The following is a 141,779-nucleotide window of genomic DNA, read 5'->3' as shown; positions in this document are numbered from 1 at the left end:
GAGCTGTGAGTCCAGCAGACGTGAGCTTTGCCCTCAAAGAGAAAGAACCAGCTGATATCTGATGCCAGGAATGCGATGGATGAGGTTAATGGTTTGTATCTGAAAAAACGAGCTGTGGCTAGGGAAGAGAAATATGCAGAAACCTAGTGATAAATGTATTCGTTTCCTGGGGCTGATGTAACAAATTACCACAAACTGGATGGCTTAAAACAACATATTCTCCCACAGTCCTGGAGGCTAGAAATCTGAAATTAAGATGTCAGCAGGGCCATGTTCTCTTTGAAGGCTCTAGGAAAAAGTTCTTTCTTGCCTCCTCCTGGCTTCTGGTTAGTGCCAGCAGTCCTTGGCGTTCCTTGGCTTGGGCTGCATCGCTGGTGTCTCCACCTTCGTCATCACATGGGTGCCCCCCGGATGAGTCTGTTTTCTGAATCTCTTCTCTCCTTATCAGGACACCATTGTATGGCATTTAGGGCCTACCCTTCTCCCATGTGGTCTCATTTTAACTGAACTCATTCCATCTCTAACAACCCTTTTTCCAAATAAGCTCACAATCTAAGGTTCCAGGTAGGACATGAATTTGGTGGTGGGGAAAGGGGTAGTAGCTATTCGACTCAGTACAACAAGGACATGAGACCCAGGTAGAGGAGGAAGACCGAGAAAGCTAAGCAGAGAAAACAAAAGAGAGAGAGAGGAGATAAATGCAGAGAATGAGACAGAGGCAGGAGGACACGGAACTAGAGAGACAAAGAGACACAGAGATGAAACAGAAAAGAGAAAGAAAGAGAAATAGAAAGCTGCTAGTGAGGGGCACCTGGCTGGCTCAGCTGGTGGAGCATGTGACTCTTGATCTCAAGATTGGGAGTCCGAGTCCCATGTTGGGTGTAGAGATTACTTAAAAATAAAAGCCTTAAGGAAAACAAAAGAAAGGTGCTAGTGAGGGAAACAAACATACACATGCACATCCCTGCACACCGAGTGTGAGAGGCAGAGAGAATCATTTCTGGTGTTTAAAGAATTGCCCCCAAATATGCATCTTCTCTCTGCTAGATGCCCAGGGGGCAGCCCTAAAACTGTTAATGGGGCCTTAATGGGGTTTCCAGTTTTAAAGTTGAGAACCTGGATATTGGTCAAAAAAAGATTTTTTCCAAAGGCCAATTTCGGGGCATCAGAGCAATCTCCTATCCATTCACCTTCTATCGAGAGGAAACTGGACCACCCAGGAGATGTGATATTCTCCCCCCAACCCCCGGAAGGAGCATATGTTCCTGATCTCTGGCAAGCTACTAGGTGTCCCTCTGTACTCATTATTCATCCAACCAGATGTTAATTCCATATCCTGATCTTTTCCAGCTTCCTGGAGTTTTCCAAAGATCTCCAAAGAGAGACTAGTCACTTTAGCATCAGCAAATACAGGCACCAGTTCAGAGGAATCATAAATTAACAGCAGGAAGGAGGTGTCAGGGCTAGCAGGAGAACACCAGGGTGTGTCTGTGTGTGTGAGTGTGTATGTGTGTGTGCATGGAGAAGTAGGTGGAGACAGAGGAAGCCCATCAACAGAGACCCAGCCATTTCCAAGCTACAGAGCTTTAGAACCTGTTTGTCATTCGAACAGTCTCTCATAATGGAAGGTCATATACAACAGACAGACTTCGTGAACTAAGGTCTCCCTTTGCTCTTATGTTCTTTTAGCAAGGTAAAAATTGAGTTTGGCTTTTGGGGGTAACAGTCCCTATTCGCTATCCCCGTCATAGAGGCCCCTCACTTAAAAAGAGAAAGCCATAAGCTTGCAGGTCTCCCCAGGGAAGTTTTCTACACCAGCCTGACTTGAAGAGTAGTGTGACTGGGGAGATGTCGGTCAAGGGCAGAAAAGCAGGCACAAGCCAACACTGTCATTCTTGGCCACTGAGCCATCTTTTTGGAGTAGCAAAGAGAAAAAGCCATTTCCTTGTATTTCTGCATATTTGAAACTTCTGGGCTTCTGGATTCCCCATCAACTTCCTTCTCATAGCAGCAAAGATAGTGAGGTACACATGCCCATCTACAGGAAAAAATATCGAAAAGGCAATCAGTTCCTAGACATTTATCTCATATGGCCACACAATGGCTTATAGGCTTCGTTGTCATAATGGCTGCTCTTCATTCATTCATTCTCTTATTTACTCATTCAATATTTTTCTTCACCTCCTTTATATCAATCTATGTTAAGCACTGGAGGTACCAACATGAACAAACCCAGTCCCTAATTTTAATTCAGGGTTAGACCACACCAAGAAAAAGGAACTCTAGAAGCTGAGATCCCAGGGTCATGAACTACAGCGATGAATTCTTCTACCTGAGGGTAGGCCCTTCTCATCTCCTCTGTGGGACGGGGGAAGCTCTGAGTGAAATCACAAAGAAGTGTTTGGGACCTTTTCCAACACTGGGTCCCTTTTCTGCCAAATGTCTAGCACCCCCCTGGTGTCACTTAATTCATTCTTACGAGCTATGTCACTCCAACTAGTTGATGAGACGAAAACCTCATGGTCAAGCAGCTAAGAGAAGTCTAGAAAAGACTGGTTACCTGAAAATTTGGAAAGTAGTTGGTTATTCCTGGTACGCTGTCACAAAATATAATAACTGCCCCAGGGCTCCAGGCTGAAAGAGAAAGACCCAATAGCCCAAGAAGAGGAGACAATGAAATAAGCAGACATGGCTGCTAGCATCTCTAAGTAGTTTGTACAGACTCTATGTACCTATAGTTTGTCTGCTAAAATAACACTCGGCCTAAGAAATACCTCTGTAGATTTTGACTTCCAGTGTATTTTTGTGTATTTTTGTGTTTCATGTGCACAGGTTCTCTTCAGTATCTCATCAGCAATGTTCTCATATGAAAACAATAGAGACAAACTCTGTGGGCTGGTCATTTGTATGTTGCCTCTCATATACATTTCCTGCCTTTTTCTTGCTCTGTTCTGTTTTGCAGGGAATGACAAGGGTCCCTTGCAGCTGGCCTCTGGGTAATTTCTGTCAATGGGACACTGGTGGCAGCCTGGCAGTAGGGAAGAGGGGAGAAGCAGTATTTTTCCTTTCTTGCTTTGCCTAAGGCGCCGAACAGGCCATGCATGATTCAAGCTCACTCAGGTCAGCCTCAGCCTGTGGGATCTGAAAACTAACTTCCTCCCACTTTGACTCCAGTTCTACGGGTAGCTGCGATGTCCTGCCATGGCTAGTCTTTGAGTTGCCTCACCATTCCTTGTTTGGCTTTGCAGCTTTTCCATCACATTGTATGAAATTCCTGATATTAAATTCCCCCAATTGAGGGACGCCTGGGTGGCTCAGGGGTTAAGCACCTGCCTTCAGCTCTGGGCATGGTCCTGGGGTCCCGGGATGGAGTCCCATATTGGGCTCCCTGAATGGAGCCTGCTTCTCCCTCTGCCTGTGTCTCGACCTCTCTCTCTCTCCCTCTCTTTCTCTCTCTCGGATAAATAAATAAAATCTTTAAAAATAAATAAATAAATATATCCCCCAATTGAAAGGCCCAAGGTGGTTTCTTTTCTCCTATTTGAAATGTGATACATTCTGATTGGTCTAAGGAGAAAAGTAATTTATCGGCAGTATGTTGGGTCATTTGCAGAGCTGCCAGCAATGAGACAGGCTAAGCAACAAGATCCACAGCCAAAGACACTCCACAGAAACCACTGTGAAGAGTCCTCAACAGCCACTGGTGAACACCAGAACTAAGGGCCACTCTCCCAGCACCACTCGCGCAGGCCACTGGGCCCTAACTCCTGCTGCCCATGGAAGCTAGCTCCCAAATAAAGTCTAGGTGGTTTTATCTGACTGAATGAGCCCTTGTCATTTATCTCACTCTAGCCACAGAAGATTGGAAATTAAGTAACTGACCTTTGTAGCAGAGACAAGATCTGCTTTTCGGTAAAACTTGTAGGGTCAAAAAGTCTTCCAAATAAGAAAGAGGATTCCATGTGGAACAGCCAAAAAAATAATAATAAATATTTATCATTGGCAAAAGATCAGGATTTGGGGGTTGAGTTGTCATCCTAAGTTCAGCATGGGAAAAAAGAGAGTCTCTCGAGGGTGGTTGGGTTGATGGTGGTAGGAAGACTGGAACCCGTGTGGGTGGCTTTGGACTATGGACATAATCATGGAACCTTCCTAGTAGCCTTCAAGTTAATATTGGGCAATCAGCATTTATGTCACATGAAACAGCACAGCTTCCTACCCAGGAATGAGTATGTATTCAGCTGGAAGCACTCTTCAGACTTGGGTCCTAATCAGAGACTAATCCCTAATTTTGAAACTAATCTTTACCCTGATTCTCAAGCCTGCATCTTTTTCTTATTCCTGAAAACTAAGTGCCCACTCTGTATCTCTGTCCCAGCCCCTGGGCTCTGGTACTAGTCCTTCCTCCTGGTCCCATGCTGGACAGAGGCATTAACTAGCCCCTTCACCCAGTCCCCGCGAGGTTGACATCTTGCCTTGACCCCTCAGTTTTTGTGAAGGGGTCTTCTCTGTCTTCTGCCACGCTCTGTCAGCCTACAATCACCCTTGTCCAAACATTGCCGGCCTGGAATCCTTCCCGTTGCCTGCTTTTCAAAGGCCACTCAACGTGGCATAACAAGGGTGCATTCCAGAGGCAGCCAGATCTGGGTTTGAATCCCACCTCTAACACTTACTACCTGTACGAGCTTGGGGGGCTTCTATACTTCCACACTTATAAAAGAAGTGTTCTTGTGTGGCTCTCAAACCTTAGTAGGCAAGTACAGAAGTATCTACCGTCCTGGTATGTCTGTTAAAAGAACAGATTTCCGATTGTCACCCGTTAGAGACTCCATTCATTACATCTGGGGTGATTCTGGTGCAGGTGGCCCACAGACCACACTTGGGGAAACACTAACCCACCAGGTTTCCAGGTCCTGTCCATTCTCAAAATGGTTCTGCTGCTCATTCAGTCAACACTTCTCAGGTTCCAGGTAGGCTTGGGATTTGAGAGAAGATTATAACCACGTCCCCTCACGATCTAGCTGCAGATGTATACCTTCAACTACACCCTCCCCAGACCTACTATATTAGAATCACAGAGTAGGAGTTACCCTAACACATGCAACACCCCAAAGTTCCTCATGGGTCTCATATACAAACTTCTGGTTAAAAAGCTCCGTATCCCTGCTTCTATACCACACACAACTCCAGCTCCCTTCCCACCACAAGTCCCTACCTCCCTGCCCCAGTCCCACCCATGCTCTTATCTTCCCTGCAGCCTTCCTTGAGAATGGGGCACCTGCTCCTACTGATAAATGCTGCTTCCAGCTCCCCGTCAAAGAAGCCAGCTCTTCATTTTCTAATATTTCATCCATGTTCATTTGGCAGAAAAGTAGATTTCATTATGATCATTACCTATGTGAACAAGCAGCCAAGATTCAATAGCTGTTGGTCAATAGCTGCTTTCCTAACTAATAGCCCTTGATGGCCATCCTGAGGGATGCGTGGCTTTTTTATCCACCTCGCCCCCTTGGCTGGCACTCATGTGCACAAAAACGTGAATTGGGAGCCCACCCATTTCAGGACTTCCATTCTCCCAAGGGAAGCACAGAGCATCTGTAGCCAGGATGGGGAAATAAAAGACTAGCTTGATCCTCACCATTTGTGCACACTTCATCTCCTCCATGGAGCCTTTCTTGGTTCCAGTGCTCTATGCTGCTTTCCTTTCTCTGACTTCAGACCATGTCCCAGTACACAGCTTGGCACTGGACTCTGTCCTACTTTGCAATGCCCTCCATCTGTTTTGCTTGCATGCTTTTTGCTTGCCCACAAAGTTGCACCTCTCTGAGAGCAGGATCCAGGTTTGAGACATCCTCTGGTGAACCTCAGAGGCAGGAAGAGGAACAAATCAAGGATCAGCTCAAGGACTTCACACTGGAGTGAGATGGCGGCTGAGGACATTAACTACGGAGGTGTCTTCCCTTTGGGGTCAATTTGAGATGCAACGTTAAAGGCTGCCTTGACCCAAGATGTAATTCAGGTCATAGTCACTGGAGGGAGATCCACTAGAGATGTCGCCAGATGGACCTTAAGCAGTGGGCCAGGGGGTGACATGCCAGTCCTGCACATGTAGGGAGAGGTTAGGGCCGAGGTCCCAAGGCACCAGAATGAGCCTCTAGTTGAGTAACCAGCTCTAGAGACGCTAGGTCTCTGGGCAAGAAAAACATCGAAATCACAAAATGGGGTCACTGAGCCTGAGGAGAAAGACCTTCCTCAGAAAAGCCTAGCAGGTCCTCTGTCCTAGGACTCCACCACCTTAGGGGACTTCTCCAGGCTTGAGAGTTGACTCCCTTTCTCTCCTGACCTGAGTTCTGTGGCTGGTTCTTCTCTTTGCAGCTGGTCCCACCTATCTGCCTAACGTTGTGCATTAGTTCTTGATTCATGAAGTTTGCTTCATCCAAGACTCCAACTTTGTTCCCCTTTGACTCAAGTCTGCGGTGGCAGAGGCCATGGAAGTGAGGTCCTGCCGGGCACTTTTTAACCCCACAGTATTTGGAGTCGTGCTAAGTATGTACTTGATGTCTGTCTGTTCCCACACATCAAATAAGCTCAACTCACCAAAGTAAGTGCATATCGACAGGATGTTAAAAACTCCCTGCTGGCGATGGCGGGCCAGCTTCCCAGTTATCTCAACTTCCCAGTTATCTTCTCTGTCACTCCCCATTTCCCCCTTCAGATCAAGGAGACCTGGGTTCAAGTCTGCCATTTACTAGCCTGGAACTTTAGGTAAGTTATCTAACGTCTCCAAAAGATGGAGATAATAAATCCCGTGGGTAAGAGGCTTCTGCCCCCAGTCCCTGGGTGCCAACTGGCCAGCTTGCTACCAACGTGCCTCACACATCAAAGAGTAGGATCTGAGAATCGGTGCTCATTGAATACTTACTGACTTGACCATCTGCCTCATGATTAAGGATCTCAAACTGTAGGCGAGGACTCACGCATTGCAAGTGGGAGGACAACCAGCATAGTATTTCTGGGCAATGGGGATGTCATGGTTCGGTATTGGTGGCGATAGCAACCACATCTGATAGAATGTGGACGGCAGAACAATTTGCAAGGCTAGGCACAGACTCTCTTAAAAGATGAATCACCATATAAATATGTAATGTCACAGCAGCATTAAGGCATGAGTCATGCTCCACTGATGGATGAAAGGATGGTGGAGGGGGCACCAAGGGGGCAGAATGATGAAGGAGCAAGGATCTTTCCGCTCAGGCTACTGCCCCCGCACTCTCTTTCAAGGTTTTAGTACATTTTAAACTACTTTACTGTTAACTTATACAAACAAATAGCAGGTGCCTGGTGGAAGAAGAAAATAATGATTCAAGTGTAAGACTCATTTTCCTATTGATTTCCTTTCTCTTTACTTCCTTTTGACCTCAGTGGAAAAGGCACAAGTCTCACTATTCAAAGAGACCATAACTCAGTCCTCACTCACAGACTTTAAGAAAGTGCTTAATATTTTTCTTCTTATGTCCCAGGGAACTACATTTCAGGTGTTTAATCATCTTTACAGCCCCTAGATATTTGGGATTTATGGGAAGCATTTAAACTCAGTAGAAAAAAATGAAAACAGTGTGTCCTAAATTCAGGGTAAATTTCAACTCTTGTTATGGGTGTTAATTTATGATTTGACAATGATTTCAAGGCTTTCTCTCATATCCTCTGAGGCTTGTATTTTCTTATTATTCAACCAGGTTTTATTCTCAGTGTCAAATGAATCACACATTCAATCACACAAAGCATAATGTCCCTTGCCCCATACACATAACCAGAGTCTTAGTCTATGGAGTTATGAACCCCCTGGGAAGAAGACCGAAGTAGTCCTTGTGGTATCTCATTCCCCCTGGTGATGAAAATGCCTAATCCTTCAAAAGACTGTTTCTTTTTTTTTATTACTGAGATATAATTGATATACAATATTATATTAGTTTCAGGTATACAGCATAGTGATTTGACATTTGTATACACGGAGAAATAGTCACCACAATAAGTCTAGTTACCACCTGTCACCTTTACAAAGTTAATACAATGCTATAGACCGTATTCCCCATACTTTAGATTACATTCCCGTGACTTATTTACTTTATAACTTGAGTTTTATACTTCTTAATCCTCTTCCCCACCCCAACTGGCAACCACCAGCCTATTCTCTGTATCTGTGAGTCTGGGTTTTATTTCATTTTATTTTTTTGTTATGCTTTATTCCACATGTAAGTGAAATCATGTGGTATTTGTGTCTCTCTCTGTCTTACTTATTTTATTTACCATAATACACTCAAGATCCGCCCGTGTTGTCACAAATGACAAGATTTCATTCCTTTTTATGGCAGAGTAATATTCCACTGTATACATACACCACATCTTCTCTATCCACGCGTCTACCGATGGACACTTAGATTGCTTCCCTATCTTTGCTATTGTAAATAATGCTGCAATTAACATAGGGGTGCATATGTCTTTTTGAATTCGTGTTTTCGTTTTCTTCAGATAGATACTCAGCAGTGGAATCGCTGGATCATATGGTAGCTCTATTTTTAATTTTTGGAGGAAACTCTACTGTTGTCTATAGTTGCTGAGCCAATTTACATTCCCACCACAATGTATCGGGGTTCTCTTTTCTCCACCTTCTCACCAACACTTGCTGTTTCTTGTCTTTTTGATACTAGCCACTCTGACAGGTGCAAAGTGATACCTCACTGTGGTTTTTATTTTTATTTCCCTGATGATTAGTGATGTTGAACATTTGTATGTATTAGTTTGTTGGCCACTGGTATGTCTTCTCTGGAAAAATGTCTAGTCAGAATTTAATTTAATTCTTTGTCTTTTTGTTATTGAGTTTTATGAATTCTTTATATATTTTGGATATGAATCTTTCATTGGATAGATGGTTTGCAAATATCTTCTCCCATTCAGTAGTTTGTCTTTGTATTTTGTTGACAGTTTTTCTTTCACTAAGCAAAAACATTTTAGTTTGATTCAATCCCAATTGTTTATTTGTGCTTTTGTCTTTCTTGTCTGGGGAGACAATTCCAGAAAACTGTTGCTAATGCTGATGTCCAAGAGTTTCTTGCCTATGTTTTCTTCTGGGAATTTTATGGTTTCCAGTCTTACATTCAAGTCTAATCCATTTTGAGCTGATTTTTGTATACGGTAAGATATGTGCCAGACCCTCTGATGGGCTTTTCTTCAACATTACTTTATTTTACTGGTAAACAACTTGTGAAAATATTATCTTACTTTTACAAAAAATAAACCGAAACTTAAAAGAGATTAAGAGAATTAACTCATGCTACTTAGCTAGCAACTTGCAGAGCTGGGATTCAAAAGCAGGTCTATATTTTCTCCTAAATTCAAGAGTCCCCAGCACTTTTCCACTGATAAGCTTTCAGCTTCTGGAAGCCATTTGTATTGATGCTCACAGTCCTCCCTGAGCAGGAGTGTATGGTGGTGGGCACGCTGCAATTTTCTCCACCTTCACTGCCTCTCCTGGCCCTGACATCACTCACTACTTACCATCCCAATGAGAAAGATAAAAGTTGAGCTGCCACACTGCTTATTGCCTCAGGCTCATTGTCGAACAGACCTACTGGCACACCACCTCCTTACCATCTTGGAAAAAAGCCCTCCCCACTCAGAGACTCAGAGGCTCTCAGGAGTTTTGCCTTGTTCTTGACTCTGCAGAGCCACTCCTCAGAGGTGAGGTTGTAAAAGAGAAGGCTCCAGATTGGGGTTCCAGTGAAACTTGCCGCTGGACTACTGTTCCAGTTTAACTAATCTGGAAATTGAAGCCAATTCTTCTCTATCCTCCTACCGGACTAGGAAAGGCCCCTGCAGAGGCCTGGGAGAACAGAGTCTTCTTAGCTTGTAATAGTTCTGCTTCCTATGATGAGCATGATCCATGCAGGTGCAAGGAAACTATAAGTTCAAAGGCTAAGCTGCTATTGAAACACTTGAGTGCTTGAGAAGCAGGAAGAAGGATAAATCATGTTTTAACAAACGAACATTAGCCAAACAGCCTCATATAAGCCCAGAAAGTTCCAATGAAGCCAAATGACACCCTTCCCAGTGGTCATTCATCATTCAGAGACTGTCGTTGGTGGCTCAGTCTGATCCCATCCTGATCATCATCCACCTGACCAATGGTTTCAAGGACTGCTCCTGGAAGAGCTGCCAGTAGTCACTCACAGCAGTGCCAGGAAGATAGCTCTTTTCTTTCTTCCTCTGTCACTTAGCTTCTCCAGGAAGAAAGGCTTAATGCAGGAACTTCTGAGACCCATGGGTCTCATGACTCCCAAGGTAGCTGGGTGTAAGATCCTACCTGCCTCAGGTGCAGTCAAATCTCTGTCCCGCTGTAACCAAACAGAGGGGCAGGTGCCAGTCTGAAGAGTGAAAAGTTGAAGCATAAAGTGGTTACAAACTACTAAAGAAAAGACAAGCACGCTGTAGTAGGTTTAATTGTGTCTCCCTGCCCCTCCACCCCAGAAAAAAAAAAAGAAATATTCACATTCGACCCCCCTGTGAATGTGACCTTCCTGCTTTAATTTCAGGCTTCCCACCTCCAGAACTATGAGAGAATAAATTTCTGTTGTTTTAAGCCATGCAGTAGTTCTGTGCTACGGCAGCCCTGGGAAACTCATGCACACACCGTGGCGTCGGGGGGACCACAAGATGATATGGAAAAGCAAATCACAGAAGACGAAATGCAAATACAATAAAAACATAACCAGTGTTCAAACCTCAATGGTCACAAAAGAAATATGACTCAAGGGGGCCTGGGTGGCTCAGTCTGTTAAGCTTCTGTCTTCAGCTCAGGTCATGATCTCGGGGTCCTGGGATCAAGCCCCACGTCGGGCTCCCTGCTCAGCAAGGAGCCCACTTCTTCTTCTCCCTCTGTCCGCCCCTCTGCCTACTTGTGCTCTCTCTTGGTCTCTCTGTATCAAATAAATTAATAAACTCTTTTTTAAAAAATGTGACTTCAAATGATGGTATGCCTTCTTTACTTTTCAGATGATTAAGAAGAGTAACAATGCCTGGTGTTGGCAAGAGCGTGGGAAATGCACATCCACATGCTGCTACTGGGAATGAGTGGGAACAAATTTCCCAGAGACAAATACAGTCATGCCCACCAGAAGCTGGAGCGATCATCATATTCAAGGAAGTAATTAGGGAAGTGTGCGAAGATCTATGCATAAGACTATTTTCATTAAAGCACTGTTTATAAGAGCAAAGGAAAGAATTCTGAGTTCAAACAACAGGAATTATCTAATAACTTGTTATGCTCACACAAGAAAATTACTGGGAAGCCATTAAAAATGATGATGATATATATATATATATATATATATATATATATATATATATATATATAAATTTTTTTTTTAACTAGTCATCTTTTATTGGGTGTTAGTTCTCAATTAGGTGATGAAAGGATTCAGGGGTGCCAGGCAAAGGTGATCAGGATTACAGAGTGCATCCTCCACAGTGGTAGGTGTGTGGCTGCACATGTGTGAGTTTGGTGTATGAAAAGCCATAGTTGAGAGGCACATAAGCCAGCACCATAGAAACCCCAGGAATGATCCATCTCTTCACACTGACATACAGGTTGAAATACCCAAAAAAAAAAAAAAAAAAGGAAATACCCAGTAGCAAGTAACCTCTTTGAAATGCTCCAACAGTGCCCTGAGGGGCGGAATTCCACATCGGCATCCAGCTTGGCAGCTCCCTTGTGTTGTCATCCTGAGTTTCATCTTCACTGGCATGCTTGATGCCATCTCGGAGACCTGGCTGTCTGCTGTCAATGTCGATCCTTATTTATGGACAAGGAGAGACATTCATAAACATTGCCAAGTGAGAAAAGCACAAAATAGTCTAATATAATTGTGTGTATGTTTGTGTGTTGGAAGAGAGAAAGACAAAGAGTCAGAGAGACCAAGGGTGTATCGTTTGTTAACTGTCTGCAGACCTTATAAATCATTTGGCTTTTGAATTTTCTAAGTTTTCTAAAAGGAAAATATTTTTCTTAATTCTAAAAATTAGCTAACCTACAGTGGAGTCAACCTACGGAGCCATGTTAGTTTCCAGGGTACCATATGATGATCCAACAGTTTCACACGTTACTCAGTGCTCATCACCACAAGTGCACGCCTGACCCCCATCACCTGTTTTCTCCAGCCCCCAGTCACCTCCCCTCTGATCACCATCCATTTATTCTCCATAGTGAAGAGTCTGTTTTGGGATTTGTCTCTTTTTTCCCGCTTTGTTCATTTCTTTGGTTTCTTAAATTCCACATAGGAGTGAAATCATATGGCATTTGTCTTTCTCTGGCTTTTATCGTTTAGCATTGAAAATAAACACTTTTTAAAAAATAAATGCATGCCTCAAAGGAATGAAACGGATTTGAGCGCCACTTCCCCATATTCCTGGAGGAGGGCTCTGGGGCGCTTTTCCTACACTCCTTGGCTCAGCGCAGGGCCTGGAGCATCCAGAGCAGGCCCTGGTACAGATTGAGCCAAGTACACAATATATTCACCTGCGTGCTTCGTGACTTGGCCATGAGGCCTTGAACACACCCTCCCAGACCTCCTTCTTTAGCCTCCCAATCAATTGGTTCTTCCTTTGGCCCCCATTTTGGGGGTTTCCCGGTTCTCTTTACTGCTTCACCCTAAGTTCGAACCGGGTCTAGCAAAAGAATCAGCGCTTTCATGTGCTTTCATGTTGCAGCCCTGCCACCTGTAGAAGGGGCCCCTTTCTCACCACAGTGCAAGCCCCACGAAGGCAGGGCATCTGCCCACTGCGCCTCTGGAGCCCAGTGCTGTGCCTGAGCCACTTGTGCTATTGACTTGAATAACACCATTTCCAGAAATGAAAGGGACTTGGCAAACCAATGACAAACCAACTCTCTCATTTCATAGATAAGCAAACGAAAGGCCCAGAAAACTGACTCATCACCAGTGGCAAAATCAAGCAAGAAGCTAGACCTCCTGACTCCTAGACAATGCTCTTCCTACTACATTACACCAATGGGCCACAGGATACCTCCCCCCCACCCCACCACCACTACCGTAGTGTCGGAGGAAACTGAGAACTTCCCTTAGAATCTTCAGGAAGCCCAGTGCCTTCACTGGACTCCTCCCACTTTCTCCTTCCCACACATCTATTCTTCAGGCCCTTTCAACAGGAGCAAGCTTCCTTACCCAGTGCCTTTCCATGAGCCCTGGCTCTGCCTTTGCCTGTCCTCCCCCCTCCCCACATACCTTTATCTGGTCCCTCTTCAATGTCTTTATGCCTTCTGGCCTCATTTTTTGGCACCTCTCCACCTTCCAAACCCATGTTCATGCCTAACTACCTCCCCCTGGATCTGGTGAGCACCCAACTTTCCCTGCAGGGCACAGCTCCCACTGTCCCAGCTTCAGTCCAAATGCAAGTGCTCCTGACCCTCTTCCCAAAGTGCCACCATCGTCCACCTGCACAGAATCCCTCTCCCCCTGCCCTGCCCTCAGGCAGCAAGGCGGTCCGCAGCCAGCCCAGCCTCCCACCCCCAAATGCAGGCCCTGCTGCATCTCCTCTTTCATCTGCTGAGATGTGAGAACTTCATCTCCCAGAAAGCTCACCAGGACTCTTCAAGGACAAGACCTCTGTTACCACTTACAATGGTTCAGTTTCAACCCGCCTCCCCACCCCCTCCCCGTGTCACCTCAGGAGACAAACGTGGTCAGGACGAAACTCAAGAGTAGGACCAAAGGCAGAGGATACAAAGATGAATGAGGATGGTGGCTTCCCCTTGAGCTCCACAGAAGCCAAGCTTCTCAGAGACGTCTTGAGGTGCTGACGGGAGGCCAGCGGCCAGGCTGAGAGGCCCCTCCCTGCTTCACCCAGAGCAGCTCTACACTCAAGTTTTTTAAATAGATTTGCAATACCTTCAGATTACATTTAGCAAAGGGCCCCACTATTGTTAAAATCGGGGCTTAAAAAATACACCAATCTGGGGTTGCTAAAGGAAGAACGGAGGTCAGGCTAAGGCACAGGTTCAGTTTTCATGACTGGAATGTAGAGTGATTCTTTCATTCAACAGATGCTGAGCCCCTGCAATGCCCAGATGATGAGCCCAGGTCATAGCAGAGGTGGGAGTACCTGACATTCTAGTTAGGACTGCTTCTGAGGATTGGGAGCCTGTCCTGGCCTGTGTTCCCGTTATCGAACAAGCCACCCCAAAGGCAGGACTGAAGACAATAATGATCCCTTATTTAGCTCATAAATATGCAGCTTGGACAGGGTTTGGTGGAGACAGTTCATCTTGACTGTGTGCAAAGGATCATTCAAAGGCTCGCTCCATGTGCCTGGTAGTGGATGCCAGCTGTTGGTGGGCCCCAGCTGGAACTGTCAGCTGGAACATCTAAACGTGGCCATCCACATGCCTGCCTGCTTCCTTGCAGTAGGGTGGCTGGATTTCAAGAGGGAGCAACCCAAGAGACACAAAGGGAAAGTTTCCAGTTCCTGAACACCTGGGCCCAGGAGCTGGCACGTTGTCACTTCCCTTATAATCTATCGGTGAAGGAGTCCCAGAGCCTTAGAGTCAAAGAGAGAGGGCACAGACCCCACCTCTTGATGGGGGAAGGGTCAAAGACCTCTACAGTCATGTTTTCAAGTGGCTACAGGCTACAAGTTGAGAAGAAATGACTCCAGCTATGGAGCGGAAGAGTAGTAAGGGTTGTAAACCCAGCTTAACCACTACCCTGCCCTCCAGAAAACATAATGGTAGAAAATATGGGCTGTAGGGATGCCTGGGTGGCTCAGTGGTTGGGTGGCTGCCTTCGGCTCAGGTTGTGATCCCAGGATCTGGGATCGAGTCCCACATCAGTCTTCCTGTAGGGAGCCTGCTTCTCCCTCTGCCTATGTCTCTGCTCCTTTCTCTCTCTGTGTGTCTCTCATGAATAAATAAATAAATAAATCTTTTAAAAAAATGTGGACTGTGGAACCATTTATGTTGGACATTTGTACTGTCCCCCGGGGCAACGTGCAATATGCTTCCGCCCTCTGACTATGGCAGCTCTTCATAGTTTGAATATGGTACCTTACCTGGTGCCCAGTTCCAAGCATTGCCTAGGCCCCAGACTAAGGATTTGCATTTGCATTTTTCTCACGTATTCCTTCACTGATTTGATCCCCAGGCCCTTTTACCAAGCTGAGCAGCATCCCTAGGAAATGTGCACACTTGTCAATGTTCCTTGGAGAAAAAAAATCTACCCCTCTCTCAGTGCTCAGATCACTGATGAGCACCATGCACCCCCCAGGCATCATCGCCTCTCCATTGGACACCGTCCTGGTGTCTCCAGCAGTTTCGGGTTCTGCGAACACATTCGGAGTTGGCGGGAGCCTGAAGCCTTCCCTCCTGTGATGCTCTTCAACCCTGGCTCCTCAATCATAGCAGTGCAATTCCGCCACTGTTAGGAGGACAGCCTGTGTGGAAGCAGCAGACAGGGCTGCAGAGTGAGACTCCACACAGTGCCCTCTCTCAAGGGCCCCTCAGCCAAAGGTCCCTGTTGCCAGAGGGATCACAGGGAACGCAGGCAGGGAGGGAGCTACGGCCAGCGTGGTGATCTTCCCTGAGTCCTACACACACAACAGGATCATGAAATCCTCTCAACGGAGGCCAATATCCGATTTCGCTTCTCCATGCAGACCAGCTCCCAAGGAAGAGCGGGCCCATCCAAGAACGCGGTTGGCTCCTAAACTGACAGGTGGTGGCACAGGGCTAGGTTTATTTGGAAGTACCTAATTAAGCTCCAGAGTAAACTAGTCATCAAGGTGTTTAATTGGCAGTATGTGACCATTAGGAGCTAATTAAGTCGTTGCCTCATACTCTGATTAATGTTTGTCATTCGACCACTGCGTGGCTGGTGCAAGTTTAAAGAAAACAGAAGGTCCAGCTGGACAGTCCCTAGACCGTGGTCCTAACTGGTCCCAGCACCGAGGCAGGGCCAGCAGATGGAGCCATGTGTGGGACCCTGCAGCTCATTCTACGGCCCAGGCCCCGGGAGGTCCTTGAAATCCGTTGAATAAGAGGTTATTGAGCCAGGCAGGCGGAGGGTAGTGCAGAGACTGGCCAAGCCAAGGTTCAAATCCTACCTCTGCCTCTGACTACCTCTTGCACCACCTGGCTTTTCCCAATTGTGATTTCTCTTCTCTGTGGAATGAAGACCGGTAACACCTACCTCACACAGCTGTTGCTTTAAAATAAAAATCAAGTACCTTCAATCTCATGTTCAAAGTGGTCCAGTGACTTCCCATCTCAGAGTGAAAAGCTAAAGCGCTCACAGTGACATGAAACAGTTTTCATAATTTAGCTCCTTCCCCTGTTCCCTTCCCTCCTTATCACTCTACCCTCTTCTCCTACTACTTTCTCCTCCCCGTCCTGGCTCTGGCCACACTGCTCTTTCTGTTGTTCCTCGGACACACCAAGCACTCTTCCACCACAGGGCCTTTGCACTTGCTGTTGTCGCTGCCTATAATATCTTTTTTCCCAAATGTCCACATGGTTCACACCCTCTGTCTTTGTTCAAGTGACCTTTCCAAAGAGATCTCCTCTGACCTCCCTATTTAAGATTTCTATGCTCTTTCCACCTAAAATAAAATGCTGGAGAATACTGTCCCCCATTCCTGTTTTATTTTTCCCACTTAATCCCACCTATCATGCAATATATTGCAGTATGTTGTGCTTACTTATTGTTTTGGAACGTCTACCCCACTCTAATACAAAACATAAACCCCATGATAGCAGAAAAAAAAAGTTTCATCTGTGTAGCTCCACCTGCATTCCCATGCCCAGAACAGTGCCCAGCCAGTGGTAGGCACTTGATAAAAATGTGTTGAATGAATGATTGAATGAATGAATGAATGAGCATTAAGTAAGATTAAAGCTTGCGGGGCGCCTGGGTGGCTCCGTGGTTGAGCGTCTGCCTTCAGCTCAGGTCATGATCCCAGAGTCCTGGGATCAAGTCCAACATTGGGCTCCCCATGGGGAGCCTGCTTCTCCCTCTGCCTATGTCTCTGCCTCTCTGTGTGTCGCTCATGAATAAATAAAATCTTAAAAAAAAAAAGATTAAAGCATGCAAAGTGCCTTTAACACTCATTTCCTTCTCTGGGCTCTGTAGTAAGAACTGGTCTCTCTGCCCTTAAGGACCTTGTAGCCTCCAGGGAACAGCTCATCACACACACCTGCTGTACAAATCATCCTCTCCTGGGTGCCCCAACAGGGGAGCTGAAGAAGGACAGACAAGAACCCCCTTGTGGCAAGACTGTTATTGCCATCAGCCACCTGCAGGGCTGGGTGACAAGCTCCCTGGAGATTGAGCCAAGAATGGCACACACTGCCCACCTGTAAGAAGCTCATAGTCCAGGGCTCAGCGAATTCCCTATAAAGGACCAGATGGGCAATATTTTGAGTTCTCCAGGTCATCCAATCTCTGCCCTTAACTACTCAGCTTTGCCACTGTGCCTGAAGGGAGCCATAGAGAATGTACCAAGGAATGGCTACGACTGTATTCCAATAAAACTTTATTTATGGACGCTAGCACTTAAATATCCTAACATGTCCATGGGTCACAAAATATTTTTTTGTGCGTCACAAAATATTGTTCTTTTTTTTTTTTTTTCCGACCATTTAAAAATGTGGAAACTATTCTCAACTCACAGGCCATACAAAAACAGTGCATGGGCCAGATCTGGACAATCCAGTTTGCCAATCTCTGGTCTAGACAGGAAAAAAAGGAAAGAAAACCCTGTTGTGCTAACTAAGGCTTAAAATCCATTCCATAGACTCCATCTCACAGATGTTCATGAGCGGTGGGAGTAACTAGACTGGAGCTGTCAGGGAAGGCGATGGGAAGAAGTGGGACTTAATGCCGCCGAGCAGCACTGAGATGGGGTGACAGGCGGCTGTGAACTAAGGGAAGGAAGGGAACTTTCCCTGGCATGAGCAGTAACGGTAGTAAGAGTAGTAATACTAATGACAGTAATGGCATTTTACTGATCTAAAGGATGGAGCAAGCCCAGCTCCTAGCATTAACTTAACGTTCAGAGCAACCCTACTAGGGACTAAATTTACCCCCCTTTTCAAATGGGGAAACCGAGACTCAGGGGGCTAATAATTTGCTCAAACATGTACAGTCAGGAGCAGAGTCAGAATGTCAGCGGGCGTAGGCCTCCGAAGCCCACCCTCCCTCCTCCTGGATTCCAGACTTTGATCCAGATTCCCTCCCATTTCCTATGATCAGATGCAGCTCCGTCCCTGGTGTGCCTGCATTCATGTAAATAACCATTTCCTAAATACACTCAATGAAAAATCAATTACATAGCAAAGTGGCTGAGGTTTGGATAAACAACCTAATTGTTCCCTCTGGGGCTGCTGGCTGAGCAATCCCCGCAGAGAGAGGAAAGAGAGTTAACGTTTATTAAGAGCTCCACCTCAGCCACAGAAATGCATTCCCTTCTTCCTTGACAGGAATGGGGCCCAGCCTCTGCGGCCGAGCCTCCCCCCACCCCCCCACTCCCTGCCCTGCAGCAGCATCTCAGGGACATGAACTCATCGTGGGGCTACATGACAACCCCGTGCTCCAAGTAGACCTCCAACTAAGGCAAACTCAAGAACTTGCCCCCCAGGGGTGCCTGCCAGGCACCCTTCTCAAAGTTGAACACCTAGCTGCCTTCCTCTGGTTGACTAGAGAATATCCCTCCAGGAAGGCCACCCTGTTTATACCTCCAAATTGCCCCGTAGTTTTGTGCTCTTATACTTAAAATTTAGGGGTAATGTCCAGATAATCATCTTAGCTTCTGTCCTAAAGTTTCCCAGTTGATTCTAATCTGCAGCCAGGGTTGAAAGCCTGGTTTCTTATACCACTCACCGTGGGGGCTACATGACAACCCGTGCTCCAAGTCCAAGTCCAATTAGACTTTTCTTCTTTTGGGTCAGCATCCTAGCTAACCCCTAGTCAATATACAAACATACCAAGAAGGCATGTTCCATCGAACCTGATCAGTCATTAATACTGGGAATTTGTTTTCAGAAACTTTCAACAAGACAGGTCACTCAACTTGAGCAACTGGCTAGAGAAGATGGAGAATCTGGGTTTAGGGCCTGGTAGGGGAGAATTGAAAATGGAAAAGTGGCCTTTGGCAAGGGATAGCCTGAAAGGAAGGTGAGGTGTTCAGAACTACTGAACTTGCATGGGCTTTCCTTTTATTTCTTTTTTTTTTTCTTTTTTCCCCCTTCCCTCCCCAAACCCCACCACCAGTTCGCTTTTATCATCAGTCATTGTTGTGAGCCAGGCATGGTGGGTGGTTGGCGATGCTTGACGAAATAAGATACAGTTCTTAACCTGAGACTCAAAAATAATTACAACAGCCTACAATAAATGCTGCAGAAACAAAAGAGCACATACATCAGTCCTGGAGTAAAGCGATCCAAGGTCTGGCCATCTGACTATGGAAGTCTTGAGATAACTGGAGGAGCCCTGAACACGGGGTCGAGAGACAAAAGTTCTAATCTTGGTTCTGCTGTATGGGTATTTGCTGTATGGCCTTGCACTTGCTGGGGGGCCTTGGTTTACTCATTGATGGATTAGTTCATTCATTCATTCAACTTTGTGCCAGTGTGGTGCTAACTGGTGTGGGGATGAATGCTGTGACGACATAATGGACACTATTTCTGCTCTCATAGGTTTTGTAGTCTACTAGGGGAAACAGACATGAAAGAAATAATTTCACAGATAATTTCCCCATAAAACAGTGAAGCTGGTCTAGACCAGAGGCTTTCCACCCTGGCTGCAGATTAGAATCAACTGGGAAACTTTAGGACAGAAGCTAAGATGATTATCTGGTCATTACCCCCAAAGATTACATTCAAACTGGGAGGGCTCTGCCATAGATATTTTTTCAATATTTTATCTATCTATTTTAGAGAGCGTGTGAGTGAGAGAGAGAGCATGAGTAGAGGGAGCAGCAGAGGAAGAGAGAGAAGTAGACTCCTCGCCAAGCAGGGAACCTGATGCAGGGCTCGATTCCGGTATCCCAGGATCATGACTGAACTGAAAGCAGATGCTTAACCGACTGAGCCACCCAGGCTCAGCCACCCTGACATAGATATTTTTTATAAGTTTCCGCAAGAGAGTCTAAAGTGAGACCAGGGTTGAGAACCACCAAGCTAGACCGTATCTAAAACTTGTTTTTGCTCTGACAGTCTGTCAGTCTTTTGCATTCTATGGATAATCCATGACTTATATGTGTAATTCTGTATATACGTAGGTGTGAGGAAGAGAGACAAAGGTACGCAGAGAGAGAGAGAGAGACATAGCAAACAACCAAGACCATGTAGTACGTGGGTAAGTCAAAGCACCGGAGACCAGCGGGAAAATAACACCCATCAATACTTCCCAAACTTGGCCTGAGGAATGTTCAATTGGATATGTGTGCAGAGACTATTTGTCTACCTGATATTCTTTCTTTTTATAAAACTCTGATTTAATTAGGGCAGCCATGTGACCAGCTCTAAATTTGTATTTGTGGACCTCTGTGGCAGCTACATGCGACCAATGAGATGTCGCTCAGAGTCAGGGGATGGAACTTCCAGGAAATCTCCATAAGTGGGGGGAGATGCTCACCAAGGGGGCTTATCTGTGATGCCCTTCGCCTCTTCCTCCAACCTCTGGACTGAAACAAAGGTGCGACGGCCACACATTATTGGTCACCTGGATCCATGTAGAGACTTTGAGGACAGAAATAATGAGCTAAGGATAGTAGAGCAGAGAAATAAAAGAAGCCTGGATTCCAGATGATATCACAAGGTCACAGTCCCTTGGACTGCCTACTTTTGGGTTTCGTTTACTTAAAATAGAAACCTTACTCTGGTTAAGTGACCCATCTGAGATTATTTGACTCTGATACGGGCATTCGATGAGGGGAAGAAAGAGAGCTCCTTTAAATAAGTTTGGGAAGTACTGCACACCACAGTACAGTTCCCCACCTTGCCTGTCGAGACTCCCATTGCACGTTTGCCCATATTAAATTGCATGTTTGTGTCAAAGAAGCCCGCTCACTTGATTTAACCTGACATTTCAAAACCTGGCTCTCCCCAAACTCCCTTCCCACAGCATATACACACTCAAGCACAACATATAAAGCATTTCTTCATATTTCATAAAACTAATCCTTTTCAGTGCATTATTTGAGAATCTCTAACATAAACGCATCAATATTTACCTGTTGAAATTCCAGAATACTTAACACCTGAACATCGATACAAAACAACAATCAGATGTTTCATATCAGATGCCACAGAGCAACCCATGTATATATGGTTGTGTGTGTGTGTGTGTGTGTGTGTATATATATATATATATATGTATATATATATATATATAGTTTTTTCTACTTAGCTGCATATTGGAGAGACAGTCACAAGTGCCCTGCTCATAAATACCTCCAAGAACCCAAATCCAAAATGGCCCCAGTGAGTTTTCTCCCTCCAGCTGTCAATTGCTCCCAGCTTGTCTTCTGCTCTCAGCTCCTTGGTGTGTGCTGACCTGTGTTTTCTCATTCTGGTGTACCTGGAAGCCTTCTAGGAATGCAAAAAAAAATTAAGGCTGCCCAGGAACTAGCTTGCAAAATGAAGCTCTGTTCACAAAACCATTTCTTTGGCAGACCTCAGACAGTACAAGTCACCCGGCCATTAGCTTCTTCATGGTAACTGTCTGCAGACATACACACACCACCTGACCTATTCAGTCTTGGCATTTGATTTGGCCATTTCAGGAGTTCCAACGAGGTCACCTGTATCTTTCCCACTTAAACTCCTGTAACAGATAACAAGTCCTTTCATTTCATAAGAAGCTTAAGCTGAAGAAAATCCTGTGAAAAGGAACACTTAACAAATTCACTAAAAGTATGCATTCCTGATACTCTTTCCTAAGAACTGATTTTGCCAGAGTGGTGGTCCTCCACCCTTTTACTTTTAACCTGTTTGTGTCTTTATACATAAAGTGAATTTTTGTATATGACATAGCTGGCTCTTGCGTTTTTTTTTTTTTTTCTGTATCCACCCTGACATTCTCTGTATTTCAATTTCCATATGTGGACCATTTATGTTTAAAGTGATTGTCTGGATTAATATATATCTCTTTTTCAACTGTTTGCCCAATAGTTGCACGTGTTCTTTGTTTCTTGTTTTGCCTTCTCTTCTCTTTCTGCCATTTCTCTTTTTTATTTTCTTCTATTTTTAAAAGATTTATGTATTTCTTTTAGATGGGGAGGGGTAGAGAGAGAAAGAGAGGATGTCAAGCACTGAGCACATAGCCCACCCAGGGCTCAACCTCATGACCCTGGGATCATGACCTGAGGCAAAACCAAGAGTCCGATGCTTAACCAACTGAGCCATCCTGGTGCCCCTCTGTCATTTCAGTTTTTTTTTTTTAATATTTTATTTATTTATTCATGAGAGACACAGACAGAGGGAGAGAGAGAGAGAGGCAGAGTCACAGGCAGAGGGAGAAGCAGACTCCATGCAGGGAGCCTGATGTGGGACTCGATCCGGGGACTCCAGGATCACACCCTGAATGGAAGGCAGGCACTAAACCGCTGAGCCACCCAGGGATCCCCCATTTCAGTTTTAACCAAGTATTTTCTAGGATTCTGTTTTCTCTCCTCCTTTAGCATGTCAGTTGTATTTCCTTTCAAAAAATGTTTTTAGCAGTTGCTCTAGAGTTTGCAAAATACATTTATAACTCACATAAGTCTACTTTCAAGTATCACTATGTCACTTCACAGGTAGTGTGAGTTTCTACTAACAGACTATTCCCCACTCCTCCTCTGCCTCTTACAACATTGCTGTCGCTCATTTCATTTAGTCATATACTATAATCACCCCAGGCACTGTCACTAGCATGACTCTGAACACCTATCTGTTGGATCAATTGAGAATAAGAAAAATAAAAGATTTTATTTTACCTTCACTTATTCCTTCTCTGATGCTCTTTCTTTCTTGTTAGAGATCCAGTTTCTGACTTATCGTTTTCCTTCTCTCTGAGAATATCTTTTAACATGTCTCTCAGAGCAAGTCACTGGTGATGAATTCCCTCAGCTTTTATCTAAGAATGCCTTCATTTCTCCTTCACTTGTGAAGGATAATTTCACTGGATGTAGAATTCTAGGTTGGTGGAGTTCTCTTCTTTCGGCACTTTAATTATTTCACTGTTCTTTTCTTGCTTGTATGGTTTTTGACACTTCCACTTTAATACTTATCTTTGTTCTTCTATACAAAAGGTATTTCCACCCTTCTGGCATCTTTTTTTTTTTTACTTTTTAAAAAGATTTTATTCATTCATGAGAGACACACACACACACAGAGAGAGAGAGAGAGAGAGAGAGAGAGAGAGAGAGGCAGAGACACAGGCAGAGGGAGAAGCAGGCTCCATGCAGGGAGCCCGACGTGGGACTTGATCCCAGGTCTCCGGGATCACTCCCTGGGTTGAAGGCAGCACTAAACCACTGAGCCACCTGAGCTGCCCTTCTGGTATCTTTCAATACTTTCTCTTTATGTCTGATTTTCTGCAGATGGAATATAATACATACAGGTATACATTTTTTTAATATTTATCCTACTTATTATGAGCTTCCTGGATCTGTGGTTTGGCACCTGTCATTAATTTTGGAAAATTCCTGGCCATTATTACTTCAAATATTTCTTCTCCTCCTTTCTCTCTTTCATCTCCTGGCATTCAATTGTGCATATTCCACTGGATCAGTGTTTCCCAAATATGTTCTCTAGGCCAAGAGCATCAACATCACTTGGAAAGTTGTTAGAAATGCAATAATCAAGCCCCACCCCCAACCCTCCAGCCCAAATCCACTTACTCAGAAACTCTAGGGATGGGGGCCAAGAATGTATGTTTAATCAAGGCCTCTGGAGGGGAGGGTTCTTTTTCATACTGAAGTTCGAGAACCACTACAACAAAGCAGGAAAATGAGCGTTAGGATATCCAAAAGGGGGTGATACAGAGAAAAGGAAGTATAACAGCTGGAAACATTTAGTGTGCCTTAGAATTGTGCCCTTAATATGCAGCTTTACCTGTCAGTGACAGTCTTACTGAAGTATTTCACGGCTTAAATGAGGCCTAAAGGAAAACATGGTACTAACTACAAATGACCTGCCAGCCACTTTGCCCCTTTAACTTTGTTCTCAGCCAAATGTGGCTCCCAAATCAGGCTGCATATCCCCCTGAGAGCTCAGTTAAAATAGACTCTAGACTGGCAGAACCAGAATCTCCAAGGTTTGAAGCTTATAAGACTCTACTTTTAACATGAGTCCCTGAGTATTCTGACTCCGCTAGTCCATGACGTGGTAATAGGGGACCACTGCTAGAGCCCTCTAACTGGATCTGTTGGCTGCTCTTCATGAAAGCCCAGTAAAGCCCCCTCCTCAAACCAATCCTGATATATCATAGCCATATTTAAATAGCCTCTGTTTCACCCCTCTCCCTTCCTGTACCCCCTTTCTTCAGGTTGACCTGGACTCTTTCACATCCTCAGAGATGGGCTTCTTAGCCAAGAGCTGAGTGCTGGGCTTCATGTGACCCCTTCCCCTTACTCGTCTTTGATACCATCAGGTACAAGGCATAGTGTTCCCAGTATCATGGGCTAAATGTCCTCATTGACCCCATTCCCACCAGGATGTAGCCCTTTCTCAGGATGTGGTTCCTTCCACACACCCCCACCCCAGCCTCACTGAGGTCAGCCCGTGGAAACGTGGCCCCACTCATAAGTTCTAACTAGTTATGCTAGTACTCCAAGTCCCATAAAACCTGATCTTGCCTTAGACCCCAGTCAACAGCTAGGGGCTCTGCTTTTCCTAGCTCTGTATTCTAAGGCTATATTTTCTGGTACCATGCCTCAGCCCACAAGCTGGTACCTTGTTCCTTCAAGAGACTGTGTGTGAGGGCTGTCCTTCTGCCTGTTTACAAAGTGTTCCAAACGTTAGCCATTCCAGATTCCTGAGACCCTTCCATCTTTTGGCAGCCTGCCATTTTCCTGGTACCAGTGGGCTCTGGAATTGTTCCGGGGACCCCTTGGGCATGAGTTGGGCTTGCTTGTCCAGACAGCTCCATGTCAGCATGAGAGGAGGAACTACACCCCATGGAACCTGGCCTGTCCCTCTTGATGGACTCCTTCTGAATCCCAAGACTCCAATCCTTCCTTTCTGTCAAGGCTGAGGGTGAGGCGAGTGAGGCACCTAAGAAGTACTAGCTCCCAGGGTCAAGCAAGCACACGACCAGCAACTGAGAGCAACTTAAATTGTATGCTCTGGAGTCCTTACCTCACCCTGGTTGGTCCCGCCCTGCTTCCTTGCCAGGTCTCAAGGCAATACTGAAGGTGGGACACTATCAATCCCAAGGCCTCCCTAAAGTCATTCAGCCAATATTTATTATATACCCTCAGGTTATGAGCACAAAGAAGGCAGAGTCCCTGCCCATAAGGAACTCAGCATAAAAGGGAGAGAAAACACGGCAACTAGAAATAATAACACAAGGCTGGCTAGCACCAGTGCTAAACAGAGGTATCTGCGGAAGAGCAGAGGGGATGGGATTAATTACAACCAGAGACAAAAGAGAAGGCTTCGAGAAGGCAGCAGTTTTCCTTAGGCCCTGGAAAATATGCACACTACGTCTAGGGAGAGAAGGTGGGTAGGTAACAGCAGGCAGGAACAGCACGAAGCAAGGTGTAGCGTGTTCTCCAACTAGCAGGTGGTTGGCATCATTAGAAGGTTAGAGACTTGGAAAGAACAATGGGATTTGAGGTCTGAAGGAAAGAGGACCAGATGGTAGGGAGCCTTGAATAGCCTGCTAAGGAGTGCTGGCTTCCATCTCGGTGGGGGGAAACCCTGGAAGGTTTTTGAGGGAGGGGAGAAAGTAATTAGAATCAGCATTACAAAGCGAGAATCAGGGGTCGTCTGGGGGTAGTGAACAGGATCAGCAATAGGAGCAGCAGTCAGGAAACTGTTAAGGGCAGCCGCCAAGCTGTGTCTAATTTTCTTAGTCAAGTGCATCAAACTCCAGGGGCTGTTATCTGGGGGCTGGAAAAGTGGGCAGCACCGGGGAGCCAGACTCAACCGACACCCACCCATCCCCAAGCATCAGCCAAGGCACAGACCTCTGCAGAAAGGGAACCTAGAGCCACTAATCTGAATATTTTGTGGGACAGCAGCATCCAGAGCTTCCTCTGGGACGTGGCTCATCAGATGGGCGAACAGGCTTTCTGGCCTGCTCCCTGGGGTGCGCTCAAGCTGCGGCTGTTTTAACAAGCCTCTGTGGGGAAGAAAATCTCCCCTCTCTGGAGCCCAGGAAGCAAAGCACCTATCTCATCTGGTTTGGGGGGTTTGGGATTAAATGGCCCCATCAATCAGAACCCCTGAAGAAGAACACCCAGGTAACCTCCACGCTCCCTTCCTGCCCCATCAGTCTGTGGTTTGAGGATCCCATGACCGTCAGAAGCCAACTCTGGAGACTGGTTCTTGCGGGATTCCTTGCTGAAACAACTCCTGTGTGTCTCTAATAAATGTACTCCAATCGGTGGTCCACTTCTCTCACAACACACCAAGAACTCCCCAGCCCGGCCACTGTCTTCTGTTGCCTGGACCACTGCTAGAATTTTCTGCCTTCCCAGCTTTGGTTTTGCGTCCACTTTTCATTCCACGTTCCACAAGGAAGCCAGAGGAGGACTTCTAATGCACATCAATCTGCTCAAGGCCTGTCCCTGCTTACAATCCTTCCTGTTGCATCAATGATGCTTTGAAAGGGCTCTGTGGGCCTTTCATGCCGCTGCCCTGTGACCTCTCCAGCCTCAGCTCTCGCCAGCCCTCCCTCAAACCCTGAGCTTGGCAATTCCTGTCCCCAGACACCTCAACTGTCACCCACCTCTGAGCCTCTGCTTGGATGGCTTTTGTTGCTTCAGGCAGTGCCAGCCAATAGAAAAATGGCAGAAGAATACAAGCCACTTGTGCCATCTTAAGTTTTCTAGCAGCCACATTGGAAAAAAGTGGAAAGAAATGGGTGATCTTATCATTAACAATGTATTTTATTTAAATTAGTCTATCCAAAATGTTATCACTTCAACATGTAATTAAAGAATAAAATAGTGGGGCCCCCTGGTGGCTCAGTGGTTGAGCGTCTGCCTTCAGCTAGGGTCAGGATCCTGGGGTCCTGGGATCGAGTTCCGTGTCAAGCTCCCTGAAGGAAGCCTGCTTCTTCCTCTGCCTATGTCTCTGCCTCTCTCTCTGTGTCTCTCATGAATAAATAAAATCTTTTTTAAAAAAACAAGGCCCCAACGACAGATGGGGCACTGCCTCTCGTGACGGGGTACTCCTCCTTGGTGCTCCCAGCCCCCGTCGTAACTCTCACACTCAGTTGCTAAAGCCTGTGTTCCAATCTGAATCCAAGACTGTAGGCTTCATGTGGGCAAGGACCATGTTTGTCTTGTTTGCCCTTCACCTCCAACACTTAGCCCAGCAGCAACCACGTGCCATATGTACCAAATCAGTGTCTGTTGAAGGAAGAAGCATAATCTCATGTGTCCCCACCCATCCCTGGGAGACACTGAGATGCTTTCCACATTCCCTTAAAGATTCCCTTTTGCCTCACCCTCTCTTTCTCCACCATCCACATGTACACACATGTGCACACATACTCACCACACACTCACACACCTTCATGCTTAAAAATACTCTTGTCCTCAAACACATATATACTCACACCCTCACACACATGCAGTCATGTCATACACTTGAACTCTCTCACACAACCTCACACCCACAACTAAAACATGCTCATGCCTACATGCACCATGCGTCCACACTCACGTACACCTGCACACACTCATACACTCACATACATACACACTCACACGTACTTGCTTTCACACACATTGCAGACATTGATGGGAGGCCCAGAAGGGTCTTTTATTTACATGAGGTCACATAACACAACTGGGGAACGCCTGGAACTGTATCTTTAGGTGACTGATCTCATCAGGCTACCATGCTGCCTTTCTCCGGGCAAGCAGGCACACACAGGGGACAAGTGCGTCCGGGCACTTTAATAATGATTCCTGTTTGCTGCCTGCTAGTAACTGATGCCAGAACCGACAATTAATTAAGTACATTCCTAGGCTCTTATGCTATTAGGACAAGTCTCCCTGGCTGCCTCAGGGAGAATCACTGCTGATTCCCAGGGCAGGCAGCACTTTGCTGGCACAGCAGTGGGCAGCTGGGGAATTAGCTTGCACTTGCTAGGACCCAGCACCATTATCATCCCAGAAGAGCAAAGAGCTGAATATTTCCATGAAAAAAAAAATCCCCCCCCCCCAGTCTCCTAAAAAGGAAGCAAGAGTTGTAGCCCAAGTAAGGGAAGCTACAGCTACCGTCCTAAAGCAGTGGTCTTAGAACTGGAGCATGAAGCTGTACTGACAGACCCAAGCGAATCAAAAACATCTCTTCGCTTTCCACCAGCCTCTGCAATGTGTGTGACTGTAGTGACTGTAGGTGTGTATGGAAGTGAGTACATGAGTGTGCAAGTGAGCATGAGTGTGTGTGAATGCCAGTGTATGTTCCAACATGTGAGATTTTGTGAGTGTATGTAAGTGTGAGGAGGTGTGTGAGGGTGTATGTGTAGTACGTGAGTTTCTGAGTGTATATGTGTGCATGAGTGCAAGAGTGAGTGTGAAGGTGTATGAGAATGGGAGTACATTTTGAGTGTGAGTGTGTGTGTGTGTGTGTGTGTGTGTGTGTGTGTGTGTGGTGTATAGATGGTGGACAAAAACATTCCATACAACAGGACTTTCTGCGGGGGTTGCAGGTGTGGTTAATTTTCTCAAGTGCAGATTCTCAGATCCCACTCATGCTACTTCCTGGTGTCGTAGGAGTTTCCTTTTCTCGCTTTGCCCCCTTCTTAACTGCCCTTGTCCCATGCTACAAAAGACAGGCGCTTCCCTCCCTCATTCCCAACCTCACCATGGTGTACTCTCCTAGGGTATAGAATCCTTCAGGGCACCAAACAAGAAGGACAATTAAAAATATTATTTGGGGGACACCTGAGTGGCTAAGTCCATTAGGTAACTGCTTTTGGCTCAGGTCATGATCTCAGGGTCTTGGAATCGAGCCCCACTCAGGCTCTCTGCTCAGTGGGGAGCCTGTTTCTCCCTCTCCCTTTGCCCCCTCCCCACTCACACATGCACACACGCTCACTCACTCTCTCTCAAATAAATAAATAAAATCCTTTAAAATTTTTAGAAAATGTTATTTTAGGGTGAGTCTCCCTATTGATGACTTAAGGTACAATTAGTCCACTTTGGGACTTCCATTCCTTCCCTGTTTTACCCCTTTTTTTAGTTAGGGGAAAGCCGCAAGCTTAGTTAACAGGCATCCATAGAAGTGCTCTTTAATATGTTACAGAGTACGGGCAGTGGGCCTGTTCTGGTAAGGATGTCATGTCTGCGTTCCTCAAGTCCTGTCAAAGAATGCATTGCTTTTGACAGGGTCTGGGGAGAAGAAAGAAAAGATAGCACTTTAAGGAATAATAAAGACTAAAAGTGCTCCTTCCACCCCCATGTTAGACATAAGCAACCCCTTTCAGCTATGCTCAATATGCAACCCTATAAGGAACCAAAAAAAAAAAAAAAATCTTTGAACAGTCAAACCAGGGTTGGTTTGCTAATTCTTTTAAACACAACTGAAAACGTTTTCGGAGATTACTAAATTTGACAAGTTGTACCGGATAAAACCCACCGATAAAAATTTTATGTGATTACTTTTGAATGCAATATGCATTATTCAATAGGTAGTTAAAATCTATTTTATCAAATAACGAGATATGTATTCCAATTACAATCAATCCTGTGACTATTTTATCTCATAAAATTTTTAAAATTTTTTTCCTCCTACATCGCCTATTAATCAAAAAGGAAAACTAAATACTAGCTGCTAGACACATTTATTGTCAGCAATATATACCTTTCTCTTTTCATAAACGTGTTGGAGAGCTTATCTCGCTGTTTAATGAAATTAAAGGAGTCAGTTCTGTGTTTTCATACAAGGTTCTTATTTAATTATTCCCAAAGCCAACTCCAAGGTTTAGTAGACATATGCATGCACATTTACTTAAAAATAACATAGCTTTTATCATGTTTTTTGTTTCATAAGTGGCTTACAATTTGGGCTGCACATAACATTGAATTATGGCAAACTAAGTGATGAGAAACATAGATTTATTCTTGCTTTTATAACTCGTCATAAAATTGATTAATTATATCTTTCATGATTTTAATCTTGACTGCTTCTAGTAATCTTTTTTACAAGATTAGAAGTAATCCTTCTTAATGGTGGTTTTCATAATATTCGTCAAAATACACTGTAATGTTGATCTAAATTAAAAATTTAAGTCAGACTTTTTCTTAGAGAAGTTAAGTCTGATTTGCAACTGGTTTGACAAGGAAGACTGGCTTTGCTAAATAGATTATGCACAGGTATTTTCCATAAATTGAATTAGCTAAATCTGAGTTCTGAGATTTGACAAAAAGATACTTAAGCATGTAATAAAATAAAAACACTTCATTTAAAAAAAACCTCATTGGGTAAGTGGATTGAAATTAATACTATTTTAATTTTCCAGCCCTTTCTTCATAACTTGGATTAGACAAGGTGAAAAACATTTAAAAAATGTAATTAATAGTCATTGAATAGGGTGCCTGGATGGCTCAGTGGGTTAACCATCTGCCTTTGACTCAGGTCATGATCCCAGGGCCCTGGAATTGAGTCCTAGATGGTTGGACTCCATACTCAACAGGGAGTCTGCTTCTCCCTCTCCCTCTGCCCCACCTCCCTGCTTATGCTTTTTCTCTCTTTCTTTTTTTTTTTAAGATTTTATTTATTTATTCATGAGACACAGAGAGAGAGAGAGAGAGAGGCAGAGACACAGGTAGAGAGAGAAGCAGGCTCCATTCAGGGAGCCCGATGTGGGACTCGATCCCAGGACTCCAGAATCATGCCCTGGGCCGAAGGCAAGTACTAAACCTCTGAGCCACCCAGCAATCCCCTTTTTCTCTCTTTATCATGCTCTCTCTGTCTCTCAAATAAATAAAATCTTTAAAAAGTAGTCATTGAATACATTTTTTGCAAAAGGCTTTTTGGATACTCCAGAAATTGAGAAAGCAATCTGGGGCACTGAACCCAAAGAGTTCAAATAATCAGTAAAGTTATCACAATAGACATCTTCTATTCCTACCAATTTGTTCAGGTAAGCACTGTTCACATCTATGAAAACGAAACAAATAAGTTTCCAAAAAGAATAGAAGCGATGTTGTGCCCTTCCTTACTCTATAATAGGTGATAGTTTTTATCTAATTGGGAGAATCATATTAATTTCATTAAGAAATGTAGTCCTGATACATTTTTTCTATTTAATTTAGTATTTTGAAATGTTATATTTATGTTATTTTGATTATTTGTACACTTATGATGATCACTCAGTCAAGAAGTAATATTAACATTTGAACCTTGTAGAAATATTTTAAGATTAACATTTCTCATATTACACAACACTGTGTGTGCACCTACATTACTGAATTATATGCTTAGAACTTGTTAAGATGGAAGGACATCTGGCTAACTCATTCAGTAGAGTATGCAACTCTTGATCTCAGGGTGGTGAGTTCAAGCCCTACATTGGGTATGGTGCCAACTGAAAAAAAAAAAAGAAATAGTTAAGATGGTAAATTTTGTTATGTGTGTGTGTTTTTTTTACCATAGTTAAAAATATATTTAATTTTTTTTCTGGGATATAGACATTTAAAGAAGAATTAATACCCATTCTCAAACTGTTCCAAAAAACAGAAATGGAAGGAAAACTTCCAAACTCATTCTACGAAGCCAGCATTACCTTGATTCCAAAACCGGAAAAAGACCCTACTAAAAAAGGAGAATTACAGGCTGATATCCTTGATGGACACTGATGCAAAAATTCTCAATAAAATAATAGTATATTGAATTTAACAGCACATTAAAAGAATCATTCACCATGATCAAGTGAGATTTATTTCTGGGCTGCAGGAGTGGTTCAATATTAACAAACCATTCAGTGTAATACACCACATTAATAAAAGAAAGGATAAGAACCATATGATCCTGTCAATAGATGCAGAAAAGGCTTTTGACAAAATATAGCATCCTTTCTTGATAAAAACCTTCAATTAAGTAGGGACAGATGAAACATACCTCAACATCATAAAAGCCATATGCAAAAGACTCACAGCTAATGTCATCCTCAATGGGGAAAAACTGAGAGCTTTTTCCCTACTCTCAGGAACAAGACAAGGATATCCACTCTCATCATTACTATTTAATATAATACTAGAAGTCTTAGCCTCAGCAATCAGATAACAAAAAGAAATAAAAGGCATCCAAATCAACAAGGAAGAAGTCAAACTTTCACTATTTGCAGACAATATAATACTCCTACATAGAGTAAACCCAAAAGACTCCACCAAAATATTGCTAGAACTAATACATGAATTCAGCAAAGCTGTAGGATATAAAAATCAACATGTAGAAATCTACTGCATTTCTCTACACCAATAATGAAGCAGCTGAATGAGAAAACAAAGAATCAAACTCGTTTATAATTAAACCAAAAATCATAAGATATTTAGGAGTAAACCTAAACAAAGAAGTAAAAGATCTGCACTCTGATAACTATAGAACACCCATGAAAGAAACTGAAGAAGACACAAAGAAATGGAAAAAACATTCGATGCTCATGGATTGCAAGAACAAATATTGTTAAAATGTCTATTCTACCTAAAGCAATCTATACATTTAATGCAATCTCTATCACCACACCACCAGAATTTTTCACAGAGCTAGAACAAACAATCCTAAAATTTGTATGGAGCCACAAAAGACCACAAAAGAGCCACAAAAATAGCAAAGCAATTCTGAAAAAGAAAAACAAACCTGGAGGCATCACGATTCCAGATTTCAAGCTATATTACAAAGCTTTAGTCAACAAGAAAGTATGATCTTGGCACAAAAACAGACACATAGATCAATGGAACAGTATAGAAGACTGAGTAATAGACCCACAACCATATGGTCAACTCATCTTTGACAAAACAGGAAAGAATATCCACTGGGAAAAAGACAGTCTCTTGGACAAATGATGTTGGGAAAACTGGACAGCCACATGCAGAAGAATGAAACTGGACCACTTTCTTACACCATACACAAAATAAACTCAAAATGGATATAAGACCTAAATGTGAGAAAGGAAACCATCAAAATCCTAGAGAACACAGGCAGCAACCTCTTTGACCCTGGCCGTAGCAACTTCTTACTAGACACGTCGCTGGAGGCAAGAGAAACAACAGCAAAAATGAACTACTGGAACTTTATCAAGATAAAAAGTTTCTGCAGAGTAAAGGAAACAATCAACAAAACCGAAAGGCAGCCTATGGAATGGGAGAACATATTTGCAAAGAGCATATGTGATAAAAGGCTAGTATCCAAAATCTACAAAGAAAAAAAAATCTACAAAGAACTTAACAAACTCAACCCCCCCAAAACCAGATAATCCAGTTAAGAAATGGACAGAAGACATGAACAGATACTTTTCCGAAGAAGACATCCAGGTGGCAAACAGACACATGAAAAGATGCTCCACATCACTCATCACCAGGGAAATACAAATCGCAACCATGATGAGGTACCACCTCACGCCTGTCAGAATGGCTAAAATTAACAACCCAGGAAACTGCAGATGTTGGTGAGAATGTGGAGAAAGGGGAGCCCTCCTGAACTGTTGGAGGGAATGCAAACTTGTGTGGCCATTCTGGAGAACAGTTTGGAGGTTCCTCAAAAAGTTAGAGCTACTCTATGATCCAGCAATTGTACTAATAGGTATTTACCCAAAGGATTAAAAATACAGATTTGAAGGGGTACATGCAACCCAATGTTTGTAGCAGCACTATCAACGATAGCCAAACTATGGAGAAGGCCCTAATGTCCATTGACTGACGAATGAGTAAGGAAGACATGGTGTATGTGTGTGTGTGTGTGTGTGTGTGTGTGTAATGGAATATTATTCAGCCATCAAAAGTATGAAATCTTGCCATTTGCAATGACGTACTGGAGAGTATATGATGCTGAGAGAAATAAGTTAGTTGGAGAAAGACAAATACCATATGATTTCACTCATATGTGGAATTTAAGAAAGAAAACAGATTAACATATGGGAAGGAGAAAAAGAAAAAAAAAAAAGGAAAAAGGGGAAACAAGCCATAAGAGACTCTTAACGATAGACAGCAAACTACAGGGTTGATGGAGTGAGGTGGGTGGGGGATGGGCTAGGTGGGGGATGGGTATGAAGTGGGGTACTTATTGTGATGAACACTGGCTGCTGTATGTAAGTGATGAATCGCTAAATTCTACTCCAGAAACCAATAATGCCCTATATGTTAACTAACCAAAATTTAAATTAAAAAAAATCCTTTTAGTATTTACATCACATTACACATATAATATTATTTCATACATAATATTGGGCAACCACCAAGGACTATCAAGCATAAAAACACACCACATTAGAATAAAACTCTGTGAGACATAGAAGGGAAAGATGAGTTTAAGAAAGAGAATGAAATAAAATTTCCTGATGTTAAAGAAACAGTTTGCTCGTGTGCTTTTTAAGTGGATGATGGTGGATATCAAATCACTGTGGTATTTGGATTCCACTGAATACATTTAATAAGGGATAATGGTTTCACTTTAAAGAGTCAGTGTATATAATACCCTGAAATTATATCTTGAAAAGATTTCAGTTTAGGGAGAAAACTGTAGATGTTAACTTAAGGGTGCCGGGGCGGGGGGGTGTGCTACCTAGATTTTAGGATATGGTAGGAGGCATGTGAACACCTCTGCAGGACACTCACTGCTTTTGCGATGGGTGAGGGGGGTCCGGGCCGCAGCAGTCAGCCTGGGGCTGCCTGGGGTTTGTGATCTTCTTCTTCTCCTTCTCCTTCTCCTTCTCCTTCTCCTTCTCCTCCTCCTCCTCCTCCTCCTCCTCCTCCTCCTCCTCCTCCTCCTCCTCCTTCTTCTTCTTCTTCTTCGTATATTTTTTATTGGAGTTTGATTTGCCAACATATAGTATAACACCCAGTGCTCATGACTTGTGATCTTCTTTCCTTGTTCTTCCCAGCTGGCTCCTTGAAGGCATTTCTTTCCCCTGGAGAAAGCTGTGACCCTGTTGGCCAGAGTTGTAAAGGCATGGGACCTTTTTTGGCTCTATCCACTCACTCTGTGTTACAACAGCCTTTCTATTAAACAGGAAACACAGTTGGGCCAGTTTTGTTTTGTTTTAATGCATGGTTTGGATCATTCATGTAGGAAGGAGAGGAGACAGGACCTTTATTTATATACTGAACATCTGCTACGTGCCAGACACTGTGCAGGATGCTAATAGACATAATCTCATTTTTAATGAGAATAATTAAGGTTATCATATATGGTGATGATGATGATGATGATGATGATGACCACAGTCGCAGACACTGAGCTGTAAGCTTTACATTAGTGATGTTAATGAATCTTTACAATAACCCTATAAGGTAAGAATTATGCTCATTCCCATTCTACAGATGAGAATAATGAGACTCAAACACACCTTCCAAAGTTAAAGAGTAAATAAGAAGGTCTGATCATGGGATGCCTGGGTTGAGCGTCTGCCCTTGGCTCAGGTCGTGATTCCGAGGTCCCGGGATCGAGTCCCACATCAGGCTCCCTGCAGGGAGCCTGCTTCTCCCTCTGCCTGTGTCTCTGCCTCTCTCTCTCTCTGTCTCTCTCATAATAAATAAATAAAATATTTTAAAAAAAAGAAGGTCTGATCATGATGCCAAAGTCCACATTTTTTATTTCAAACCACACCCACTTAAAATGAAGCTCTCAGAGTTTAAACAACTGGGCAAGATCGTAATTGGTATGTCCCAGGTCAGTCTCATTCATTCATTCCCTATTTTGTGACAGAAAGGAATGGAGGGACTACCAGCTAAGTACAAATATTCACATTTATCTAGAAGTCTCCAAGCCCATTGTTCGCCTTGCTTCTTCGCCAATTTTATAAAGGGACAGAATTGACTTTATTATAATTATTTTATTATAATTGATTTTTTATTGTTATAATAATTACTATCCCTCCTCAGTTTTTTTTTTTGTTTTGTTTTTTGGTTTTTTTGCAAATGAGAGAACTAAAACACTCAGAATCTTTTCTGACTTGCCCAGTCCCATCAACATTTTCCAAACTCCTGATCCTCTGGAGCACTTCTAACAGCCATGGGCAGGAAGCCAAGGTAGCTGGTGTGACCCCAGGACCCCCCCAGAGCACACAGGGCTCCCACACCGGGGCCAGGGTAGGAAGCCCCTGCCACTCTTTCTTTCATGCTTTTGGATATCACTGAAGGCAGGGGCTCCTGACTGACATATCCCATCAAGTGGGGACCTCTTTGGCCATAGTCTCATTACACTTTTAAGCAGAAAGCCTTTGGGCCGAGGAAAGAGATGCCTGCAGATCTTGAAGAAAGAGAGCTGTGTGGGGCTCCACTCTCACTGCCATTCCCTGAATAAGGGTATGTGTTGCTTCACAGAAGAAAGGTCTTCATTGCACTTAGCAAAAGGGTCTGTTTTTACTAATTATGCCCCAGGCAATGGTGAGGAGGAGGGTGCCTTCATTTGAACCTAGTATAACACTTGTAAAAATCCAAACAGTGATTTGACTTTTAAAGAAGTAGAGATCTGAAGGCGCATATGCTAACACTGAGAAAAAAGGATAGGAGACAGACCAGCTGGAGGTGGGGCCTCCACCCACAGGAGCCCCTCTTCAGTGTCCTGCTGGGACTCCCAGAATTCCCCTGCTCCCCCCCCAAATGGTACATTGCAGCAAGAAATAAATGGTCTCACAGTGGTGGGTTTTGATATTTTTTAAAGGATTAGAGGGAAAGAAATAGCTTTTGTTTTCTTTTTTTCCCAGTTGGCCAAATATGACATCTGACCTACAGGCTCGGAAAACAACTTGACTTGCCATGTGAGCCATTAGACAAGACAACAGCCTGGGGTATTCTCTCATGGAATGGGGGAAGACCAGGCTGTCTTTTCTTCTAAAATTTGTGGCAATCATCAGAAAAGAGCAGCTGTCAAAATTGCCTCCTGCCCCAATGGGGTTGCCAAGCCGCTGCAGTCTTTATTTAATTGCTTTATTAATCTTACAACACAATACCAGTCTCTGTCTCATTGTGCCTCACTAGCTAACAGGGACTGGGTTTTGTAAATATGTTTAATTAAGCTCCAAAAGCCATGAGCCTTCTGTCTTCTTGGTTACACTCTCCCACCAGGGCAGACACCAGCCAGAATTGAAATAAATGAATGGCTGTGCTTCCCTGTCCATCTGCTCCCACTAGGGGGTGATGATGCTAGAGCAGGACTTTCTTAGGGAAGAAATGTCCTCCGTCTCATCAGAGGTTTGCTGCTCCCCATGACTGGAGAGCAGTTATTCTGTGAAGAAACATGAATTAAGAGCTCCAGAGAGAGAAGAAATAAAAAGATACCATTCAAATTCTTATATACAAATTGCTCCTTTTTCCAGCCATCCATCTTGTCTGGAAGGAGACCTAGCTACTACAAAGGAGCAGCCCTTCTCTACAATTCTTTGAACTCCTGGAACTAATGCCCCCACCTTGAAGAGGGAAGAAACTTAAAACCAAGAGAAGGTGGGAATGTCCAGGGATGGGTCTAGGGGAGAAATGCAACCTATATGTTCTACAACATCATTGTAACAGCTGTGTGCACACATGCCTCACCCAATAAGTTCAGTGATAGCAGGCAAAGACTAGTAGCTAGCTCAGTGCAGGGAAAATAGAAGGAATATAAGTTTTAAAAGTGGAAAATAAGGAAGGCAGGCAGGAAGGAGAAAGGGAAGAAGAGAGAAAGTAAAAAAAAAGAAGGGAAGAAGAGAAATAGGGAGGAGAAGGAAGCAGGTGGATAAATGAAGTGATAGGGGGATGGATGGTGGTTGGATAAATGGATGGATGGATGGATGGATGGATGGATGGATGGATAGGTGGATGGATGATGTAATAGGGTTTTGGATGATGGACTCCACTCACTATTACACAGACCCCATGGCTCCAGAAAACCAAGCCATGCTTTTCTTTCTCAGGCTGATCTTTCATTAGAAGAGTCTCTTTCCTGGGAGGGTCCCCAGAGAACATGGGAGAGACAGCTTATGTGAAGTCTACACAGCATAACACCAAAACAATGTCAGCAGGAAGAAAAAACTCCCAGTCTATCCACCAGTTGTTTTGAAGACAAGATGCTAAACAGCTCACTGCTTACGCTATAGAGGTCATCTTTATTTATTCATCTATTTTGTTTTTGTTGAGTTGTGTCCACAGGGCACTAAGCACCCAGAATAAACAAAACTGCAAGATTAAATCTACCATCTGGACATTTCTAAACATCTGGATATTTGGCATCATGTTGACCCCAACTGGTTGTCTTATGACCATGTAGTTATAGCCCAGAGCAGCAGTGGGGCAAAGGAGGAAGCATAAAGAAGGGTATTTAGAGTGATCCTACATTCTAGAATGCCTGTAAACATCCAGATTTCAAACACTCTGACCCATTGTCAGGCTGAATTCCAATTTTTAATTTGAAAAATATGAAAAAAAAGAAAAAAAGAAAAATATGGTCATGCTAGATACAGGGGTAAAGGAGAGGGTACGAGGGTAAAGGGAGAGACAGAGGAAAAAAAGACAGGGAAAGAAAGCGGGGAAGGGAGTTGGTTGGGGACACATCTCTGAATGGTGAGACAGGGGCAGTTAGAGACGGTGCAGGTGCCACATGGCATTTCTGAGAAGCTATTCCTTCCAGAACTACTGCCTGAGACCAACTTGGGCTGTCCTCCTCTCCTCCTCACCCCAAACCCAAGACCCAGATGGAAATAGCCAGACCACCAGCTCCTCTGGCAGTTTATGTTATGTCAGTTTTAGTAACACCTCACTTTTCCAGCAATGTGAACAGGGAAGGAGAGTGAATCTCCCCACTGTACAGAGAAGGGAAGATTCCAGAAGGGGAACAGAAGCGATCCAGGGATGAGCTTAAAGAGAGAAAACTCTAAAGAGGAGCCTCCAGGGCCACCCGGGTGGCTCCATTGGGTTAAGTGGCTGCCTCATGTTCCCTGAGCTGCTTCCTCTCCCTCTGCTCCTGCTCTCTCAACTGCTCACTCATAAATAAAATAAAATAAAATAAAATAAAATAAAATAAAATAAAATAAAATAAAATAAAATAAAATAAAATATAAAATAAAATGAGGAAGCTCCATGCTGCCGGGGACCCTTTCCAGCTGCAAGTTCCTGCTGCCACACATACATCCAAAAAGAAGCAGGACCACGGGGCAGGGGGGAGGCTGCTTGGGAACCAGGAAAAGATTGGCACCACTTCAGACATGACCCCCCAACACACACACGCACACAGCCACGCATACGCACACACATGCCATATGTCTTTAAGATTCATTTTCTTTTAAACCCATAAGGAGAAAACGATCCTCTCTGCAGGCCTCCCCCCCCTTGCCTGCCAGCCTCGCATCCCCTCTCAGCTGTTCCAGGATTGCTGCAGTGTTTTTGTTTTCTGTACTGGGTGATTGATTATGGAAGAGCAAATTAGCTCCCACTGCTTTTAAGATGCATTTTCTTTCTTAAAGAGAAGATGATGTGAGCATTACTCGTCTCTCCCCACTGCCTGTCTTGGCCCTTGGCTGCTGTCACTGCTGCTTTAGAAGGACATCCGCGGAAGGGAGTAGGAGGATGGGCTCCCAGAGCCCACAGCTGCTCACTCTGGTGTGATTCAGTCCAGTACCCACCCTGCCTCCCAGAGTGTCCCATTCCTTTTTTTTAATTTATTTTTTTTATTTTTTATTTTTTTTGAGTGTCCCATTCCTAACCCCAGTGCATCTCTCTGGTTACTCCAGGCTATTTTTACCCATCTCCCTATCAACGCATGTGAGTCCAGCTGCCTGCACAGAGTAGACCCTGTTGGATGGATGAACATATAGATGACGAATGAAGTATGAACACTAAGGTCTCAACTTAATGAAATAAATGTACTCGCTCTCTCTTTCTCTCCCACCCCTCACCTCCCTCCCAACCTCTGGCTATGGGTCTTGCCACTCAATGTGTAGTCCCTAAATCAGAAGTGTTGGCAATCACCTGGAAGTGAGGTTCCCAGGTTCAGGTGAACTCTACCCAGAGTAAACTTTGAGAAGCGTTGCTGTGTGGTCCCAAGCAGAGGCTGGAAGGTAGACAAGATGACTCCTTAAGGCACCTCACTGCTTTGTATGTCCTTCAAATCAAAGAGGTAACGGATTCATATAGTTATGGAAGGCCTAATTCCGGATCATTACAGACCCAGAGTGCTCTAGGACAGGGGAAGTAAGTTTCAACTCTTCCTTCCTTTCTGACTAGCTCTTCCTGCTGTTTTGATCCTTCGGAGGTCCCAGCTGACAGATCCAGAGCACAGCAGGGCTTTGCTCTAACTAATTGCCAACAGTTGGCTGTAGCCACATTCGTTATTCAGAATGGCTCATTAATCTCCCAAGGCCAGTGTAGCCATGGCTGCTGATGGGGCCTCTCCCCTCCCAGCACCCAGGTCCCAGTGGGGCACCCTGGGTCCCTCTGGCAGCACCATAGTAGGAAACAGCGACCTTCTAAGAAGGGTACACCAGGATGTGGAGCCAGGCTGACTTGAAACCTGGTTAAGACCTGTTCCTGGCTGGGGTGGTTATAGGGGGCCTGACCCAATGGTTCCAGTGGGCGCAAGAATGAGTTCTAACAATACCAGGGGGAGGGTTACCTGGGACCTCTTGGATGAGCTGAGCTGCCCTCTCACCACCAGATTAAGGAACCTGCCCCTTTTTCTCCTGGGCATAGGAATGGGCTCTTGGAAAACCTTGCAGCGTGTTTGCAGACACGGATGAGATGCATTCTAGAAAGTTCATGAGGAAGAAGTCCTAAAAAACTTCAGAGCCTCTTGCTAAAGTTTGAGTCAGAGGCTCAAATGTGCATTCATCCTACGGCTTGGAGAATATGATTTAGATGTTTTCCTGCCTTTCTCCTCTAAGTCCTGCTTCAGTGGATTTGTCTTTCCAAGACTATAAATTCTTTTTATTTTATTTTTATTTAAGATGGTATTTATTTATTTATTTATTTGAGAGAGAGAGAGACAGCACAAGTAGGGAGAGCAGCAGAGAGGGAGACGGAGAAGCGGGCTCCCCGCCAGGCAGGGAGCCCAACGTGGGGCTCTGTGACCTGAGCCGAAGACAGACGCTTAACTGATTGAGCCCCCCAGGCGCCCCAAGACTATGAATTCTTAAGGGATAGATTGTGTCTTTCACACCTACCCCCTGGTGCCCGGTACCTGGCCCTGCTAAGCCATCAGCCCCCCATTTAGACCCATGCTTAGATACAGGAGTAAAGGACAGAGTACCAGGGAAGAGGGAGAAAGAGGGGGGTGGGAAGACAGGGAAGGAAGGACAGCGTGTGAGGAACGGAGCTGGTTGGGGACACACCTCTGAGCAGCGAGAACGTGATGCCTGAGACCGTTAATGATGCCTGCGGCCTCCACACAGCACTGGTTGCCCTGGGACTGGTGCCCACAGGTGAGCACCTGCTAGCCGGAGGGCTGAGATGGGGGAGCTTCCACTAACATTTTAATAAGACCTTTTGGCACGGAGCATTTCAACGAATTATAGAGGAAATGCTAATTGTCTAATACAGATGGTGGGCATGTAGGTGTCCATCTCCCTTTTGCCGCTTCTGTTCTTCAAATGAACCAGACCCTCTGGCCTCTGTCATTTCCATCAGTATTGTCAACGCGGATGGGAGCAATTGGGGCTTCAACCCAAGTGAGCTATGCGGTTGTTGAAGCAACACTGCCCTCTGCTGACCACAGGCTCTCATTTCTCTGGGACCCGGATCAGATCCTACACCCCAGCCCTTTGCTTTGTCCCTCTCGGGTCTCCCCTTTGCCTGGGCGCCACCTTGATGCTGGTGGGGCCCAGCCAGACCCAGCAATGGACACCGGGACTGACATCCGGCTGAGCTCAGACAACTAAACAGTGTATTAGGGCAGCCGACGTCTTTAGGTCTTCATTTTTCTCTACCACCATTTACTGAGAATCTGCTTGGGTGACGCACAGCGCCAGGGCTGCATGTGGTGCAGAGCTATACAGCTCCAGGCTGTGGACAAACGACCACTCAGAGCTCTATACTCCTCCTTGGTGAACTAGGGGTCATCAGCTTGGGGTAAAGCAGAGTGTGAGAGTACAATAAACCCAGCACTTTCAGACACACCTGAAAAGAACCTGAAAAGAAGGTACTCACCTTCTTAAAGCAACAGAGAACCCATTTCCAGGTGGTTTGTTGACCTCAGGTAAATACCCTAGGCCTTGACATGTTCGATGCTAACCACTCTGAGGTAGCTGGTGCTTAAATATCTCTACCAATGGAAAGGGGCCAAGCAGAATGGATCATCCCAAAGCACCACCCATGGCCACCTATGGGGGCAAAGTCCCTGTGTATAGGGGACCCTGAGAAAGCATTCAGGAGAGGTTAGAGCAGTGGCTCTCAGACCTGACCTGTGTCAGAACCACCCAGGGAGCTGTTAGAAGCCCAGATTGCTAGCCCTACCCTCCGTCTCTGACTCACTGTGTGTGGTATGGAACCTGAGAATCTGTACTTAGAGCCCCCAAGTAAGCGGACCAGGCCGAGAACTGCTGGACTCGGCCGTGCTATGGTTATAACTCTGAATTTCAGGGGCTTCGCACCACAGAAGTTCATTTCTGGGTCATGCTGAGTATGGAAAAAGGGTTAGTGGGGCTGTGCTCCACACAGTCACTGGAGGGCCCAGGCTAATCAGTGCCCCCCGCCCCCATCTTGTAGCTGCATCTTCTATGACATTTGACCTTCATAGCTGCTGTGACAAGGGAAGAAAAAGTGAAGAATCCTAGTTGAGCTTTTAACTGTCTCAGCCCCAAAGTGGTGACGGAAATCATATCCGTTCACATTTTATTGACCAGAACTCCTCACATGGCCCTGCGCGTGCCTCAGGTAGAAGTCGTCCCCGTCCCTAAGATGACAGGTAAGCTTTATGTTGGTGAACACTTGTGCCAACAGACATCCCACCCGAGCGTCTCCTTTTTCACTCATGAGAACATTCGAAATCACATACAAATGCAGTAGTGGTTACTGGGGACTTATTTTCAACCCTTTACGTGTTTGTCATAGAGTGAGGGTGGTGGTGGGAAGAAACTAGAGAGCGCTCACGCGTGCCTGGAATTGTTCTAAGTGCTTTTGTGCATTAACTCACTTGTCCCTCACAACAACCCTCTATGGTGAGCACCATCAATCCTCCCAGGCTATAAATAAGAAGACTGAGGCAGAGTGTGGTTATGTGGCTTTCCCAGGTCATACAGGGAGTGAGAGACACAGCAGGGACTGCCACCCACCAGTCTGACATGAGAGTCCGCCTTCCTAACGGCTGTTCTCCTCCATCACTGCACGGTTCATTTAATTTTTGAAGAGACAGTTGGAGAGACTATAGTGGAAAGACTTGGTTTTTGGATAAACCTAGATCTAAATATTCTAAATATAAACAGCTCTGCAGAGAGACCATCCCCCCACACAAGTAGCTCTACTGATACACAAAGGAGTTGGCTCAAGCCAGATATGTGAAAATGGGGTCCAGGTCCAACAGAAGGTCTTTAAAGACCCTCCCTGATGCCCCACGGTGGCTAGAAGACCAAGCAGGTTGCATCTGGTCCCCTAATGCAATCTTCCCAGTAGTTGACCACAGACCTGGAGGATGGGACAAGACATTTCTCCACTTTTCTCTTAGGATTGCCTCCCACGTCATACAAGTGCTCTTTAAATGGGACCCAGGAATCTCCTTGCTCTGCCTGCCTCCCCTTGGCCCTGCTCCATGGGAAGAAACACTTCAAGCTGCAGTGTTCCCATCCCACGACCTGGGCATCTCTTCTCCCTATACTCTCGTGGGCGAGGGGCGGCCTCTCACCTGACAATATCATGCAAAAAGGCTTGAAGTCTTAGCATAACTGAGACACAGTCCCAAGGAATAAGGACTACGTCCCTCAGGTTAGAGCACCTACATGAAAAATAAGCTTTTCCACTGCAGAGAGCGAGGCTCGCAAAATGTCCGTGGATTTCACAATAATTAAGACTAATAAGAACTATCTCTTTATTCTATTTTATGAAAGCCACGCACACACACACACACACACACACACTCCACAAGAAACTGGGAAAGGGGGAGCTAGGAAACAATACAGGTGGAAGCAGGAAGAGAATAATCCTACCTGGACACCCTGGATTCCATGAGTTTGGTTTTTAACTGATGGTTGGAATAGGTACGATTTAACTGCAGAAACAGCCTCTGGCTGAGCCCAGAGTGGCCAACAGAGGGCACTGGTCCAGGGCCTTAGAGCCTTTCCAATCCAGAGCTCAGGCTTGGCCCCGCTCACTCGGGGTCACTCCATATTTCTGGGGGGAATGTTAGGTCAGCAAGAGGGATCTGTTTAACCCAAAACACAGGATACTTAACGGTCCTTGTTAGTGCATCAAAGGGAGTCGGTCTTTGGCCTCAAAATGTCAGATTGCTTCCCTGGGGTTTACAACCCTCTCATTTCCTGTTTTTCTGAATAAAAGTTCAAAATCTCTTTGGCAGCGATTTGGAAACACAACAGTGTTCAAGGCAATCTGAAAATGCTGGCTATTTTGTTTAGACAGCTATCAAAGATTTGTGGTCAGTTATTTCCATCCAATCTCTCTCTCTCTCTCTCTCTCTCTCTCTCTCTCTCACACACACACACACACACACACACACTCACACTCATTTACTCAACATTCACATTTTCTGCTGACACTTCAAACCCATGTCTGCAGCCAGGGATCTGACGGAGGGGACGGACGATTGGGAATGAGCTGAGTGCTCATCTAAGTTATTCTGCATTGAAGACCCGTATCGTGAAGGGTCCCTAACCTGTTCAGGGCTGTGCTCAGCATTACCAAGGTAGCTCTCCCAAGTAGTGACTGAAGCCACTCTTTCCGACCCAGGAACCAGGTGGTTAAAGGCGCAGAAATGGATCTTTCCCGTCTTGCAAGAGTACCTGTCAACTGGACCAGCCGTGGGAATTGTGCTTTGGAAAAGAGGCCGCAGCAACTCACTTCTCGGATAATTCTGACATGTAAAGCGTGCTGCGTACACAGCTCCCGGGGGGCACCCCTGGGCTCCGGCTCCAGCCTGGAAGTGCAGAGAACGGGATGGAGGGTTTCACACCGTCAGCAAATCCACATCCTGAGAGGGCAGCGAAGGCCGACTTGGGGTGTTCTGTGTGGCTCTCGTTCCAGCCTGTGGGCAGGGGAGGCAGGCTAACCCCAATGCTCCCTCCCGCCACCCTGCACCCCGCCCAGGTGCACGGGATTCCCACCCCCAGCTCTGGAAGCTGGAAGTCCCGAATCGAGGTGTTGGTAGAGTTGGCTCCTCCTGGAGGCTCTGAGGAAGAATCTCTTCCGTGTTTCTCTCTTAGTTTCTGCTGAGTTGCCAGCAGTCCTTAGGGCCCGTTGGCTTGTAGAAGCACCACCCCAACTTCTCTCTTCGTCTTCACATAGTACACTCCCTGTGTATGAGTCGGTGTCCAAATTTCACATTTTTATAAGGGCACCAGTCATACTGGATTAGAGCCCATCCTAATGACTTCGTCTTCACTAATTACAGCTACAAGGACCCTACTTCCAAATAAGATCACACTCTGAGGCACTTGGGGGTTAGGACTGCAACATAGGAATTTGAGGGTGACACAATTCAACTCGTAACAGGAGGATGTGCACTTCTCCAACCACCAAGTCTTCCGTCAGGCCGATGGGGATGCCAATGCCCCGGGTACAAAGAGAAAAAGAAGTCATTCAGAATTAGATTTTAGACCTAATTTCTTCAGCTTCTTCACTTATCAGCATAGCTTAGAAATCTCACTGGGTAAAAACCCAAATGGCCCTGTCAATCCCACCCCACGCCTAAAGCCTTCTCTGAAGTTGCCCCAAGGATTTCTGCAGATCCTCAGGGCTGTTTCCCATCTGCCCTTGAACGAGTCCAGCCTGCTGGCGGTCACCGTAGTTCTGCCGGGCTGGAGATCTGTTCCAAGCTCTCAGACTGAGTCCCCGACTATTCACGCAACCAAGGCTCCTCCCTGAACCCCATTTCCTGGGGTTCCTGTGCTGGAGCCTCCACATGAACACTCTGCCCAGGGCTCGATTCTTCTGGGACAAGGGCACTTTCTTGCCTTTGTTTCCATCCCCAACACAGGTTTGGAGTCTCACTCAGGTATGTCCCCTGCAGAATCTCACCCCCATGCTATCTTTCAGCCTGCTGTCCTGAATCCTAATTCATATTAATTGAATGAATTAATAAATTACTAGCTGTGATAGCCTAGGCACTTAAAGACAGCATCTACTCTAAGGGCCCCAAATGTAGTGAAATAAATTAACACAGTAATTAAAAATGTTGAATATAATGGAAGAACGAATAAGGTGCTGCCAAATAATGTGGGAAGAGTGAGCTATTTTGGTGTGGAGGATTTCATAGAGGAGGTCAAAGGTGAGCTGCTCTGGAAGCATGCCTGGTAAGCTCCTCAGCAGAAAATGAGAGGACACTCCAGGCAGAGGAGGGAGCCCGTGCAAGCCCATGTGGCACGACAATCTCAGAATGCTGGTTGCTCCTGGACTCCCCACTGGGGTCCTCTGCACACTTGTGATGCCCCCATGACCGCTTGTGGGTACTTTGGGATGCGACAATTTGCTGCCATCCCGCCCATTGCCCATTGCCACCCTCTCCAGATACTGAGCCCTGGGGACCCCCAATCCTTCCTTTCTCAACTGAGTTACGGGTTTTGATTAGACCAACTTCACCTTACAGCGAAATGTCTGAAACAACTGGCCTGGCTCGGTTTCAAAGGCTGATACTCCCAAAGCTTCCCAGGCTGTAAAGGGAATGGCATCAGCCTTTAACGCTGATCTTTTCTTCTGTGCCTGGAATCTACGATGCCCTAGTCCAGAAGAATGAAAGAAAGATCTTGCCCTTCTTTCTCCCGCACCCCATCTTGCAGGCCTGGCCCCCAAACACAACCCTTTTAGTAGGCTCATCCGGGTCCTCTAGAACCCAGGATCAATCATAATTTTCTAGTGACACGGAGTCCACTGGCCTCACCACCACCGCAAGAACAAAGGCCTCCGTCCTCTATGTGATCCTTTGGGGTGGTTGCTTTCTCCAAGGTTCTGGAAAGCCCAGGCTTCCTCCCACCAACTGGGGGGAGGGAGAAACGCTGAAAGTGGAGATAAAAACGGTCCATCACGGGGGGTGGGGGGGGGTCAGTGTCAGTCTGCTCTGGGCCCCTGCTGCGGACTCACCTCCCAGGAAGCGCAGGACCTAGCCTTGGATCTGGAGCGAACTGGTCTGTTCCTGATGCCCCCGCAGAGCCCAGGCCGTGGTTCTCAGCCCGCAGACCTTGCCCTGGAGACGCCGTGCCTGCTTTCCCTCCCTCCACAAGTTTCTGTCAATCCATCTCCCAAGGTCAACTTTGGACCACAGAGCTGAGAACAGTCAAACAAGAGATCTGGTGTCTGCATCAAGCGATTTTTCCTTCCTCAGAAGCAAATCATTTCTGCTAAATTCTACTTATCATCAGTCCTATTATTTACGTGTTCCAGCTCCCCAGCAACAGCAGATGAGAGCATCTAGGTGGCGATGCTGCTGGCAGCGACAGGAGCCTGGACGGGGGCGGGGGCTGGGCAGGGGGGAGAGAAGGGGTTTGCCTGCCCTTGGTAGGTAGGTAACTAGGAGAGGAAGAAAAGGGATTTTCTTGTTGCTGCTTTCCCCAGGGACACGAGTGGGTGGATATGTCCCCGGAATGATGTCTAGCTCCCAGGTCCTAGCATCACCAGTTGTCCAAGAGTTCTGGTTGTCACCCTCCCATTATTAAGGACAGGTTTTGTCTTTCGCTGCATCCCCACCTATGATGAAGGCCATAATTAGTGCATACATTGGACTTCCCTGGGTGCTAGTGTGCTCAGGACCATCTGTCTTCCTGGAAAAGACAGTTACCCCAAGAGGACCTGTCCCCTCTACACTCTTGGCTCTGAAGCTGAGACCTCACTGTATGTGGAAACCCTCTGTCCCAGACACCTGGCTCACAGGGGTACACACACATACACGCACACTTGCCCATCGATGCAGACACTGTCTTTCCCATGGCTCCGTGTGCCACCTCCACGGTGCCCTCTGGAGACGCCTTCCTCTTTTATTGGTCCCTGCGGCATCCCAAACTGAGTCACGCGCCCAAAAGGTCCTCTTCCTGCATGCGTATCATTTTCCAAGCCCTCCACATACTCCGTCCCATTGAATTCTCATGAACCTCTTGTTGGGGAAACAGGCTCCTAAATGTTAAGAATCGTGCCTAGGATCACGTCACTAGTAATCAAGCACCCACAATTCAAATCCCAAGTCTGCTCTCGTGTGTGACTCTTGGCCTCTTCCCTGTAGCTCTCAGAGATGTCTATAATTTACCGAATTTCAGGATCTATCCAAGAGTCACTTCTGAAGGTCAACTATTCGTCCAGGAGACAAATCCTTCAATAGGCAAATCCTCCCAGAATGCCTTCTCTGCGCCAGGCACCACGAGGACAGAGGAGATTGGTAGGTAGTGCCCTTGGTACCACTGGGTCCTTTCCTACATGGAAGAGGGGGAAGGAGGCTCAGTCATCATTCCTGGAATGTTGCCAGAAGGCTGACATCCTGGGGATGCCTGGTCTGAGATGTCCCCCTCCTAAGGGAGACCGAGCCGCAGAGGGACATGATGGGAGGAGAGGGCAGGTGTCACCTCAATGCCTGGCAGTCCCCCCCACCCATAGTAGACACCTGAAAAATACAGGTTAGTTCTCAGAATATTATAGAAAGAGCAGAAATCACCATCCAAAGCAAGATCAGGGGTAAGTTTGAGGCAAAGCGTCTTTTGAGAAACGGCTGGTCAGAGAGTCCTGCCAAGGAAAAGAAAGATCTGTTTTCCACCATCAGCCAGTGGGGTGGACAGAGCCACCAGGTCTGGGCAGGATGCTGTCACTAGAGGGCAGTCGCAGCTTGCTCTTGGCGGTGCAGGAGCCCTGATGGCCTGCTCTCCCGAGGAGAGGCCAAGAGCAATCCTGCTGCATTCTAACTCTGCCCAATGCAGGGGCAGCTCGGGAGGTGGACACGTGACTTTCGAAGGGGAATAAACGCACCCTAACCCTTCATGTTTCATACAATCCTTTCCTTACATGTGGCACTAGGAAGGCCCTCAAGGTTTAGACATAGTCCGGGTTCCTTGGCTAATAAAGATACTGTGGAGGCAGCCCGGGTGGCTCAGCGGTTTAGCGCCGCCTTCAGCCCAGGGCTTGATCCTGGAGACCTGGGATCGAGTCCCACCACGTCGGGCTCCCTGCATGGAGCCTGCTTCTCCCTCTGCCTGTGTCTCTGCCTCTCATTCTCTCTGTGTCTCTCATGAATAAATAAACAAAATCTTAAAAAAAAAAAAAAAAAGATACTGTCGGAACAAACGCTAGATTCCCCAAACCCCAGTTCGAGGCCAGTTCCAAGGCCTTATACTAGAGCAGAATAATATGGACTAAATTCCTTGGTGAAATTCTCACCTCATAATTTTTTTCCTTTGTAGGCCATTTCTTTTGTTATTTGTTCATTCCCTGGAGGCTTAGGAAGAAACAGAAAACGGAAATTAAAATCAAATTGGACCATCAGGTACTCTGTAAGTAGCCTTGATAAAAGTTTGGATGAGACTAGTGATACTCATGACCATCCATGCATTGCACGTGACCCCCCCTCCCACCCCTACTGTCTTTCAAGGTCATATGCTGGTGACCATGGAGAGACGTGATGGATTCCTCCCGCCCTGGAGAGAGAAATACATGCAAACAATGAAGGACACAGAAGAGGAAGGTTCTACAGTCTGTGCCGGGGACCAGAACCAGGCTGTCACATGGAAACTGATGAGATCATCAGCCAAAAATCTGAAGCCCAGGGTGAAAGGCTTTGTCCTGTACCCTACTTATTCCTGGAACATGGCACATACCAAGGCTGGGAATGGGAATGGGATTTGGGAATGGGACTCAAGGCAATGGAGGTGATAGATTCTTTTAGCACAGAGACACATGGCAAACATGTCAGGAGGGGAACAGGTGAAAATCTACTCACCTTGTCACTATCCCACCTGCACCCCCACCCCACTCAGGGTGGAGCTAGATATAGCCGAATGTTTGCCAAACCTTGGCAGGGGCTGAAGAGAAGAATGTAAAGAACTAAGGACAGAGTATATAGGATGAAGGGGTTATGGGAAAGAGGAGAAGGAAGAGAAAGTCTAGGTTGAATGAACTACTGCCTTCCTCCCTAGCCCAACCCTGACACCCAACTCTCTGCACCGTCTAAAGATACTAGAAGCTGCAGCACAAACCAGAATAAATGATTGTTTTCATACATTCTTTTGGGTTCTGCGTGTGTGTAGGGGCAGCCCATGGTAAACCCCTTACTAATGCACTGGACGTCCTCTTCCTTCCGCTAATAATAGTGTCAAAGTCAGACACTCCAGAAAACTCTTCTCGTAGGTTGTACTCTGCTCTTTGATTTTTCAGACCTTTGTGCAACATGCTTTCCGCCAGGTGGTATGATAGTATAGAGGTCACTGAGGCGTCGTGTTCACGCTCGGAGAGCTCATCACCAGCTGGGGGGGACCTTGACCCACGCCAATTTCCACCCATTGGAGCAGGGTGCGTGCTGCCGCAGACGTGAGCTCTGAGGGGACAGACAGGGTCATCCGTCCAGCCTGTGGAGCCAGGGAAGAGTGCTCGGGGGAGGAGGCTTTGTAAAGATCCAGCTCAGACAAAAAGAGGAGCCAGTCTCAGGCTGCAGAAAACAATGTGGACCAAGACTGTCTATTGTGGCGGTGTCTATTCCTGGAAGTGCCAGAAATCTGGTGTCTTATTTTTACAACAAATAAACACTAAAGTAGCAAGTATTACGTTGATTCATGCCTGGGTGCCCGCCTGTCTCTACTCTCCTATAATTTCCATTTCCTCCCTCTCGCCCCCACTTCGAGCCTGCTCCATTCTCTCTTATCCAACTTCAGATTGGAAATGTACTATGAAATAAGTGGTGTTTGTGCTTTGGTGGCTCCTCACCCCCGCCCCATGATCCTGCCTATCCTACTTTCAAGGCCTTGCAAGATTTGTTTCTTTTCCTGCTTCACCAGCTGCCTCCAGGGCTTCTCTCCTTGTTCTCACTGGCCAGTGACAATGCACTTTTCTCCGTCTCTTCAACAGGTGTGGCCCCTTTTCTACCCCAGGGCCTTTCCACTGCCTGTTCTTTTGTTTCTCCAACTTTTCGCGTAGCTAGTTCTTCTTGCTTCTGATGCCAGTTTGAAAGTCACTTTCTCAGGGCTGGGTAAGGTCCCCTAACACATATTTTCACAGTGCCCTAAACTATTCCTAGTATTATCACAACTATAATTATCCATGTTTGTTTAAAATCTGACTTCACTGCTAGAATGCAAGACTCATTCGGGAAGAAACTGTGCTTATCTGATTTATCACTGTATGTTCAGAGCCTAATATATTAGGCTTCTTCAGTATATGAATGAATGGATGGCTGGATGCATGGAGATCATTCTCCCTCCCCTCTTTCACCCTGGCACCCCACGTCTTGTTGTCAAGTGGCTCTCCAAAAAGCTCAATCTGGAGATCTAATTGAACATAAAAGACAATGTAGACCAGTGCTCTTTGAAAGAGGAAGATTGTTATGTTCTCATGAGCACACCTCCCTTGTCTCCTCCTTATCCCAAACCGTAAGAGGACCCCTTAGTTTGTTCATTTGAGGGGAAAGCATGACCCCATGGGAGCAGTGGAGGTGACATACAGTGAGTACTCCCTTTGCCAATGTCACCTGTGGCAGGCTCAGATGCACAGGTCATTTTGGGAGAGAAAAGGATGCTCTGCGAGGGGCCAGGGCCCGCCTTCTCCTCTCCTTTACCCCCTTAGTTCAGACCTGCACCCCCTCAGCTCTGTGACAGCAGAGCCTCCCTGCTGGCTTTCTAGTCTCCAAGTTCTCCCCCACTTCAGGCACCCCACCGTTGGTTTCCCACAAACAGACTTGCTTGAGATGCTGCAATGTCTCTACTGCCTTCACAGCCAAGTCTAAAGCCCTCAGCCAGGCTGCCTGGTCCTAGACCACCCATAAGGCCCAGGCCGGCTTCCACGAAACTTTTCCTGATGCCTCCATCCCAGGCCCTTCCTGCCACGGCCCCACATCTGGTGAGGATGTGAGTTAATAGTACCTGATTTCACTATTGATTCATCTCCACTTGCTTTCTGTGTCTTGCCTCCTCTACTGGGCACATAGTTGATGTTGTATAAATATTTGGTTGAATCGCTGATTGGGGAAATCATAGCAATGAAGCCATTAAAAGAATTGGAACCAGGCAAAATTGCAGGCATGTGTGAGTATGTGCACTCATGTGTATTTGCACAAGTACACACGTGTTCTCAGGCCAAAAGCTCTCCTACAGCTCCCCAGGAAACATTCCCAAATGCTTGCCCAGTTCCCTAGTCACCTGTGCTATTATTCCAGTAATGGGCCCTCTGCCCCTACTCCTGCCTCCTGATGTTCAACGTGTGGCTTGGTCAGTGCCCGTGAGGACATCTGCCTTTGGAACTCAGCATAAAGAGGTAACACTAGCTCATGGAACCCAACATGGAATTTTTTTTCTGTTTCCGCAACTGAGACTTCTTCCCTGACCCTGTGGCTCACCGAGGCTAGCAGTGTGCAGGTGAATGGAAGGGAAAGGGAAGGGGCTGGGGAGCGCTCCAGTGGGCTGGTCCTGACCAGCAGTTCCTCGTCCAACTCAGACCTGTACCAGAGCACATTACAGAGCATGGACTTGGCTGGTTCATGTACCTCGACCGCAGTTCCAGAGGGTAGAGTCTGGGTCTGGTCCTGTGTCCCCGAGACCCACTACACAGTCAGTGTTGATAAATATTTAAGGAATGAGTGCAAGTGGGTGTGTGCTGGAGAAGACCTCAGAGTGGCGGCGTTCAGCTCCCTATGGAGATAAACTTTCTAACACACACTGATGCCCGTGGGCACTATTCTGAGGCTGTGATAAACTCCCCAGTGCCAGTGTTCAAGCAAGAGGAGGACAGCTGTTAGAGATGCTGCACCTAGGGAATCTAAGCAGTGGAAACCCAGGCTAGAATTCAAGGCAGAAAAAGATAAAGAGCCGGGGAAAGCTGTAGACAAAGAGTTTTTGGAACAGCACAGAGGAAGAATGGCCAGAGAGGAAGCTGGGAAATCGTGAACGGCTTTCTGGATGAGATAGTAATTGATGAGGATTTTTTTTTTTTCAAATCTGTAGCATTTCCGTAGGCAGAAAATGAGGAAAGGGCATCCTATACTGGTAGACCAGCACTAGCGAAGGTCAGGAGCTTTGCGGGGGAAGCAGCGTGTTAGAAATCAGGGTCTCCTACAGTGCGCCTGGAGTGTCAGCTCCAATGGAGTCCCAACAGAGGGACCCAGAGGTGAGAGGACAGTTTTGTGCTGGATCCTGGAATGCCTTCAGTGATGGGCTAAGATGTTTAGACTTTATCCTGTAGGTAAAAGTTTTTTTTTTTTTTTTTCAGTTAGCAGCAATATGTTCTCTTGAGATAATTCTAGCAAGAATGAAAGTTGGATTGGAGAGAAAAAAGTAAGGCCACAATTATTGACCGCTTAATATGCTGGCCTTGGTTCTAAGCAACTAGCATTTTGTCTCACTCTACCCTACTTGTGTGTGAAATAAGGTCAGGAATTATCCTATTTCACAGATGGGATGACTGAGGCACGGAGAGGTTAAGTTGCTTGTCCAAGGCCAGACAGCCAGTCATCTAGGCGTCTAACCTAGAAGACTTCTCCAGAGCCACTTTTAGCTATCCCAAGGGACCACCTCACCCAGGGACCAATTAGAGCCTAGCCTACCACAACAGTACCAGAGGAGGAGGGCCTGAATTAAAATTGTAGAGATGAAAATATAAAGGAGGCAGCATTTACTTACTGCCTTTTGTGTAAAAAAGGATGGCAGGAAATATCCATCTACAGCTGTATCTATGTATCTATATCGATCTATTCTTTTCCTTGCGTCCACATGAAATACGGGAGGGTACACCAGAAACTAATAAGGCTGGCAACCTATAGAGGGCAGGGCAGGGAATTGCAGTGGGTGAGACACCTCAATGTATGTCTTCTTTTTTTTTTTCCCAAAGATTTTGTTTATTTATTTATTTGAGAGAGAGAGAGAGAGAGAAAGAGAGAGAGTAATCAGGGGGAGGGGCAGAGGGAAAGGGAGTGAGAAGTAGACTCCGCACTGAGCAAGGAGCCCAACGTGGGACTCAGCGTGGGGCTTGATTCCAGGACCCTGGGATCACGACCTGAGCTGAAGGCAGCCGCTTAACCAACTGAGCCACCCAGGCACCCCTGCTCAATGTATGTCTTTTAATATAGTTCTGATTTCTGACCCACGTGAATGCGCTATTCATTCAAAAAACACAAATGATTAAAAAAAAACTGAAAAGGCACAATTTAAAAGCTAATTCGAAGCAACAACTGAAAGTGAGTAACAGCTGATTGGATTTGGAAGGCAACGAAAGAACCAACACAGCCGAACAAAGTGCCTGGCTCTCCAATTTGAGTGTCTGGGAAAGTGGTAGCTCTGCAGCCTCTCTGGGGAAACGGGGAGAGTGGTTTGAGGGAGGCTATTATATATTCAGGATTATTTGTGGGTGGAAGTGGACTTTTGGAGGTTAAGGTAGGGTCGACAACACTGAGTGGGAGTGGGGGGTGTTGATTTGGGACATTTACGTGATGGTAAATGGTACGTGATGGTAACAGACCCTGTGAGTGGATATTGAGATTAAGAGTAGACAAGGAGAAAGCAAGAGGGCAGAAGACAGAAGTTCAAGGAACCTATGCTGAAGGATTAGTCAAAAGGAGGCTGAGATGGTCAAGGGCAGGATGGAGAGGTGAGTGCCAGGGAACGGAGTCAGGATGGTAGGTTTTGGGATCAGGATGGAGAGGTGAGTGCCAGGGAGCAGAGTCAGGATGGTAGGTTTTGGGATCAGGATGCTATGCTTCTAGAAACAGGGGAGAGGAGATACATCAGAGACATGATGGAACCACCCAGCAGAGGGTCCCCCCTGCTTCTCTTCCCATTCTATAAAAGACGACAACTGGACACACAAGGGTCTTCGTCCCCCACATTTCAACCAATGTAGATATCCTATTGCTCAGAAAGGTGTTTTTAAACAATACACTCCAGCAACGGAGTAGTTAAAAGAGAAACTGAGGCAGGCAGTCCTAGAAAGCTTCTCGGATTTTCTGCTAGCACCCCATTCAGGCCAATGGAAGATTGTAATTTGAGGTTTTATTTTTGCTTTTTATTCTTCCCCCCTCTCCTTCCATTACACACATCAATGCAAACACAATTACACACACCACACACACACACACACACACACACACACACACGGCACGAAAGGGCCCTTTGCAAAAGCATTTTTCTGGATCAGACTTAATGCTGCTCGGAGGGGGGAAGAGCAGAGCAGAGGAAAGGCAGGAGATGCAAGCCACCATAGCTACTTTTCCTCCCCTTTAAGACTGCCTGGTTACGGTCCTGGGAAAGAAAACCCCTGCATTCCTCCCCTTTAATTCGGTTTATTGTTAAAGCACTGGAGCAGCTAATCCTCCCAGACCTGTAGGAGCTGGAGTAGGAGCACCATTCCTTCTGACTCCGGGTAAGATGAGTCTGATTCTTTTCTTGGCTTTGGGAGGTTCCCTTGCTTAGGGGGAGGCAGGTGGCACGTAGAGATGTGTTCGAAGAGCCACTTTTGCAAGCAACTTGGGTATTCTATTCCTTTTAGCCCCATTTCCAGTCTTGCCTGACTCTTGTGGTATCAAGGGTAAGTTGTAGCTGCTTTGGAAAATAAGTCTGAATGGGGGCCCAGGTGGCACCTCCTTGCGGAGCCATCTGCCATCACTTCAGGGTTGGTGTGAGTGGGAACCGTTTGCACTTCTGAGCCGCGCAAGGGGAGCAAAATATCCATGTATGTCCCTCTTGCACCGCCTGCCTGCAGGCTGCATCTGAGGGGCAATTCTCAGGGCCACCCGGGAGGGGCTGCCCATCTGCAGAGGTGGGGACCTCCAGCGGGCTTGCACCCCTGCCTCCTTGCCCATCCTGCATCTCTTAACCTCTCTGACCCCATCGGTCAAGGGCCCATGCCCTTCTGCCTACCTGTCTGGGTTGTTGTGACTGTTAAGAGAGCCAGTGGGCAAAAAGGTAGTTTGTAAACAGCCTGTGGCTCTGCAAACCCCCAGGGAGCGGACCAGCCTCAGTCCCTTCAGGCAGGGTCCAGGGACAGGCTCCAGCTCCACGGCCACCTGGGCTGTGTTAGGATGCAGAACTCAGGGTGTCGGTCACAAGGCGGCTCCCTCACCTTCTCCAGGGGCAGGTCCATCTCCCTTCTGTCTTTAAACTTCCCCAGCTGGGCGGGCAGGTGAGATGTTAACGGAAGGTCTGGATTCTCCACCCCCACCCGCGCTGTGGCCCCTTCTCCCCACGTAACTTTGACGCACAAGCATTAACCCCGAGGCTCCCGGAGGCGGCTGCCAGGGCTGGCCCGGGTCTGGCGGTTGTGCCTGGCTGGCCAGCTGCTGGCTCTGGGACCGGATCAATTAACTGGTCAGGAGGAAAATCTCTGCGAGGGGTCAAAGAGTCAAGCAGGTTCCTGTTGGGGAAGGAGATGATCTTTCCCAGAGCAGAGGCCAGAAGCACCCCGGCCCCTGGCGGTCCTTGTGACCCAGGCTTAACCAGGGCCAAAGATGAGATCCAATAGGCCATAACACAAAGTGCTTAGTAATACCTGATGTGGGAAACACACGTGCCTTTAGCACGAGCCCACCAAGCCGGTGGGGCAAATAGTATTTCTCCCTCCCTATGGACAAGACCACTGAGACTCAAAGAGGCTTGCCTAGGGTTGCAAAGCTGGATATTGGTGGTATCCAGTTAACGACAGCATCATTTGAATCCAGAACTTCTGACATCATCAGTGACCTTTCCGTGATACTGCAGATAGCTATCATGTGTTGGGGGCAGTGGCTGGCAGGCAGGTGTGTGTTAAGAGCACTCTTGAGAATGCACAAAACTTTGGGAAAGAAGTCCGAGTGACAGGAGGTTTGAGCTGGAGCCCGGAGAGGCAGAGGATGGCCTGGCCTCAGAGCCCTTCTCAGAGCCTCAGAGTCAGCTATTCCAGGGGGGGCTTGGTCAGGTGCTGGGGTTGCAGGAACGTGTCCCAAGGATGAGGCGAGGTACGTGAAACCAGGTGATCACTTCCAGGAGAGAGGCAACAGGTTTTGTGGAGGCTCTGATACACTGGGGTTCCCAGTCCAGCTCTGCCATTGACCCTCGGATTTGGGGCATTTTCTGTAACATTTCTACCCAGCAGTACTCAGCTGTGAAATGGGCATCACAACACCTCCTCTAAAGGCAGCAGCGAGGTGCCAGGGAGGGGAGGTGATGCAGATGGAGTGCCCCGGGGGTGTCCGTACTCCTCACGGCCTGGGAGCACTTCCTGGGAGCACTACAGGCAGCGGGCAGCGGCACCTTTGCTCCCTCTCCCGCGCTCCCGAGCTGCCCAGGGCTGCACCGAGCTCCCCGTGGCCGCACCGAGCTGCCCGCGGTCCGACCGAGCTGCCCAGGGCTGCACCGAGCTCCCTGCGGCCCGACCGAGCTGCCCGTGGCTGCACCGAGCTGCCCGCGGCCCGACCGAGCTGTCCCAGCTGTCCGTGGCTGCACCCAGCTGCCCACGGCCCGACTGAGCTGCCCAGGGCTGCACCGAGCTGCCCGCGGCCCAACCGAGCTGCCCGCGGCCCCACCAAGCTGTCCAGGGCTGCACCGAGCTCCCTGCGGCCCGACCGAGCTGCCCGTGGCTGCATCGAGCTGCCCGCGGCCCGACCGAGCTGCCCGGGGCCGCACGGAGCTGCCCGCGGCCCGACTGAGCTGCCCAGGGCTGCACCGAGCTGCCTGCGGCCCGACTGAGCTGCCCGTGGCTGCACCGAGCTGCCCGCGGCCCGACCGAGCTGCCCGTGGCTGCATCGAGCTGCCCGCGGCCCGACCGAGCTGCCCGGGGCCGCACGGAGCTGCCCGCGGCCCGACTGAGCTGCCCAGGGCTGCACCGAGCTGCCCGCGGCCCCACCGAGCTGCCCGTGGCTGCACCGAGCTGCCCGCGGCCCCACCGAGCTGCCCGGGGCTGCACCGAGCTGCCCGCGGCCCGACCGAGCTGCTCGGGGCTGCACTGAGCTGCCCGGGCCGCCGGGTGAATGAGCCGCAACATGAATGAGACGGAGCGGCCGCGCGCGTCGCTACAACCGCAGGCGCGTCCCCGCGGCCACCGCCAGGGAGGGGCCGGGGCTCGGCGGGGCGGGGCGGGGCGGGGCGGGGCGGGGGGGGGGCGGCTCGGAGGGGGGCGCCCAGCACCTGCGCCAAGGCGGCACCTCCTGCGGAGTCCGGCTTAAGGGCGGCGCGTGGCAGAGGCACCGTCACTATTACCCTTGAAAACTCCTTGGAGAGGTGGCCCCGGGGACCAGCGTGACGCCCGAGGAGAGACCCTTGGCTCGCGGTGCTGCCCAGGGCGGCGGCCGAGCTCCCTCTGCTCTTGGTTCAGCACCGGGTGAAGCAGTTGGTTTGCATTTCAGGGCCGGGATGTATGAAACATTAGGTATTTTTAAACACTTTAGAGTCACAGTGAGCTGAGGTGTCCCCGCTGTGAAGCGCACTTGGGAGCAGAGCCGCTGGGGGGACCCCGGGTTGATTGGCGGCTCCTGTCGCGCGCTCACCTCTATCTAGTTAGTGTCTCGTTTCCCCTTCTTTCTCCCCAGCGCCTGGTGTTTATTTAATTCGCGTGCCTGTAACGGGGACCCCCTGCATAGTGTGACAGAGGTTGCAGGGTGATTCTGCGCCCCAGATGCCCCAGGAAGGTGGAGACACAGAGCAGGGATCATTATTCCCATTCAGCAGAGGAGGAAACTGAGGCTCCACGGGGTTAGGAGCACAAGAGGAATCAGTGGCACACCCTTGCCCTCTCCAGGGACTCCTAGGTCTTGGCCCTCCCGCCACCAAATGAAGCCTTGGAGGATGTTTTGTAAGAGGCACACAGTAAATCTTAAGCAACATGTGAGTTCTGACCTGTCCCTGCAGCCGGAGGGATTGGCTTAGACCTAAATGTGTGTTTGAGCCTGAAATAAACTGCAGGAGGCGATTGAAAAACGTCCTTCCTCGGTGATTCTGTGAACCGAAAGTGCCACGCAGCCCTGGCCCTGGAGCCGGGCTGCGTGGGGGAGCCGGGGATGGAGCCCATGTTCCTTGCAGCTTCGTCCACCCAGAAGTCTCCGGGAGGCTTTAAGGTCCAGGGCCTGGGCTTGAGCTGCGGCCCTCGGCCCTCGAATGGGGAATGGATTGTGACAGCTCGCACAGGCCCAGCTGTGTGCCTCTGACACCGCGGCTGGCGAGAGCATGGCTATGACCTGAGGCTGCTGGAAACTTCCTCTGTTGCTCAAGCAAATGCAGAATCACAAAGTTATCAGAGGAGGCCAGTCTCCCTGTTTTCCCAAGTAGGCTCTGGGCAGCCCTGGACACCCTGGGTGCTAGCAGGTGCGACACAAGGAAGGTTTCACCGTCCAGTAAATTGGGGGGGCGGGGATGCCAGGTTAGAGGGCATTAACCAAGCATCTTTAAGAGTCATCAGAGCCTTCAACAAGCTAATGTGGATCATGAATCTCTAATAGGAGCAGCAAATCCACTTTGCACACAGAAAGCCTCCTGGGACTAATATGCTAAAAATCAAACTTCAAGGAACCTTGATCTATTCCAGTCTCCTCTTCTCTCTAAGGACAAAGGTGGAAACCCAGAGAAGTACGGTGTTCTGCCTGGAGCTGCACAGCTCCTCGGTACCAAATCGAAACTGGAACCAGAACTTGAGCCCGCTCTTTCTTTCTTTCTTTCTTTCTTTCTTTCTTTCTTTCTTTCTTTTTCTTTTCTTTTTTTTTTTTTAGCCCTTTCTAATGTCCCTCTCAATCCAAAGGATGACACAAAGTCCAATATGGGTCAGAGTCCAGGAAACTGGGGATCAGGACAAGAAAACATCCGAGCGTTAGTTAGCCTTTAGCCCCTCACCAAGCCATTTATATGTTGCCATGACTCCGTGAGCCCCAGCCCGGAGGCAGAGAGCACATTCTTATGAAAGATGACCCATCCGATAACCTCCCTCCCAGAACCCACCAGCTTTTCTGAGTCATGCTCCCAAGAAATGGAAAACCCTGGAAGCAGACTGCAAAGCAGTCTTAGGGTGGGCTGATTCCACTGAGGTCAATAAGAGAGCCACATGCAGTACCTCAGGAAGGCTCTGAGGTGAGCTTACCATGCCCCAAGTGATGCGCCCTTGCTTGCCCAGAAGCCCCAAGTGGGGGAGCATAGCTAAGGCCCAGTGGCTCTTCCCCTGGGTAGAGTTGAGAGCCATTATCTGTGGGTCCAAGGGTACTGGGATGCTACTCCAAGATTCTCTCCTTCCTTCTATCTCCTCTGGGTTGGTCCTAGCCAATTTAGGAGCCCTGCTTGGGCTGGGGAAACACACAGTGAATTGAATTGAATTGAGTTGAATTGAACCAAATGCCTGGATTAAAACATGGTGTGCCCAAGGCTCTGGGATGGTTTATCAGGAGGGGTGGCTTTTAAGCTGTTAGTCCAAGTGATTCGTTTAATAAGCCCCTCAGAGCAGCTAGGACTCCCCATAGGAAGTTTTTGATAAGGAGGCTTTGTGGAGCAGGGTGGGCAGGAGTGAGGGGCCAGGGAGAGGGTCCAGGGCAGTGTGAGGTCATGAGACGACCGCGCATCTTTGGGACATGGTGATGGCAATGAGGAGGCCCCTGAAGATAAGCCTCGTCGGCCTTAGAGTTCTTCTGGTGCCGGTGCTGTTCCTGTGACCAAATGGAGCTTGGGAAGGAGAGAAGGACAGGGGTCGGTCTTCCATGGAAGAAGCGTGAGAAGGGCACCTGCCTCCCGGGCTCATAGCCCAAGCATCTCTCAGCAGCACCTCATAAATAGCCAGGCTGGATGTCACCACGGATCACACGGCCTGTCCCCAGAAGCACAGAAAGGGTGGTGCTCAGAGGCAGAGTCCACCCCGGGGCTGCATGGCCTGCCCTTTAGGGAGAACTTTGCCCTCTGCGGTGTCCTCCCCAGCTGTGGAACTGTGTCCCGACACAGCAGGAAGACCACCCCGAAAACTCGGACGGAGCCCTGCCCGGGGCGAGGCGCTGCACGAGGCCTAAGGGAGACAAGGAGATGGGCCAGGTTCGGTCCACGTGGAGTTACTTTCTCGGGAAGACGTGACCTCAGACTGTCATAGGTCGTACAGAAGCAAGGAGCTGGCTCATGTGACAGAGTGGCTTTGGGTGGGTGGAGGGACCGATGCCGGATAGTGTCCCACGTGCTGCTGAACAAGAGCCAGACCCAGGCCCTGAGAGGTGATGGTGGCCTTCCGTGGCCACTCTGCCCTGCCCACTGCAGGGCTCTAAACAGAGCCTCGCCGTGACACCCTTAGACAGGAGGCCCCGTGGCCTTCCCTTCCCAGGGCATGGGTCTTCTTGCTGCGGGTCCCTCTCTAGCCAGTAGACAATTGTCCTCCCACCCTATACCGAAGTTAAGTCGGATTCCCTGATGGCCCCAATGCTCTCTCCTGGGCCCTCCTCCCCACTGGATCATTGGACCAGTGTGGACGGGGCTCTTGGCCTATGTGGGCTCGGTACTAGGCACTAGGGATTCCAGCTGAGTAACACAGGGCGCCTGCAGCACCCGCAGTGGGGGGGTGGCCCGGGAGTGGGGGACCCACGCATCCGCAATCAATCTACAACCGACCTCTGAATGGCTTGAGCACGTTCATTTGCCAGCTCCCCTCCTGCAGGCGTGTGGTTTTAGTTGTTTATTTACACACCTACGCTTGGTCTTTCCAACTTGATGGGAAGCACTCTTTTCTTTAAAGATTTTATTTATTTGTTCATGAGAGACACACAGAGAGAGGCAGAGACACAGGCAGAGGGAGAAGCAGGCTCCCTATGAGGAGCCCGATGCGGGACTCGAACCCAGGGCCCCGGGATCATTCCCTGAGCTGAAGGCAGATGCTCAGCTGCTGAGCCACCCCGATGCCCCGATTGGAAGCATTTTTTAAGGGCCTCGTGTCACAGCCACGTCTGCTGTAGCCCTGGGGGGAATGAAGGAGTGTTGTCTCCAACAAGTCAAAGGTGGTCCCCATGAGCAAGGCCACTGCCTCGGCCGGGAGTCATTTCTGCGGAACATCCGTGAGGGTCCTGCCCTGTTGAGGAGTGAGGGTCACAGATGCCAACACCCTCGGCGTCTCCTGAGCTACAGGGTGACCTCAGTTGTACCTCAGCAGTGGCTCTTCCCGAGCCCTGAAGCCCAGTGGAGGCTGTGGCCGGAGAGAGGGAGAGGTGGGCATACTTTGGGAACAAGTGACAGCCATCCTGGGGCTTCAGGCTTCTCAGGATGCGTTTTCTTTTCCTTCTAGAGAACCTAGATAGCAGCAGGAGTCGGGGAGCAGGGCGAGGACTTCGAGGGAAAGAAGCAGGGAGAATGTGGGCGCCCCTCTGAGAGCCCCTGGTTAGACCTCCGTGGAGCTGGGCGGGGGCCTGGGGACCTCCCTGCGGTTGGGGGGTGGTGGTGGCGGGAATGACCCAGGGTTTTTGGGGTCTGGGGCGTACCCCTCCCCGCCCCGAGTTTTCCACATTGCTCTGAAGATAGAGCTAAATTGTTAGGCTTGAGTGTATGGGAGGAGGGGTGGGCGGGAAAGATGTGTTCTTATAGCCGGCTTAGCTAAGAATACTATGTTTTTAAGCTATTTAAGAGAGATGGGAGAGAAGGAACAGGGAGTACAGATCTGCTAATGAGGTGGTCGTGCCTCCCGGAGAGCAGGCCCGGGTTCCGCCGGGCTCCAGCAGGGGGAGCGACGCACACCCAGCTGCTGGCCCCAGAGCTGGAAAGAAGAGTCTGGATTGGAGGGCGCCTGGGTGGCCCAGTGGTCCAGCATCTGCCTCTGGCTCAGGTCGTGATCCCCGCAGGGAGCCTGCTTCCCCCCCTGCCGATGTCTCTGCATCTCCCTCTGTGTCTCTCATGGTAAATAAATAAAATCTTTAAAGAAAAAAAAAAAAAGAAGAAGATGCTTGATTGGGTCTTTACCTGGATAAGCAGCATCTGCAGGCCTGGGGGGTCTGTGAAGGGGAGAGAGACAGACACACACGCACAGACCGACCCTGTCGGTTCAGCTCCTCTGACTGTCCACCCCGACACCCCCATACGTCCGTCGAGACTCCCAGCTGCAGTGTCCACGCTAAGAAGCACTCGATCCACGCCCAGATGCCAACCTCTCTGATAAGTGGAAGCTGCCAGATTTGGGGCTGAGACTCTGCAGAGCGGCATCCGGATAAAGATAGCCCGGATTCTAATATCTCATCTTCCCCAAAGCAGCCTGCCAGTCGGAGTTCTTTTGTCTCTGCCTTGTCACTGTGCCCTCCAAATCAAGGACCAGGCCACCGCATGGCTGGCGAGTCCTCCTCTGGCTAGCGGGCCCTGAACTGCTGCGTCCCTCTGGGCTGCCACCCTCCCAGGATGAGCAAATCCACAGACGGACCTGAGGATACAAGCACAAACCAGATCTACGCGGGAATGTGCTAAATGCTAAGGGATTCGTAGTATTAACTCGCATGCGTTTTTCATAATATCGGCCACCAGTTCGCGTACAGCCAGGCTGCAGGTTTACACGCAATCCTGAAGTGAGCAAAGGAAATGTAGCATCTTTATTTCCTCTAAAGTCTTTCTCGCGAACCCAAAAGGGAAATGGGCAACTTTAAATGTGAACTTGTTCATCACAGCGTCTCGGGTTCAGCAGAGTCTCGTTGCGCTGCCTCAGTTTCTCCCGGGAAAGCACACAGCCTTGAGACGGCTTCTCCTCCTCTTGCTCTACGTCCGGGACATTTTATGTGATAAGGTGCTTACCTGACTTGGTTGTAGATAGGAGAAGGGGGCCTCAGACTCATCGGGGACCTCAGATCCCAGGGATCTGGGATCTCACCAGAGGACGACTGGTGACCTCTGAGGTGTGACTGGTCCCACCTGGGGGCGTCATGCTGACACCCTCCGCGAAAGGCCCAGCTCCCAGCCATTTGCTTCCACCTGAGAAGCCCCGATTAAAGCTGTCTCTTCTTCCGGACCCCAGGGAACAGGCCCTCTAGCAGCTCTATGTCCCTTCACCAGGGCCATGATAAATGTTAAAGGACTGGTTCTCCAAGATAGGGGGATGACTTGGGGAGAAGCCCTGGTTCATGTAGCGTTTGCCCGCGTCCATGGTGTCAGTGCTCCCACTGTGGCCAATTTCAAGCCCACAACCTGAGACCTCTAACCACAGAGCTGGGGACACCCCTACGGTTCGGCTGTCGTGACCTGAAGCAAGCTGGCTGCAGCCCCCCGCAGGCCCTGGGGAACTTCTGGGGTCCCTAAGGGTCATGCCACCCCATCTCCCCCTAGGCCTGCCCCATGATTACTTCCCACCTTGTTGAGTGTGGTTGTGGTCAAGTACCTCCCGCGCGTAGAGCTTCCCACCGGGTGGGAAGCCCACCCATCCGTGTCACCGCGGTCCCCCATTCCTGGATGGGTGTTCTACTCCGTAAGTGTGTGAAAGCAAAGATGCGTGCTTCGGGCAACTACACTCACCTCCCCCGTATCCTCACCAGGATCCACTGGGACCAAAATTGTCAAGCACACCTGTTCCCCTCCCATGGGGCCCTCGCTTGTGTCATGTTCCTCTTATTCATAGGAGCTTACAGGTTTCCCTCTATGCTACAGACCCTATTTTGTGACATGAGCCCTCCCGATGGGGATTACCAGGAGTGAAAACACATCAGCTTAGTACCCCTGAATATTGTCTCTGTCACAACGGTTTAGTATCTGTGAGACAAATGTGCTAAGTCTCTACGTCCACTATTTCATGTAACCTGCACCATGACCATAGATGGCTCTATCCCCATTTTACAGATGAGCTAACAGACTCAGAGGTCAGTAACTTGCCTAAGGCCGTTCGAATAAAATAACCAACAGTGGTAGAATTTGAACTCAGGTTGACCTCCAAATCTCTACTCTTTACCTGATGCCAAATTGTGGAGGCACAAAATTTCTCTTTGTTCTGAGAAGACCCCATGGATCCTATAGGAACTTGTTTTTTAAGACTATATTATTTATTTATTCATGAGAGACACAGAGAGAGAGGCAGAGACATAGGCAGAGGGAGAAGCAGTCTCCCCACGGGGAGCCCGATGCAGGACTCGATCCTAGGACCCCGGGATCAAGCCCTGAGCCAAAGGCAGATGCTCAACTACTGAGCCACCCAGGTGCCCCCACAGGAATTTTTTTAAATGGGGGAAGGAGGTGCATTGCCCAAGAGATGCAGCCATTGGGCATATTTTCCTACTTCTTAGTTAGGTCCAAAGAGAATAGGGAAAAAGAGGCAGCTAGGGCAGAGAGATTCCCCCCAACCCACCCAGCCACCCCCCACGCACATGTTTCTCTCAAGTATTCATGCCTCACCAAGGGCGCTGTCACCCTGAAACTCCTACCAGAGACAGTCTAGCCAGCCTAGACTCCTCTCACCGCCCTGTGGGCACATCCCCTGGTATCCTACATAATAGGAACCCCAGAACGTATCCCGAGCCCACCCCTTCTCTCCCTCACTACTGCCACAATCCAAGCCACCGTCATTTCCCTCCTGGACTTGTGTCCCACCCATTTTCCATATATCAGCTCTTACTCCCCCGACCCCATTGTCCACAAAGCAGCTGGAGTGAGCTCTAACGCATCAGTGGTGTAATTCCTCTGCAAAAAATCTTTCCATATCTTGCCCTCTTGCTTAGAAGAAAATCCAGTACCTTCAGGAGAGCCTATAAGGCCTTATATGGTCTGCCCCCTGCCTGCCTTCCCCTGCCCACTCACCGCCCCGTGTCATGCAGGGTTCATCTGCTCCAGCCACACTGTCCCATCCGTCCCTTCAGGCTCTGGTCCCGGTTTTCCTACACTAGGTCACCGCGTACATGGTACTTCACTTGTTCCTGGCATGCCTCCTGTGGGCCTGCCGGTCCCAGGAAGACAGAACCATCACCTGTACGTAGCCAGCACCTGGTGCGTCATAGGTGCCGACTCTGGTGAATGGATATGGTGACTCCGGAACCCCGATAGAAAGTCGGGACAAGACTCAATTCAGATTTTAATGAATAACTATTTCCCCAGCACCGTATTAATGTTGTGGGAGTTTGGGAGCAAACAATGCTTGTTCATCTAACAAGGAACAAGCATTAGGCCCGGAACAGGTAGGAGAGAGGCAAGAGGAAACAGGACTGGGGAGGTGGGTCGACCCAGACAACATAAGGTACCAGAAGGGAAGTCGAGCTGACTCTGCGGTTTGAATCAAAACCTTGACCATCACCTGGAAACGCAGGAAATGCCTCATTCAGCTTAGATTCCCCCCCAAGGTGCATAGTTGTGTACTAATCCATACGTGGGTGTGTTACTGCCCCTATAAACATATGTACAAAGTGGACTTTGCACTACTAGACTCTCAACTCCTTGAGCGTGTAGCAAGTACAATGGGCATCCCATAAACATGCAACACATTTGTTTTAGTAATTTAGTTGTTTTTTTTTTTTAGTTTTTTTTATAGTAATTTAGTTTTTTTTTTTTTTTTTTTTTTTTTTTTAAGACAGCACACAAGAGGTGGGTGGAGGCAGGGAGCAGGTTCTCCGCTGAGCAGGGAGCTGGACACGGGGCTCGATCCCAGGACCCCAAGATCATGACCTGATCCAAAGGCAGACCCTTAACTGACTGAGCCACCAGGTGCCCTTGTTGTAGTAATTTTAAAGAGCAAGTGGAGAGAATAGACTTATTTTTGCCCATTATCCAGGTTTTGCTTCCCAATCCTTCATTCTAGCTACTATATGAAAGATGTGTTTTTGATTCTTTTTGCAATTTGTTCTTACTGTCTGAGACATTAGCTGATCAGACCCTTTGTCCCCTTCCTCAAAGTATCCCCCAAAGCTTCAACTCTGGAGGCGATGGGTCGAAAGGAAGAAGATGACTGCAGCTCCTGGAAGAAACAGACGACCAACATCCGGAAAACCTTCATCTTCATGGAAGTGCTGGGATCGTGAGTCCTGGGGCTGAGAGATGGGGCGGCCGGGCTGCGTGCTGGGCGGGGGCGTGGAGGCTGGGAGCCTGGAAGGAGTTGTTCTGGGCCAGCAGCAGCTGACAAACTAGGACTGAGACTGCAGGGACTGGGGAGGTGAGTAGGGGAAGGTAGCTTGGTTTCATAACCCTGGGCCCACAGGGAATACCAGCCCTTTCCTTAGGCAGAAAGGCCCATCCTGGCCCACCCCCGGTGACTCCCTTTCCCTACCTCTAGATCAGAGACAACTCGTGGCTTCTCACCCTGGTGGCAGGAAAGAGGGGTTCTGGGGTACCTCCAGACATTCAGTGGCCCTAGAATTTCCTGGGTCGCATCCTCCAGGGTCTTCATTTCCTCGGGCAGCAAATAGGCCAACCAACCCCCCATGTCTGCTGTAGACGGAGGAAAAGGGGCTTTTGGGGCCTAGAAAGCTGACAGGCACGTATGCCGGAGTCAGCTCCCCACGCATGCCGGAGTCAGCTCCCCACCACCATCCTCTCTGCTCTATATTTAAGTGCCATGTTGGAAAAATAAAGTCACGCCGTAGCCCAAACTCCTACCAGCCTCCGGAGTGTCTGCTTCTGCCCCTTGACAACGATTACACGGCTGGAGGAGCAGAGACAGCCTGTCTGGAGCTGACTGTCCTGTTCAGTCCTGTCTCTCCTCCGGGAGGCTGCAGGCTCTGATGCAGGCTGCCACCGGCTCCAGGCCACCAGCTCCAGGCCACCAGCTCCTCTGTGGCCTCAGGACCCCAGCTGGCCAGCTAATTAGTCTGGGCTAATTGGGCCCCAGGAAGTGAGGGGCAGTTAGTAGGCCGCCCATTCAAGCAGGCTTTCCCTTTAGCCAACTCGGGCTAAGTTTAGCTCCCTCCGCCCTGGCCAGGAGGCCATGACCTCGGGCAATGACAGCTCCCCACACCCTCATCATAGACTGAGGGGAGCCAGGCCTGGCCCCAAGGGCAGCCCCCACCCCCGGGCTCTCCCTGCTTGAGCAAGGGCTCTGAGCACACAGGAGGATCTCGGTGCTGGTGCCGGTCATCAGAGCATTGGCCCTCCATCAAGGCCCTTTGCCAAGACGGGGGTGGCTAGAGAGGGGTTTTTTGGCAGGAGAGAGGGACAAGACTCATGCGTGAATCAGAGATGATTTGCTAAGAATCCCAAAAATCAAGAGAAGGAGGGGGGAATGCCCGGGTTGACAAGTGCTTATTCACTGTCTGCTCAGATTTGTGCTGTGGGACTGTCAGACATATGCTGCTCCCAGGGGGGTCGGCGAAGTCGGCCAGGGTCCTAACCTAGAGGGACATCCAGGGACCCTGGGGAGCTTATCCCTCTACCTTTCAACTGTGAAAATATCTAAAGTTTTTAGAAAGTGAAATAATAGTACAGTGAACCGATATACTGACCACCTCAATTCAACAATTGTTAACATTTCATTATATTTGTTTTATGTACATACTTCTCTCTCTCTCTCTCTCTCTCTCTCACACACACACACACACACACACACACACACACACACACACTGATTTCCCTGAACGATTTGTAAACAGTTGCAAACATCATGACATGTCACCTTGGAATCCTTCTGTCTGCATCTCCTAGAAATAAAGGCACTTTCTTCTATATGCCCAATGGTATTGCCACACTCAAGACAGTTAATAATAATTCCCTAGTAGCATTTTGGCAGAGATAGTTTTCTGGGGTTTTTTGTCTTGTTTTGTTAAGATTTTATTTATTTATTCATGAGAGACACAGAGAGAGAGGCAGAGACACAGGCAGAGAGAGAAGCAGGCTCCCTGCAGGGAACCTGATGCAGAACTCGATCCCAGGACCCTAGGATCACTCCCTGAGCCAAAGGCATATGCTCGACCACAGAGCCACCCAGGTGTCCCTGTTTTTTTGTTTTCAAATATATATATATACAGATTCCTGATCCTAGACCTATTGCACGGGGATTCGGGGAGATAGGACCGAGCAACTAGGACTCTATTTTCCATGCTTCCAATGGCTCTAACCTATCCAGCCCCTCACTGACCTGGGGAACCAAAGGGACAAGACAGGGGACAGGTCACAGCAGTGGGGGCTGATCAGTAACTAAACAGTAGGCCCCCCTGTTGTGCCCAGGAGGGGGCCAGGCAGCCCCTGGCTGCAGACCTCCCTCCCGGGGCCTTACCGGTAGTTACCGAGGTGAGGTGGTGCAGCGCTGACGGGGAGGGAGCAGTGGGCAGCGCAGACTCCTCTGAGCGCAATGCACCAGAATCTCAGGACAAAGGCTTCTTCTCTGTAGCCCTCAGCTCCTCTGGAACACCCCGCCAGGGAGAGAATGCTTGCGGAGGTCCCCCAGAATCCCTGGGCCCTCAGGTAACCATAGAGGCACGAGGCAAAGCTTGTCCACAGCAGGGTGAGTGTCACCCAGGTCCCAGTCCCCCTCCTTTCACTGCGCAGGAAGCGGCTTTTCTCCTTGGTCCTCCCTCCCCTCACCCATCGAGCAGTCTCCCAGCAAGAGGGGAGAGCGAGTCAGGGCCCCAAAGGCAGACCAAGCTCTACCGCAGCAAAGCACTCCTGGCTCCGGAGACTCTGCTTGTCTTGCCTTCCGACCCCAGCAACTTTAGCTGCTCAAAGCTAGCTCTCTGCTCCCCAGTCTGACCAGTGGCACAATTCAGTCTTGTAACCGCTCTCCCCTGCCCTGTGACACACACACACACACACACACACACACACACACTGTACAAGGAGCTTGAGGCAGAAAAGCAGTAACACCACAATTGCCACAACACTGCACATCTCCAGGAGGCGTGATTTACACACACACTGAGATGTCAATGGCCCCCCAGGAAGGCCTTAATTCAATCTCTTTCCACAAGAGGACCCCAGTAGGTGTCAGGGGGCCACCTGTGCCTACGGGTGAAAGGGGGGACTCTGAAAGTGAGTCCTGGGAGGTCAGGGCTGGCAGGAATCCTGAGAGCTGTGCGGTTCACCTCTCTCCTTTTACAGGAGGGAAGGTGGGATCCGAAGATGAGTGGAACGCGCAGCCCATCCCAGGCCAGCCTCCTCACACATCCAGCCTCCCTCCATCCATGCAACCAACACACCTGTATTGAGCGTTTTCCATACGTGCCCAGCCAGAGGAGCTGGTACTCATGCACGTGCATCTCCCACTATTCCCTGTCTCCTACTTCACAGATGGTGCTGGACCCCGTAGCCCCCTCCCTACCTGCTGCCCTGCGCCTCCTCCATGCTGTCCCCTCGACTTCTCTAACCACCACCTGAGACGTCACTTCCAACTTTTCACTGGGCTAACTCTCGTTCATCCCTTAAAACTGAGGTCAAGGTGATCTTAAGTCTGAAGGCCAAGAATGAGGTGCTCCTTAGCTACTCCGAGCGATCGCTTTGTACCCATTAGAAAAATACCCTTTTCTACAGCCTGCTCTCTGCTGGGGAAATTAGTGTTGTCACGATTATTGTAGGAAGATGTACCGTGGTTCCAAGGGAAATGGCATCTGCCAGAGTCATGTACCAGAGCAGAGACCCTGTCCTCAACGTTCATTATCTAGGGTCTCATCATACCCCCTGCTTCTCTGTACATCTCTATTTCGCACACCAGACTCTAAGCCTCTAAGTGAGGCCAATGAGTATCCCAGGGCCTAACACTAGGGTTCCGTTAGCTGAGCAAACATTCCTTGAATGCCTAATAACATTTTGCAAATTGAATGTTAATTGCTCATTTGTCTGTGCTCTTCACTAGTCTACAGGCTTCTTAAGACCGGACACACTTACCTTTTTATCTCCAGTGTCTGACTCAGTAGGTGCTCAATAAATCTTGATTGAAGGGATGAATGAAGGAATGAAAGAATGAATAGGGGAAGCTCTGAAGGCTCTGATTAACTCTGTTCCAGTGCAGCTGGGGGGGAAACAGGAAGCTCGGACCCAGGAAACACCAAGTATTTTCTAACGCAGATTCTCAAAGTCCTTACACAAGCTTGACTGCTATTGGACCTCCATTCTAGAATCCCAGATGGCAGGGGAGAAGATGGCTCAGCTGTTTCCTCACTTACACTCTAGTGCCTCTTGTTACTACCAGGTGTTCTCCCTAATGGTATTCAAATAATAATAGTAATAACAATAACAGTGTCTGACGCTTAGTTTAACAGATGTCAGGGATGCTTTTAAGCACATTACATATGTTAATTCATTTAATCTTCTAAACAACGCTATGAATCAGCTACTATTGACACTCCCACTTTTCAGATAAAGAATCTGGGTATATAGAAGTTAAGTGACTTGTCACCCAAAAAAGCTGAAGTTCTCACATGGGCACTTGGGCCTCAGCATCTGCTCCTAGCTAACTATGGCTCTACTAGCCTGGTCTCCAGAAGACCCCCACTCAAAGCAAAAAGGCTATAATTTGGAATTTCCATTGTGTTCTATCCTCTCCATCTCCAGAAAATCTGCCCAGGGCTGCTGGGTCCTGTGTTTCATTCTCACAGATTCTACTGAATGAGAGGGTGTTCAGCCCCCTTAGCCTATGATAATTGGTTCAGAGTAACTATCACCACCTAAAACGGAGACTGGAGTTTTTTCCCATCACTGCTTGAGCCCTGTCCACACTGCTACCTCCAAGTGCTGTTCCAGTGTGCCACACTTCATCATGCTGGAAGAAACAAAGTAAATTGCCTCCGCAGTAGCCCCACTTTAATGGGTTGGCCAAATGGAGAAAACTCTTCGTAAGCAAAGCAGAGTCCCTGGGAGTCCTTAACAAATTCTAGAATCTGGAAATAGCACCCGGCTAGTCTCGGAGTTTGTAGTAGAGTCTTTTCTTTCTTGAAAGAAAGGACAGAAGGCTTGTCAGATAGGCTATACCCTGGATGCAGTAACAGTGGAAACTAATTACCAGCCACACCTTCCTTCATCTACCCTTTGGTTTTGCCTCCAACAATGTTCCCTAGCCAGCCAGTACTAATTTTTATCTCTTGGTATCTTATACGTAGAGGCGCTTTTTCAGAAGTTTTCCTGGTGAAGCAAAGGGTGACTGGGAAGCTCTTTGCCCTGAAGTGCATCAAGAAGTCCCCTGCCTTCCGGGACAGCAGTCTGGAGAATGAGATTGCTGTGTTGAAAAAGTGAGTGGGGTCTTAGGGTTGGTCAGGGACAACTGTGGGACCACAACATTTCCCTCATGAATCACCCTCCAGAAGGACTGAAGCTGGATTTCTACACCCAAAGGCATCACTCCCTTTGATTGAGTTGATGAGTCCATTTGATCCATCAGTTAAGTTTAGCCAGACAGGTGTCTTGACTGCTGGGGAGTGGGGAGGGGTGGTGAGAAAGGGCAGCAAATTGACTAGCAAAGCAACTGGTAGGAGACCTGGATTGCGCACGTAGACTAGAGAGTAGTTTGCTCAAAGGCACAAAAATAATTTGAGGGCCAATACCCGGAAGAATCAGTAATTACATAAGCAGAATAAGATTTGGAAATTAGAAAGAAAAAAAAAAAGATTCGGAAATTACCTGAATTGTACCAAAGTAAATGTAGGTTCAGCATCTAACTATCATGATAGAGGCCCCACTAACAAACCATCAAGTGGCTACAACAGGACCATATAATATATGGTCCTGTATATAACACTATAACGTATAACACTGTGCCAAAAGTGTACTAGGTGTCAGGAACACAAGCATAAGGCTGACAAAATTCCTCACCCTCAGGAACTCACATTTTCTGGGCAGAGACAGATAACAAACTCTGATCCCACCGAACATGAGCCAATGGCAGCAGAAGGTGAAGTCTGGAGAAGACAGATTCATTTTGCCTACATGTGTGTTTTTATGAGTATAGGGTATTAGGTACATTTTCAAAGAAGAAGGACCTGATTGATGAGCAGAATTTGATGGAGACGGGAGAGGCAATGCAGAAAGGGAATTCAGGCTGAGAGTAACACAAACTTTTAACATAGAATTGTGAAAGTGCAAAGGATGTTAGGGAAAAGTCATTGTTGGGAGCCCCTGAACTTAGAGCGAGGACCATCAAGGGACAGGAGATGGAATCAAATGAGGCCTGATTATGAAGGGTGTTGGATACCATGATAAAGAATGCTGACTTCATTCTGTGGGCAAAGAAAAGTCATCAAAGGATTTTAAGGAAGGGATCACCTGATCAGATTTCTACTTTAGAGCCATCCCTCTTAAGGATGGTAGAAGATGGATTTGATGCCAGCCTAGAGAATGGGAGACCAATTCTAAGACTTTCTCAGTAATCTCAGCAAGGGCTGAGGATACAAGCAAAAGTAATAGCAGGATCATGTGGCAGCAGAAAGACTGGATTCAAGAGAAAGAAGTGACTAGATTTGGAGTTGGCTGGTGACAGCACAAAAGAGAAAAGTATTAAAAGTGATGCTAAGATTGAGCAGTTCAGTGGAAGGTAATATCACTGTTTGGGATAGAGAACCAAAAGGATGTGCAGGCTTGGAGGAAATAGAAAGAAATTTGCTGGAACGTATTCAATCTGTGTCCTCCAATCTCTACATGGAGGATGCAGGAGAGATCCATGGGCTCCAGAGAGATCAGAGCCGAGATAGCAGACTCATTGAGAACAAGGACTATGGTGGTCCTTCTTGCCATTGCATTGTAGCATCAGTCCCTAACAGCATAGATGCTCAGTCAATATTTGTTCAATAAATGAACCATTGACAAATTAATGTTAGCATTGTCAGCTTGTAAGTGTGGTTGAATCCATCAGGGAACCACTGTAACGGGTCTATATTTTTAGAAATTAAACTTAAATATGCTCACTACTGTTTATTGTATGTTTATTATTCCCCAGGCACTATATTAAACATTTTACGTGCAATTATCTCTTTTAATCCTGATATAACCCTATGACAGAGGTGTACTTTATAAACCAAGAAGTTGGATTTAGAAGATTTGAGAAAGCCAGCCAAATTCACCCAATTCATAAGTTTCTCAGCCAGATCTGAACTCAAGCCCAACTGACTTAGAGTCCAAATCCTTAACCCCCGTGCTGCACGGCCATGAGTTTAACGTCCTAGAAATGTTCCTCCTGGACAGGCTTGCATAGAACTGCTGCCTAGGAAGCCAAGCCCCCCAGTTAATTCTTCTGCTTGTCTTGGCCCCTGAGTAATCCCAGGCAGAGGGAATTTAGAGCAAATTTTCCTGAACACAGTGCTATTGACATTTTAGACCAAATAATTCTTTATTGGGTTGGGGGCTATTCTGTGTGCATTGTAGAATATTTAACAGCATTCCTGCCTCCACCAACTAGATGGCAGTAGCTCCTGCCCCCTCCCCAGTCACAATATCTCCAGATACTGCCAAAATGTATCCCGAAGGACAAAAGAACCCCTGACTGAGAATTGCTAATCCAAGATATCCCACAGAACTGACCCCAGAAATCAGCATCTTTCCTGTACCTCACAATATCTGGAATAATAATTTTGCAATGCTCCTTCCATGGTTACCCATGAGGAGGCTTAGCTAACCTGATTGTCTTCTGTTGCACTCCACTTTCTTCAAGAATGTTTCTGAAGGAGATCTGGATACCCATTTTATAAAAAAATCTAGTTTTGGATGTTCCCTTAGCCTTCTTCAGCTCTTTTAAACCAAAGAGATTTCTGGAGTAGCAAAAAATGTTGGTTCCTTGAGGGCAGAATGATCAATTATCCATTCAAAAATATGGATTGAACACTACTCTGGCATCTTTTCTCTAGGATTTCATTGTAACTGCTTATTTATTAGGAAGGCTTCACAAGGATCCACTCTTCCTACACATTGTCATCAAAAGTCTCTAACAGAAGTAAAAGTCCGGTGGGCTGGGTGTCCATTCTTTGTCTGGATCACCTACACCATATACCATTCACCAAGAACCTTACATTCTTTGTCTGGATCACCTACACCATATACCATTCACCATGAACCTTACTTTTCCAGGATCAAGCATGAAAACATCGTGACCCTAGAGGACATCTATGAGAGCACCACTCACTACTACCTGGTCATGCAGCTGTAAGTGAAAGGTGACCCACTTCCTCCACAGGTCTCAGGGGGCCTTCGAGGCCTAGAGGACACTGCTCGGTGGTGAGGGGAGTGTGGTGATCCAAAGGATAAGATCAAAAATTAGCAGAGCACCTGGGTGGCTCAGTGGTTGAGCATCTGCCTTTGTCTCAGGGTGTGATCCCAGGGTCCTGGGATCGAGTTCCGCTCCTGCAGGAAGCCTGCTTCTCCCTCTGCCTATGTCTCTGCCTCTCTATGTTTCTCATGAATAAATAAATAAAATATTTTTAAAAAAAGATCAAGAATTAGCTAAAGAGGTTCTCAAATGCCAAGAGTTCTCAGACTAGGTATGCTACTGGTCACAAACATGTTCTGTGTGGACTGAGGGGTAAATCCAGGACTGATTATTGAGATGATCTGTACCAGTACAGCCTTACCAGTTGTTAAAATATTTTCTACAAGTCAGCAAATAGCTGGAACTCCAACCTATCCATCTTCCCCTGTTGCCCCAGCCGCTCTCCTCATACTTTCTGGACCTTCCCACAACCCCACGGTTGAAGGGCATGTCCAGAACCCTTCTCCGGCACCATGGCTTGAGTCCACTTTGACTCGTCTTTCTATGTCCACCCAACTGAATATTAAATGTCCTAATGCTGGAGCACCTGGGTTGGCTAAGCAGGTGGCTTTTGATTTCATCTCAGGTCATGATCTCGGGGTCCCGGAATCAGGATCCCTCATAGGGCTCCATATTCAAGAAGGAGTTTGTTTGAGGATTCTCTCCCCCCTCCCCCTGCTTGCTCATGCACATGTGTCCTCTCTCTCTTTCTCTCTAATACATAAGTCTTAAAAAAATAAATGTCTCAATGCCACTCCAGGGTAAAATTACTGTGGGATTAGAAACCACAGGTACATAGATCTCAATTCGATATAAAAAAGAAGACTTTCTCAAAAGACATCCATCCAAAAAGTTAAAAACAGGCGGTGATCATGTATGCCCATCTGTAGGACACAAATGGCACCTCACTAGAAAAGTCTCCGCATCATTGTCATATATAAATAGGAGTTCTGGCTGAGAGTGAATGCTGTAGGAGTGGGTTGGTGCTCCTGAGGGCTCAGCCTTGGACTCCGAGAAACTTCTATTTATAAAGGACACACACGCACACACGTCACTCGGAGATCTCAGTAGCCAGAAGCAATAGTTTTGACTGACAGGCTGATTCCTCAGATACTTTAATGAGCTAACTTGGGCCTAAGCAGCCTATTAGCTCCGAGGCTCACCTGAGGCCCAGTGACTAGAGGAGCAGGTGGTCAAGGAAGTGAGGTTGGGCTGGGGGTGGTGGTGGGGGAAATAGAACAGCACTAACAAATGAGCAGGAACCATGTGGCACCTTAATGAGGCCAATTCAAGGGGATTAGCACACATTTAGACGGCTAAGGGGAGACAGGGAAGTAGGCAGATGTAGATGTCACTGAAGAGTCGCAAAGCCTATGAGAGTGTGAGCTCTAGGACTCAGGCCATTCCAAGTCAGGAATTCCTAGCTGTGCATAAAAACTACCTTTCTCATGGGTGTCTAGCTCCTATAGTAGAATCCAGAGCTTCAGGACAGCAACAAAAGCAGTAGAGTGGTGTGCATTTTGATTAAAGAAATTCTCCTTCCTCATTACTGCATGGTCCTATCCTGTGTGCATGTCGGTATCCAGTGCCCCGGAACAGTGAGAAGGGGGCCAGGACTGTGAGAGAATTGGCTCATGGGAGAAGTAGGCTGGACTGTTTCGTCCAGAGAGGGCCTCAACTGAGCATTTCACTGTCTTCACATACTGGAAAACATTCATGTGAAAGAAGGGTTTTCTTGCTCTGCATGGCCCCAGTGGGTGGAAGTGGCATCTGCTGGCTGAAACTGCAGGGAGTGGGTTCCAGCATAATATAGAGAAATATTGAGAAGGTGCTGAAAGACAAAGCAATCTTCTTAGGAGGTAGTGAGTGGTCTCCCTCTGAGGTGTTCCAGGATGGACTACAAAACTTCTTGGCAAAAATAGTATAGATGGCATTCAAGAGATGGGGGACAGACTGGATCCTAAAGCCCCTGAATCCTGAGATACCATACCATTGGAGTCTTCAAACACCACTACAACTCCACCCATGATTCTGGCTTTAGGTAGCCCAGTTGTCCACAATGAGGAAAGAAAACCTGACCCAAGCACACACAATTCATCTCATTCATACACCTTCTCTTTCCTGCCTTGGCCTGATTTCAGTCTCACGTCTCCTTTTCATTGTGGCTCCCTGGTCCCAGGCCAGGAAAGTAGGCAGCTCCCACTAAGTGATTATTGGCTTCTTGCTTGACTCTAGCCAGGAGCATTTTGTATTTATTTTAAGGAAAGGCCCAGGGAGAGGGTAATGGCCCAAAGAAATGACGCCCTCGTGATACCATTCCAACACCCAAAGGAGATATTCTCAGAGTAAAGTAGACCTCCCTGCCCAGGCCATGAGCACCTGCCTGTTCCACCACAGTTGTGTCTTCATGGCTACAGAGCAAACAGACTTATCTCCCTTTGACCTGAAATAAGACCTGGATTCCTGCGCTTGCCCCTATGCCCACAGTGTTTCTGGCGGGGAACTCTTTGACCGGATCCTGGAGCGGGGTGTCTACACAGAGAAGGATGCCAGCCTGGTGATCCAGCAGGTCTTGTCAGCAGTGAAATACCTCCACGAGAATGGCATCGTCCACAGAGACTTAAAGGTGCCAAAGTGGGAGTCCTCAGTGGGAAACAGAGAATGACCCTTTAGGAAGCTGCCTGGGTCGTGGGCAGCCTAAGCCCCATAAAATGAGAGGGTTGGACTAATAGACTCCTAAGGCCCCTTCTGCCCTTAGATTACTTAAACAAATCTTAAATGATTGAGCAATCACTGCTGATTTTCATCTCAGCCTTTTCCTGAACTTTTTACTAGGCCTCACCCTATTAGGATACCAAGATAATCCACATGTTTCTTAAACCTAGCCACGGTCCAAATCAAATGTAATAAATACTTACTGGGATCAGCATTGCATCAGGCATGTACTAGACTTTGGAGAGATCAGAGACAATTAACTTTAGTTTGGTTCCCTCAGTCTTAGAGTAGCTGGGGATGAGGAGAGGGTGGGAGTAGCACATTAGTGGCTATAAAGCTGAGCACATGAGGGTCATAAGCAAAATACAGAGTGTTCGGATATGGGGTTGGGGGCTGCAGTAGGAAGAAGGAGGGAAGAATTGGGGAAGATGAGCCTGACATTGAAGTCAGGAGCCCAGAGCTCAGCTTCCTAAGAAATTATATATCAGGGGAGGGAAAGAAATACATATTTCAGATGATTATATCCTATATTGCCTCACATTGCTCTTCTCCCACAGCCTGAAAACCTGCTGTACCTAACCCCTGAAGAGAATTCTAAGATCATGATCACAGATTTTGGTCTGTCCAAGATGGAACAGAGTGGAGTCATGTCCACTGCGTGTGGGACCCCCGGCTACGTGGGTGAGTCTGGGAGTAGGAGGAAGGTTGACCAGTTGGCTGTGTTCAACTTCATGGATATTTAACAGAGAGGGCTGGTTCTAGGGACACAGGGCTCAATTTCAGGGGCAATCCAAATAATCCATAATGATCCATAATGAATTCAAGCTTCAGTATGAAGCTTAGGGTAGATCCATGTATCTCTGAAACTACCCCTCCTGCTCCCAAACCCTACATCTTTAGAAACAGCCTACCCCTGAGCTCTTCCCACAGCGCCTGCCTATATTTGGCTCTCATTTTTGCACACAGATTCCTGCCTTTGTCTTTCTGGCTAGACAAGGGGCAAAGACAAGATCATAAAACCAGAGATTGTTGGATTGCCAAGGAGTTGACCACTAGCCCCCCCTTTTCCTCTCTCCCACTTCCAGAGGAGACCTCAATGCCCCAGTTCTTGGTATCCCAGAGGCATAGTGTTGAGTTTAGAACTGAGGAACCCAGGCATGCCTCCCCAAATATATTCCCAAAGAAACACCCTAGGAAACTGGCAAAGGTGGGGCCTCCTGCTTAAACAGGAAGCTTTTAAGGCCCCCCAAAAAAGTAAAAGCAGGCAAGTAACCAGGTGGAAGCATTCCTGAGATCCACAGAGAGGAAGTCAAAACTCAGAGCATCCGCCCCTGCCCTTTCCTTTTAGCAATTTATCACCTGCTTGAGGATGGCATGTAGGAAGGAGACCTCTAACTTCATAGAGGAAATCTGCTCTCACCCTCAAAGAGAGCTCAGTCCGTATGTATTGAGTCCCACTGAATACAAAGCCCTGGTATCTGGGATAAATATAGAAGGTAGCTCTCTACTGCTCCCAGACAGAGGACGACATGGCTCATTTTCTCAAGGAGCTCTCAATCTGATAGGCCAGACTAAACCTCACCCTCAGAAGGTAACTGAGATGGATGGGACAGTTGTGACCTGCCCTCTAAGAATTCCTCATTTAATGTAAAAGACTATCTCTTCCCTCAGGGAGAACCCCATCTAGTAGGACAGAGACTGCCCGTATATTGCAGATATCCCCATCTGAACAGAGACACCCAGCTCCAGCCCTGGGATGCCCTATCTTCATGGGGAGACATAGACTTGCCTTCAGACAGTATTCAGCCTGATGTAAGAGTCCTAGGCCCTGTCATGGGGATCTTCCAGGCTGATGGAGGAAGGTTCAGTCTGATGGGAGACCCTACCCTAGGAAAGGTTTCATTCTTACAGAAACACTACCATCCTGGGGGCTTTCCTAGTCTGCTTCTCTAAGCCTCTTCCTGACCTTTGACCCTTGCCCCTCAGCCCTCTCTTCTTGTCCCAGCCCTGACTCTGCCTTTGGTTTGCTGCAGCTCCGGAAGTGCTGGCCCAGAAACCCTACAGCAAGGCTGTGGATTGCTGGTCCATTGGCGTCATCACTTACATACTGTGAGTAGAAGCTGGCATTGGCTCAGTTCCTGGGAAATCTCAGAACCTGCTCATCCTTTTTCTCCCCCCCCATCTTAGCTCCTCAAGCAACATCCACCATCAAAGCATGTGCATGTGCATGTGCGCGCGCACACACACACACACACACACACACACTTACCCATGCACACAGCTCCAGAGGTTTCTGTCCTGGTCTCCACCAGACAATTAAAACAAAGCTCAGTGTGAACCCACTGTTCAGCCATATGGTTCTCTTCTTCTTGCACTCCCACCTTCATTTACTCTTTGTTAATGTGTTGAGTCCTGCTCTGTGGAATGAGCAATGAAGAAAGGAGAGGCCAGGCCAAGCCAAGTTGGAAGCCAAGTGGGCAGCCAAGTGGGCACAATGTTCACATCTCAGATGTTTCTCCTGGCAAGTCCGCCCAAAGCAAAATGATGGCCTGAATGAACCTGGTCATATTCTTGGGCTCTCCTTTCCAAACCTACTCATCACCCCTTCCCCTCCATCCCTCCTCATCTACAGCAGCTTCTGCTTTTAGGAAAATAACCTATTTATCCCTTCGTATGGACTCAGTTCTTTATTTACTAAGCTTATGTTAAATAATTACTGTCATTCATTCGTGTGCTCAACAAATATTCATTGACAGTCTATTCTGTGCTAATCACTGGTTTAGGTACTAAAAAACAAAGAACAAAATAGCCTAAAAAAATCCGTCACGAAATGTACATTCAAGCAGACATTCTCTCATCTGTCCTAAGATATTTTATACATCATCTAACTGCAGGGAGGCATAGGAGAGGCACTGAGAGCTTGCAGGAATAATGCATAAAAGGGCCTTCCACAGCTGCCTGTTCCAACCTTTGGCTCCTGCATAAACACTCAATGGGGCCTGCATCATTCCAGAATCAGGCAGATCCATGTCCTGCCCCTACTGCTGGTTGGGGATCCTAGTTCCTGCCTGTGTATGCAGTGGAGGTTGGCCCAAGGAGACTGGGGTCGTTGAGTAGCATGCTTCCTTCTTATTTCACTGCAGGTTGTGTGGGTATCCCCCCTTCTATGAAGAAACTGAGTCTAAGCTTTTCGAGAAGATCAAGGAGGGCTACTATGAATTTGAGTCTCCATTCTGGGATGACATTTCTGAGTCAGGTAAGGCTAGCAGGTGTGAAGGACAAGATAACAGGCTCAAGGCAAAGGCTGCCAAGAGAAAAGAGTGTAACAATGGATGACAGTCCTGGCTCTTGAAAGTCCCCGGGGAATCTTAGAGAACAGGCTGCCAAGGAAAGTGGAGAAATCTTCATCTGGCTCAAAGGCCAAAAAAATTATTCGCATCTAAGCTTCATGCTTTTGTTTTCCTGGAGACAGAACCACAGCCTCTCTGGTAAAGTAGTTTAGAGGGGGGCCCGGAGGGCAGAGGCAGGCACTAGGGAGTGTTCCAGGCAGGAGTGGCAAAACCAAGGCCAAGTTTTGCCTTCATTATATATCAAGACTGAGAGCATGCAATGCCTGTGTGTGTGAGAAAAGGCAGTCATTACATGTCGTTGGGTCCATCAAGTGGAAAGCAGAGGTGGGCCGAGGCAGCACTCACATGTGCCCACGTGTGGGTGCCTGCCTCTGAATGGTGCAAATGCATATGCTTGTGGCATGCAGGCACGTTGGGGCCTCGTGATAAGAGCTGTATATGCAGCGCTGTGTGGGTGAGGCTACGTAGAGCCTCTCCTTGGTGGTTTATGGTGGGTTGTTGTTAGGTGGCTTGGATTTTTTTTTTTCTAAGACTCTTAAAATTGCCTCTTTGGAAAATTAGCTAAAGATGCATTCATTGCCACCCACCAGCCCAGAAGTGAATTTCCATCAGTCATGAAATCTGGTCCTCAGTTGTATCTCTGATTGCTCCCCTCAGCCAAGGATTTTATTTGCCACTTGCTGGAGAAGGACCCGAATGAACGGTACACCTGTGAGAAGGCACTGAGGCACCCCTGGTGAGTGAGGATGGGGTGGGCTATGGACCCTGGCTCTGTGATTCCCAAATGCCACGATGACTCATTCGCATGGTGTTTCCCAAGAGTTTGCTTGCCCTGAGCTCTTTACTCTTGCGGCATCCAAGGAGCATAGACGTGTTGATCAGGTCCAGATGCAAACAGCATTTAATGACACAGGTTCTGACCCAAGACTGGCAGCTGTCCTATCAGTACTAGGGTATAATACTCACTACTAGCTACTCAAGAAGCATCCAGAAATAGGCAGCTCCGCCCTGTCCTTGAGAGCATCATTTCACTGTGGGGTCAAAACCTGTTCTGAGTGAGGTGATTTGTGAAGAATCACAAAGCAACCAAACAGTGAAATGAATAAATGACGTTGTACAACACTGTTTTTCCATGCTAAGACCCCCGTGCTCAAGATTCACAATAGTGCCTCACGTCCTATCACGGCAAGCCTTGATTCGTCTACCTTTGCAAGTTTTCCCTAATTTTTTACCTCTGACTTTATTTCCCCCAAATTCCCAACACACCTTCTCTGTTCCAGAAAGGCCTAAAAGCTGTATTTCTCTATTTTCTTTAAAGATTTTATTTATTTATTCATGACAGAGGCAGAGACCTAGGCAGGGGGAGCACCAGGCTCCCCGTGGGGAGCCCAATGCAGGGACTCGATCCCAGGACTCTGGGATCACGACCTGACCTGAAGGCAGATGCTCCACTGCTGAGCCACCCAGGCATTCCTGTATTTTTCTTTGTCCCTTCCCCTACCCCATATCCCAAGCTCTTTCCAACTTCCACCTTGGGTCACATCATTTTTACCACCTAGAACATTCTACCTCTTGCCTTATACGTAGCATCCCTCAGGATCCAGACTAGTTTCTGCCCTTCCCTGAAACCCTGACTTCTCCAGGCCACGTTACGCCTCCTTACCATTCTTTATCCATGACACAGATTACCATGAGTTACTCTAGCTCCCAGCATGGAACAGGGCACCGCAGCTATGCTGGAAAGGGATCAGAGATCAGGGTCCCATCTGTCACTTCTCTGTGTCCCTGGTGCCTAGAAAGTTCTGTGTGTACGGCAAGTATCTGAGGAACACTTAGAGATGGATGTCCAAGAAAGGGGCCACCTGTATCAGGTGGCCTCATTGAGGAAGGCTTCTGGGAGCAGGTGGGTCCTGAGTAAATTTTCAAACTATAGGGTAGTGACAACCCAAGCACCCTCTGACACAGGGGCCAGAAAACTTTTTCTGTTAGAAGCCAGAAAATAAGTATTTTAGGCTTAGCTGGCCCTCCCACCTACCTGGCACCTAGTCAATCTGCCCTTATAGCATGGGGGCAGCCGTAGCTCATGCTTGAGCGAATGGGCTCATCTGTGTCCCAGTGAGACGCCTGTTTACAAAAACAGGCAGTGGGTAGATGTGGCCGACAGGTCATAGTCAGCCCACCCCACTATAAAGCAAGGTTTTGGTTTTGCCAAAGCATGGGCCGTGCAATGACCTGCCCAGGGGCACGGAGGAGCCCTGGCTGCAGCCCATCCCTGCTGTGCGCCACCCTTCTTCCGAGGCACTCCACTCGGCTCACCCTGGACCTGCATGCATGGCCCCCGCCCGACCCCTGGCTGGGTTCCCCCAGCTCCCCACTAGCCAGGTGTCCCTTCTACACCCACAGGATTGATGGAAACACGGCCCTCCACCGGGACATCTACCCCTCAGTCAGTCTCCAGATCCAGAAGAACTTTGCCAAGAGCAAGTGGAGGGTAAGCTGCCCTTTCCGGGAGGTAGGCCGGGTGTTCTGAGCCCCTGGAGGCTGAGCCGGGGCCGGGCTGGGGTAGGGCCTGTTCCTGGGGCTTCCCTGCACCCTCTCTGGGAGGAGAAGTGGGCACATGAGTTTCAAGAGGCCACAGGGCCAAGGGAAGGCTTGAGCCCCGGTGCCCTCCGAGAACAGAGGTGGCCAGAGGCTGGTCTGGTGTCTCCTTAGCAAGCCTTCAATGCAGCAGCCGTGGTTCACCACATGAGGAAGCTGCACATGAACCTGCACAGCCCAGGCATCCGCCCGGAGGTGGAGAACAGGCCACCCGGCCCCCCAGCCTCAGAAGCCTCGAGACCCGGCTCGTCCGAGATCACCATCACCGAGGCCCCGGCCCCAGACGAGAGTGTGGCTCCGCCCACCCTGACGCGGCTGCCCTGCCAGCACGGTCCCCGGCCCACGGCGCCCGGCGCCAGGTCCCTCAACTGCCTGGTCAATGGCTCGCTCCGCATCAGCAGCAGCCTGGTGCCCATGCAGCAGGGGCCCCTGGCCGCCGGGCCCTGCGGCTGCTGCTCCAGCTGCCTGAGCATTGGGAGCAAAGGGAAGTCCTCCTACTGCTCCGAGCCCACGCTCTTCAGAAAAGCCAACAAAAAACAGTACGTACCTTCGGCCAAAGGCAGAGGCCTAGCCCTGCTCAGGCAACGGGGCTGAAAGAAACTGGCCCAACAGGGACAGCCTTGTGTGGCGGCGAGAGCCCTGGATCAGGGGCGGGGCGGGGGCGGGGGAGATGCCTCCAGTCCCATCCCTACCACTCGTTGGGTGGCTGTTGGCAGATCCGTCAATGTCTCTGTTTCTGGTTTGCTCCCCTGTAAAATCGCGTTCACCTGCTCAGCCCATCTCACAAAGGTGCTTACAAGGTCAGGGAAGCAACGGGAGCTGCAGGGGCTTGCAGAAAGCGGAGTATGCGCAGTGGTGGGCGCTAGGTTTCGAGTCTCCGGAACCACGGTGTTTTGAGGGCCTTCGTGGTCATCTTTGTCCTTTCTGTGAGGGCCTGTACTCGATGGAGGGAGGGCCGAGTGGAGGCCACGCCGGGGGAGCCACGCAGCCTGTCCCCCCTCGTCCAATGCTCCACAGCCCGCTGCCTCGTTTACTTTCCAGGAACTACAAATCCGAGGTCATGGTGCCCGTGAAAGCCGGCGGCAGTTCCCACTGCCGGGCAGGGCAGACCGGAGTCTGTCTCATTATGTGATCCCTGGAGCCCACGCAGGTGTGGATTTTCAGGTGAGGCAACTCAGAGCTGGGGGGGTCTGGGGGGGTGCAGGGCCAGTGTGAGGGCTCAGGGAGGGCTCCCGTCCCAGGGGGGCGAGCCCGGCCGCAGAGTCGCAGGGACCTGATGCTGTGAGTGGCACCAGGAGCTGCGGGCCCACGCGCCCACCCAGACCCCCCCTCAGCACACGCTCCTGCCTCCAAGCTGCCAGCCAGTGGCTGGCGTGGGCTCCGGAACGTGGTCGCCTGCCCACCGGCGTGAAGGACAGGTGGCTTCGTGGGGCCAGGCCCGGGGTCCAGGGTGGGCTCCAGCTGGCCCAGAGCCCTGCTGATCACCTCCCCATCCTGCCCCAGGCCCAAGGCAGCGCTGCAGCCTTCAGGATGCAAGAGACAGCAAATTGGTGACGCGGTACTGTCCGGAGGTGTCACCCTGGCCAGATGCCTCACCCAGTCCCCATGAAGTCAAACTTGGAAGTTGACTGTTTTCATTTCAGCTGCTAAGTCGCCTCTCGCTTCTCTTCTTCTCTGTCCCGCCCTGAAAACCAGGGGCATTATTCTTGTCCCTCCCTGGTTTTCTTGTGCCCCGGCCCCTCCGGCTTCATGCTCGGTGTTGTGCTCAATAAAATGGACATATTTTTCTCTATGAGGCTTTGTTTGGTTCTTCTTCTTTTTTTTTTTTAAGATTTTATTTTTATTTATTCATGAGAGACAGAGAGAGAGAGAGAGGCAGAGACACAGGCAGAGGGAGAAGCAGGCTCGATCCCAGGAGCCCACTGAGCCACCCAGGTGCCCCTCATTTGGTTCTTAGAGTCACACGTGGCTCTGGGGGTTTCCGAGCCTGTGTGGAGTGGAAGGTGTACTGAGGGCTTGGGTTCAGGGTAGAAGCTGGCAGGGTAGGGGCTGACACAGACTGAGAGCGTAGCGGGTGCCAGGTACTTAGTGACGTGAGTTACATCTGTTTTTTGTTTTTGTTTTTTTTTAAGATTTTATTTATGTATTCATGAGAGAGAGTGAGGCAGAGACACAGGCAGAGGGAGAAGCAGGCTCTATGCAGGGAGCCTGACGGGGGACTCGATCCTGGGTCTCCAGGATCACACCCTGGGCCAAAGGCAGCGCTAAACCGCCGAGCCACCCGGGCTGCCCAAGTTACATCTGTTGACTCATTTACTCCTCACAACAACCCCCGGGGTAGGCTCTGTTGGACCTCCGGCACCCATTCCCCTAATGACTGCATTAGATGATCACGAATTTAAAGTCCGGCCCTGCCCTGCCCCATCTGTGACCCTGGGGGGACCAAGACAGCCTTCTGTGCCTTGGTTTCCTCAGTCGTCAAATGGGAACAGCAGCACCACCGACAGGAGATAGCCCAGACGGAGCATGTAGCACCAGGCTCAGTAAACAACTAGCATGGTAAATAGTGATCAGGAAAATGTAGATAGGATGCCCGGCCCACGGCAGGGCCCGTGGTTAGCACTGGCACATTCACGCCGTCTCCACAGATGCCACACGCACAAATGCACAACCATTAGCAACCTCTCTTAGAGATCCCAAGAGACACAGATTCCGCCTCTGGAGCCGTGTGGATGTGGACACAATACTTCCCTTCTCTGGATTTCTATTTCCTCGTCGGTGAATGGGAACCCGGATCGCCACTCAAAGACCAAAATCGCTTGTCTGGTCTCTCAAGGATGGGATCCGTTGGATCCTGGGGCAAAGGGGTCGAGTTGCACCAAGTTTGGGTGACGAGCCAGCAAAGTGGGGCAGCCTATGCCTCATGTGCCACGAAGCCTTGGGCTTGAGCAGGGGAGCCCCCGGGAACCCCACGTGGGAGACAGGAATAAGCCACAAATGTTTACTTAATGCGGAGACAGACCGTTGTCTCCCTTTCAACATCCAGACTCCTTTCCAAAGATTTTTATTGGGCTTTTTGTTTGCACATCATTTTTTTGGTTAAGTTTGCGTGTTCATCCAGGATTCGGCCTCGAGGGAGATGAAGGGCAAGGACACAGCCCAGCCAGGCGCACCTCCCCTCGGGAGCTCCTCATCGCCACGACACGGCCCGCCTCCACCTCTGTCCCTCACATGTAGTTTCCCATCAGCGCGGACTCAGCTGCAGCCCAGAATAATCTTAACAGCTGCACACCAGGGGGGTCCGGGCTGTGCTTTAGGCTGTATAAAAGTCTCCTGGAGCTGTATTCCAACCCCGTCTGTCCTCCAAAAGTAAAGAGCGTAGATGAGCAGGGCCAGGGGCTGGAGGCCGGCCCATCACTTACAGGTGGCATAGTAGAGCACTCGCTCATTGATGTAGTCTCGGATCTGCTCCACGTGCTTCTCCAGCCCCGTCAGGTCAGCCGAGCGAAGCTGGATGGCCTGGCTCCCCCGAAGCAGCTCTGACTCCATGTCTGAGGGCAGATGGAACAGCAAGGGGAGGAGGAGGAGCTGGTGAGATACCCAAAGACGCCCACCCCTTCCTTCTCTTCCCACCCACCTGGAGGCAGCACCTGCAGGAGGAATCACCTGTGTGGAGCCTGGACACTGGGGCACGCCTCTCCGGCCTCATGGCTCTCCCCCACCCCCCGCATTCCTAGCGAAACCAGAGCCAGGAAGCCCCTACCCTCCTCCTCTGCTCTAGTTGGGACTCTCTCAGTTGTCTCCGACTGATGAGGGAGGCCACTGTCATCAAAATTAACAACCTATAGGACTCAGCTGCCGTCCCACCAATGACCCTCAAGTGGGCACCATGGCCAAAGAGCCGGCTGGGAGACCAGAATTCCTCCGCACTTTCCCTCCCCCAAATGCCACTCCAGATAAATCTAGTCCACTCGCTCTGGTCCGTTCTGCATAACACCACGAGACCTGTCGCCCTACACAAGAGGCCTTTCTACCACGCTCACGAGAGCCAGCACCCAGCCTCAGCCTCAACTCTCCTAGGAATAGGGAGGGGGTCACTGCCTCACAAGGCTCCAACCTGAGGCAGCTCTAGCTGTTAAAAGTCTCCTCACGAAGCCAGAATCTGAACATTTCTGCTTCCACCCAAGTTGACTCAGGGTCATCTCCTAGGGTTATGGGAATATATGTGCTCTGCCTCCCACAAGGAAGTCCTTTAAGTGTCTGAGGCCACATCTTCTCAGAAGAAATCTCCCTAGTTCCTCCATCCCTTCTTCATCTGACATGATTATTGAGCCTTCTCTACCTCCCAACCCTGGTCGCCCTCCCTCTGCTATGTGGAGGCTTCTCCATCAATCTAGTAGCCACCACTGAACACCATCCGCCAGGTGAGATCCCACCAGCAAAGTGTAACAGAGATGTTATTGGGCTGACATCCAGCCAGTGGGCTCCCACACGGACCTACAGATTGATCACATATTGAAATTTTAGCAGCTGCTATTGTGTTCCCTGACCCTCACCCCCAGAGCCACCCACCCACCCACCCTATGCATGATCTTCCCCCAAATCCTGCAATGAAAGGTAAATTCCTGCAGACAGGTAAATAAATACCTGTTCCATTGTTCAACTTGAGCCTCTTCTGGTTGGTAAATGTGTCACATATCCGTGACTAAAGATTTTTAATATCCCTGAACCATTACTCCCTTTACGTTGGATTCTTTGTATTTACTCGCTCTTTCGACAGCAGCAAGATGCTGCTGACGTACACGGAGCTCACGATCACTCAAAACCCTTGGGTTTTTTTCAGGTGACTAAGAGTTCACATTTGCTGATCACTTACCAGTTACAAAATGTTTTATCATTTTACCAGTTATAAAGTGTTTTCGGGTACGTGAGCCCCTGAGAAGCCAGCCCTCACCTGAACTGTACTTGCAAGTTTAGGCCCAAAAAGGCCAGAGTGGAAGATAATACTTCTCCTTCGTTCTCCCCTGTTAGTTTCAGCCCATCCTTGTAGACTTCTGAGATGGCCCTAGAATTCTGGTTCTGCGGCCTAGAGTATGAACGACCTGTTGCCACCCACAGGTTTGATAAATTCTTCGTCTTCATGTAAAACACTGATGGCCAAGGGCAGGGTGGGCACTGACCCAGGCCCCTGGGCTCCCCCATCCAGGTCAGCAGCTCACCCCTCAGGGATGGCTGGCCACAGCCTCCGATCTACCCACTGTCAGCTCACCAGCCCAGCCTTCTCCATGGTGTCTACCTGCCTCGCCAAACAGATTTTTGCCTGTTCTCTCTGAAATTCAGAGACATTCTGTTTGGGACATTCCCTGGGCACACCAGGGCACTGACCCATCATCACATCTTAGAGACTGAGCCCAGTCCCTGGAAATCCCTGTTCTCCCATCTGAAGAACCTCAGAGCCCTTTTGAAAAAACTACTTTGTGCTGCTGCCATATTAAAAAAAAAAAAAAAAAAAAACCTTTGGATGGTTCCCTACTGCCTCCAGCACTGAGTCTACCCCTCTCGTGCTGGCATGGAGGCCAGCTCCATGGACCCAGCCACACCGAGCCCAGGCCACTTCTCTCCCACCCGTTCTGATCCTCATCACTGCTGCTGTCCTGGTCAGTGCTCCTGCCTCCACCTTCAGAACGTGTCTTGTTGCCTCCTACCCACCCCATCTCAGTGTTCCTGCTTTCCCTCACAGCCTCCCCCAGGCCTACACATCCTTCCAGGCGTATGTCAAATCGTGTCTTTCTGAACATTTCCTTCACTGAACATGTCTGAGGGAAATGTTTGTCCACAGAGAACTCACTATGCGGGCTCCTGTCACAGATCCCCTTGTGCTATTGAACAATTTCATTTCTCTTGCAGGTGACCAGAAAAATGGCCCCATCTGGATTGCAAGCTCTTATGCACATGTCACATTCCCTACAGCCCTGTGAGGAAGTGCCTCATACTTCCTAGGTGCTTGGGAAAGCCTTACCTGTCTCATCCCCTTAGCATTCGTAGCTCTGACAAGGGTGGGCCTCAGAAGCCCTGGGTTAGGACCGGCCTCCTGGGATGCCCAGGAATCCAAGGCCCAGGACCATCCCCTCACCTTTCATCCTGTCCATCATCTCCATGGTCTCCCCAAACAGCTCCTCTGCCTCCGTCTTGACGCTCAGGATCCGGCTGCCCTGATCCCCCAGCATGGGACTCCGACCCAACTGATCCTTCAACTCAGCATATTTTTGCTTCATCCTCTCAAATCCCTGAAAAAGGTCAGACAATCTCAGCACCACCATCCTCATCATCCAAAGTCCTAAAGACCTTTGGCTAAAGCACTCGATATCCTCCCAATCCCTACACAGGGATGAGGAGCCCGCTGATACTCCTCGGTGTGTTACTTCGGCCTGTGAAAACCTCTAGGCCCCAAACTGTACCTTACACTTCTTCAGTATTTCCCTCCCTCCATCTGTGACTCCTTTCCTTTCTCACCTAACTTCCCACACAGGGCCACACGCTTAGTTGACACTTAGCAGTGGACTTGGCAGCCGGGCCACTATCCTGGGACCATGGTACATGGGAGACCCAGAGGATGGCTCTCGGACCACCTCTCTGACATAATTCTGACAATGATGGGACCCAGGTGAGGCTAAATCAAGACTGCCTGTCTGGGGTGTGTAGCCACGACTGGGGACAAGCTCTGGATTAGATGTCAAGGAACTTGCTCTGTAGGGGAGCTTTGGGCCTGAGCAAAATTATCCCTCCATCAGGAAAACCTGTTTTCCATCAGGTACACAGGGAGGGACTGGACTAGATCATCTGCAACACCCCGGAACTAGTTCCCCAGAGGCGGCCCGAGGTAGAGTCCAGATGCCAGTCAGGGTCAAGGTGAGTCCTGAAGCCTTTTCCAGTGATTCTAGAATAACATGCTCCAATTGCTTTTGGGCCCAGGGTCTTATAGAGTGTACCGAGTGCCCTCCTGCTCAGGACCCTCACCCTGGCTGGTGTCGCCCAGCACAACCTCCGCCCGCTCTCACCTCCTGGGCGCTCAGCGCCTGCTGCTCAGCGCCCTCTGAGAGCTGCTGGGCCCTCACTGCCTGCTCCCGCTGCTGCCTGGCCCTGCGGCGGAGCTCGGCCAGCCGCGCTCGGAAGTCACCCAGCTGCTCCGTCATGCTGGCCACCAGTCTTTCCGCCGGCCCCAGGACCTGCTGAACCTTTGTGGGGAAAGACACCTGGGTTGTGGTGGGTCTCACAGGCAGGGGCCTCGTCCTTCCCCTGTCCAGTGCATCAGGCCACCTCCAAACGGGACACCAGTACTCACCACTATCCCCCTGCTGATCCCCCATCTATCTGTCCCCTGGCATCCAGGCCCCCTCCCTCTCCTGCTCAGCTGATCCCCTACCCCCTCCCCTACCCCGGCTGCAGCCCAGAGCCCACCCCTGGCCTTCTGCACCCAGCCACGGGACCAGAAAACCAAGGGCTCAAAGCCAGGTCCAGAGCTCACAGGCCTCCCTCTTTAGGTCCCCTTCCAGGTCACCTACTGGCATTTTCTATATCTTGGGCCTGAATCTGTTCATTCCCAAATATGGCCAAAGGAAGCCACACCACCTCACCTCAGCAACCCTTTCCTGGATGAGCCGAAGGGAGCGGCTGGTGCCTTGCATGGTGTCCTGCGCTTCCTGCAGCGCCACCGTGCCCTGGCGCAAGTTCCCCACCACGTCCTCCACCTGGCCCTCCGCTGCGTGGGCTCGGCTCCTGCGGCCCGGGGAGTGGAGGGCAGATAAGAGAAGGGGTGGACGGTGAGCGGATCGATGTGCAGCTTCACGCACTCACCAGTTCAAGAGAATACCCTGCCCAGCCAGGACTAAAAAGGGGGTAGCTTTTCTCTCCCGGGCCCCCGCCAAGCAGATGTGATGAGTGTATTATACCTGAGATGCCCTTTGGGCACAGCCTGTCATACGGAAGACGGGGTCACGCCGAGCAAAGTTTACCCTGGCCGCTGTTTCTCGTCTCAGCAGCCCCCAGCACAATAAGCACCTCCCGCCTCCCAGCCCTCTGCACCCCCCTGACACGTACTGATTCTCTTCCCTCTTCCAGCACCCAAAGGACCCGGGGAGCAAAACACCAGCCCAGCCCTGGGAGGGAGACGCTCAGGTCCCCGGGTCATACCTGGCCTGCTCGGCCGCCGCCTGGAGGCTACGGGCCCGAGCAACGTCCTGCTTGGTCTGCGACAGCACCAGGTCCACGTTGGGAAGCCTGGCGGCAATGGCCTGGATCTCGTTCATCTTCCGCAGGACGGTGGCAGAGTCCGTGGGCAGCCACAGGGCCAGCACGGCCTCGCTGACCTCCTGGATGGTGGCCGCATCAGTGTCAGGGTCTGGAAGACAGCGGCCGCCCGTCAGACCCGGGGAGCCTAGCCACCTCCCCGAAGAGCAGGGCTCTCTCCGGGCCCGCACCCGCGCAGGGACACTCGGGGGCCCATTCTCGGAACTTCCGGGCACGCGGTGGGTGGGGGATGACTGTGGGCACAGCTGTGGCGACGAAGTGGCTGCCGCTACAGGAAACTGCAGGCTGGTGAGAAGGAGGTGGTGCCAGACAGCTGGGACTGAACAATGCCTGGAGCGCAAACAGAATCAGCCCTAAACTGCGGAGAGCGGCGGGAACCAGGCCCGCTTCCCTGGCACGTAGACCCCTTCCGCGTGCACCTCCCCGCGTGCACTCCCCGTGTGCACCCCCTCCCCGTGTGCACCCCCCCGCGTGCACCTCCCCAGGCCAGAGCGCTCGTTGCTGCAAAGACCGATCAGGTCTTTGCTCAAATTCACCTTCTCAGAGAGGCCGGCGCTGGCCATGCGATCCAGAATCACAACCCTCCCTCTGTGCCAACACCCCGGGGTCTCCTTCTCTGCTTTATCTTTCTCCCTGAATGTGAACAGGGGCGTTTATCACCCCCCCCCAAGTGCTGAGCCCTCGACTCATGGATCCTTGCTTTCCTTTACCCCCTACCCCCCAGAAGCCCCGTGACAGCAGGGACTGGGTGTCGTCCGTAGCCCCGGCCCCTGCCCCAGCGCCTGGCCCACCGAGGCGCCCGGTGTCTGCAGAGTGAATGAAGGATTCAAGGGCCTCCAGACCCAGACCTCTCCCCTATCATTCCAGCAAACGGGGGCAAAGCAAATGGCTTCTCTAAGCTCACTTTCCAAATCTGTGAAATGGAAATAAGGACCCGCAACCTGAAGGGATGAGATGAAACAATCCATCAGCAAGGATTTCACCACCCGGCTCTGGGCCAGGGAGTAAAGGTCAGAGGTACAGAGGTGGGGTCTCCTCCCTCCCACCTTTACAGATTCCAGGGATTGATGGGGTAGGGGTGGGGGTGGGGAGGGGGCGGGGAGGGGGCGCCTGCCCACCCAGATGCTTTGTCCTGGGGCTTGAGGCCAGCAGGTGGGGAACCGAGACTGCAAATCAAATCAGACTCAGTCCCTGTCCTCACGGAGCTCAAAACCTAGTGGGACAGAGGGGCATCTGGGTGGCTCATTTGGTTGAGCATCTGCCTTCGGCTCAGGTCGTGATCCCAGAGTCCTGGGATCGAGTCCTATGTCAGGCTCTCTGCTCTGAGGGGAGCCTGCTTCTGCTTCTGCTTCTGCCTCTCTCTGCATTTCATGAATAAATAAATGAATTCTTAAAAATACAACCCAGTGGGACAGACAGGCACATAACCAAGGAAGGCCCGCCTGAGGGACTCGGGTGAGCACAGGGAACTCAGATGGCCACTGGAGGAGCGCCCTAACCCAGTCTGATGGGGCGGGGAGGGGGGTGTTGGGCTATGGGGGGCTCCTGAAGAGTGGGCCAACTAGAGGATTCTCAGAGGAGGCAGAGGACTTAGCCAGAGCAGAAGAGGTGGGGCACAGCGGCACAATTCAGAGAGGAAAAACATTAGGAAAAACTGCATGTGTGTCTGTGCGTGTCTGTGTGTCCATCTAATAGTACAACCATCTAGAGTGTGGATGAAGAATGAGAAGAATCCTACCCACATTTCCCTCCAAGCTGGACGCCCTTGGGCAGGTTACTTAACCTCCCTGTGCCTGGAGCCCTCCTCTGCAAAGTGGTGGGCAATCAGGATTAAATCATCTAATACCTGTGAAGCACTCACGACAGCGCCGGGCACTCAGTGAGAACTCGATAAGCCTGAGCTGTGATTTCTGTTAATTCCATTTGAAGACCTCGGAAAAGGCCACGCATCCTCCGTCCTCCACAGCCCTTCCACGCATCCCCCCACGCGGAGCCTGCCCACAACAGCAGCAAGCACCTGCGCCCCCTGCACAGCACTCTGGACACCAAACCCCACTGCCATGGAGACTGCAACAACAACCGGGGCCCTTTGCAAGGGTCCTGCCTCTCTCAGGCCCTGCTCCTTCTCCCTGCCCCTGGTCCTGCCGAAAGACTTGACCTGAGACACGCATATAATCAACAGGACAAAAGGGTCCCCATGGCCCAGCGACTCCCCACCTGTTCACGTGAGCCCAGGCTGTACCCCAGAGCCTTGCCTCCCACCTCCTGGTCAAGGCTGATGCCATTCAGCCTCACTAGGCTCTGCTTGGGGGGAAGACTTCCTCATCTGTGAGTCCAAACCCCAAACGTGGGCCTGCCCCTTTGTCCATGTCTCTTGAGCACCATGTCCTTGCCTCCACTTACCCCCATTCTGGGGTTCCCTGGGAGGCCAACTCCAGCCTGGCCTCAGGCAAGCCATGGCTGCCAGCAGATCCTCCCTGCCACTCTCCAACCTGCCCTCCACACTCAGGAGGGGGTTTGGGCCCGTTTGGAGCAAAGGCACAACAGTAGCCAGAAGAGCCCTGTCGTAACACCAAGCCCTCAGCTCCTATTAACTGGGCTCCCAGCCAAGTAAATTCCCGGGCAGGGACCAGAAATCTAATAATATCAACTCATATTCCTGAGGCAACGTTAATTTTTTAAAACATGCTTTACATCAGTTACTAGGTTCCCCAGAAGAAACGTGAAATACTACCATCCTGGTTTGCAGAAGCAAAAGATGAGGAAAAGAGAGAAAAGCAATCCGCTCAGAAGTCACAGGTTTCCTGGGTCCTCCTATCCAGGGGTCTCTCTACTCCAGGGCAGCAAGAGAGGGGATCTGGTTCATTTATCCCTTCAACAAAGACTGGGTGCTTTTCTGTGGTCCTGTCTTATGTTGGGTGCCAGTGACACGGTGAACAGACAGACAGACATTCCCTGCCCTCCCGGACCCTAGAGTCTGGTTACGAGACTAATGAGACACGTGTAGACAAATGAACTTGGCAACCACAGGCTTGGAGCAGTGTGATGAAGGTCAGATGATGAAGGTCAGATGTTGGGGGGCGCAGGGGAGTGAGGCGGACCAGATAGGGGGGTCGGGAGAGGCCCCTCTGGGGAGACGGTATTGAAACTGAGACCACGAGGGGGGGATAGAATTGGCAACCTTGGAAAGAGCATTCCAGGCAGAGAAAGAGCACATCCAGGTCTCTGAGGCAGGTAAGAGCCAACCTGGTCAAAGACGGGCGGGGAGCAAAGCAGGGAAAGACACGGGGCCACACCCAGGAGGGGAGCAGAGGCCGCGATAAACCGGAGAATGAGGGAAGGCCAGCACCCGTGGGCTGTGATCCCACTTGCACATTTTTCAAAGATATCTGAGGATGTTCTGGTGAGAGTGAGCCATGGAGGAGCAGGGGGGGAGGAGGGAGCGTAGCTGAAGGGCTGTGCTTGCCATCCAGTTGAGCTGTGGGCACCTGGCCCCGGTGGCCTGAGCTGAATGGAGGAGGCAGCCAGCTGATGCTCTGCACTGGGGACAGGCATCGGAGGGGCTGGCACCAGGCAGGAGTCCAAATATCGGGGGTGGGGGGCAGGCTCACCTGACAGGAAGTCCCGGACCTGCTGGATGAGGAACCGCATGCGCCTGACATCCTCCTCCATCTGCGAGCGGCTGGTGCTCACCTGGGTCTCCAGGCGCTGGGCGTCTGACTGGACCTTCAAGGCGGCTTTCTCAGTGGCCCTGATCTGCCAACGCACACGCTAGGTCAGCAGGGCTCGAGGCCCCAGGAGAGCCCTGCAGCAGCCCGCAGGGATTCTGTGGGCGCCCGCTACCCCAGATCGACCAGGGAAACACTGGTAGCTAACCTGGTTTGGCTCTGCAAGAAATGACCTGGGAGTCGGGGAAAAGCCCAAAACGTCGGCCCCAAACTCTACCTCTCTCTTGATGCGGGGCCGCAGACAAGTTACCTAACATCTCCTTTTGGCTTTTGTCTCCTGACTGTAAAATAAAAACTAACTCTGGGGCAGCCCTGGTGGCTCAGCGGTTTAGTGCCGCCTTCGACCCAGGGTGTGATCCTAGAGACCCTGGATCGAGTCCCACGTCGGGCTCCCGGCATGGGGCCTGCTTCTCCCTCCTCCTGTGTCTCTGCCTCTGCCTTGCTCTCTCTCTCTCTATGTCTATCATGAATAAATAAATAAATAAATCTTAAAAAAAAACAAAACAAAACTGACTCTGTCCCCTCAGCCTTTCCCTACGTGTGCCCACCCACCTCGGCGGCACCTACCATCTCCCTGGTCTGCTGGAGCTGGGCGTTGAAACGCTGCAGCTGCTCGGCCACCTGCCCGGCCATCCGGAAGGCCCCATCGGCCCTGGGGAGGGCACCTCTGCAGTGAGAGCCACAGGCCGTGCCGTTGTCTCGGGGACACAGCTCTCCAGGGCACGCTCCTGGGGTACAGGCTGTCTGCCGGGAGCCCCCACAGAGCTGGGGAGAGAAGGAGGCGTCAAAGAGGGCACCCAAGGCTCCCCCACAACCTCTCCCATCCCACACCCAGGAAACAAACAGCCAGACATCTCCACGGCAACCGGGCACCAGAAGCTTGTCTCCTTGGCAACCCCGGAGCACACCCACACCGCGAGGGGCCAAAGATCAGGAAGGGGCAGCTGGGGTGTGACCAGCGGGGGCAGCCGGGCTCCAGGCCATGAGTCACCTTGTTGATAGTTGGCGTCAGATCAGGCAAGGAAGCCATCTCCAGCCTCAGGGCCACGAGCTGGGGACCCCCGACTCCAGCTCCTCCTCCCAGCTGACCCTCCAGCCTCTCTGCCTCTCTCCGGCTGTCCCTGAGCTGGAAGAGCCGGCGGGAGCCGTCGGACACCTGCTGAGCAGCCCGGGAGGACCGCTGGTAGGCCGCCGTCAGCACCTGGAAGGCCCCTGTGGGAGGACAAGGGGGAGCCGAGTCGCGCGGGGCCCCGGTGGCCTGGAGACGCAGGGGGAGCGGAGCGGGGCCCGGGTGGCGCGGTGGCGCCCTCCTCACCTGAAGGATTGGCACCGCTTAGCCTTTCAAAGTGCTCCTTCTTGCTCTGATACGTCATGAGGAGGTGCTGGAAGCTCCTGTCCAGATTCTTCAGGTCTCCCTGGAGGGACAAGGTCTCCTCCTCGACGGGCAGGTCAGGCTGCAGGCCCTGGAGAGTCCGCCTGAAACCCAAGGGGAGCTTTTGGTAAAATACGGGAGGGGGCTGCCTCCCCGGAACCTGCCAGCCCGGCGGGGAACCCCTGAGCCAGGAAACGCAGAGGTCTTCAGCAAGGCAACGAGGGACGCCACCGGCTCTGGGGCATTCTGCGCGACGAAGGCCGAGACGGGCGCCACAACCTGCCTCCATCCCTCGGCAGGCAGATCACCGAAACCTCTCCTTCCTCGACTTGTGTGACTCGACACTCCTGGGCCAGCGCCACCTCCCCAGAGCTGGCTTCCACGGGGAGCATCACCCGGGGCCCCTTTCTCCCTGGCTGGCTGCAGGCTGGCTTCAGCCACCCCCTACACCAGCTGTACCCCCGCCTGCCAGGCTCCCAAGTCTCTCCTCTGCAGCCCACCACCCCCCCGGGAGCACCCAGAGCTGGGTCATCTCCACCCAAAGGGGGTCAGGACCCACCAGCCCGGGCCCACCGAGGCTCCTCTCTCCCCATCCCCTGCGCTGATCCCCAACCACCAACTCCCACAAGTTTTGCATTCTTTACCGACAGGCTTTGCTGCGGCATGGCACGTCCTTCCGTGGAACCCCCTTCCGTCCTGCACTTCCAGCCCACCGAACACCTACGGGCTCGCTACTCAGTCTTGAGACTTCGGTCAATCACACACCTGGACGGCTGGCTCTAGGCACCGAAAGTCAGCTAGTGCTCGGGGAGTGCAAACTAATTATAGAAACTTCCAGAACCAAACCTTACGAGAAAGGCGCCTCCACCGGTAGGAAGGAGGTGTGGGTGGGACCGCTCCCATTCCAAAGGCAAATACGAGTTATTTTTAGAGCCCCTGCCTCTCGGATGCCCTGCACCAGGGTGACTAATCCAGAGCTGACTCTCCCACGGGCAGCGCCGGGCACTTGAAAGAACACCGGGGCTCCTGCCTGTGCTGAGTCCCAGCTCTGCTCCTCTGCGGCCGCATGACGGTCACGTCACCTATCTGTGCCCGTTCCCCCATCTCCAAGACGGAAGCAATGACACCCACCCCAGTGACCTCACGGGACCGTTGTGACTGTTCAAAGGGGGAGCGCGTGTGAAAATGCTCTGGAAGCTGTAAAGGGCTGTGCCAAGGGAAGGAGGGACCCGTGTGGGCCACTTCCGCGACCCCGCGTGGTGTAATTCTTCTGAGTGCTCGGCAGGGAGAGGAGAGTTTACCTGATGGAGAAAATGGCATTGGCCACCTGGGACAGCTCCTGCTCGGTGGCCGGGGCACTGGAGAGGATGGCTTGGATCTGCTCCATCTTGCTCCTGGCGTCCGCGATGCGGGAGGTGAGACCAGGATCCTCCAGACCCAGCCCCGGCCACAGGTTGGCGGTGGCATTGCGGAGGCTGCTGAGTCGCAGGGCCCGGCCCCGGAGGTCGGCATCGTAGTTCTGGAAGCAAGGGTGGCAGGCCACGCACACCGGGTAGCGGTCACAGTAACCTCGTTGGCACTGGTCGCAGCGGGGGCCGGTCAAGCCGGGGCGGCAGAGGCAGCGGCCCGAGGCCTTGTCACAGCCTGGGCCCTCCGTTCCCCGGAAGTCACAGTCACAGGCTAGGGCGAGTAAAGGTGATGGTCAGCGGGGGGGCGTCGGGAGGGTACAGGCAGGGGCACCCTAGTGGCTCACAGGTTGAGCGCCTGCCTTTGGCTCAGGTCATGATCCCGGAGTTCTGGGATCGAGTCCCGCGTCTGGCTCCCTGCATGAGGACTGCTTCTCCCTCGCCTGTGTCTCTGCCTCTCTGTGTGTGTCTCACATGAATAAATAAATAAAATCTTTAAAAAAAAAAAAAAAAAAAGGAAGATAAAGGCACATGGTGGGGAGAGCCTGAAGTGGAGGTCTGACCTCAGGGCCCGGCTACAGGACTTAGGATAAAGGACGGTCAAGGCCACAGTAAAATCTCGGCCCTGCCAGCAAGGACGGCAAGCCTCTACTGAGCACCGACCGTGTGCCAGGTGCCAGTGCCAGTGCCAGGTACCCGCTAGGTTAGACACCCGGCCGCTCACACAGGCATGTGCCCCACCTTCGCGGCCACCCTGTGACACAGCTAACCGCCCCCATGTCCCCATGTGTGTGGACGGAGCAACAGTGATATTAAATGCAATGTCCCCTCGGGAAACCGAGCCCTCGGGGGAAGCCACTCGCCCAAGTCACCCGGTAAGAGAGGCCACGCCAAGACCAGACCTCAGTCTGCACGCTCCGGGTCGTGCGCTCTTTGGCTACGGGTCAAGCCGGCCCCGGGGAGATCACACCTTTCCCCTCGGGACTCCCTTCCTCCATCTAGGGAGAAACTGCCCCGCTCCAAGCCACTGCCCTGGAGACGGCTTGTGGGAGATGCCAGGTCAGGGAAACAGGAGCGGAGCCACCCTCGGGTCACGGGGACAGGGGGGCCTGACGTCCCCCTGGGGCTGGGGGCTAAGCCCGCTGGCTGGAGCCCTTGCGGGGAACGTGCGCCCCCACGATGCTGCCAGGACCACAGCACCTGTCCTAGGACGGGACGTCCTCCCATAGCACAGACTCTCCCACACGCCCTCTGCCCGGAGCCTACGCAGGTGCTCAGCAGCCCCCCTCCATGCCTCAGCGTCCCCTCCGGCTCAAGAAGCACCCACCACGGCATCCCGAGCCCGCGTCTCCGTAGGTCCGGTCGGGACACTGGCGAAGGGCTGCGGCGTTGCACGTCAGGCCACCAAACCCTTCTCGACAGGGGCACTGCCCTGTGAACTGTGGGGGAGAGCACTGTGAGGGAGCCTCCCTCGCAGCCCCAGCCTGGCCCTGGCCTTGGGGACCGTGCCCCAGAGCCCTGGTGAGCACAGCGTCCGGGACGCATGGACCGCTTGCAGCTCGCCGTGGCCCCCAGAGCGAGGGCTCCCACCCAGACCCAAACTCGGAAGCCAGAGTCCCGCGTGGCCCCGCAGAAGGCCCCGAGCCACACGGGGAGGGACATCGGGTGGCTTCCCCAAGGAGAATGGGGACAGACGCAGCCCAGTCTGACTTTGGGCAGCGTGGAGGGGAGACACAGGCTGGTGAGCAAGGCCTCCTCTCCTGCTGTGGGGCCCTCGGGGCCACCCCCTCTTTACCTGGTTGCACTGGGGGCTGAGGGCATTGTGAGGGTCACAGGCACACGGCTCACAGCCCCGGCCGCTGGCCAGCTTCCAGTGGTAGGGGGCGCACTGGTCACATTTGGGGCCCACCACGTGGGGCAGGCACAGGCACTGTCCAGTCTCCTCATCACACGGCAGGTCCCGGCGAGACCCCAGGATGTTGCAGTCGCAGCCTGCAGGGGGGAGGGTTCCTGAGCTCACAAGACACCCACAAGGCACCCCTAGACGACATTCGTCGGGGACAGGGCCCCGCCTGGGAAAAGAACCAGGCAGGGTCGTTCTTTCCAGATAACCTGGCTGACTCACAAGGCCACTGCGTTTTCCTGCGTGGCACCGGGCAGCCAGGCCTCCCTCCCTCCCTCCCCCCTTCCTCTCTCCCTCCTTCCCTCCGCCTGACTCAGTGCCACCTCCTAACCCAGGCCTGTGCTGCCACCTGCTGGAGGCTCAGGGTGCAGCACTGGGTGCCCCCCACCCCAATCTTCCCCGTGAATTCCCAGGCTGGGTCCCCCCCACACACTCACGGTGGCAGCCCTGCGGGTTGGCATAGGTGAGTCCCGTAAATCCTGGCTTGCACAGGTCGCAGCGCTCCCCCTGCACGTGCTCCTTGCACACGCACTGCCCCGTCACCGGGTCGCAGGGAACCCCCGGCACGGCCCCATCGGGATCACACTCGCAGGCTGAGACAGAAAAGCAGCCACCACAGTGAGAATAAAGAAGAAAAGCAGAAAGCTAAGAGCCCATCTAGAAGCCAGACTGCCTGGTTCAGATCTTTATCCCACCACTCACTGGCTTAGAGCCTTGCAACCTTAGTCCAGTTACCTAACCCCTCTGTGCCTCAGTTTCCTCATCTGTGAAATGGGGATAATTATACGACTCTCACAGATTCCCTACGGGGAATAAAATGAGTGAATGAAAAGCAGATAGAACAGTGCTTGGCACAAGATTAGGTACGAACGATGGAAGTTTTTGTGGTCATTATTTCCAGAACGACTGCTATATATATATATATATGCTATATATATGCCAAGCGCGGAGCTGGGCATGCTTGTGTGTCGCCTTATTAGTCTTCACGACAACCCTGAGGGGGGAGCACACTCAAGGTCACCCAGCAAGTAACTGCGGGGGAACAGAGGCCAACTTGTCTTCCTCACTCTTTCCATAAACAAATAACAGCAACAGGAAGTGAAGCGGCCCTCTCCCAGCCCCACACCCTGACCTCTTGCAGGCCTTTCAAAGTGCAGATTTTCATTTGGGGACTATAAAAAATAGTGAAAGGGAATAAAGGGGAAAGGAGAAAAAATGAGTGGGTAATATCAGAAAGGGAGACAGAACATGAGAGACCCCTAACTCTGGGAAACACACTAGGGGTGGGGGAAGGGGAGGTGGGCGGGGGGTGGGGTGACTGGGTGACTGGCACTGAGGGGGGCACTTGACGGGATGAGCACTGGGTGTTATTCTATATGTTGGCAAATTGAACACCAATAAAAAATAAATTTATTTTAAAAAAAAACACAAAGTGCAGATTTTCTTCCTCCATCTAAAAAAGCCGGGCTGGGATGGCTTCAGTCCGCTCTGCTCTCTCTCCTCTCTCACCCGTGGGCCCCTGTGGGACACGCTGGGTACCGCTGGGTGTTCCATGCATATGTTCCTTCAGGAGCCCTCTCTGCAGCATCACCTGGCAATTGTGGCTGTCATGTTCCTAGGGCCTGAGGACCTAAGGCATCTCCCTGCCACGGACGAGCTCTCAGTACTGGGGGAGGTCGGAAATACAGAGCAAACCACACCATCGCGTGGCAAGGGCAGCAACACGTACGTAGACAAAGTGCTTGGTCCACCTTTTTCACTAGGGTTTACACTGCCAAACAGCGTGTGTGTGTCTTGGCAGCAGGAACTGCGTCTGATATTTACTTTCGTGTCTCCTGTGTCCAAAGTAAGGGCTACATAACTGTTGATGGACGGATTGATTGATGGTCCAGAGAGGTTAAGTGATCGGCTTAGAAGGGCACAGCTAGGGCAACCCAGGGGGCTCGGCGGTTGAGCACCTGCCTTCAGCCCAGCGCGTGATCCCGGGGACCCAGGGTCAAGTCCCACGTCAGACTCCCTGCAGGGAGCCTGCTTCTCCCTCTGCCTGTGTCTCTGCCTCTCTCTCTGTGTCTCTCATGAATAAATAAATAAAATCCTTTAAATTAAAAAAAAAAAAAAGACAAAAAAGAAGGGCACAGCTACATTAAAACAACTGCCTGCAAGTCCTGACAAACAGCCAAGGCCTTGTGCTTCCTGAGGGCTCATGTGTCCCCAGGGACAAGTGCTCTGATGATACCCGGGGTCCCCAGAGCCCCTACTCACGGATACAGGTCTCCTGAATGGGGGCCCCTGGACGCCGGTTGCGGAAATAGTGCAGCTGACACCGCTCACAGTTCTTGCCCTCCGTGTGGTCCCGGCAGTTGTCGCACACACCTCCATGTGCCCCCTGGCTAGCGGCGAACACCGCTGGGTCGAAGTGACAGGTCTCTGAGTGCCCGTTGCAGTCACACCCTGAAAAAGGAGAGTCCCAGGGCTGACCGTAGACCAGCACCGCTTCCATCCACAAAGCACGTTCCTCGCTAACGCACGGGCATCTCTTGCAACTCTGCAAGGTGCTCAGGTCTAGGAAATGGGGAAACTGAGGCCCAGAGAGGGCTTGTGTGACTCCTTTAAGGTGATAGGGCCAGGAAGAAAGTAGTGTAAGAAGTCAGGCCTCCTAACTCCCCATGTGGGAACTAACCCAAGAATAACTTCTGGGTTGGGCCAAAGAGGGAGCCCTTCGAATGGTCCAGCCGTCTCCCATTGCCTGCGCGGATCTCCTGATGGGTCACTGCCTGTCTCTGGGCTGGGGACCCTTGTTTCTCCTACTTGTGCAGAGAAAGGCCTGACTCTAGGGGGCCCTCTGAAGTAGGGAACGAGATCCATCCTACACAGGACAAGGCACGTGACGGGGACAGAAGAAAGAGGACTGGGGAATCTGGGGAGATCATGAAAGCCATGTGGCATCAGTAGCACGCACCAGCCTTGGTCCCTTCAGGCCTGGCTAAGAAGGAGGTCTGGGGAGGCAGAGGGTGGTTGCAACTCAAACTCTTTCCATCCCCGCAGAGTAAGGAGAGCTTACGCTACAGGGGTGCAGTCAAGTTGGATTTAAATAATAAAGAATAGATTCTCCCTGTGTCCAGGTAAGATCATTGAGGCCCACCGGGGCCAGCACCCCACCCAGCCACTACAGGGGAGGGGGTGAGTCCAGGGCCATACGTTGGCATTCATGGGGGTCCTGGTCATCTGCAGGTCTCCAGGGCTGATTGTTGTAGAAGGGCGCACAGCGTTCACAATTGGGGCCAGCAGTGTTGTGTTGGCAGACGCAGACGTCATGGACCTGGGAAAGGGGCCACCAGATATCCAGATATCAGGACTAATTATCAAAGGACTGTCCCAGCGATGGACCGGCCACCTTCCACCCACCACTCAGGGTCCAGCTCAGACCCCACCCCCTCCAGCCCTCACTCAGCTCCAGTGACACCCAGCTGCCTGCTTGTGTGCTATCGTGGGTGTATTATGTGTGCGTGCACGTACCTGCCCTTCTCGTCCAACTGGGCTTTTAAAAGCTCATTCCTGGGGCGCCCAGATGGCACAGTCAGTTGAGCATCTGACGCTTCGTTTCTGCTCAGGTCCTGATCTCAGGGTCGTGGGATCAAGCCCTGTGTCGGGCTCCCCGCTCAGTGCAGAGCCTGCTTGGGACTCTCTCTCCCTCTCTCTCGCCCCTTCCCCCCACCCCGTGCTCATATGCACTCTCTCTCTCTCACATCAATCTTTAAAAAATAATAATAATAAATAAAAGCTCATTCCTTGGCCCTGGACATCCCCGTGATGCCAAAGCAGCACCTGGAAGGGGCCCGGATACCCCTGCTGGCAAACTACGATTCTAGAACTTCGTGGTCCCTCTGGAGATTTATATTCCAACAATCTTTTGAGTGTGGCTGTTTGGCTAATGGGGCTGCTATGATCGGTTGTTAGTAGACTCATTAAGATATAAAAATAGAGCAGTTATTATGTGCTCATTGTCTTCCAAATTGAGCCCGGCACCCTCAGCCTGGCATTGAAGACCTGTACTGTGTACGCCCCATCTTCAGTTCCCAGCCCCAACGGCACAGCCCAGCTGAACCTCCAGCTGCGTCCTGCACGAGCCCTGCTTTTCCTCACCTCTTGGCCTTTAACAAGATGTTCTTCTCTGCCTGGAATTCCCTTCTTTCTCCCCCTCACCAGTAAGAACCTGCCAGCTAGAATGGCACCTTCTTCACCAGCCCCCCGCCCCGGGTTCCTCTAATTCCGTGGATCTCAATCCTGGATGCAACTCTACAATCACATGGGTAGCTTTTTTTTTTTTTTTAAATGCCATTGCCAGGCCCAATTGGATCCAAATCGCAGGGACAAGGCCCAGACATGGATACTTTTTTAAAGTGGTGATTCGGGGGTGTGCCCAGATTCCAGAGCCCCTGGGGCCGGGCGTGCCCTGTCCCTCCTCTGCAGCCCACGGCACATTGTATTCCTCATCCGTCAGCAGTCCTGTCCTGTTGGGCCTGTGCTCTGCTCATTCGTCTCCAGGCCCTAATAGATGACACATTCCTGGAGCCGGTCTCCCTCTGGCCTCCTCTGAAGCCCTGGGTAGGGGCTGGCCCAGGGGTGGGAAGGACGAAGCTGCCCAGGGCTCATTTCACCTGTGTTGCCCTCGCAGGCCATCTTCTAGGATTGCCTTATATGATCGCCAGGGGAAATGAGCTCCTGTTGTTAACAGGACCGAAGCCCCAGCCTCCGGGCCCAAAGTCCTCTCTCCTCTACTGGTGGTGCTCACATTTGGTTTGGAGGCAAAACCCCCAGCCAGGGTGGCTGGTGAAGCTGGAGCTTCCCCCTCCCCTCCCGGGTGCCTCTGACTCACCCACTCTGGGGGAGACTCTGTTCCCTCTCCCTGCCCCCGATCTCGCCACTAGGTGGGACTCTAGAGTCCCCAAAGCCAGGCCTCTCCACGTCCCCCAGGAATGCTGAGAATCACCTGGAAGCTTTAAAAACCAATAATAGAATTGGAATATCTGAGGATGGAGGTCTGGGCAGTTCTTTTTCTTTTTCTTTTTCTTTTTCTTTTTCTTTTTCTTTTTCTTTTTCTTTTTCTTTTTCTTTTTCTTTTTCTTTTTCTTTTTCTTCCTTTCTTTTTAACACCCCGGCAAGACCCACAGATGTGCGGACACTTAACTAAAACTCAAACCACTCCAAGCCATAAGGCAGGCTTGAGGAGGTGCTACACACTTCTGCCCTTTGAGGCCACGGTCACTTGGGACTCGTTTCCACCGTTGCTAAAATGTCAAATACCCAAGTCTTACATTTAAGGCCCTCCCTGTTTCTTTCTTTTTTTTTTTTTAAGATTTTATTTACTTATTCATGAGAGACACACAGAGAGAGAGGCAGAGACACGGGGAGAGGGAGAAGCAGGCTCCATATGGGGAGCCCGACGTGGGACTCGATCCCCCGACTCCAGGATCACGCTCTGGGCTGAAGGCAGGCTTTCAACTACTGAGCCACCCAGGGATCCCCCTCCCTGTTTCATAGGAGCCCCAAGAATGGCCTGAGCCTGCCATCGGCCTTGCCCTCTGCCCTCCGCCCTCCCCAGCCCGGAGCTGTCACCTGCACAGTGGTGGAGGGGCCGGCGGGGGCTCCAGGTTGTGGGGCGCAGCGGTCGGCGTGGCCGTGGCAGAGGCAGCGGCCCTGGAGACGCAGCTGGGACACGGCGTAGTAGGCACTGGGCGGGTGGTAGCCCCTCTGGGGCACCGGGGCCAGCCTGGTAAAGTTGACTCTCAAGTTTGTGATTTCCCCCAGCTCTGAGAGGGGGCAAGCAACAGGGAAGGAGGGGGGAAGGGGGAGGGAAGGGAAAGAAAGGACGTGAGCGCAGAGTGTGGGCCTCCCCATCCACCCCATCGTCCCTGCCTTCATAAGGGTGGTAATATCAGGGGCCATCCTCCTCAGCCCGCGGCCCTCCCACGACAGAAAAGACTCGTCGACCACGCTGCCCGTGGAATAAGCAGGGTATTACATCCCACCAGGCGGACAGGAATATGAGAGACCCGAGAATTTCTGAGACTCAAGCTCCAACCAACCAACCACATCAAGTCCCAGGGCTCCAAATTTTGCTCCCCACCCCAGGTCCACCCAAGCCAGAGGAGGAGCCACACTGACCTCGAATTTTTTGACTTTGAGTGGCTGGGATCCCAGATGCTAAATCCATAATGTGAAGCTGAACCTGCAGAGAGAGGGTGAAGAAGGGAAGGCCTGGGGTAGAGGTACATGGGGTACCCCAAGCTCAGAGGAAGTCTCCCTTTTCATCTGTCACAGTGCTCACAGGCCCTACCTGGAACCTTGAGGTTCCATGTGACCGTGCATGTGAGGCCTGCCACCACCCTGGGAGAGCGAGATGATCACTGGGCCCTAAATGTGTGTGTGTGAGCGTAGACAACTCTCCTCTCCACTTGAAAATACAGATAGCCCAAGAATTTCCTGATTTCTGAGTCAAAACCAGTGGTGAGATATATAACGTACACACAAGGGTTTAGGGGATAGTAATTTTCCAAGCACCTTGGATGAATGAGAAGGTCCAGGGCCCAAGGATTCATGGATGTGCTCACCACCACCCTCTAGACAACCCCCATCTCAACTGTGTTTCTCCTTTTGAATCCAAACAGCTCATTCTATGGGATTTCATCTGCCTATCCCAGAGTTTTCCTGACAGCCCTGCACGAATCAGGAAGAAGTCCCATGTTTCAATCTGGCATGTAGGGAACGTGGTTAACACGGATGTGGGTTCGGCTGTAACCCAGGAGGACTCGCTCCTGCAAAGGAAAGAGGCACTGCCCATGGGGAGGGCACTGGGCCCAGCAGAGCTGCTCTGAGGGAGCAGGAGCCAGAGAGGGGAGGACAGAGCACAAGGCCTCCCTTGGGTGGCGGTGGCGGGGAGGGGAAGGGTAGTTACGAAAGAAATGTGAGAAGCCTCCCCCCAGGTGGGAGGAGTGGGGGAGCGAGTCCTGAGCTGTTTCCAGAGGCAGGTTCTCTGTTTCTCACTCAGGGTTTAAGGTCAGGTGACCCGGAGCTGTGGCTTGTACCTGAATTTCCCCAAGTACCAGGTGGAGGGATTAAACTGAGAAAGCTCGTTCTTGTGTTAAACCCTATCAAGGTGAAATCAGAGCTCAAATTAAATTTGTGCAATTTGCTTACTTAAATCTAAACCAACCATCTCATGCTCCTTGCACCGAAGCAAAGTGCATTGTACCTTTTCCACTATGGGGACGTGCCAACGGGCCAGGGGCGGTGGCCAAGGGGGAGGGCAGGGTTGGGTTATGCGGTGCCCCCAATGTGTTTTTGAAATATTTCCCCTGAGTAGCAAAGGGGACAAGTGGCAAATATTCTGAGCGTGGCCAGGGAGCAGGAAAGCTAGCAAGGCGCACCGAGGGGCCATCTGGTCTCCAGATGTTGGGGAACTGTGTGAGCAATGTGATGTCAGAGACCTCACACACACACACACACACACACACACACACAAACTCACACACACAACCCGTGCCTGTTTTTCAGAGTCCCCTCTACCTACCTTCCCCCCTTCCGGGCGCCCGTTAGGCCTCTGGGGCAGGGACTGGCACCGAACATCCTGCCAGCTCTGAGGCTGGCCCTGGCGGACCCGAGGGAAGGCGGAGGCGCAGTCGGCAGCCAGGTACTGGTACACCTGCCAGGTGTTGCCGAAGTCCGAGGAGCGCTCAATCAGCATCCCAGCGGGCATGGGCCCCTGCAGAGACACAGATAGGGCGGCCGCCTGAGTGACTGATGGGAAGGGGCCACCAAGAAAAGCTCAAGATGCACAGGTGGTTCCTGAGAATCACAGTGAGGGCGCGAGAGGGAGCAAGGCCTCAGGTCATCCCTGTCCAATGCTCCTGATAGACACTGGCCCCATCAGATTTTCCCCAGGGGAACCGTGGAGACCAAGAGAAGGTGATCTACATTCCCGACGAATGGATTCCTAGCTCAGCCCACCATCCAGGTGGCCAGGCCAGAAAATTATCCCGCTACACTTCCCACAGCCAAGTGTCCGGGCCCTCCAAACCTCTCTCCCCACTCCCCTGGAGAGGCCTTCCTAGATGACTACCTGACTGTCACTCCTGCTCGAGCCCCCTCAATGGATCTGGATTAGCTAACGATGAAATGCAAACTTCTCCGCGTGACATTGTGTCTGTCCTTCCTCCCTTGGTGGTTTCCCCCATCTCTCGGGGTTCTCAATGCTGCCCCTAGGCTGATGGCTCCCAGCTTGGACCACCGCCTCAAACCATGGCTTCATAAACCCAGCCTCCAAACCCTCATCCCCCTCAACTCTCCAGTAGGTGCCACTTGAGTTTGTCTGTTGTTCACTCTTACCTTGGTGACACCCACCCCCACCCAGCACATAGACTGTGTCACTCTTCTGCGAGAAACCCCAGAATCACTTCCCACTGTTCTTTATTTTTCCCAGCTTTATTGAGATAGTATTGACATATATACACATTTAAGATGTGCGGTGTGGGGATGTGACACATGTAAGTACTGCCGAAGTGTTATTGTAATAGGTACACGCCCATCCCCTCACATAATTACCATTTTCTGTGTGTGGTGGTAACACTTAAGATTTCCACTCTTAACCACTTTCAGGTATATAATACAGTGTTACGTAGTCACCATGCTGTCCACTAGATTTCTAGAACTTACTCATCTTGTAGCTGGAAGTTCATGCCCTTTGACCAACATCTTCCCATTGGGCCCCTGCCCCCAGCCCCTGACAAGCACCATTCTAGTCTCTATGGCACGAGTTCAGCTTTTTTAGATCCTGCATATGAGAACACGTGGTGTTTTTCCTTCTTTGACTTCTTTCACGTAGCAGAATGCTCTCAAAATCCACCTATGTTGTCACAAAAGCCAAGACTTCCTTCTTTCTTAGAGCTGAATATCCCATTGTGCACAGATCTATGGCTATAGATTGCATTTTCTTTGTCTGTTCATCTTCTGATGAACACTTAGCTTGTTTCCATGTCTTGGACTATTGTGAACATGAGGGTACAGGTATCTCCTCGAGACAATGATTTTATTTCCTTCTGATATATAGACCCAGGTAGAACTGTCAGATCGTAGGGTAGCTCTGTTTTTAGTTTTTGGAGGAACTTCCATATTACTTCCATTCGTGGCTGCACCAATTGACATTCCCACCAACAGGGCACAAAGGCTCCTCTTTCTCCACATCCTCGCCGACTCGTACATCGTGTCTTTTGGATCACAGCCGTTCTAACAAGCACGAGGCAATGTATCAATGTAGTTTTGATTTGCATTTTTCTGATGATTAATGGTGTTGAGCATCTTTTCATTTGCCTACTGGCCATCTGTGTGTCTTCTTGGGAGACATGTCTGTTCAAGGCCTCTTCCTTGCTCTTCTTGAATGAGTCCAAACTCCTGCCCAGGTCCCGAGATATGTGGGCCTGTCTTCTCACCTCATCTCATGTCCCATACACCTTCATCTTTGCAAGCTCTCAGCTGCATCATATGCTCCTTCCTTCCTCAGAACCTTCGTTCAGATTGTTTCTTCCAGCTGGAATGTTCTTCCCCCTGGTGGGTTCCTTCTCATTTTTTGTTTTCAGCTTAAATGTCACCTCCTCATGAGACTCTTTTGTACCTATGTAGCACACATTCTTCTGCCCACACTCTGCCCACTCTACCTCATTCTAGCCTTTTGTTTCCTTCATAAATGTCACTACAATTCCCAATCATTTATTTGTTGGCTTACTCCTTTTGATTCCTCTCCCACTAGACCAGGGTTTTCCAGTCTTTGGCTCTGTTACTGTTTGGAGTTGAGTTATTCCTTGTGTGGGCTGTCCTGATCATCGTAGAATGGTTAGCAGCATCCCTGACCTCTATAAACTAGATGTCACTAGCACCTCCACAGTTGTGACAACAAAGAACATCTCCAGAAATTGCCAAATATCCCCTAATTAAGAACTACTCTAGTAAATGGCAGGCTCCCATCTGTCTTTTTCAAGTTGAACCCTCAATATCTAGCACACAGGAGGCACTTAGTCATTTGGTGGATGAATGGATGAAGCTTTAGTCTACTTCCCTCCTCCCCAGTTATATCTGTAAACTCATTTCTCACCAGCTTATAGCCTTCCATATCCTTCCTTCTCACCATCGTATACACATTTTCCCCTCAAGACCCTATATGTGCATTCCATTGCCTTCTCCCCAATTTTATACCTTCTTGCCTCTTGTCTCCAGGCCTTTGCATTTTATGGTTGATTCTCTTTGTTAAGAATGAACTTTGCCCTTTGTCTGGCTTAAATTAGTGGCCTTACAAAGGTTCACCTTTTCCCAGACACATTCTCTGACTCACCCCCCAAAGACAGACCAATTGGGACACTCCTTTGTATTCCCAGCACCACTTCCTACCAACATCAGAGCACCTCACTGTCATACCTCCTCACTGTCAGTCCTTTGTCTTCCCAACATATACTAGAGCAGTATGAGAACCATGATTTAGCTCAATTCATCTTTCTATCCATAACATCTGGCCCCAAACCTAACATACAACCAGTGTTCGATATGTGTGTATCAAGAATGATCAAGTAAATGAATGAGTGAGTAATGAACAAGCAATGTGACTAACAATATCCATCCAGATGCATGTTGCCCTTCAAAGTTGTCACCTTTAGAGACTAGGCATTTATTCAAATGATACTGCCATTTCTCAAAATACTTTTGACCTTTTCTTGAGCAGAAAATCTCAGAGCTAACTTTCTGAGTCAAGGAAGAAATTAGATCCTATTGCTTTTTATTCACAGCTCATTTTAACTCCTAAAAATGACATCACCCTTCATGATTATCTAATCTTATTAACCAAGCTTGCTCTTTAAATATTTGACTATTTCTGTAGAAAGAATAAAATCAAATCTCCTCTGAAAAAAAATAAACGACCTGTGACAAATGAACAAAAATATTCCCTCCCAAAGAAGTATCTCAGGAGGCTAGTCTAAAAGCAGAATCCAAAAGTACTCTGAGAAGCAATAGCAGTGAATAAGTACATGGCCCACCAAGAGGGCTACTCCAAAAACCTATCTTTCATAAGGCCCATAAGGATGGGCCAGTTGTTGGCTGTCTGTTAAACTCAGTCTCATCAGCAAAATTATGAAACATACCAAGAAGACACAAATGTATAATAATTGACCAGGCCCAGTGGAATTGGTACTTGGCAGAGCTGAATTAATTAGATGGATTGAAGATGAGGGATTCAGAGAGAAAGCGGATATATAACCACTGCGTGGCCAGGACAGGGGCCTGGAGGTGCCACCATACTCCCAGGAGTGGGCCTCTGCTGTCACCACAATATAGTCTTAGAGTAAGTGTCGTCTCAGCTTGAAGAAGTGAAGCCCACCTACCATGTGGTGTCCTCACCCCAAGCCTGGCTAGACAAGGACACTATGCTCCCCATAAGCCCAAGCTCACATGGCCCAGGGTCCCCTCTCCTATCTACTACCATCCCCAGGAAGCATACCTTAAAATCCATCAAGATGTCTTGAAGCTGGAACCTCCTATCCAGGTCCAACTGCAGAGAGACGGGGTTTACATCTAGAAGGACAAAAAGTAGAAACATTAGACCAGAGAAATTTTACCTTCCTGCCCTGAGGAAGGCTCTAGACTCTACTAGGTCTGGGAAACACTAACCTCAATCTTCTGATTTCCCTCTTGGAGAGGAATGGTACCAACATGCTTCTCCTTGTATTTCCTACTCATGATCCTATCTGTCCTTGGCCAAATTTCCTTTCCATCACCTCTTGATGACCCTAACACACTGAAGGATTTCAACTTGTCTGTTCTTCAAGCTTCATTCCTTCAACGACCTCATTGTAACCAAGTGGGGTGAAATAAAGGCATCCCTCACTCTTTTTACCCTTTCCTTAACTTCCAGCCAATTCTTCTACCTACAGGGTCTGAGAGACTTCAAATATAGAGGCAGAAGGTCTGTCAACCACGCATGTCCCACCACATAAGAACTGCTTGGGACACTCAAAAGCGTTCCTGGGTACCCTCCAACCACCCTCATCCTTTGGGACCTCACACAACTTTAGACCCCTGGAGATGGGCAGTGCTTACCATTCTGTGACTGCCACCAGCGCATAGGGCCCGAAGATGAAACCACATTCTCCACTCGGTGACTGTTGTAACTGTGAGGCAACCTAGAGTCACACTTGCAGCATTTCATCTGCCACTGTGGGACAGGGAGATGAGAAAGCCTTGTGGGTGGGGTCCACAGAGGACTTCCCCCCTGCATCCTGAGAGCCTAGAACATTATCTCTGTGGAAATCCTACCCCCAGGGATCCACTGGTTTCATTAATACTCTTGGAAGGATTGGCCTCTTAAAACAAGGCTATTGGTCATCTTTGAATGTAATTCTTTTGTGTCCCCCCAACACACAGCTAAGTAGACAGTGAATAGGTGTTATTATTGTCAGGAAAGAGGCGTGAAGTAGCATAAAAACGTTGGTACAGAGCACTGTCTCAAAGAAAAACTTGAGGGTTGCCTGGGTGGCTCAGTCAGTTAAGCATTGGACTCTTGGTGCTGTCTCAGGTCGTGACCTCAGGGTTGTGATATTGAGCCCCATTCAGGCTCCATGCTCAGGGTGGAGTCTGCTTGGGATTCTCTCTCTCCCTCTGCCTCTCCCTTGACCCCTCCCCCAGTTTGCTCTCACTATGAATCAATCAATCAATCAGAAATAAATAAATAAAATCTTTTTTTAAAAAAGATAGAAATTTGAAAAGAGTATCAAGAGCAAACAGAAGAAAAGATGAGGAACTCACTTTAATTTAGTATCGTTTATGTGCTAGGTATAGGTTAGGGAGTTTTATATGTCATCTCACCTAATCCTGGAAGCTCTGGAGGAAAACCAAGTTTCTGAGCATCAGGGAGAGGGGGCATGGCAAAAAAGGACAAGAGAATTTGGGGTTCCTATCCCACCTGTGGTACCTCATTTTCTAGGCTGTTTTCTCCTCTGTAGATTGGGTGGAGGTTGGAATAGAATCATTCACTCAATCATTCAACAAATAGTGTGTACTATGTGCAAGACCCTGCTCTGGGCTCTGAAGTTATAGTAGTGAACAAAACGAAGACCTTGCCCTCGGGCAGCCAACATTCCAGAAACGCTTGGATAATCTTAAAGGTATTCCGGCACTGGCATCTGGAACTTGAGAACCTTCCCAGGTTTGGCATTCCCTACCCACAGAGAGAATGCAAGGGTCCCCAATCAAATGGAGCGTTGTACTTAGGTGGTCCCAAGGCAGGGATGCATAGGACAGGGAAAGCTGCAGCCCTGGGGCTGAAAGTAAGTGGCCTTGCATGAAGATATGAAGATGGAGGCCAAAGTGGGCAGCCAGAAGGAAACAGCCTCACTGAGGGGCTCCCCTCAAAACCACACCTTCCCTGGCCTGACCATGCCCTGGGGTGAGACAAGAGACAGAACCAAACCCCATGGGCTCCACAGCAGGCAGAGATCACCAAGCAAAAGAACAGGGCCAGAGGACATGGCCTTTGTTCTCTTAGTTTATGTGCACACACACACACACACACACACACACACACCACAAAGACGGCATGACCTTGCCCCAGCTCCCCCATGCAACACAAATAAATTCTGTTTTCTCTGAGTAACCATGGTACCAGACCTTGTGCCCAGCGTAAAGAACACTGTTCGGAGGGCTCCACATTCACCCACGAGTAGAGGCACAATTTGGACAAGAGCCTCACTGGTCTGCTGCTCCTTCAGGGTGGGGGCAACTGTCCAAACACCCCCTGCCTCTGCTTTACCCTGAGGCCTCCACTCACCAGAACCAAGCTTTGGCTTCTCCCAGGCCTTCTAGCTCCTGAACCTCTGCCCTGTCCAGGGAAGGTGATAAGCTGATGTCTTAGAACGGATAGCATCTGCAGAACTGATTAATCTGCGGGTCAGTCCTGAAGGGATTGGGCCATCGCCTGGGGTCATAGAAACTCCTCGCCCAACACCCATCTTCCCACTCCACAGCTGACAAAGCTTGGGGCAGTGCAGAAGCAGAGGGGAGCCAGGAGTCCTGACTCTCAGAGCCTCTTCTTCCCACCCAACCTTCCAGCTCTCACCTCTAAAATAAGAGACTTGTCACCCTTCCTGGTGCTTGGAAGTTTCCTCATCAGCTCTGAAAGTGCTTTATTTTCTTTAAGATTTTATTTACTTATTCATGAGAGGTGCAGAGACAGAGGCAGAGACATAGGCAGAGGGAGAAACAGGCTCCCTATGGAAGCCTGATGTAGGACTCGATCCTGGGACCCCAGGACGCTCAACCACTGAGCCACCCAGGCATCCCTCAAAAGTGCTTTATTAAGCAATAATTTTCTGATACTTAATGTTCAAACAAGGGCTGGCACATGAGCCCTGTAGGGAGCACTCCCTGCCTCCCTCCTGGTCACGGCCCCATCTACTCCTTGCCCTGCCACATTTTTCTTCATAGTACATGTCTCCACTTAAAATACCATGCATTTATTGTCTATTTATTTGCTTATATTATCTGTTTACTGTGAGCCACATATGTACACTCCATGAGGGCTTGTTTTCCTCTTCTCCCAGTGCTTAGAAAAATGCCTCGCACATAGTAGATCCTTAATACTCATTGAATGAAGAGTAAATACCCAATAAATAAATAAATAAATATAATAAATAAGAGTAAATGCTCAATAAGTGCAAGTAAAATAACATTTTTTGAAGATTTTATATACTTATTCATGAGAGACACAGAGAGAGATGCAGAGACATAGGCAGAGGGAGAGGAAGAAGCAGACTCCTGCAGGGAACCTGAGGCGGAACTCGATCCCAGGACCCCGGGATCACAACCTGAGCCGAAGGCAGACGCTCAACCACTGAGCCACCCAGGCGTCCCTCAGTGCTAACATTTTAATTCCCTTCCTGCAGTCAGGCAGTTCAAAAGGAGGAATGGGAAGGGAGGCAATAAAACAGCAATATTATGTGACAGAGAGCCCACCATGGGCCAGGTACTGTACTAGGAGTTTGAATACGAAAACCTATTTAAGCCTCACAACAGCCCTATGTGGTAAAGACTATTAGTCCCATTTTATATATGTGAAAGATGAGGCTCAGAAAGGCTCATGACTTTTCTACTAGTGACTGAGAGCCAATGTCAATGTCAACACCAGCACCAACCCCAGAGAGAGGGTCCCTCACCTCCTCCACCTCCCCCCTCCTCCTCTCCCCCTCTCTCCTTCTCTCTCCCTCCCTCTTGCTTCTGCTAGGAGGCCAGGTGGGTGCACTGACATCACAGGAAACATGATAAAGGGTGACAGCCTCTGTCTCACTCAAAGGGCTTGGCCTGACCCTGCAGCTGACCATGGGGGAGCCTAAGGTGGAAAAAGCACTTTGGGAAGCAAGCTGGCTCCTCAGGCTGACCCAGCTCAGTTAACACAGAAACTGTAGATGTGTCAGTGGCTGAAATAAATACCTGAGCACTTAAAATAATCCTTTCTGGGCAAGAGAAGCCTTTTGCTGGAATCTGACTCTCCTCCAGGATCCTATTTTGGTCCCTGGCAATCAGCGTGCCCTCTCCCCACTCTGCGCAGCCTCGTGGGGGCAAACTTTTCCACTCCCATCCTCTGTCTGCACTCAGCACATGTCCCGCAGAGAGACAAGGGCCAGCTGCCTTCCGGCCGCCTGTCACCAGAGCTCTCTCCCCAGCGCTGCTGGGACCTGATCCCGGCCTGTTCCCTGGCCAACAGAACGCCAGAAACAAGGCTCTTTCTTTCCTCGGGCCTGGAGCACAGGAGCTAGAACAGCTCAACCTGGAACTGGAAATGACCTTGATGGTCCCAAAGGATGAAATATTATGTAACTATTAAAAAGACTGCTCACAGAAGGTTTTTAATTACTTGGGGGGTGGGGTGTGGACACTGTAAGGTTTTATAGGAGAACAAACGTTGGGCATGAACGTATCTATGTCATGATCTCAAATATATATATTTCAAGGAATAGAAAGTGTTTGGAAGGAAATATCCAATAAATTAGGTGGAACCGTATAAAATTGCTGATATCCAGTCAACCTGACCTACAAAAACGACAACCACATGCAGCTTAAGCTAGTATGTCTGGGTAATAGGATGACAGGGAACGTCTTCCCTTATTTGTTATGCTTTAATCATTTTAACCTTTTGTGCCTTGGATATATATTTGCTTTAGGGGTACATGGGTGGCTCAGTGGTTGAGCGTCTGCCTTCGGCTCAGGTCGTGATCCTGGGGTCCTGGGATGGACTCCCGCATCCGGCTCCCTGCAGGGAGCCTGCTTCCCCCTCTATGTCTCTACCTCTCTCTCGATCTCCCATGAATAAATAAATAAAATCTTTAAAAAATATATTTGCTTTAATATTCAGGAAAATAGACATGTCTATAAAAGAAAACAAACTAAAAAATGTCCAGGGTGTTCAGTATGGGCTTTTTACCCTGCCTGCTGGCCCAGGCCACCCAATGAGCCCAGGGGGTGCCCCATGCTCACCCCACCTTCCTTCCACGTGTGCAGGGCACTGAAGGAAGATCAGATGCCCTCATGGGCTTAAAACCTACGTGCTGCTTATCATAGAAACATAGCTAAAGGAGGGATTTATTGCAATCCTTGGAGACAAGCTAAGCCAACAGGCTCGGGACAGGTATTTTAAGTAGCTCTGCTTGTCAACCAGCTAGCTGGATGGAGACCTGAAATAGAGCCGCTTACGGCAGAAGCCCACGTGATGACAAGCTGCTAACTTCCTCTTTCCCCGTGGGCCTCAGTTTCTCTTTCTATTTATTCTTGCATGCCCCTCTGAATATGTGTCTAAATGTGTGTGTGCGATTCTCAACACGAGGCTCTTCCCCTCATGGGTGCTACGTGCCTCCATCACTCCCGGAGGTGGAAGCTCTCAGCTGCAGCAGCCCCCCTCCCTGGGGTCAACTGGCCAACGTTCTCCTGGCTGCGCTACCTCAGAGACAAGGCATTATTATCAATTCAGCCTGTCAGGCCTCCAGCCAGTTTGGCTCCTACTTGCTCTCCATCTGGAAAGGCTGGGCCTCTTCCCTTATCCTGGAGCTTTCTAGAAGCTCAGCAGTCTGGCCGGAAGACAAACCCTCCCAGAGAGCTAGGGGGAGGGCAAAGGAGGGAAGCAGGAGCCTGAAGCGCAGTGGAAATAGGTGGAAAAGGGAAGGTAAACGCAAATCGAAGCTCTGTGCCTTTGTAGAACATGGAGCTGATTCGAGGGGGAAATAGGAGAACAGTCTCTGGTTGTCATGGCCCAGCTCCCTCCCATGAGCGAGCCAGAGGCTGCCTGTGTCTATCTAAGGAGATAGCATCAGGGTCATGGCTGCCAGCCAGCGCTCAAAGAAAGGAAGCCAGGACAAAAAAAAAAAAAAAAAAAATCCAGCTGCCTGCAAGAAAAGCCATTCTCTCCACTTGAGCTTCCTCGTTGGTAATATGCAGGCGTGGAAAAAGATAATGAAATTCCTTCTTGCTCTAACGTGCTATTAGAATTCTCCCCTACTCCAGCTTATCTGCCCAGAAGTTTAAAACACTCCAAATAAGAATGCAAAGGAAGGAAGGGAAGAAAAACAAAAAATAAGACGCTAGCCAGATGCTCTACTGTAGAAATACTCCTCTCAGCGAAGTGAGAAGAAGGAGCCCTTTAAGGCCGTCGGTCAGCAAGGCCTCCTTCAGACCCCACTGGGATCCGCAAGCCTCCACTGCTCTCGGTCAGCATATGTTGCGGGTCAAGGTCAAAAGTCCGGTTCTGCTGTGGTGCTGGGAACCAGACAGTCCCCACCCCCAGTACTGTCAGGCACTTTCAACTTCATCTTCTCTCTTGTCATGAAGTAACACCTTCACCAAAGCCTTAACTCAACACCGCTCTATCACCATCCAAACGAAGCTCAGTAGGCTGACTTTCTGCAGCTGATTAGAGATGATGTGTACCACACACCCAGAAATTACACTGCACCAGGCTCTCTCCTGAGCACTACACATACATTATCTCATTTCACCCTTCCAAAATCTCTGAGGTCAGTATGTTACACTAAATGGTGGGTATACTCATTGACACATAGGAAAGCAAGTCTTAGAGAAGTTAAGAAATGTGTCCGAGCCCATAAAGTCGGGAAGAGATAAAGCAGGGATTTCTGTCTCAGGGTGTCTGCCTCTAAACCTTCTAAACCTTCTAGCTCAGTTCTAATTCAAATGGTCACTTGGCAGCCACTGGTCAGGGCCAGGGTTGGTTGTCAGGATACTCCCTCCTTACTTCCCGGGGAAGGACAGCTTTAGCCCCAGCCTGGACCTCTCTAGAAACAGATATTCCCCCAGACCGGAGTGCAGAGAACTGCTTTGCTTCCCTGGACCTCTGCAGTCTCTGCCAGTGACCATGGTTCCTACAGCCCCTGACGACAAAGAAGCAAAGCAGGTCTGCTAAATGTTGCCCAGAGACTTCTAGGGACCTGGACCCCAATGGGGTGAGAGACGAGGCCAGCAAGGCCTGAGATCACTCGGGTTTGTCCCGGCCTTCCCACTCCATCCTTCCCCTCTCTTCTGTCCTTCTAGCCCCATGAACCATACTCCCCAGCCCATAACCACCAGGACCCAAGAATCTCACATGCCACCAACCCAAGCTTTTTTGCTTCCTTCTGATGGCAGCACTTTCCCTCAGTGTCCCTATCCACATCCTTCTATCCCTCAAAACTTAACCATCCTGGCTTTTACTTTCTTGGAACGCTTTACAAAAGCCACAGCTAATTTCCTGCTAAGCAAACCCTTGCTAAGATATAACGGTTGATGATAGATTGATATGGTACCTTTCCCAAGAGTGCTTGTATTCAAATAGGGAATGCAACAATGCTTCACCCAACAGAGTGAATCCCCAATGGTAGGAGCTTTGGAAGTTTCAGAACTGCTGAGAACTTCTGGGAAATGGGAGGGCAGACATTTTGGTCAGAGGCAGTCTCGAAGTACTCTGTGGGCAGAGGATAAGGAGCTCAGGATCTATATGAATACATCCTCTGCCTACATATTAGCCATGCAAACATCCAGAAAACAGACAGTTGTCAAGCCAAGAAAGGCAGTGCTCACTGGGGTGTGTGCATGTGGATGTGGGTGCACTTACATGCAAGTGTGTGTGTGTGTGTGTGTGTGTTGGGGTGGAGGGGATGTCAACTGGCTACTGCTCCTCAGCTTGTTTCCAAGAGATAAAAATGACAGCTGTTTGGTTTACACAGCTAATTAACCTGAGGAATGCACTGTGTTAAACTGTTATTAAGGCAGCTGGGTAATTAAGTTTTCACCCAGAAAGGGAGGGAGTGGGAGATAAATAAAGCATTTAGGGGGAGCAGACACAACATTGGAAGAGACAGTGTCAGAAACAGAAATCAGGGCTGGAAAGCTTCCGGGCAAAATGCACTGGTTCCTGGGAAGCCCGAACCAACCCAGAGATGACCGAAGGGTACAGCTCAGCCCCTGCCAGTACCTGCCTGAGAGAGACCATGATGAACCCACGGGGTCACACACAGCCCAGCCATCGCTGTGAAGCAGCCAGAGATGCGAGAGCTGAGCAAACACAAAGGCCAACTAACCCAATTCCGTCATTTCATAAATGGAGATATGGTGGTCTAGAGAGAACCCATGAGCTGGCAAGGTCACATCCTTAATCTAAGTGTCAGAGCCAGGATCAGAACCAGACAGTCCCCATCCCCAGGCAGGGCGACTTTGCTAACCATGATTCCCTCTGGATTCCCCAACAGTCCACTGCAGACCAGACTGGCAATGGCCACCTTGGAAGCAGAGTGGGCTGGTCCAAGGATGGGTTGATTTCGACAAGTGTGCGAGTGTGTGTCCTAATCAGGGAAGAAATGCTCAGGAGTATGATTCACAGATGGGGCAGCCTCTGCACATAGACACAGATGCTAGGAGGCAAGTGTGTAAGGGAAGAGGGGATGGAACTTTCAGTGTCTTGTAGACACTAGCCCCATGGTCACTTTGCTCATTCCCTTATACAGTCCTCACAATGACTCCTGGGACTAGGTGCTGTTGGTACTCTCATTTTTCAAATGAGGAACTGATGTTTGGGGAAAGCACAGAAGGGAATAAGGATAAGGGGGCAACACGGAAATGCCTTGAGCTTTAGGGAACAGTGAGTCTACCTGGGGGTTAGTTAGGGACTAAAGGAAGGACACCAAGGAGACGGGGCCATTTTGGTAAAGAACAGCCTGGGCCCAAGCTTGGATAGTTAGAGGGCAGTCAAGGCAGACAGGCCTAGGAAGGGCAAAGTTGAGGGTGGGGTACCCAAAGACTCAGTTGGCCAAGTCCGATATCCATTGTAAGGGTTGCAATATGGACCCCAAAACCACAGAAGCAAGCCCTTGAGGCTGATAGGATTTAGCCACTGAGATCAAATTAGGCAGAGGACGTAGCATGCCAACACACAAAGACTGGCCCACAAAAAAGGAGCCACACTCTGAGATCGGGAGCTGGGAGAGACAATTTTGGAACTGGAAGGAGTCCCCACACTCCTGTAACTCCATCCCACTGAGTCCTCCCGGGGTTGAGAGCAGGGGAATGCACAGTGCTGAATGTCCAAGAGCCATAAATCTCTAAGGCACTTGCATTCACGCTACATCAGTGAAGCAGGCAGCAGGTGCTGGGTGAGGTTATGCTTGGCTCAGGGCTCGCCATGTCCCGGAAATAGAACGGAGGCACTAACCAGAAGCTTCGACTTAAGGAAAGTATATATATACGGGGGCAGGAGCTGGTAGGAAAGGAGTGAGGGGGAGAAGGGAGAGGGGTAGACACCAGGAATAGAGCTCCGCATCATGCCTCATCTCCAGCTGGGGCTGCCCAGTACCCACCCACCCCCATCTCTAAACTACTCAGAAAACTCAACACTTGTGTGTTTCCAGCAGAAGTTTGGGGCCCCAGCACACACCCAAACCCTCCCGACAGCACACGGAGGTCACAAGTGCCACCACATGAAGTGCTGTGAAAATTAATTGAGATAATTTTTATAAAACTCTGAGCATGATGTCTGGGACACACAACATGTGCCTAATAAAGTATAGGTGCTAAACATATCATTTGATAATAGAATACATTAAACTTAAAACTGAAATTGGAAGTCAGCAGAGTTAAAATATTGATTTCAAATCTTCATCACAGCGCCACCACTGTGCCCAGTGAGGATTCGGGATACATCTGTGCAGAGCCCTGGAAGTGACTCCGTGCCTTTAGTGTATGTCTTCACTGCTGTCAACCAATAGCCGCTAGGAGGTTAGCAGGTAAGGGAGAGAAAAGGGGAAATGGAACAGGGAGAGGTGGAAGGTAGGGGGACAGAAGCTGGCTCTCTGCAGTCAGCTCCTTCCCAAAGAAACTTGGGGCCAGGAGCAGACCTAAAGACCCTTTCATCTAACGCTCACTCATGGAAGAGGAAGTTAAGTCCTAGGGCTAACAGCTTGCCCAAGATCACACCACAAGTTAGTGGTGGTAGCCCTGGGGCTACACACCGTCTTCGAGATGCGGTAACCTCTACTCTTGAAAAGAGGTTCATGGCTTTATTCCCCCTTGTAGAAAGGGGGAAAAAAAGCCAATGCATCTCAGCTTTCACAGCTGCAAAATAGCTGAGATTTATCCATCCCCAGGGTTGCAAAAGTCTAGACTTCTCTTTTGCAAGCACCGTTTTTGTTCTCAAAAGAGCAGGGAAGGGAGTTGGCACCCTGGGGCATCTGAGAGAGGCAGAGGGCAGGCCAAGGTGAAGCCAAAACCCCAAGGCTTTGGGGACAGAGGCTGTCCGGCAGGGGCTCTGTGCTTCTTCCTGCTTTCCCTCCTAGAAGGCAGGGCAGCTCCAGGAAGGAAGTCAGCAGAAGTCTCCCTAAAATTTTTAGACATGGCTCAGTGGCACAAGATTTTGAGGGCATGTAGGAAGGGGGCAGCTAAAACCATTCCATTGGCCAGAAAGCCTAATGGTGCCAGGTCCCCTGATGCTCATGGAGAAATCTGGGCCCACAGGGAGTACTTGCCTTATGCTGGCCATCTTACCCAATACTGTCAAACTGGCTTTCCCACATCCAACTGGGTGAGATGAAGAAACTACAGCCAGCTCTGTTCAGCACCTCCAAAACCACTACCCAGTACCATCTGCCATTAAAGGTCACCAAAAGAACACTGGAGACTTGAAGGGCAAGGGCCCTAGCGGCAGTATCAGATGCCACTTCCATCATCCCAAGGACAAGGACAGTCTGGAAAGAGGACATCACAGAGAATTCAAGTCTCCTTTATGACAATCTCTCTCACTTGCCTTCTCTCTGTATTTCTCTCTTTCTCCTTTTTCTGAAGAGACTAGAGACTCAGTGAAAACTACTCCCTCATACATTCCTTTGTCCAAACCTTTGGTTTCAGGGTAGAAAAAATGGCCAAATGAGACATGCAACCAGGAAACAAGAAAACACTAGGTGATTTCAACTTTGGTAAATACGGGGCACCAAGAATGACCTACCTCACTGAAGAGAAAAGAAAAGAAAGCCAACAAAGGTCCAGAAGCATGTAGAAGAAAAAGCACAACAGCTCTTTGAAAAACTCAAGTGCCTAAACAGGGAATGTTAATTGACATAGGTCAGTGTGTCTGAGTTTCTGGATTGTTCAGTTTGTTTTCTTACTGATCAGCTGAGTTGCTGAACCCCCTTGCTGGCCTCATCACTTCTTGGCCTATCTCGCTGATTTAGATCTTCTAAGAGCAGTTTGTGTGGTTCCCGCTTTGTCTGAGGGGACCACTGGGGCTGAGGGGTAGGTAAGTTGGCTCTTCATGCACGGCACTTGCAAAACATAGAAGGTAAACTCCAGCCTATGAGCATAGATTCTCCCGTTAGCTCTGTCCACACTCATATCCCAACACCGGCCAGAGAGACGGTGGCAAACGAGTGACCTGGGCACAACTAACTCAGTTCATCCCGTGGCAGGAACACAACCCAGTGCACACATCCCACCACCTGTGCTCCATCAGCCTTGACTTCGCCTACCCCAGACAATGCGTTAGACCCCCCATTCTAAAGGATCAATATTCATCTGATTCCATTCCCAAGACTTGAAAAACTGGCCTCCCCATGCCCAAAGACTGAGGACAGACTCCAGCTTTATCAAGCAGAATGGAGAAGAGAGCCAGTCAGCTAATTCTGAGTACGTCTTCTCTTGCCCAGTGAAGGAGAAAAGTCTTCAGAGGCAGAGATCTGGCCTTAGGCTTTTCTTGCACTGTCCACAGCTCATGGGGCTGCGGCCATCCCAAATACACTCTAGGCATTCTGGGAGCAAATGGCAGCCTCACCCAACCCCACCCCACCTCGTCTTCTCCGGTCTTGGAGGCCGCACTGGTGGGGGCCTACCTCGCCATACTGGGTGCAGTAGGTCTCAGGCTTGGTCAATCCACAGGTGGATGAAGCTCGGAGAAACCGGGTCCTCCCAATGAGCAGGTCCCCAACAGGCGGATAGCAGGCCCCACGGGAGCAGGCTTGTTGGGCACATAGGAAGCTGGGCCAGACTGAAATCACAGGGGTGCTTGGAAATTACCTACAGAGAGGAGGCCAGGCCACCCCAGTATTCCCCCAGGGGAGCAAAAGTCAACAAGACTAGACCCTTTCCCTCACGGGTGCTCCCACTCGGTGGTGGGCCTAAGGATTGGAATCCCGATGCCGTTAGGTTAAAAAGCTGATTTCGTGTTCTGTAACCCATAACTTAGCAAGGAAAGGAGGAGAAATGCTGGCAACCAGAAACCCTGGATGATCTTGAAATGTGGCATCCATATGTGGCTTTTAGAGTCAAGTCGCAGGCACATGCTCGGCCACCAGGACACACTCTTCAACTCCTTCACTTGCAGCCTGGCCCCTGTCAGCAGCCAGAGCAGGACCAACTGCTCACCATTTGTGCCACACTGGGAGATACCTGCATTCTTTCTGGTCCTTTATCTGCAAAGGGGACCCAGTCACAGTCTGGGACTGCCCGGCTACAATCCGCTGTATAATCAAGCTATGATGGCTCTGGAACCAGCCAGAGAGTAAAAGGCTGGGGAATTAGCTGTGCAGGTCTCTCCTGGGAACCACGAGACACCCTCGGTAGGAATAAGAAGACACTTGGGAGCCTCTCAAGAGGGGCAGAGAATAATCTTTCCCAAAGACTCAAAGAAGCCAGGCAACCCCCCATGGGTGCCCCAGTAGACAAGTGTTCCAAACTGAAGGACTACAGGGTGACAGATGATGCTCACACTTTGGTACACTAACTTCCTACCCATGGCAGTCACCTCCCTGCGCTATAACAGGGCCTGGAGGATGGGAAGGGACACTCACCAAGGCACAGGAGGAGGAGTGGCCTCATCTTCAGCCAGTGGGGGAATCCCCTTAGAGGACCTCACCTGGGACAGAGCAAAGCAGCCTGGATAAAACAATACAAACTCTAGGACACACCTGCACTCTTGACCTAGGATACTTCTAGGCAGCAGGCACTTTTGCAGCCAAAAGCTTGGAAAATGCCAGAGCCTTGGACCCGTGTCCCAGCTGTCCTATGACTCACAGTGTACCGTGAGAAATGTCCATCCCCACCTCAGACTTCATCTTCACCCTCTGAGATGGAAGGGAAAGAGCGTTAGCCCCTCCCGGCCCAGACAGTCGTAAGGACAGTTGGGCAGCAGAAAGGGGCTGAACCCTTTGGAGGACAGGAGCTCTAGGAACACCCGAGGCATTGTTGCTGCCCTTAGAAACAGAAGGGGCCTTTTTCAGGGCTCGGCCCAGCCAACAGGCACAAAGATAAGTGGGTCAAAGCGGCCAAGGGCCTGGAGGCGAGGCCTCTCTGCCACTGGTATGGTCTCTGATATCTCCCAGCCACCTTGAGGGTGAAGCTGTCGTGGCCACAACTCTGGGCTAAGCAGGTACCTGGGATATGATGGGCAAGCGAGGTGAGCCCGGCAAAATTTAAAAAGTGAGTGAGGATTTCACCTGAACTGGAAGCAACTCCAAATGTCTCCCATTGTGGCCCCGGGCCGTGCAGGAGGGAAGCCCCAGAGCAGGGATTCTGGAGGCTGAGTCCCTCCAGGAGGTAGGCAGGCCTACCCTGCGGAGGCATGCCCCAGCCCTGTTCGCACAGTGCCCAACTCTGCCTCCAATGACAGCCACAAACTCCTCTGGCGGGGGTGGAAGCAGGAGGGGGATGGCAAGGCAGGAGCAGAGGGGGACCCTCCAAGTTTACATACCCTTAAGTTACATACCCTAATCCTTCAAAATCATGCCTTCCAATCCCCTCCCAGAAGAGTCAGGGGCCCCGGGAAGAGACAGGTTCCACAGGAGGTGGAACAGCTAATGTGAGGTTGCACAGCTAATCATGGCCTGAGAGGGAAAGCCACTTTCTGGTTGTCATCCAGTGCTGTCTCTGCCCCTCCCCCCCGCCCCTGGGCCAGAATCCCCCACAACGAGGCAACCAAGTGGCCCTTGGAAGAGCTCGAGCTGGGCCAGCCCACACTTTTCTACTTCTCTTTGTGCTCAGCCCCAACCTGAGGCTGCTTTCTTATAAGTCACTGAGACACACTTATCAGATGGGAAAAGCAACATTTAACCTGCCTCTGGAGGCGCGCTCACCTGCTCAGGTGTGCAGCCAGGCCCCAGCCGCCCCGGGAGACACACACAGCCCTTCCCCGGGCCCAGCGGCCAGGTGAAGGCAGGTAACATACCTTGTCCCGTGCTGTTGCTCTTCTTTCTCCAGACGACCTCTGAGAGCACCCCTTGAATGCGGGGTCTCCTCGCCTGGCTCCCAGTTTTTAAAGGACGGCCTCACCTCTGGAGACTCCCTGGCTGGGCGTCGCCCACTGCAGGGCGGCTCTCAGGAATCCGGCGGCTGGCACGCCCATCGGCAGGCACCGCACCCCCCACCCTCAACCCCAGGACAGGACTGGGCAAGTGCCTTGGTCTCAGAGGCCTCACAGCAAGCTCATCAGTCGCCAGCTGCCTGTGGGTGCTTGTGGGGATGGGGATGCAGGGCACCCTGCAAACAGAAAGCACCCTGCGGTGGGCAAACGTCAGGGACTCCCGGGGAGCAGGGAAGGGCCCTCACATCTGTGCTAGGCACTGCACTTAGCCCTTCCCCAAGGCCTACGGGAGTCAGCTTCCTCCGCTGTCCTGGACGGCCCTGGACAGAAGACCAGGTGGAGGATATAGGGTATTGTTGCCCAGACCTGTCGCTGAGCTGCAAGGTGAAAAGACCCAAACATCCAAGACCCTGGAAAGCACCAGGATCCTCCTGAGGGAAAACTAAGAAAATGGAAAACCCCTGCTTTGGGGGGTGGGAGGGGCGAGGGAATCTGCTGGAGTTGTAGGTTCTTTGGGAAAGGGTCAGAGCCCAACTCACGCAAGGGAAGCTTAAGAAGAATCAACAGGAATGAACTCTAAATGCCCCCCCTCCGGCTCCATCTGCAGGTTGGCAAGGAGCCCGAGGACAGGTAACTACCTGTGAGTCACTGCCCCCGGTTCAGTAAGGGCTGGCCTCCCAGCCCCTCCCTCCCTGGGCAGGAATGCCAGCCTGTAGGGCCCGAAAACAGACCTGAAGCATAACTAGCCCAGCTTCCCCTGCCCGCCCCCCACCCGCACACCAGGCCTGAGAACACAGCTTCCTTTGTGGGGCTCTGGGTGTGCTCCTACCTCAGGGCCACTGGACGTGCCAGTCACAGGCCTAGCCCCGGGGGCCGGTCTCAGAGGATACTCGGCCCCCAGGTGAGGGTCGGGGGGCTTTCAGAGAGATGTGGAAGGTCTCCCAGTCCAAGCTAGGCCCTCCCGCACTCGCATCGTTCTGGAACACCACTGCCTCAAAGTTTCTATGGAAAGGACACTCTTACTACCCGGCCCAGGCTACCAGGGGCTCCTAAGCAGGAAGTTCTCTACAGTTTGAGGGTTACGTCCAAGAAACTGCTTTGAGAACCCTTCAGGGGAAAATATAGGATTTTTGTGGATTAAGCTGGGCATTTCTAATCCTTAGATTTCTAACCCTAAACTAAGTTTAGATGGGCAGGGGAAGTACTGCAATTAGCAAATGGGCACGACGTTTACACGCATAACAGTTACTCCAGTAACTGGGAGCCTCTAGACTCCGGTAAGAATTCCAGCAAAATGTGGCTTAACTGGGCAAGCCAGAGTCAGTACCAGCAGCTTCCCTTCATGGGCCAGCCTGTGCAACAAGAACCCCGAGAGTCACCCCCCCCCCCACTGTCATCGTGTCTTCCAGAGAAAGATCACTGGTGACACCCCCCACCCCCACCCCAGGGTTTTGAGCCCTCCTGCCTGGTCCGTTTGTCTCCACCTCTCCAGCTCCCTGAGCTCAAGGTTTCCAGGAAGCAGCTACCCTCCTGGAACAGCCTCATCCTCTGCCCACCACCAGGAAAGAGGATGTGACAAAGAACTCATTAATAGTTAACCAGAAGAAGGAGCAGGTGTCGCAATCCCAGATCCTCAGACGAGGCAGGGGGGCTGGGGTGTGGTGGGCCGAGCACTGAGTGACTGGGGCTCTTCAAATCCCCCTCCTTCTCCTCTCTTAGGAGGCCAGGAGCCCAGGTAAATAAGCCTTCGGTGTCTCAGACTTCACAGGCTGGGGCAAGTCCCAGCAGTGGTTTGGCCTCGCAGAGGAAAATGGTAATTGCTCTGTTTGGGCCCCCCACACCCTCTGGGCCAAGTCCAGGACATCTGTTCTGCAAACCCCAAGGGCAGCGCAGGCAGCCTCACTCCTCAGGGACACTGAGCACACCCCGGGGTGGGGATCTAGACCCACCCCCTCCCACCCCCACCCCCACCCCCGTCTCCCCCCAACCCCCACCAGGATGGCCGGGGGCCCAGACACAGGCTTTAAACTTCAGAACCTCATTTATTCAGGGACCAGAAGCCTAAAACAGAGCCAGAGGCAGGGTTAGGACCTGGCCAGGGCTAAAGGGCAGGTGGGGGCATCGCTACAGTGCCCCAGTGTCCCTCTGAGTGTCCTCGCTTGCCCCGCTTCCCAGCATCCTGCTCGGGAGCCCTCAGCCTCAGCAGCAGCAGCAGCAGCAGCACCACCAGCCCTGGCTCATCAGGACCCACGCTCAGGGAAGCGGCTAGGCGCCGGATCCTTGACTCCTGCTTCTCTTGCACCCACATTACGCTACCAGGAAATGCTCTAGTTCCCCTTCCAAAGGCAGCTCCCACCCTCTGGGCCTGAGCCTCTCTCCCCAAACTTCTGCAATAGCCTCCAGCCTTCTGCAGCACACCCCACGCCCCAGGACGTGTCACTCCCCCAGCAGAAGCCTGCACTAGCTCCCCGTTAGGGTCAGGGCCAAAGCCAAACCCCTAAAGTCTGTGAGGCCCTGCATGATCCCAACACCCCCATTACTTCTCTGTCTCTGCCCCTCACTCCTTCCACTGCAGGCGCAGGGCCTCCTTGCCGCCCTGCCTCCAAATCTCCAGGCTGCTGCTGGCCTGGGCCTCTGGCCCCAGGGGCTCTCTCGGTCCCCTGGGCATCTGGGTGACCTCTTTCCAGGCTTCATTCAAATGCTTTCTCAATCATTCCAACCACCCTGTTTAAAATGACAACCGGGATGCCTGGGTGGCTCAGCGGTTGGATCTGCCTTTGGCCCAGGGGGTGATCCCACAGTACCGGGATCGAGTCCTGCATCGGGCTCCCTGCATGGAGCCTGCTTCTCCCTCCTTCTCTCTCTCACTCTCTCTCTCTCTCTCTCTCTCTCTCTCTCTGCGTATGTCTCTCATGAATAAATAAAATCTTAAAAAAAAAAAAAAACTTCCCTGCCCAATGCCACTCCCAATTCCACTTACCCTACCTTATGGTAGGCTGGGTCATTTTATTGTCGTTGTTATTGTTTGCAACACTTACTGCCTTTAAATCAACTACAGAACTTACCTATTTATCATGTTTATTGTTCTGACTCCTCGCAGCGGAATGTAATGTAAAAGAAAGAGGAGATTTCTGCCCATTTCGTTCACTACTATTTTCCGAGTGCCTGGAAATAGTGCTTGGCACACAGCAGGTGCTCACTCTTGGTATAATGAGTAGGTTCACACTGAGGTGTCAACGACTGATTTAAGGAGCCCCCACGCACTGTGGGTATATCTCTATTCTCAAAGGGGACGGCCTGGGCTTCTGGTCACCAGAACCGATGGCTGAGAGTGGAGATTCCTGCTGCAGTCAGCCACAGAGAGGGGGCCACCCGGCCTCAGATTACAGAAATGTCACCGTGTTGATGTAGGCAGTATCCCGGGCCCTCCGCAGTCATCCCTGGCAATGCCTGACAGGGTGCGGGGGTGGCCTCAGCAGCTCCAGGCTCCTTATCCATCTGTCGGGGAGACCAGCCAAGATCTGATCAATGAGAGATCAAGGGACAGAGAACAAGGAAAGGGGAGAAATGTTTCCGGAGGATAAGAGAGCCTGGCCCAGGCTGTGCTGAATCGCAGGGGTCGGAGGAAGAGGCACCAGGTGACTAAGGCCCAGGCACCACCTGAACATGGTGAGTCACGTCTGAGTCCTCGTCTGTGGGACGAGCTAGGCTCCAGGAACGTCCCTGCGGCTTCGCTGCCACCTGACTCAAGCTGGCGTGGCCCTCCACACCTGCACAACAGCTCAGCCGCCCAGACGTCGGTCACTCTTCCATGCTCCTCTCCCAAAACCAGAGAGAGGGAATCTTCTCTGACCCTGGGCACAGACAGGAGCCCAGCCTCAGGCAGAGGCCAGCAGGACAGGAGGCTGGGCTGTGTGCACGGGGTGACTGCATTCCATGCCCCTCCCCTCCTCAACCTGAATGTCTGCCCACTAGACCATGGTACCCGGTAGCGTGGGCCTGGGGTCTGGGAGAAATCAGGCAGTCAGCCTAACTGAACTACAGCTACCATTTTACCAAGTGCTCAGGGAGTGCCAGGCCCCGTCCTAAACCCTTTATATGTACTAACTCACTTAACACTCACTGCCTCTCTGTGGGGGGCAGACAGTTATCCTCACTTTGCAGATGAAGAACAGGAGGCATATAAATATATGACTTGCTTCCAACTAGGAAGTGGTTGGTTGAGCCCAGACCAGTTTGCTCCAGGACTCCTCACTTCACTTAGATTCTAACATTGCCTCAAGTCCCTTTCTTTCCCTTGGATCATCTTTGACTAGAATCCACCAGACGGTGAACTAACTCCATGCCTCCCAAACCTAATCAAGGCCCGATACCTGAAAATGCCTCTTGGAGCTCTCTTGCTCCAGCTCTTGGAGGACTGACTGGTGTTAGCTGAGGACTCCTGGGAAGACAATGATTCTGTAGGAACATCCAGAAGAGGCACCACTGGGTGCCTTCTTGTTTGTTTTTCAGATGGACAGCCTCTGTTGTGTGGGCAGACATGGGGGGGGGGGGTGGCCTCCAAAGGCCCCACCTCAGAGCCTCAGGTACACGCAGGCAGGGTTTCCTTGGCATCTGACAGGATGCGGCTCTCAGGACGGAAGCACCCTATAAGGAATGGAAACAGAAGGTAGCCGGACAAACATCACGGTGACCTAACAAGATTAAACAAAGTGTCTCCAACAGGATGACACAACTTCCGCCTTACCACGGGAAGGGGGAGTCCCCTCCCCTGGGGTCAGGCTCTTGGGTCACCTCCGAAGCCTCAGCTCCTTCTGTTCTACCTCCCAGGGCACACCCCCAAATGCCCCACCCCTGCCCTCCTGAGGGGTGCAGCCCAGTGTAGCCGGCAGCTTGCTGGAGCAGGACACTGGCCCATGGCTGGTCCCTTGTAGGCTGGCTTCCCAGAGAAGAGGGAAGAATGTGTGGACATTTTTACCACCTTTACTGTCCCCCCCAGATTCCTGACCTTCCTCCAGCAGACAAGCCAGCTCAGGATCATGCACCCTCCTCCACCCCAACCACCTCTACCTCTGCCCTCGGGGCATTAGAGTCTCAAGACCTAAGTCCAACCTCTGTGACCTTTGGCCACAGAGACACCATGTCAAGCTGGCCATGTGGCCATGGCACAGCCTGAGAGGAGGAGGGATGTATGCCTGAAGGGGGCAACATGCAGCCACATGGCAGGTCAGAAGCATCTGGGGAGACACTGAGGAATGGCTGGGAGGGACATGGGTATTTGCATCAGATCTGCCCCCCGAGCTAGCAGAGGGCTGCCAAACAGGACTTTACCATTCTAAATAAGATCCTTGGGACGCCTGGGAGGCTCAGAGGTTAAGCATCTGCCTTTGGCTCAGGTCGTGATCCCGGGGTCCCGGGATCAAGTCCCACATTGGGCTCCCTGCATGGAGCCTGCTTCTCCCTCTGCCTGTGTCTCTGCCTCAATCTCTCTCTGTGTGTCTCTCATGAATAAATACATAAAATATTAAAAAAAAAAAAAAGATCCCTGAAAGGGCCAGTAGAACAACAAACTAAATATCCAAATGTTCAAATTCACATTTGTTGACTGAGTATGGGGAAGTGAGCACCTTGTGGTTTGAGGGGGAAGGGAATACAGATGTTTCTGGCTTCATGCCTGGAATCAACCTCACCTAAGGGTTTTTAATCAGCATCTCCCTGCAGTGCTTGTGGTCACTTCGGGTCCACGTATGGACATGAATATCTAGGAAATCCTAGACCCAGCTCCAGCTCTGCTACTCAATAAAAGTGGAAACTAGGGCAAGCCCCTCGATGAGTCTCATTTTCATCATTTATAAATAAAGGTGTTGGATTTTATTGGTTCTTAACCACGGCTGTCCCTTAGAATAACTTGCAGAACTTACAAAATCATATACTTAAGCCAGGCCCCACTCAAAGATTTAATTGGCTTACAGAGCGGCTGGGACATCCAATGTTTTTAAATCTCCTCCGAAGTCCCCTCCAGAATGCTCTGCTGTCCATCTCGGACAGACATCTCGTTCGGACCTCCGAGCGAGAGGTAACGGCAAAAGTCTTGGTCCTGCACCCACCAGATGCATGCCTTTGGACAACCACAGCTACTTGCCTCCAGTGGGAATATTAGCCGTCTAATTCACGGATCCTTGTAAAGATTCCAAGAAACAATGCAAATGTCTGGCCTGGCTAGTTGTGTCCTCTGTAAAGTGTATCTATACTCACGTATGCATCACATGCAAGTGTCAAGGCCTCTGATCAGCAAAATCTGCAGTTGTTCTTATCAAAACACAAATATCACTCCCATCCAGATATTTCATAGCTCACTTACCAGGTAGTGAGCCATCCATGGAGGCCCCAGGTCCCAACCTGAGAAGACTTTGTGCAATCCACTCTATTCCTTAGGGGCTGCAAACTCCTCAGAAGCCATGACCTGGAAGAGAAGGGGTGAGGGGACACTCTGGAGGCCAACAAAGCTAAGTTCCCAAGAGCAGGGCAATGCTTCCAGCATTCCTGGACAGGGAAGGACACGGGATAGAGTGTGGGGAGTGTTTAAAATAGAGGACAGAGGGCAGAGGAACAGGTGTAAGCAAAATAAACCTATTGTTTTATGGCCATCAAGATCTAGTAAAACCAGAGTCCAACACCTGATAAAAATATGAGTCTAAAAAAAATAAATAAATAAAAAATAAATAGGAGTCTAAGTAAATCTGGACAGAAGTTTTGTTCTTAACTCAGAGCGACTTGTCCAGCAAGTCTGTCCAGCAAGTCTGAGGGCTCTAGATAAAAGGCACCTTCTTTTCCTGGGGCCTTGGCTAACACAGATTAACATCCAGTCAATATCTTAGCAGACAAGGTGATGAGTCTTTACCCAATCTCATTCCTTCCCCCTGAAAACATGAGTCAAAACTGACCCTCTTCTGATCTGAAATATTGATAAGACATTTAATACTGATGAAGAGGGAGGTGTTTATGGGATACTGTTAAATTGGGGGGGGGGATTAGGAAAAAAATGTGCATAAAAGCCACTTAACTGTAGAGAAAACTAATACTCAGAGAGAAGACAGGGAGAAAATACCCACCACACGAACATTTCCTGTCTCTATTTCTCTGCGTGCCCTTGTCTTCCATAACGAGCATATTTTGCTAGATAATCAGTAAACCTAAAGCTAAAAGTGTCAGGGGAAGGATGGTAATTTTTGTTCCTCTACAAGTTATTAATCCATCCTCTCTCTGCTCCCTTCTGTGCCCTGAACCCCTTCCACTATACCCACAGACTGCCAGGGAGTTCACTAAAAGTTATCTAGATCATCATCGATTTTGTAAGATGCGGTTTCCCCTTCTTAAGAAATATTGCTCTTTGGAGCTATTAGATGTCTTATGTCAAGAAATCCCTTTGCATAGTTCCTCAATGAATGTGTTTACTAATAAATGTGTAAGGAAGGACAGACTAACAGAGAGGGAGGGCAGAGAAAGCACTAAGTAACCAGCAGCACCTTATCCTCCTGCTCGTATGTCTTAGGGCAAATCAAAAGAAAGATCAGTTAGGGCAAATCAGTTCTCATTTATCTATATTTTGAGGGGAAGGAGGAAGGGAGGATAACCAAAATTCCCACCCTCACCCAAATTTGCCTCTCCCGTGCAGTTCTCCCAGAATAACACACCTAATTCTAAACTTCCCCCTTGCTCACTCAGAAATCTGCATACCCAGCAGCTCCGGGTATCCAAGTATAAACACACATTTGTGTTCCTAACTGTGATGTTGCATCTCTATCTGATATGTGTGCACTGTCCTCAGTAATCCTGGTAGCCTGGGGTTGATTCCAGGCATGAAGCCAGCTACATCCATATCCCTATCCCCTTCCCTCTCAAACCACAAGGTGCTCACTTCCCCATATTAGTCAACAAAAGCCAACTGGAACATTTGAATATTTAGTTCATAGTTCTCCTGGCCCTTTCAGGGATCTTATTTAGAATGGTAAAGCCCTGTCTGGCAGTAGCTAGCACTGTCAGATAAAATACAGAGGACCCAGTTAAATTTGAATCTCAGATAAACAAGAGATACCTTGTTAGTATAAGGAGACCCCAAAGATCATGTGAGGCAACTTATACTAAAATAGGATCCCTTGTTTATCTGAAATTCCAATGTTACTGGGCTTCTCCTATTTTTATTTGCTAAATCTGTTAACCTTACTTGTAGTAGGTTGTTCATCCATCCCCATGACTTCCAGGCTTTTCTTAACCTGCTCACCTTCCTCTAGAAGTACCCACACCTGTCAACAATTCTCCTAAAATATGATGCTTAGAGGTGAACATGGTGGGGGGAGGTGGAGTCCTGGTGTCCAATGTCTTACATCACGGTGGCATTTTCTGGGCAGGGTCCCTTGATCAAAGACCACTCCAGGTGAAAGACCAAGAGCCAAACAACAGTACAGAGACGGGCCGACCTGCATCATCTGGAGACTCTGTGCATGTTTCCCTGGACATGAGAGGTTGTACTTACTCCCTTGGTTAAGTATTACTCCAGAAAGAAACATCTATTTCCCTGATAGAACAGAAGGGAACAAAATATTGTTCTGCTCTTGCTAAGTATGACGAACCATTCTAAACACCACATCTACAGTATCTCATTATGCAGCCCTATAAGATAGTCCTTTGAAAGAGATATTATATCCCTTTTTTATAGCCTCAGCATTATTAGCTAGCTAGACAAGCTTACAAGGTGTTACGGACTGAATATGTGCCCCCCAGACTCATAGGCTGAAACCCTAACCCCAGTGTGATGGTATGAGGAGATGGAGGGCCTTTGAGAAGTTATTAGGTTTAGATGAGCTCATGTGGGTAGAGTCACCATAACGGGATTAGCGCCTTTATAAGAAGAGGAAGAGGGCCGCCCAGGTGGCTCAGCCGTTCAGAGCCGCCATCGGCCCAGGGCATGATTCTGGAGACCTGGGATCGAGTCCTGTGTCGGGCTCCCTGCATGGAGCCTGCTTCTCCCTCTGCCTGTGTCTCTGCCTCTCTCTCTCTCTCTCTCTCTCTCTCTGTATCTCATGAATAAATAAATAAAATCTTAAAAAAAAAAAAAAAAGAAGAAGAAGAAGAAGAGGAAGAGACACCAGGGCTCTGCCTCCACAGAGAACAAGGAGCCACCTGTCTGAAGCCAGGAAGCCAGCTCTCACCAGCACCTTGAACTTGGCCTCCGAGCCTCCTAGAACCACGAGAAATAAGTGCCTATTGCTTAAGCCACCCAATCCATGGTATTTTATTAGGGTACCCCAAGGTGAGGAAACACAGAACTAGTGTTTGAGTCAGGTTATGCTGCAGTCATTAACTAACCGCAAAATCTCAGCAGCTAAACAAACAAACATTCATTTGTCACTCTTGCAAACTAAGATGAGAGACAAGGGTGAGGGGAGAGGTGATTTCTGCCATCCTGTAGTCACACCAACAAGGACACGTGGCCTTAATGGTCATGAGGGCAAGGATAGAGGAGCACGGAGACACCCTGTCATGTTCCACGCTTCAGCTCTAAAGTGACAAGTCATTCGGCTTACCCCCTATTGGCCAGAGCTCTTCAGAGGGGGCCTAACTGATCTCCCAAAGTGCCCAGAAGAGGAAAAGGCAGTAGAACTTGGTGAATACACAGCATTTACTACAACTGGTAGATGGTGAAACCAGAATCCACCAGCAGATCTTTAAGCTTCCAAAAATCCATTCTCTTTCCATTATAATATCTGGTCCTCCCAAGATTAAGGGAATCTGTTTCTCATGAAAAGGGAAAGTCACATGGGACAGTTTGTAGACGATGACAAGGAAAGTAATAGAAAAAAGGGCCTTGTGAATATTTTACATTTGCAAAACCTGAAGCATCACAAGCTTGCCCCCTTGGAAAACCTTAGGAACACAGACCATGAGATCTCTGCAAGTTGTACCTAGCGGGTAAATATCTATGAGACAGGCAGGTTGCTCCAGTTTCTAAGACAAAAACCAATTGGGTGTGGGGATGAATCTTCACAGAGAAGGTTCTGGTATATTGTAGGGTGACCAACCACTGTAGATTTCCAGGATTCTCCTTGTTTTAGCTTTGAAAGTTCCACGTCTCAGAACACCGTTTCATCCCAGACAAACGCTTGCTCACCTGGTGGTGCATCAATACTTCTTGCAGATGAGGTTTGACCGTGTCCCCTCAGGCGGCTCAGTAAACTCTGCATGAATAAACTCTGTGCAGTGCTCTGCGGGAGTGAAGTTGGCTCTGGGTCCTAGAAAAACCTGAATGGAAATTGCACATGAGGAAAGGACCCTCCCACAGGAAAGAACTCAGGAAGCCCCTATATGAATATTGGCCATCTTATCAAAGTAGTCCTCTTCGAGGATTTGGGGAAAGCAAGTAGGATGCCAGGACAACTTCTGTTCTGGAGACTCCCCTCCTGCTGCTGAAGCCTGAAGTGCAGGAGGCTTTCCCAGCCAAATCACACCAACGACCCATACTGAGCTTATAGATATATTAACACCTCTATCTGTTTCAAGTCAAATACTGTTAAAACAGGCTGTCCCCATCTTGAATTCATGCTCGTCTTAAGAGGTGCGTGTTCACACACACACATACACACACAGATGCACACACATGCCATTGCACTTTTTCCCAAGGTACATTTCATCCTGTTAGCATTGGCCTCGTGCTTCATTTGCTGAGTTGGATTTGGCATGCACTTTGACCTGTATGCTTTCCATCATCTCCAGATTAAAACCCTAAATCCACAGCCAGGCTAGGCTCTCAGGGTCCTGTTGAAAAAGCTGCACATCTGACCCTATCTCACACAGCCCCCCTTCATACAGTGCTCCGATCCAGCCATTCCATTTCCTTGACCACACTTAGGCTCAATTCATCCAGCTCTGCCTGTCTACACTGCTGTCTACACCTCTTGTGTACTTAGATGAATTCTAAATCCAAGACTCAGATCAGGTTCCTGGATCGGTGACTTCTCTGCTATTCACTGAAATTGCAGTTCACCCAAATTGCAGCAGCAGACCTGAGACAATTCAAGAAACAATCAGTTCTGTTCTGTTTGCAAATCGCTTCTATGTCATATTTACATATTTATGGCTATTCAACTTTTAGTTATTTTGTGATTTGTCCCCAGGCTTGGATTGTAAACTCCTTGAGAGCAGAAACCACCCTTGGTCACTCTTTTTATCCCCTAATGAATACATAGCCCTCTGTTCGCACATAGCAGGTGCTCAATAAATAAATATTGGCTTATTAGTACGGATCCATGGGGCAAGGGAAAACCCTATCAAAAAGGGTTGAAAAATATGCCATGAATATGACTGCATAACTCCCTTTCAAGACAACAGAAAGAGAAAATCACCCAGAAAAATCAATATTTTTTTTTTCTCCTGAGAACTGGAACCTGGGAAAATTCATGGTGAGTTGATCCACTGATCAACAGACTCTCAAGGTTAGGCTTCCTTTTCCAACCACCGTGGCTGGTACATAGGGACAGAGAGGCCAGGGATTAAAATGTCAGTATTTTTGGTTTGGGGCACTGAAATACTTCTGTGGTCGGGCCATGGACCTAGGCACTCAAGGCGTACAAGGCCCAGCTTTTAGAACTTGCAGAGTGATGAAAGGAATAAAGTGGCTCCAGGGGAAAGGAGGGCACAAATGGAAAGAGGGTCTTAGTTCACAAGGCCTCCTAAACATTTTTTTAATTAATTTATTTATTCTTGAGACACACAGAGAGAGGCAGAGACACAGGCAGAGGGAGAAGCAGGCTCGCTGTAAGGAGCCTGATGCGGGACTCAATCCCAGGACCCCGGGATCACGCCTTGCACCAAAGGCAGATGCTCAACCACTGAGCCACCCAGGCAACCCCTCCTAAACATTTTTTTAAAGGATTTTATTTATTTATTCATGAGAGACACAGAGAGAGAGAGAGAGAGAGAGAGAGAGAGAGAGAGGCAGAGACACAGGCAGAGGGAGAAGCAGGCTCCATGCAGGGAGGCCGAGGCAGGACTCGATCCCGGGTCTCCAGGATCACACCCTAGGCTGAAGCACTAAACCGCTGAGCCACCCGGCTGCCCCTTCCTAAGCATTTCTAAGGGTTCTTGGTCACTCACAGAGAATCAGGGAACACATGCAGCCAAAGGTCTGTCAGTGCCTGAGTTCCTGCCTATCCTTGTGCTGCCTAAGATAACGTGTCCCGCCGGTCACTTTAGGCCCATTCCAGCCCTGGGCCAACAAGCACCAAGCCTAAGACATGAAGAAACCCCTCTCCACAACCTAACAGGATCTCAGAATAGTTGTTTCTCTAAGTCCACTGCCGAGGGATCAAGACTGTCCTGTTATCCCTCCAGCTGTCCTGGGGGCCTGAGCTTGGATCTGAATCCTCCCAACAAATCGGGCTGTACAGAAGCCCCCGCCACCCCCAGCTTCTACTGGTCCTGGTCCTCAGAGCCTGGCCTTTTCTTCACGTGTCAGCAGACCCTTCTGACTTTTGACCCAGAAACATAAACACCCAGAACTATTCATTCACAAACAAGAATTTACTGAGCACCCACGGAGCCAGGCATCCAGTGACCAGTAGTAAACAAGTCAGACGGCATCACTGTCCAGAGGGAGACCATTGTCTCATGGGACACAGACACTGAATACATAATTACCAAATAACTTATTAATTATGTAACCAAAGTGACCTCAACTTTTTAGCTATCCAAACCACCCTTTCCTCTACTATCCAAATAACCATGATGCTGACAACTCAAAGGAGATGCTAGCAGATGATACTAATTTCATTGTAGTTGCTGTTTGTCCTCAGACACTCTTAGCTTTCTTTCGAGCACCATGCTCCAAATAGAAACACACAATCCTTTCTCCATTTCCCAAAGAACAAAACACACAGCTGTTGAGTTTAAGACATTTTACTGAAAATTTGGAGATGACACTGAGAAATTACAACTTAAAATTATTTACTAGCTGGCATCCATCCAACATCATGGCACATACCTGCTGTTCTAAGCCTTGACCAGGTTGCTGGAGCCAAGAGCCTTCCTCCTTGTAACCATGAACTCACTTCCTCCATGAACTCACTTCTCCCATCCTACCCCATGAAGACAGCCTTCTATAGGGTAACAACCCAAGGGGGCCTATCTGCCTTGGGATTCATCCTCTTACTGCTACTTGCCATACATCAACCTACTCTCATTCATTCATTCTGGAAATGTTTATTGAACACTTCTTTTGTACCAGACATTGTGCTAGATGAGATCATAGAAGACAGCAGCAAAAAACACAGATGGGACCTTGCCTTCATGGATGAGGTAAACAATAAACAGGTAAATCCAAAGCTAAATCTGACAATTACAAATTTCAACACTTTTTATGAAATATTTTTAATGGGATGATATTATAGATGCGAAAGTTTGGATGGGGGGCACCTGGGTGGCTCAGTGGTTGAGCGTCTGCCTTCGGCTTGGGTTATGATCCCAGGGTCCTGGAATCAAATTCCGCAGTGGGCTCCTCGCAGTGAGCCTGCTTCTCCCTCTGCCTATGTCTCTGCCTCTCTCTCCATGTCTCTCATGAACAAATAAATAATAATAATAAATTCTTTAAAAAATAGAAAGGATGGATAAGGGGTGCCTGGGTGGCTCACTCAGTTAAACATCTGCTTTTAGCTCAAGTCACGATCCCAGGGTCCTGGAACTGAGTAACTGAGTTTCTCCCTCTCCCTCTGCCCTTCTCCCTGCTTGTGCTCTCTCTCTCTCTCTCTCTTTCTCTCCCTATCAAATAAATAAATAAAATCTTCAAAGAGGGAAGAAAAAAAAAGAATGGACAAGAGAAGTCTCTTTAAGGAGGTGACCATAGCATGAGATTTAGGGCTAGACTTCCTAAGCCAGCTAAACGTGTATTTAAGGTACCAGCAAAGTAGAGGTACCAAATTTTTTTTGGAAAATTTTTATATCTAATTCTTTTAAGATATGGAAATAAACACCTTAGGCAAAATTAGAAGACCAGACATCTTCCTATAGATATTTTAAGATTTAACATTGTTGTTACTTTTATTTATATGTGCAGAGTAGAAAACTCAATCTTTTCACGGCTTTGGACCTCTAAAGTCTTACTCCAGCCCCACACGAAATACTAGAATCACTCCCAGGAATTAGAGTCCATCCATCTTGGGCAACTCCCAGGCAAATGAGAGCTTTTAAAAGATCTCAGGATGATTTTAAAGTGTATCCAGGGCAGCCCGGGTGGCTCAGCGGTTTAGCACTGCCTTCACCCCAGGGCCTGATCCTGGAGACCCGGGATCGAGTCCCACATCGGGCTCCCTGCATGGAGCCTGCTTCTCCCTCTGCCTGTGTCTCTGCCTCTCTGCCTGCCTGCCTCTCTCTCTCTCTCTCTCTGTGTGTGTGTGTGTGTGTGTGTGTGTGTGTCTCATGAGTAAATAAATAAAATCTTAAAAAAAAATAAAAATAAAAATAAAGTGGATCCAGAGCTAAGAACCACTGACCTAGGGAAATAATGTTAGCTGGAGAAGATGGGTCAGAGTAGGATCCTAGAATACTCCCAACATTAAGAGCAGTAATTCAAACTGTGGCTGCACCATAGAATCACCTTTAGAGTTTAAAACCTTACTGGTCTTTGAGTCCTACTTGGAGAGATTTCTGATTTAATTGATCTAACCTGGTCTTCAGAAACTTTAAAAGCT

General features: G+C 49.7%; 2 protein-coding genes and 2 long non-coding RNA genes across 9 annotated transcripts; 2 read left to right on the top strand and 2 right to left on the bottom strand.

Annotated features, from left to right (window-relative positions):
* Positions 1-7,723: 7,723 nt before the first annotated feature.
* LOC144316395 (uncharacterized) lies at positions 7,724-48,164 on the bottom strand. 3 transcript variants are annotated; one of them, XR_013382322.1, is made up of 4 exons: positions 44,547-48,164; positions 35,059-35,369; positions 11,682-11,848; positions 7,724-10,973 (listed from the first exon to the last, which is right to left on the bottom strand). It is a non-coding gene; the product is annotated as an uncharacterized LOC144316395 (long non-coding RNA). The 3 variants fall into 3 exon arrangements; XR_013382320.1 differs by lacking the exon at positions 44,547-48,164 and having other exon boundaries at positions 35,059-35,513; XR_013382321.1 differs by lacking the exon at positions 44,547-48,164 and having other exon boundaries at positions 11,697-11,848; positions 35,059-35,510.
* LOC144316394 (uncharacterized) lies at positions 41,716-50,763 on the top strand. Of its 2 annotated transcripts, XR_013382317.1 has the most exons (5): positions 41,716-41,831; positions 45,304-45,434; positions 48,816-48,934; positions 49,947-50,036; positions 50,135-50,763. It is a non-coding gene; the product is annotated as an uncharacterized LOC144316394 (long non-coding RNA). The 2 variants fall into 2 exon arrangements; XR_013382318.1 differs by lacking the exon at positions 45,304-45,434 and having other exon boundaries at positions 41,720-41,831.
* Positions 50,764-55,889: 5,126 nt separating this feature from the next.
* Positions 55,890-86,208, top strand: CAMK1G (calcium/calmodulin dependent protein kinase IG). The gene is made up of 13 exons (XM_077902233.1): positions 55,890-56,100; positions 67,497-67,617; positions 72,623-72,751; positions 75,576-75,650; positions 78,241-78,379; positions 79,026-79,149; positions 80,502-80,577; positions 81,612-81,724; positions 82,476-82,554; positions 84,222-84,309; positions 84,531-84,955; positions 85,458-85,580; positions 85,920-86,208. Exons 2-12 carry the CDS (start codon positions 67,526-67,528, stop codon positions 85,546-85,548), a joined length of 1,431 nt encoding a protein of 476 aa, XP_077758359.1. The 5' UTR covers positions 55,890-56,100; positions 67,497-67,525; the 3' UTR covers positions 85,549-85,580; positions 85,920-86,208.
* A 1,256-nt stretch (positions 86,209-87,464) lies between these two features.
* Positions 87,465-138,096, bottom strand: LAMB3 (laminin subunit beta 3). Of its 3 annotated transcripts, XM_077902227.1 has the most exons (26): positions 137,210-138,096; positions 133,403-133,504; positions 131,415-131,688; positions 130,107-130,539; positions 125,534-125,598; positions 124,577-124,731; positions 113,271-113,385; positions 112,672-112,745; positions 108,703-108,894; positions 107,298-107,361; positions 106,749-106,942; positions 104,331-104,451; positions 103,395-103,583; positions 101,570-101,725; positions 101,025-101,221; positions 100,557-100,668; positions 99,125-99,503; positions 97,767-97,927; positions 97,443-97,663; positions 97,019-97,216; positions 96,335-96,479; positions 92,607-92,814; positions 92,051-92,192; positions 91,475-91,651; positions 90,550-90,703; positions 87,465-87,967 (listed from the first exon to the last, which is right to left on the bottom strand). In XM_077902227.1, exons 5-26 carry the CDS (start codon positions 125,559-125,561, stop codon positions 87,831-87,833), a joined length of 3,519 nt encoding a protein of 1,172 aa, XP_077758353.1. In that variant the 5' UTR covers positions 125,562-125,598; positions 130,107-130,539; positions 131,415-131,688; positions 133,403-133,504; positions 137,210-138,096; the 3' UTR covers positions 87,465-87,830. The 3 variants fall into 3 exon arrangements, with proteins under 3 accessions (XP_077758353.1, XP_077758354.1, XP_077758352.1); XM_077902228.1 differs by lacking the exons at positions 130,107-130,539; positions 131,415-131,688; positions 133,403-133,504; positions 137,210-138,096 and adding an exon at positions 126,907-127,715 and having other exon boundaries at positions 125,534-125,618; XM_077902226.1 differs by lacking the exons at positions 130,107-130,539; positions 131,415-131,688; positions 133,403-133,504; positions 137,210-138,096 and adding an exon at positions 126,907-127,714.
* Between the last annotated feature and the right edge of the window lie 3,683 nt (positions 138,097-141,779).

This window comes from Canis aureus, chromosome 6 (genome assembly GCF_053574225.1).
Source record: "Canis aureus isolate CA01 chromosome 6, VMU_Caureus_v.1.0, whole genome shotgun sequence".
In the NCBI taxonomy this organism is placed as follows: domain Eukaryota; kingdom Metazoa; phylum Chordata; class Mammalia; order Carnivora; family Canidae; genus Canis; species Canis aureus.
The sequence above is the reverse complement of the archived record's forward strand: the minus strand, read 5'-3'. Positions and strand labels throughout refer to the sequence as shown.

Excerpts from the sequence above, each read along its gene's own strand:
- LAMB3 (XM_077902227.1), bottom strand. The coding sequence starts at position 125,561 with ATGAGGCCACTCCTCCTCCTGTGCCTTG. Across the intron at positions 101,222-101,569 it reads CAACCCGCAGGGCTGCCACC|GCTGCGACTGCAACATCCTG; the intron begins GTGAGTGTGTGG and ends TCCCCCCTGCAG. Across the intron at positions 97,664-97,766 it reads AAGCGGTGCCAATCCTTCAG|GGGCCTTCCAGGTGCTGACG; the intron begins GTGAGGAGGGCG and ends GTCCTCCCACAG.
- CAMK1G (XM_077902233.1), top strand. The coding sequence starts at position 67,526 with ATGGGTCGAAAGGAAGAAGATGACTGCAGCTCCTGGAAGAAACAGACG. Across the intron at positions 67,618-72,622 it reads TTCATGGAAGTGCTGGGATC|AGGCGCTTTTTCAGAAGTTT; the intron begins GTGAGTCCTGGG and ends TCTTATACGTAG. Across the intron at positions 81,725-82,475 it reads GGATGACATTTCTGAGTCAG|CCAAGGATTTTATTTGCCAC; the intron begins GTAAGGCTAGCA and ends TGCTCCCCTCAG.